This window comes from Ptychodera flava, chromosome 13, assembly GCF_041260155.1.
Source record: "Ptychodera flava strain L36383 chromosome 13, AS_Pfla_20210202, whole genome shotgun sequence".
Classification (NCBI taxonomy): Eukaryota; Metazoa; Hemichordata; class Enteropneusta; family Ptychoderidae; genus Ptychodera; species Ptychodera flava.
The window spans coordinates 37,928,471-38,072,649 of record NC_091940.1 but is presented as its reverse complement, the minus strand read 5'-3'; the positions used below and the strand labels follow the sequence as shown (position 1 = coordinate 38,072,649).

At 37.5% G+C, this 144,179-nt stretch overlaps 8 protein-coding genes and 1 long non-coding RNA gene across 9 annotated transcripts in view; 5 read left to right on the top strand and 4 right to left on the bottom strand.

Annotated features, from left to right (window-relative positions):
• The window catches only part of LOC139148391 (craniofacial development protein 1-like), a 22,384-nt gene extending 4,508 nt beyond the window's left edge, over positions 1–17,876 (bottom strand). Inside the window, exons 1-6 of the mRNA XM_070719826.1 lie at positions 17,715–17,876; positions 7,469–7,580; positions 5,852–6,101; positions 4,827–4,945; positions 4,247–4,393; positions 1,497–1,569 (exon numbers count right to left, since the gene is read on the bottom strand). Coding sequence (XP_070575927.1) covers positions 1,497–1,569; positions 4,247–4,393; positions 4,827–4,945; positions 5,852–6,101; positions 7,469–7,580; positions 17,715–17,772 — 759 coding nt within the window. The 5' untranslated portion in view covers positions 17,773–17,876. The remainder of the gene's footprint in view (positions 1–1,496; positions 1,570–4,246; positions 4,394–4,826; positions 4,946–5,851; positions 6,102–7,468; positions 7,581–17,714) is intronic.
• On the top strand, positions 17,830–20,433 carry LOC139148392 (transmembrane protein 170A-like). The gene is made up of 3 exons (XM_070719828.1): positions 17,830–18,057; positions 18,824–18,994; positions 19,521–20,433. The coding sequence occupies exons 1-3, from the start codon at positions 17,970–17,972 to the stop codon at positions 19,649–19,651; spliced, it is 390 nt and encodes a 129-aa protein (XP_070575929.1). The 5' UTR covers positions 17,830–17,969; the 3' UTR covers positions 19,652–20,433.
• An 807-nt stretch (positions 20,434–21,240) lies between these two features.
• On the bottom strand, positions 21,241–33,608 carry LOC139148390 (receptor-interacting serine/threonine-protein kinase 3-like). Its single transcript, XM_070719825.1, has 11 exons — positions 33,019–33,608; positions 31,288–31,600; positions 30,113–30,258; positions 29,752–29,801; positions 29,017–29,184; positions 28,425–28,507; positions 27,469–27,703; positions 26,969–27,069; positions 26,145–26,205; positions 25,476–25,571; positions 21,241–24,960 (listed from the first exon to the last, which is right to left on the bottom strand). Exons 1-11 carry the CDS (start codon positions 33,174–33,176, stop codon positions 24,689–24,691), a joined length of 1,683 nt encoding a protein of 560 aa, XP_070575926.1. The 5' UTR covers positions 33,177–33,608; the 3' UTR covers positions 21,241–24,688.
• Positions 33,609–34,167: 559 nt separating this feature from the next.
• On the top strand, positions 34,168–47,450 carry LOC139148595 (large ribosomal subunit protein mL52-like). Its single transcript, XM_070720080.1, has 6 exons — positions 34,168–34,236; positions 35,708–35,717; positions 36,797–36,971; positions 42,644–42,714; positions 45,395–45,459; positions 46,743–47,450. The coding sequence occupies exons 1-6, from the start codon at positions 34,168–34,170 to the stop codon at positions 46,878–46,880; spliced, it is 528 nt and encodes a 175-aa protein (XP_070576181.1). The 3' UTR covers positions 46,881–47,450.
• Positions 47,451–50,267: 2,817 nt separating this feature from the next.
• Positions 50,268–69,842, bottom strand: LOC139148389 (nudC domain-containing protein 1-like). Its single transcript, XM_070719824.1, has 9 exons — positions 69,707–69,842; positions 60,333–60,487; positions 59,587–59,775; positions 56,028–56,232; positions 55,126–55,308; positions 54,548–54,752; positions 54,058–54,202; positions 51,426–51,551; positions 50,268–51,131 (listed from the first exon to the last, which is right to left on the bottom strand). The coding sequence occupies exons 1-9, from the start codon at positions 69,819–69,821 to the stop codon at positions 50,679–50,681; spliced, it is 1,776 nt and encodes a 591-aa protein (XP_070575925.1). The 5' UTR covers positions 69,822–69,842; the 3' UTR covers positions 50,268–50,678.
• Positions 69,843–70,102: 260 nt separating this feature from the next.
• Positions 70,103–94,707, top strand: LOC139148388 (receptor-interacting serine/threonine-protein kinase 1-like). Its single transcript, XM_070719823.1, has 13 exons — positions 70,103–70,206; positions 77,352–77,613; positions 78,266–78,560; positions 80,136–80,302; positions 81,450–81,499; positions 82,318–82,467; positions 83,161–83,249; positions 83,944–84,142; positions 85,594–85,797; positions 86,301–86,401; positions 87,293–87,368; positions 90,123–90,278; positions 90,849–94,707. Exons 2-13 carry the CDS (start codon positions 77,438–77,440, stop codon positions 91,115–91,117), a joined length of 1,932 nt encoding a protein of 643 aa, XP_070575924.1. The 5' UTR covers positions 70,103–70,206; positions 77,352–77,437; the 3' UTR covers positions 91,118–94,707.
• Positions 94,708–98,428: 3,721 nt separating this feature from the next.
• LOC139148387 (mixed lineage kinase domain-like protein) lies at positions 98,429–105,299 on the top strand. The gene is made up of 6 exons (XM_070719822.1): positions 98,429–98,899; positions 100,467–100,565; positions 101,338–101,414; positions 103,026–103,092; positions 103,995–104,108; positions 104,711–105,299. Exons 1-5 carry the CDS (start codon positions 98,431–98,433, stop codon positions 104,093–104,095), a joined length of 813 nt encoding a protein of 270 aa, XP_070575923.1. The 5' UTR covers positions 98,429–98,430; the 3' UTR covers positions 104,096–104,108; positions 104,711–105,299.
• Positions 105,300–106,826: 1,527 nt separating this feature from the next.
• Positions 106,827–130,119, bottom strand: LOC139148386 (uncharacterized). The gene is made up of 3 exons (XR_011555919.1): positions 130,091–130,119; positions 107,648–107,730; positions 106,827–106,952 (listed from the first exon to the last, which is right to left on the bottom strand). It is a non-coding gene; the product is annotated as an uncharacterized lncRNA (long non-coding RNA).
• On the top strand, positions 114,600–132,463 carry LOC139148384 (mixed lineage kinase domain-like protein). The gene is made up of 9 exons (XM_070719821.1): positions 114,600–115,420; positions 119,928–120,050; positions 121,472–121,631; positions 122,548–122,654; positions 123,019–123,233; positions 125,187–125,329; positions 125,603–125,652; positions 126,531–126,671; positions 131,316–132,463. Exons 1-9 carry the CDS (start codon positions 114,946–114,948, stop codon positions 131,357–131,359), a joined length of 1,458 nt encoding a protein of 485 aa, XP_070575922.1. The 5' UTR covers positions 114,600–114,945; the 3' UTR covers positions 131,360–132,463.
• The last annotated feature ends 11,716 nt before the right edge of the window (positions 132,464–144,179 follow it).

Sequence of the window (144,179 nt, the reverse complement as noted above, 5' to 3'; positions counted from 1 at the left end):
GTGGGAATGTCTTGGTAGCCTCCAAATCATATACTGTATACTTATTCACTTTCTGATATTACCTCTGGCCTCCCTAATGATTAACTTTTGACTGTGTCCATCTGAACAGATGTTTTTTTAGCAAGCGCATCTGTATAATCGATTCAGCTACTTGATCTTAACTCCATAAGCATCTCTCACTAGTCATACACTGGCAAACCCACAGTCATGCCATAGCATTATCAATCACTCCTATATTTTGATCCCATCACACTATGGCACATCAGAAACTCCTGTATACTGATCTTATCATAGTATTGCACACCTGTGATTCCTTTCCAAGGATTCAATCATACCACTGCAAACTCGCACATCTGTACATAGATAAAATCACACCATATGGCACACAAGAAACTCTTGTATACTGATCCTGTGATATATATATATATTGCGTACTTGTGATTCCTTTCAAAGGATCCAATCACACACACATTTGCAAACTTGCACACCTGCATACAGATCCTATCACATGAATGCTTCTATCCTTCACAATACATTTCATGATGTCATCCAAAACTAAGACCTTCAGCTCATTACATCATCACAAAGTCCTCTATACAGATCCTATCATTTCATCACAAACCCCTTTAAATTCCTATTACATAAAGAACCTATTGTACTGTATCATCCCACACTTTATATTCCTGTATACGGGTCAAATTATTCAATTGTAAACGAGTAAGTCTCACATATATTAACCAGTCAAACTGCAATGAAACCTTGTGTAGGAGTAATACTCCTACACAAACATCCAATCATCCCAAACCTGACGTACCAGATAGGCAGATCGTCCATGTAGCCGACACGAACACGAAGTGTCTGTTAGCGGGTACCAAAAACTATGAAAAATAGTAAAGAATGAGCTACAAAATCACTATCAGTTTTAAGTTGAAGGTAGAATAAGTCTGTGCCTTTGTATAAAATACTATAAAAATAGTAGAAAGTGAGCAACCAGCTGAAAGTTAGTCGAGGAGACCTTAACCGCATATCATTTGCATCTCATTGTCGGCTACATGGACTGTGTGCCAGGATAGGCAGGTCTTATAAAAACTATGACAAACACTAAAGGTCACATGACACTATAGTGCTACTTTCTATGTTTCCAAGCAGTTGAGAAGTGACAGCTATAAAAAATTCTAACAAGCTCTAATACTGATCAAATTTGTGATATGATCCTTCTCGACAGAGGCACCAATTCTTGTTATACTGTGCGGTGTGCATATAACATCTGTGAACACCCAGTCAGGGCTGAGAAATTTGAATTCACCTCTGACCCCAAATGACACCATTGACCTCTGGTAACCTGACTCCGTGTTCCACTTAAGCATTACCATTATGTCATGTACTGTTTGTTGTCTTCTTTTATTTCAGACAATATACCCCCTTGTGTTTCAAGGTGCTGCAAAAAACACAATTGACGGCCTTAGAAGCTTTTATGTCAATCTTTAAAGACTTACCAATGTACTCATTTTGGGTTTTTTCCCAATTTTGCCAAGGACACCACTCAAACCACCCCCAGGCCTTTTGACACTGTAAGAGGAAAATGATGCATTATGTTAAAGAAAGTGACAAACATAATGAAATATTGTAATGAGTGTACAATAAATACATGTCCTGTTTTCTTTTTAAATGTTGAAGACTTAAAAAGATTTCTATGATGAAATATAGCTCTGCTGTGTTATGTAGGGAACTAGAATAATTATTTTTGACATGTGTTGACGAAGGTGGAAATCTTTGATCTTGTTTCAGTTGCCTGCCAAAAAAAATTGGCAAAATAGCTGCAAAAATACACAATTGAAGATGACATCATAATTTGAACATATCAGATTGAGATCATCCCTGAGAACACATGTCAACCAAAGCTATCCGGCGAGAAGTTTTTTGAAAAACAAATCTTTGATCAAAATTGGCAAAAACTGCCCAAAAATACAAAATTGCAGATTTCATGATAATTTCAATGTATCATATTTAGTTCATCTGTAGGAACCTGTATACTAAATATCAAAGCTGTCAGACAAGTGGTTTGATGATACACTTTTTTTGACCAACAATGACAAAAATTGCCTTAAAAATACAATTTGCATATTTCTATACACTTTGAACAAATCTGAAATAAGTCATCCATAGGGATCTATGTATCAAATATCAAAGCTATCTGACCAGTAGTTTTGAAGAAGAGTTTTAAAGATTTTTTGACCAGAGATAAATTAAAGAAGGATGAAATATATTGATGCAGAATTAAAATGGAAGTACAGTATTGAAGCCCTGGATATTGGAATGACTACCAAAATAATCCCTTGGACTTCTGATAACAAGTGTCATTTATAGTTAAAGTGGTTTACATGTACAACAACCTTGCATTGGAAAGACAAACAGCAATGCCCTGCTATGTTATGAGTAATGCAATCTGATTTGACCTCTTGGTGGCACCCTTTACTGTTTAGGTAGTTTTGGTCACCTACATGTGTATTTTATTCTTTCATTCTTTCGCCAATAAAGGAGAGACAATGTTTTAGCAAATTCTTGACACAATATGCGACTTCAAAGTGCATTGAAAGTTTTTTTCATGTGTTTTTCACTGAGTCTTGTTTCTGGTCTAACAATTCTGCTGGCTGTACATGCCATCCAATGAGTGACAAGGGAGATTGCAAACAATGGCGTATCCTGAAAGATTCAGTCATGTGTGGGTGCTTTACCATCTCTGACCATAACTGTGACTGAAGGCACAGTGTCAAATACCTCATCTGAAACAAAATCTTGTTAGAACCAATCACATTGTACAGTTTATAATTTTTTTGACAGCATACAGGGGCTAGAAAACTGGCCACTTAGCTCTGGGAGTGGATGATAACACACCTTGTTATTGTATAATGGGAGTTGATAACTATTTAAATTACGCTAAACTTGATTTTATGTTTCAGAAGCCTGGTCTGTAAGGTGTTGGCAATACTTCATTTCTTTGAGTTCACCAAGGTAACCTTATCTGCACTTTTAGTCATGTTTACGGTCAGAGTTGGTAGAGCACTGATATACAACTGAATCTTTTAGTTGAACAATGAAAATGGTGATGTATTTAGAAAAGCTTTTCTTGCAAAGGATTATAGCAATTAACACGCAAGTTGCCATTGATTGATGATATTCATGTACAGGGCCAATGAAATGGTCAGTCTCTCCATTTATACTGGTTTATCCATTGGGATAACTTTAAGGGAGGTAGTTATGTTTTCTCAGCTGCCAAAATCTGTGATTTATGCACAGCACCTGAGATAAACCATTTTTGCCACCAAGCCTGGCAACAGGTAAAACAAGGCTGGCAGTCATGGACGGCATAGCAGGAGACAGTGGTCTCTATTCATATTCATACTAGGAATAGCAGACCTTAAACATAACTGAAACGGTACTCCTAAAGAAAAGTTAACAATGTTATGCAAACAAAGGCCCTATTTCATTCATTGTAAATATCACGGAAGGTGTGAACGACTTTATTTATAAAAATAATTTAAGATCCAACAATTTCCAGAAAGGCAAAAAAGTCAACTGGTCAACTCTTGGAATCACGCATGTTTCACACTTTTATTTGTCGTTATCAGCAAACATGCTTTCTGAATGACCGTGGAAAGTAAACATATTGTGTCCAAGTTACTTGGATTGATCCTAGCATTTGTATGTCAGACCTGGGTCTTTAAAAGCGTGAAGGCACAAAGAGTGGATTACAAGGGCACCATGCCATGTAGGATGTACAACCACGGTGTTAAGTGACCTAGTCTCAGTAATGCATGGTAGTTATATCATGTTGAACTGTTTCTGCTCTTCTTTTTCATGACTGGCAAGATTCTTCCTTGCAGATTTCAATGACTAGCAAAACACTTACCCTGGGACAGATGATGATGTGCCGGCACCTAGCCTTGACAACACTTACCCTGGGACAGATGATGATGTGCCGGCACCTACCCTTGACAACACTTACCCTGGGACAGATGATGATGTACCAGCACCTAGCCTTGACAACACTTACCCTGGGACAGATGATGATGTGCCGGCACCTAGCCTTGACAACACTTACCCTGGGACAGATGATGATGTGCCGGCACCTAGCCTTGACAACACTTACCCTGGGACAGATGATGATGTGCCGGCACCTAGCCTTGACAACACTTACCCTGGGACAGATGATGATATGCCGGCACCTAGCCTTGACAACACTTACCCTGGGACAGATGATGATGTACCAGCACCTAGCCTTGACAACACACCAGGCTGTGACTTTGAAACTGCACTTTTCTCTTCTTGTTCCTCTTTGTCTTTCAAGTAAGCCTTTGCTTCTTTGGAATTTGCATCAACTTCTTTTGTAACTCTGTGACAGAGAGAAGAGATATTTTGACACTTCAGTCTGGTTACTCTAAACATTCTCTTTACCAATCCTTGTAGCTATCCTTGCTGCTCCAATCACTAAAAGTAAACTAAGGATACATTTTATATGCAAACTGTACTGGTACAGTATCTCTCAGTACATTAAAACATTCTTGGAGCCATAACGAAGTACAGCTGGCACCATTTGACCAATACATATACATATTATCTGAAAACTCCCATCTCATGCACAATCACACTTGACTAATGCGGTCCTTAGCTGCTGTACAACAATAAAATTTTGCATGTTTCATTTCATTTATAATAATTTAAATATAATCAAGGAACCTCTTGTTCTGCCTATAAGTCCAAGCCTTCATTACTCTCCCTATGAGATCATTTCCAAGTGTACGAACATACTGTAAAACTACACTCACTTGATTTCTTCACCGGCAAAATCAAATACTTTTGTAACAGTAACTTTGCTTTTGGCATCTTTTGCAATTTCATCCTTCACTTCCTTACTGGAGTCACTTTGTTCTGTACTTGTATTTCCCTGTAGTATACAGAAGGATAAAATGTATTCAGATGTTGTAAAATTCCTCCTAGAGACTGTATCTTTTCAATGAAAACAAAAGCACACACTGCTCTTGACAGTGGTGGCACTGGTTATACTGATGTCTGTGGCATCATAGTTACAATATCCATTATCAATGTATTGTCCAGTAATACATGGTCAGGTCCTCAGTTGATTAATTTGTACACTATTATATCATTCATAATAAAGGGATGTTATGACCATCTTTCAAATTGGTTTTTGGTTCGCGCAAGAAAATTTCAGTTTTGTTACTTTATTGTGATTTACATAGCTGTAAGTATAGAGTACTTTCCAAATTTAAAAGACAAGAATTTGAAAACTGCGCAGACATTATTATGATCAGACGTTGTTTCTGATAGTGATTGTTTTTTCTGATTGTAATCAGACGACACTGCGCAGATTAACATGGCTTCATTCACATAGGAATCTACTGAATTAGAGTGTGTGCTAAAGGAACACTGTATAGGAAATGACATGTATGATAGTATCAAGGTCAAAACAGTTGTGTGTTGTCAGTAACATGCATCTGAAAATTAGGGCTGGTCGGTAGAAGAAATGCAAAAAAAATTTGTTTGATGAGACTTATAAAATATGGTAAAATTTTAGAGAATTTACTCAAAATTATTTGAAAATGCAAAGAAAACGTCTTGGACTGGTGGATTTTCTAGGGTAGCTTGGGTTACTGTATAACACATATTATTTAATTTGGCCTAAGGTTGATCCTTCGTGACAACTTTGCATGGAGCTCTCTTCACTTGTACCTCTCAAATTACAGAATTGTACCCAGTAGGAAGAGTGACAATACATCAATAAAGATGCACATTGTAATTTTATCAACTAATGAATACCTAGATGGCTACTGACCATCTGATTAGTACTGGAGCTGGCTGTTTTCTGCCCACTTGAGGTTGTTTTTGGTTTGACAGGTGGAGTAACATCTTTGAGAAAACTAGCCCACAAGTCATCAGCTCTTTTCTTTTCCTTCTCCTCTTTCTTCTCTTCAATTTCCCTCTGCATTTCATTTGTCAATTCAGCTTGTCGTTTCTCTTCCTCCTCTTGTTCCTTGATGATGTCTTCATTATCTTCATCTAATTTGATTCCTCCTTTCCTCTTCCTACAAGTCACCCAGAAAGAACTCTTTTAATCAAAGTGGCAATATCTGTGCCTTGAAGGAAGTTTGATATTTATTGCCATTTTTGATAATTGTTTGTGGAGATATGCCTATATGTAGTCGAAAGTGCACAAATCTTGCTCTGCTTGTTGGTATTTATTTCCTGTAGAAAGTTCAATCGAGCATTCTGATATTTCATGCACACAAGTGTTAAAAACCTTTCTGACACCAAATAAAAATGATAATGCACTGCAACAAATTTCTTAAAGATTCACATCACCAGTATTTCTTCTCTTGAGTAAATTCAATTAATTGATAAAGTAAAATATACATGATGCACTAGTGATGACAGCGTTTCATCTAGGATGTCATCAAAAGGGGGCATTGTCCTCCTTTGCCAGAATATTTGGGGGGATTCCATCCTGTATGTGAGTTCTATTTATATCTTTGAGGTGTGACTGACATAATTTCATGGGGCATAGGTCCCCCTTGACAAATTGCTAGAGCGTGTCAATATGTCAACAGAGGGTGAATCCCCCTGTCTAGATGAAACACTGTAATGACTGTCCAAGCCTGCAGTACTTTGCCTTTCTAGGACCTTGAATTGTCTGACCTGTGATCTCCAGGCATTTTCACTATCTTGGTGAAATGAACTCATTATAAACATTGAGTTGCAGGAAGATTATATCTTAATGGGGTAGAAGAAGAGTTTTCAATGGTTTTAACCCTTTACTATTTCATCCTCTACATAGGTCTAACTTGCACTGTCCAGAACATGAAACGTTGTGGCTAACCATCCAATAAAAGAGCTTCTACACTTGATAATACTGACACGTTTATCTGCAGTTTTTAATGATTCTTTAAGAAGGAATGAGTCATATTTCATGAGTATTGGGTTTGGCAAATATTTGGAATCTTAAAATTTGACTTTTGTGACAAGAGATCATTTTTAGAGGATTTCAATGAATGTTACACATTATCTTTGACTTTCTGGAGTAGGTTCTAAATTGCAGGACTTTCCAAGACTGTATCAACCCTTCAAGATGTGACATGAAAGGATAGCTGATGTTTAAGCATCATGCACTCTTTTTACTCCCAATAGGGAGACCTGCATTTACACAGAATACCATAGTTTCAATGCTACCTGTATTCTAAAGGTTTCACACTTTTATCAACTTTCTTTGTTTTCAGTGGCAAAGTTGAATCTACTAACAGAAAAAAAGGTATGTAAGAGTTAAAGTACAGAATGATAATCAAATTTGCTGATTAAACATGTCAGGAAAAGTGCAAATAAACATATCTTGTTACTTTTACTATTTCACAAAAGTGATGGTTAAAATTTCACAACTGTGAAATTCCTTATGGCTAACCTTGATTGGTCTGTCTTTTTCTGGTTACTTTTCTTCCTCTTTCCTTGAGTCAGGCCTTCCACTTCTTCATCTACAACTCCAAGGATGTCTTCCTCCTCACTGATTTCTTCCTCTGTGTGAAAACATAAATTATACAATGATGCTGTAAATGTCAAACTTTGAAGTTATCACAAGGAGCACTCATAAACTGTTAAAATACTTTGGCATTTGTCAAATTGGCTATTTTACCAGTAGTTCTACTTTATGATGACCTGTAAATGTGTTTCAACAATCTGTGCAAATGCAGGTCACATTGTCTGATGATACTGACACGGAACTGCATGATCCTTCATGTAATTATGACAACTGTATGGTTAGGGGTAGCCCATTTGATTTTGGGGGAAGGGGGGGGCTGGAGGATTTGAAAAAAGAATTTGTTGCCGGCCAAATGCTTGAAAAAAATTGTCTCTGCAGAAAGGAAGGGAAAAAAATTGCTTCTAGGAAAGCTGCAAAAACAAAATTTGCTGTGATGCATCCTTGGGAGGTAGAACAGTATTCAGTGGTCTCTGAAGCTGTTGCCAACGGCGGCATTTTTGAAGAATAATCTTTGAAACCAGAATTAAATTGTCTTTGGAGCTACCACCTAGGTGGCATTTTTGAATGGTTATCTATAGAAGCAGAAACCTCTTCTCAGTAGCATCAATCATGGTCACTCTGTGTGGAGTGACTGTGCATCATTAAAAGCTGAACATACATGTACATGAATGTGTACTTGTATTCTGCTGCTACACTCCCCGGATTGCACTGTTTATAAATGCAACGTCTGTCAAGTTTACAAAAGAGATTGAAATCAATAAACAAATAAATCTCATTATTAAGCAGAAACACTTATTAATATAAATATGTCTATTAAACTTTAACGTTTTGTCTCAAATTTTACTAGAGAAAACAAAACAACTGGTCAATGTCAATGTCATGTTGTATGCCATCTATTCAGATTTTTTGTAAAGAAAATAATATTAATCTGCCATTCATATCTCAGTAAATATGTATGATTTGTGATATTCATTGGGTGTGTATTAAATTGCTCTAACTCAAGTCTTCAGTCACATTTGTTGACATTGCCTTGCTGGTGTACTTTAAACAATGACTGGAAATGTAAAGGACAAGATTTGTAAACTTCCTGATTTCCAAGCTATGGTAAGTGTTACAAGGGAACTCTGATATCTTCGACAGCTCCTTCAATTGAATATATCTTTTTATACCTGAGCATCCAGCAAGGGACACTCAGGGAGCTGTCATTTACAGGGTGGGGGTTTGGAGGAATTTGAGGGGGTCACTAAAAAAATTGAAAGCTAAGGGGTGGGGGTTGCTCAAAATGTGGAGAGAAAAAAGAGGGGTTACTCAAGCTTTGGTGCAAAATGAATTGAAACACCAGTAAAATTACATGGTTATATGGCTGCCTGCTGTGTGCACGTATAATTTTGAGCTCCCCGTAGTGGTGTGGATACTGAGCTGTTCCAGGCATTATTCTTTTTATTGTTTGACTTACTTTTATTTCTTAGCCAGAATTAATCATGGGTAGGCGTAGCAAAGGTAAAAAGACTGACCCGGATTTTGTTTACGGGGACTTTGACATTTCAAGTGACGAGCACGTGTCTACCTCTGTAATAGATGAAGAGCATAGATATAGCATAGATGAAGAGAAGGATCTTGGAGTTATCGTCCATAAAAGCCTGAAACCGTCACGGCAGTGTGTAGAAGCAGCTAAGAAGGCAAATAAAGTTCTGGGTATGATGAAGAGAACACTCTCATGCAAATCTACAGACATTATTTTAAGACTGTATAAGCAACTAGTCAGACCAAGACTTGAGTATTCAGTTCAGGCATGGTCACCTTGGCTAGTTAAAGACAGTAGTATCCTTGAACAAGTTCAACGCCGGGCAACAAAAATGATTCCACAACTCCACAATATGTCATATGAGCAACGGTTGCAGGTCTTAAAATTAACAAGTCTTAAAAGTCGCAGAGAGAGAGGAGACATGATCGAGGTCTACAAAATAGTAAACCACATTGACTCCTGTAACATATCACTGAATTTAAACACATCGTCAAGGAGCAGAGGCCACGCGCACAGACTGATAAAACCAACCACTAGACTGGATATCAGGAAATTCTCATTTGCACCACGAATCGTCAACTTATGGAACAGCTTGCCAGATTGGGTGGTCAACGCAAACAGTGTTAACTCTTTCAAGAACATGTTTGACCGCTACATGCACGGAAAATCTTGACTTTCACCAGCTTTTACTATGCCACAACAGAGGGATGTTCCATTATCCATAGGATATCTATTCCCTTATCAAACTGAACTGAACTGAACTGTAAGCACTCCAGTACGAGACAGCAGGAGACGTAAGAAGTTGACGAGGTCAAGTAAGAAAAAGTCTGGCAAAAAATTCTACGCTGTTGCTGTTGGGAGACAAACGGGAGTCTTCGAGAAGTGGAATACTTGTCATAAGCATGTGGATGGTTTCTCCGGTGCATGTTTCAAAGGTTTCAACAGTCGTGAAGAAGCAAATAATTTTTTGAGAAGCTATCAAATTTCGCAAGGCGGGAACGTCGACATGCACATTTCAGTTGAGAGTTCCGTTCTAAAAACTGACTCTTTTCCATTTTCTGCGGTCTCACTGGATGAAGATAGTGGCCGTGATTCGCCAGAGACATGTGTTATGAAGGTGTTCTCTGATCGTTCTCCCGCCATCGTTCAAGATAACTTGGCTGAATCTTCGACGACACCAGTGCGTGTGAAATGTGATGATTTCGTCAATGTAGCTGTGGACTGTAAATACGGGGAGCATGACACTGTCACTAAATCCGACAACTTATTGCGCTCCTTCGAAAAACTTCAAGATAACTACGTAATACTAAGTGATCGATTCAATATTGTACTCGACGCTGTGAATAATTTGAGGATGGCATTGCTATCAATGTGTGAAGAATTTCAAAGGAAGTTAGCAGTAACTCAACGTGCTGTAGAGTCGCAGTGTAAAGATCGCGTTGTCGCTGAAGTGAAGGATCTTAGGAGGCAGATTTCATCTATGAAAACCTCATTTGAGAAGAAGTTTACTTTCATTGATGACAAGTTCGATTCATCGGAGTCTTCAATGAATGATATTGTGAGTACTATCTCTCGTATTGATGACAAACTTGAATTCGTTCACGGATCTTTAGAAAAAGTCTCTGGGACCGCTGTGACGTCATCAATTGAGACTGATGTAGCTGTAACTCGTGAGCGTGTTGTCTCCAGTGTCGCACCTCACTCCGCAGATCTTCATCGTCACAGTGTAGTTGGTAGTATCACTCTCCAGCCGCAAACATCTCATTCAGCAACACCAGAACCAATCCTGACGAATACTCCTCGGTCTGATCCTCTACCGTTGTCTTCCGCGGTAAACCAGAGCCCACCAAAATTCTTACAACCGACTGAACGTTCGTCCACCGTTCCAGCTCCCGGTACTCCGAACGCGTACGCTAACCGGTACCTGAGTCATTCAGATGAATCGAGAGAGAGTCCTTCGCGTCGTGGCAGCGTTGATGAAGCTGTTAATAGGACGAGTTCTACATATCGCCGGACACAGTCTCGCATATCGGGTCCACATCGTCCACGATTCATTAGAGATGACGGTCGTAACATGAACTGTAATGTCCTCGTATTAGGTGATTCGATACTAAGTACATTAACACTAGATTGTTATATAAGAATAAGCGTTCTGTTAAGCTTAGAGCTTCAAATATTGATGAAGCTTTTTCATGTCTGAGAAATGTCAATAATATTGATGCAGAGATTGTAATCTTGCATATAGGGTCGAATGATGTTGGTTACTTACGTGATGATGTAATAATTGATGGAATAATTTCACTGTGTAATGAAGTTAAATATGTCTGTCCTAAAGTGTTGATTATTGTGTCGGGTATCTTACCTTTCCATGGTGAATACTCCATTCTAAATAATCAAATCCAGTATATTAATGAGAGGGTTAAGAATGCATGTTCTGATATAAATCACTGCGTCTTTGTAGATCATAATAGATTAGGTAACAATAGTTACCTTTATCACAGTGATGGAATTCATATAAATTCACGTGGCACAAGTTTATTGGTGAGTGATATTAAGGTAGCGGTAAAGGCTAGAGCGTCAGTTATAAACTTCAATAAAACTATTAAAACATGAAAGAAGTCAACATTCTCTGTGGAATAAAAAAAACTAGACATTTGGGGTCATAAGCATTGCAGAGTTATAGCCCATTGAAACTTCTGAAAAACTGACCAAATACGAGGAAGTTGGGGAGTCCTTAGTGTATTAAGTATGGCAGAGGTCCCCTAGCTTTTAAAAAAATGTTTGAAAAGGGAAAGTCATTTTTACTGTTTTTTAGGAAAGTTTGACAAGGCAGTGCTTGCATTCAGAATGCGTGACTGCTATTATAAATGCATTTTTAGATTCTTTGAGTGTCCAAGAGGTGTCAAAAGTGAGATTAACCAAAAAGACTGCTCTTTGACTTCAAAAGAGGGGTGCAAATATGGCTTGTTTTCAACAATTTTGACAGAATAACAGTTTTCCTACATAATTTTATACCAATTAAATCCAACCTTTGAAATGAGATATGGACATGGAATTTGTACAGCCTATTAACAAGGTTACAGATAAGATTTGTACGGCATAATTTTCCTGTATTTGAAGTACTTTTTGAAAAATCACATTTTGAAATATGAAAGAATTTTTAATAATTTTTTGATATGTAAACCCATGTAAAATCATAAAAACAAATTTTATTTACAAATCCTACCGTACAAATCTTACAATTAATAGTGTCAACATATTTATAACTAATTTGGTAATATTAATTTATTATTAAATTCAAAGATGTAAAAAAATATGAAAAATTAAATTTTAATATTGATTGGTGTCATATTTCAAAATCATGGCTACAAACATACAATTTTATATTCTTTGGAGAAAGTATTAACTAAGGGAGTTATCCTGAAAATTTGAACTAAATATCTTGATTCTAACACTTGAAACTTGACATTAACTCTGAGAAAAGAATTGGTGCAAAAATAGCCTTTACCGCTACCTTAAATGGGGTGTCAGAGGATCAAAGAGGAGCAGTGTGATCACTCATTCTCATACATATACATCCCCGTCAAATTTTAGACGGATGGATAGTAGTGATTCTTTCCAAGTAAATAGGCCCTACAATAGAAGGCCATACTATAATTATGGCAATGGTGTATACACTAGTAGATATGACCATGGTGATCGAAACCAGATTTAGATTGTGACCAGCATATGTTGATGTGCTTTGTTTCTTTTCATGTTGTTTGTTTGTTTTTAATGTCCTGGAACATTCTGGATACAGCCACTATGGCTACAATGTTACACTGTGCTTCAATAGAGTTGAGTATCTATTAACATTTGTCAAGGTAGTGCGTAATTTAGCACACCTGTTGTTCTGGCTACTTTTTTCTATTTCTATTTGTAGTCAGCTGTTCATCAAGTTTTCCTTTAATTTATCCAGTTCTGTTAGTCAGCTTTTACACTGCCATGTGTTTTACTTCGCGGAGACAGAGTACTGCTGCTTTAAGAAGAATTTTAAGCGTTCTTTCTTACGTGTTGGAAGTTGAAACATCCAAGGTGGTTTATCAAAATGTGATGATGAAGATTTTCTATCAATTGTTAACCAATTTGATATTATGTGTATTCAAGAAACGTGGCTTTCGAAGACAAACACTTTTGCATTAGATAGCTATAGTTATTTTCGATCTGATAGAAGTTTACAACATAAACGTAGTAAACGTGCTGCTGGGGATCTGTTGTTGTATTTAAGTCTTGCCTTAAGATAGGTATTCATAAGATAAATTCAAAAATTTCTGACTTGCTCTGGGTAAAACTTGATAAGGATTTTTTCTCATTGAGTAGTGATGTTTTTATGTGTTGTGTATATTTACCTCCACAAGGGTCTGTAATGCATGTAAATAATGATTATTTTGAAACTCTTCATTCTGAGATTCTTGAATTTTCTAGTTTGGGAGACATAATGTTAGTAGGAGACTTTAATGCCAGGACAGGTAATTTGCAAGATTATATTCAACATGATAACATAAATCACTGTCCTACACCTAATGATTATATTCCTGACTCTGTACACAATAGAATTTCAATGGATAATGGTAGTTGTAATATCAATTCCTTTGGGAGACAACTTATTGATCTTTGCATTCAAAACGGCTTACAGATTTTAAATGGTAGAACTGCAGGGGATCTTTATGGAAAACCAACTTGTTACAAGGGAAATGGATTTAGTACAGTAGATTATGGTATTGTTACAAAGAATTTGGTGAACTGTATAGATTATTTCAAAGTTTATGCTTTTACACATTTCTCTGATCATTGTCCAATAGGTTTTTCTATGAATATAAATAATATTGTGAAGCAGTCAGTTGATGTAGATTGTAAACCATGTTCAAGTAAATATTTGTGGAATGATAATGCTAAACAAGATTTCTTAAATACTCTGCAAAGTTCATCAATTCAAGAAGACTTTAGAAATTTTAATATTGCGTGTCATAGTTCCCATTCTTGTGATAATATTGTAAAAGTATTTGAAGGTATTATTCACAAAGTTTCAGATCGCTGTTTACGTAAGGTTACGCCGAAATTGAAAAAGAAGAAATCAACACGTGTTTTCAGCCTTGGTTTGATAAGTCTTGTTTTTCACTTCGTAAAGATCTTAAAGATTGCTGTAAATTGTTGAATCGCTACCCAAATGATCCACATATTAGAGGGAGATGTTTCACTCTAAAAAAAGAATACAAAAAATTGTTAAAATATAAACGGTCAACTTTCAGAGAGAGTCAATTAAGGAAATTAGAAAGGGTTTATTCCGAAGACCGTAATGATTACTGGAAATTGTGGAAGGATATTTCAGGGAGTCGTGTGTGTAAGAAAATTGACTCATCTATCTCTCCTGCTGAATGGTTTTATCACTTTAAGCAGTTAGGTGATTTTTCTTGTGAAGAAACTGATAATGTTTCTAAACGTATCATATCTGAATTAACAAAAATGGAAGCTGCCAATGAATATGATGTGAATTTTATTCTTAATTCCACATTTAGAGAATCAGAAATATTTAAGGCTTTGCGTAAATTAAAATCAGGAAATCCCCAGGTGTCGATGGTATTTTGAATGAAATGCTAAAATATGGTGGCTCTTCCATACTTACTCCATTGTGTTCATTATTCAATGTCATCCTCAGATCAGGAACATTTCCAAATGTTTGGAAAAAAGCATATTTGGTCCCTGTGTTCAAATCAGGTGATACATGTGATCCGTCAAATTACAGAGGGATTTCTATAAATAGTTGCCTTGCAAAACTGTTTACCTCTGTGTTGAATAATAGGCTTATAAACTTTCTTAATAGCAAGGTATTCTTTCACCATTTCAGTCTGGTTTCAGAGCAAAGAGGAGAACTGCAGATAATCTTCTTGTTTTGCGTTCTGCTATCGATCAACATGTCTATGCGAAATTTTCTCAGTCAAGCTGTAGTCCCAGTCGTAGGTACCTTTATTGTTGTTTTGTAGATTTTCAGAAAGCATTTGACAGGGTTTGGCGTACAGGTTTACTTTGGAAATTACAGAATATGGCATTAATGGTAATTTTTATAGCTTAATTAAGTCCATGTACGACAACATTAAGTATTGTGTGAAAAGTAACAACTGCTTTACTGAAGAATTTGACTCCAATTTAGGAGTTAAGCAAGGGTGTAACTTAAGTCCAACTTTGTTTAATATTTTTATAAATGATCTTCCCAGTACATATGGTTCCAGTCAGGACTGTCCTATCAAACTTGGTAAACTCCTTATCAATTGTCTAGTGTATGCTGATGATCTTTTATTGATTTCAGAATCTGAAACAGGCTTACAAGCTGCTTAGATAAACTTCATAGTTTTTGTCGTGAATGGAAATTGTCTATTAATTAATATAAAGAAGACGAAAGTTATTGTGTTTAACAAAAGTAATCATCTTGTAAAAGGAGTTACACTCACTTACAATGGAGTGACTCTTGACTTAGTGAAAGAGTACTGTTACCTTGGTTTTGTCATTACCCCAAATGGTAAATTCAAAGGTAATTTTCATAATCTTAAATTGAAGGCAATGAAAGCTCTTTTCAGCCTTCGTAAGGGCCTTCAAAATGGTTCACTTTCTGTAAAAGTTGCATTATCACTCTTTGATAGTTTAATTGTTCCTATTATGACATATGGCTGTGAAATATGGGGACATGAAATTAATGACAAATGTAACTTTCTCAATGATGTTAGTATATCTTATTATAGATTTATCCTAGGAGTCTCTAAACATGCACCGTCTGATGGTGTTGTTGGAGAGCTGGGTAGATATCCAATTCACTTTATGGTGATAAAGCACATGCTCAAATACTGGCATAGATTAGTTTTATCAGATGACATCTTACTGAGATCTGCTTATACATCCAGGTTGAATTCAGATTGGTCTAATTATATACAAAGCATTTTGAACTCTTACAGTGGGAGTGATATATGGTCTTGTGTTTGCAATATCAATTCCACAGTTAATAATGTATATGATAGTTTATGTGAAACTTATGAAAAAACATGGCTAAGAAACATTCATAATGATACAAGGAAGTGTGGAACGCAGAAGAATAAGCTCCGAACTTACAGACTTTTTAAGACAAAATTTGAATTTGAAAGTTACTTGCTAGATATAAGATCTTTTACCTATAGGAGGTGGCTGATAAAACGAAGAATTTTGGATCACAACCTACAAATAGAACTGGGTAGGTGGTCAATTCCAAAAGTTCCTGCAAATGAAAGATTCTGCAAGCATTGTAAGTCTTTAGTTGAGGATGAATTTCACTTTGTAATAGAATGTCCAAAATATAGAGCTTATCGAGATAGTCTATTTTTATCCACTAGTTTGTATAATCCTGGCTTTCTTGATTTGAATGATAGAGAAAGTTCATGTATATCTTTACTCACGAAAACAAACTACCTCTTGCCAAATTTATTTCTTGTACGTTAGTTCCTCCCCCAGCAGCAGCTTCATCCAGTGTTTGCTGAGTTTTGTAATTTTTGCCTTACCGCACTCCTTGAGTGTGTTGTTGAGCAATAAAGTAAAGTAAAGTAAAGTAAAAATACAAATTGAAAAACACCTCTCAGATGGCACCAGACTGCACCATTGCTCATATCAATTTCTCAAATTTTTCCACACAAGAGGTGGTACAACCTCCTCTGATACTTTGCCCCTCAGCCTCCTGCGTGTTCTCCCCCTGTACTTTCAAATTCTGCCCTGTCAAACATCTTTGTGAAAACCTTGTCATGATACCCATCCAAAGTAAACAATAAGGGTATGGTTGGATAGTGGTAATAGCGTGAGGTTTTATATCTACATTTTATTGTGACTTTGAATTTCATTTTGTTGGCTTCACCTTTTTTAACCATTATGAGATAACCAATGATAATCTAGCAGGATATGAGAGGTCTGTTCCATTGCTGTATTTTTGTAAATTTTACAAATACATGTCTTGATATTTAACTTTCTAAGTTGGGGGGGTCAGTCAAAATTTCTGTGTAAGAGAGGGGGGATGCTCAAATTCATCAGGGTTGGGGGGGTACTCGAAATTTCAGAGTTACCGATAAAATTCCTCTGACCCCCCCCTCCTCCCAAGGCCTTAAATGATGACGGCTCCCCAAGGGTGTTCCCATGGTTCTGCACCAATGACTGTTTGTGTTTCCAGCATTACATTGACCTGAACAGACCTGTACGCAGAACTACAGCATGTATATGACATTGGGTTCATCACAAAAAAAAAGTAGGAGCACATGCCTACCGAGCAGTTTTGTAGACTACTTGCCACAGTCACCTGTGGTCTATTCCGCTCTGCGTCTATATGCGCCCCATAGACGTGTGTATATGCCTGAGAAGAAGAATTTCTCAGGCATATGTACACACGTCTATGGGGCGCATAGACGCAGAGCGGAGTAGACCACAGGTGACTGTGCTACTTGCAGCGGTACTGCAAAGCGTGGGACGTACACGATGTACTATGATCGTGGTCAAGTGCGCCACCACCATTTCCCCTGTGTCAACGTGATTTGCGTCGCATGTCTGTCTCCTGTCAACAAGCATATATCATGTCTGTTTATCTAAATATCACCAGTAACATACCTGAAGGGACATAGTCTTCATCCTCTTCGGAACTGTAATCGTCTTCTGAATCAGACATTTTGGGCTTCTCGCAAGGAAATAGCGATATTTTTAAAAGGAAACGTCGTACGCGACTTTAGGCATGTCAAACTGCTTTACTGGAGTAAAGAACTGGTAAACAAAGAAATGCAACATGGCTGACAAACCTAAACATTGCATCTAACGGGAGCCGGAGATAACTTCAACTTCAGTTTTTAAAAGGCTATCTGCCGGAAAATGGCTAACCAAGAGGATTTTACAACTAGACTCGACTCTTTTTCAAGTGTGATTGGACTGTCAAGTGATCCCTTACAAGGATTTGCTGGTAATCAGGCTCACTGCAATATTCTGTTTTGTCTTGCAAGTTGAATTTGTTGGATTCAGCTGCAGTGTGATACATCTCCTGAAGTTCTCGTCAGCATTGTTGATGGGTCGAAAAGTTTTGAGGAAAGTTAATGTGTACCACGGCCGTGCAATTGCCGCAAAGTATTTAACCAGAGCATGTAGTTATAATCGTGATGGCCCGATGATGATAATGATGATGATGATGATGATGATGATGATGATGATGATTGATGATGATGATGATGATGATGATGATAAAATAATATACTGATGACGATACATGAGGGTGAGACTGTAATGATGACGGATGGTGATATCTGGTGATGACCATAGCAATAGTTGTATTATTACTTTATTTTTATTATTATTGTTATTAGTTGTAGTATTAGTAGCAGCAGTTAATAGTAGTAGACGTATAGGTAGCAGTAGTATTGGTTTTCTTGATTTTTATTATTATGCTTAATATTGTTTAGTTGTCGCTATAATGAAATGCAAATATGCCTGTAGAATGGAATTTGATATTTTAAAGAATCTTTGATGTGTACCACTGAAATGTGTAAGACACGCTCATATATATTTTTATGACAATAATTTTGAGCTTTCAGATGTTTAACGATTCCTATTGAAAAGAACCAAATGTTTATAAGAAATAATTTTTCAGTCAGGATTTGTCAGGATGTCAGTAATTCACCACTTTACATTGTAAACATATCCCTCTTTTAATTTATTATATCTTTTTGTTTCAGAAATGTGGTACCATGTATTTTTGTGGTTTTTATTCTCATCAGTACTCGTACATGCAATAGCTGCTTTCATTGCATTCTTCTGTCTTCGAAAACATAAAATTGGACGTTTTGTTCCTGTGGCAATAATAATAATGGGCTTCCTTGGGCCCATGACAGGAGGCAGCATAACTAGTAAGTATCCAATTAGCACATGGATTGATAAGTTGTGCTATCTGCAGCAGTGGGCAAAGCCACTGGTTAAGGGTTGTGAACCATGCATGTTGTTGCATTGATGAATACCAGTATCACCATGACAGAAAGATGTTTTCTTCCTGTTTCCTTTGCAATATTATCAATTTTTGAAAATGGCAGGAAATCAAAATGACTGTTTAAATTTGAATTACTTGTCAAATGTTTCACAGAGGAATATTGTCCTAATGTAGAATTCAGAGAAAACCAGGAGAGAATAGGAAGATATTTGGAGGTCAACAAATTTCAAGAGTTACAGCTAGTGGGGCATTAAAAGTGCTACTTTAACATATCTTTGATATAGTTGATCAAACAAAGGTGATGTTTTATAGGCCATTTTCCATGCTGGCCTCGTAACTGTGAAAACCTTGATGGCAATCAATAAACATGATCCAGTTATCCATCTGAAAAAAACTTTTGTTGTGTGTGTTCTTTGTTTTCAAGAAGTGTACTTTATGATTTGTTTCAGGTGTTGCAATAGCAGGAGTTCACAGGGCTGCTGGCTATACAATGTTTCCACTCTATGCCATGATATTTGGAGTTGGACAGACATTAATGGTATTGCTGGTGTCATTTACAAGAATACTGGCCACTATGTGATCACAGAATATAGCCAGAAATCTATGATCATGGAATATGCCCAGGACCATGTGCAATACTTGAGCGGACATAAAGAATGGTAATGGATGCAGAGTTGTTGCAATATAAGACCCTCAACTCATAAAATGAATGACAGAGAAAGAACCAATGCGCCCTCTGTTTCTGATTGGAGACAGGGTTCTCCTCCGCATTGATGCTGCCATGAACTTAGACACTGTATGGTGTAAAATGTATCCATCACCATTATATGCTCAGAAGCCAACTTGGGATACAGGATCAAAGAGTTCCTTTGAACATGACAGTATGAGAAAAGACTAAGTAATGAGAGGACTCTCGTGTGTGACAGATCAATGAAATACAAAATTTTACTTACACCGATCTTCCATCAATCTTGCAGGCTGTGCATGCAATCATGACACTAACTGTTTCACAACATCTATCCACAGAATTTTCTTTGTTTATATTATCATTCATCCTTGTGTAACGGCTTCAATATTTCCTATTGTGACTTTACTGTATAGTTTTTCAAAGCTTCTGATAATTTCAGAAGACGTACATCATTTCAATTGCATTAAAAAATTGCTTACACGGCTTGCCAAACAGCCATCTTATCCAAAAGAATACTCAACATAGAAGAAGCAAAATCAAATTTAGGTGCTGTACTAGTTTAAACAGAAAGGAAGACTTTCCCATTAATTAATGCCACTTAAAAATATCCCCATCAACCAAAAGATGATTTTATGAGATCATAAATAAATAAAGAACAGTCCGAGTAGATGTTATTATCAAAGCTTCATGTAATCAACTTGGTTAGCATGTGTGACTAGCTTTTTGAATGCACGATATTTTGAAGCTTTCGATATTTCAGGAGACTTCATAACAACAATAAGCTCTTCAATTCTGAAAACTACTGTACGAGATGTATCAGATCACATCTGTTCTGAAGTTAATCATTCATGTAAATATTTCTATTGATTTCCAATAAGCTTTGATTCGAACCATGAGTTTGGTATGATATTGCATCATCTTTGTCCACCTTAGAAACTTTCAACAATCAGCTTTAATCCAACTCTTCTCAATAAACATGAATTTACTAAAAAAAATTATCTATGATATTTAATGGGACAAGTTGTGTTACTTTCTTGTTCAAATGAAGATTCAGGTGGTATTGTGCATCCTATCTTGTCATTCAAAAGAGCAGTTCTTCTGGCAGGACTATACCTGGCATGTCACATGGACCAATGGAGGTGAAATTTTGTTTTAGGTTATAAATGTCATACCATTTAACACTTGTCTTGTCAGACCCACCTAATCCTTATCTGCCAGGTCATGCAATTAAGGTATTAAGCCAAAACCTATTAACATGGTATCTTATGGCAGGTTTGGTCTCTAAAATCGTGTTCACAGTATCTCTGTTTTCAGGGCCCTTCAAATGTTACATTATATTGTTAAAATGCACCATATGGGACAGACATGTTATGACTTACTAGTTTCAACCAACTTACCTGTTGGCTTAAATATGAACTTGGTAAGATTAGGGTTAAAAGTGAACGCAGCATTTTGGACATTCAAGGACAAATTTTCAAAGCTTTATTTTGAGTTTTCTTTATTTACCATTGACTTATGAAAAATTCCCCATGACATTTAAGTCTCAAAGATAATCACCATTCTTACAATTAATGGGCAGGATATGATATTGATTTTATTAAACAGAAGGATAATGATACCCTGGCTGCAAAACTAACAAAATTTCTTTTATCAGTTATGCATACTAATGATATTAAAAAAGAAACACAGACATGGAAAATGACTGATTACGCAGTGGGCCCTCTTACGACAAAATATCTGAATTCTGAGTCAACGTCAGAGTGTCTGGTAATTTCTTTACATTAGCTGTATACATGAAGTATATAAAAATTTCTAGTGTGAAAGAACTTTCTTTAGTCAGTGGCATGTTTTTTTCGCCGAGAGGGCTCACTATGATAAAGTATTGATTGAATTGCTTTAAGGTTCCAATACAAGAAATTGACCTTTTTAAACTAACAATTCTGTAGTGGTTAATAATTATATATTTTCGGAAAGCCTAGATATAGAGGAACATTTTTGTTACAATAGTGTCACCATTGTTTACATAACTATCACGTGACAGGTAATTTGCATAACCTTTCAAAAATCGGTTTTCTGCATGTTTTGTTTCAATGCTTTGAGATATGTGGCTGAAATTTGTGGGAGTGCAAGCTGTTCTAAGGATCTGCCAAAGCGTGTCTTAGAATTTTTTTAAACTTTCTCGAACAATTTTTATGCCAGAAAAACTTCCAGAGGGGTAAATTTAACCCTAGTTGATTTCTTTAAAATTTTGCTCAAATAAAAACTAAGCAAGATATAAAAAATCTGAGACATATTTTTGAAGAGCGTTGTAACAGCTTGCAATTCAGCAAGTTTTAGACATTTTGAAGTATTGAGACAAAACATAGGGAAAACCAATTTTTTAAAGGTTATGCAAATTACCTGTCACGTGATAGTTATGTAAACAATGGTGACACTGTGGTTACCAAAATGTTCCCCTATATCTAGGCTCTCAGAAAATGTATAATGTGCGGGGGTTCTGAGCTTATTAACCGCCAGAGAATTGTTAGATTAAAGAGGTCAATTTCTTGTCTTGGAACCTTAAGTAAATATAGAACAGTTTGATCTCTACAACACTAGTTATAATGGTGCCCAGACGATAGAATTTTCACTTCTATATTAACACTGAAATTCTGGTATGTCACATCTTTTATTTAAGACTTAAAACTACAGCCTTTGCCTTGCAATTCATTGTGTAATCTACCACAAGCATTTGGATGAGAAATTTGTATGCTACATACAGATTGAGATGAGCCACCTGGAATTTTACAGCGCCAGGATCAGTACATGGCAACTCACACAAGTTAAATCTAGTACTTTTGCAGCACTGGAAAGGTAATACTGATCTATATCAACTCTGTACCATACAAGAATATTTGTATTACCATGTTTGTCAGACCTGAGGAATGACAACTCATCAGTCTATAGAAAAAGATAACATTTTGCTCAGCCAGGTTCTCAAACTACTGCATAAATTTGCATTTTCTTGGTTAATCAGTAAAGGAATTAACAGTTTACTTTTATTTATAGGAGTTAATCATTGATTTGTCACTTTGGGAGGGATAAATGTTGGCACAGTTATATTTTATTTCATGATAAGAAGTTATAAATGCAGGTTTCCCTTCCAAACAACAAGCTACCGGTACATATAGATATGAAAAACTAAAACATTCCAAAAAATATGATTTCATCATATTCCTAAGAATGATATACTGGTGAAAACATTTTGCAAGTATTCCTGTTTTTCTGTAATTTTGCAGCACATTTTTATTGTGATTCATATTAATGCCTTCTGAATTGTAAGGTGTCAAGAGTTTTCAGCTTATTACAATTCAAAACGATCACAATTGCTAACTTTCCACACTGCTGTCCCTGTATACAGAAAATACAACTGATCCAATACTTTGAAATGGAACCATGGGTTGAAAGCATTCCTATTAATCTAGTCTTGTAAATCAATAAAAATCATAGACATACACAAAATAGTATTTTGTCAACATTGCCAACTCTGGAAACAGTAATGAAATAAATCTTTGGCCAGATCAAAAATGTGTTTCTGGTAACATGCCCCTAAAATTTCAGTAGGTAGGTCAAAGGGAAATCTTTTATTAATTTTATTTTTGTTGGCTGAGACCCATAAAATATCATAAAATTTAGTGAATGCACTTGAAATTGTCTGCAAATATGAAAAAAATGTCTAGGTTTAGCAGGTTTTCCTAGGGTGAGTTGGGTTACCAGAAATGCACGTTTTTTGTTGGCCTTTGCAAGACTGATAGCTTGCTGAACTTTCTATTCACAACAAAGAACTGGTGAACCATGATAAGTCATGATTGTTCATTTTCCCCATACATCTACATGTCAGTTATTGTTCATTTTCCCCATACATCTACATGTCAGTTATTGTTCATTTCCCCATACATCTACATGTCAGTTATTGTTCATTTCCCCATACATCTACATGTCAGTTATTGTGCATTTTCCCTAGACATCTACATGTCAGTTATTGTTCATTTTCCCCATACATCTACATGTCAGTTATTGTTCATTTTCCCCATACATCTACATGTCAGTTATTGTTCATTTCCCCATACATCTACATGTCAGTTATTGTTCATTTTCCCCATACATCTACATGTCAGTTATTGTTCATTTTCCCCATACATCTACATGTCAGTTATTGTTCATTTTCCCCATACATCTACATGTCAGTTATTGTTCATTTTCCCCATACATCTACATGTCAGTTATTGTTCATTTTCCCCATACATCTACATGTCAGTTATTGTTCATTTTCCCCATACATCTACATGTCAGTTATTGTTCATTTTCCCCATACATCTACATGTCAGTTATTGTTCATTTTCCCCATACATCTACATGTCAGTTATTGTTTCACTGTGTGCAAAAGACAATTGACATAAATAACATACTTAGATGTTTTTAGTGTGAGATCTGACCATGACATACCTGTGGAATCATCATGGTTTTTCCTACAACTACATGTACTTACAAAATACACTGGGAATTATATTGATTTGATGATTACAGGGTATTTGGATGAAATCAGATTCAAAAGAGATACTTTCCAGTTGTCAAGTTATTTCAAGCTACAGTCTTACTCACTGCTGAGTAGAAACAGTATTGAACATTACATGTGATTAACATGTAGAACTGAATAGCTCTAGGGATCCCTATATGCATTTTCCAGTGTGCAATTTGTCCATAGCACTGGAAACTTTGGACTTGATCACATCTACAATGACGCAAGTATATTACCTAATTTATCCTTTCACATCTTTAGAAGGCTTCCCAATTTGAGAAACCTATTAATTTTCAGCAATATTAAAATATTGGGATTAATTCCAATCATGAGATGCAAATGTCAAACTAATGACATTGTGATTCAAGAGTTTACATCAGCCCTACTCTGACCAAGTCTGGTCTGTCAATGGCATTTAATGCCTCAGCTAGTTTACCATGAGTGGCACCACTGCCTGTTTTTTGATACCAACGGTACATCATCTGATAACCCTGTTCTTGACAACCGTAGTGGAAGTGGTCGATTTCAATCGTATCGATCTGTGGATCTGTAAAGCCAAGCGTTCTACCAAGGTTCTTCCAGTGACTACCAAGGGCCTTGGAGATGGCTATCAGGTCTTTTGGTGTCACTGTTTTGTTGGGATCTGAAAAATCATAAAATTTAGTCGGTTAGATGATTTCTGATGCTTTGATCTCAATAAAAGAATTCCACCAATAGTGGAAACATTTTTGCCACCAATACGCGGTGTAAAGCAGTAAATGTAATCCGTCATAGGCTGGTGATCTACACATCTATCTTACAGAGTTACCAATCATAAAAAATGAACGTTGGTTATCTGAGCTGTTACTGTTTATGATATCCCACGATGCATTTGTCTGGTCATCTTAGAAACTATGTATATGTGGACTGCTTTTAATACTCTACTTTCCTTTTGTTGTTTTTCCACTAGCCTTTGAAAATCACAAGTTTACAAATTCACCTGAGCTTAGGCATCAAAACACTGATAATGAGAAAAAATTATGATACCAGTGTTTCATCATTTTTATCACTTGTCGCCAATGGAGGTCCATTTGGTATAGAAATGCTAGAGCTGTTCAAAAGTTTGAGATTAAAAGCACACATGGTCCCTGCATATTTCACATTTCAGTCTTTGTGTACCTGCTGGATTTGCTGGTGGCTGTGGCTCTGACACTGGTATTGGTGACCTCATAACCTGTTGGTGTACTGGTGCCCCATAGATGTTATACACATCGCCTGTTACAGAGATCACAGTGAAAATCCAGGGACAATATGTTAATATTTGACAATAGTAAAAGGATAGATAACCAAAACTTATAAATTTACTGTTATCATCCTCATCATCACATTATTGTTAATATAATTTGTCAAATAAACTCAAAACTCCTTTACTATGTACAGGAAAAGTATTATGGGTGTTTAGAAATAATGATGTTAATGAAAGCTGTGTTATTTTTAACTGCTGATGTATTTTCCAGTGTTTAGCCCTTGTTTGTAAAATGGTATTTCATGTTCTACCCCAAAAATGGTGTCGAAATCTATGACACTCGACTTGTTGACACAGGCTGTAGGTGTGATATGTAATGTTATTGCTGTCAATTGAATTTTCTTTTGGATAAACATGAATTTATTCGTCAACAAGAATAATGCATAGTATTCACAATGCATTTTTTCAAAAGCTTTCATCAACCTTTATGTAGTAGAATTAGAAAACATACATGTTTCACAGGCCAAAAATACTGAGAATATCTTCAAATGTTAGTTCTTACCCCTTTCAAATAGCTCAAGCAAAAAAAATAAACAACTTACCTGCATGTACTGGATAGCCTAGCGGAACTTGCATTTGCTGTGGTGCTATTTGGGCTGTCATCTAAACATAGACAAGTACCAATCACGTATCATGAAAATGTTTGTTCTCATCAATATGTTGTCAACTACATCTACTTTTATCAATATTGTCAGGAACATTTTTGAAACAGAATTGAGTCTTCATCAATGTCAAAACAAAGATACAAAATATAACTGTTCTGAGTGGCAAGGCCATCTGATCATGTTATTTCATATATCGTAGAGTTTGTAAGTCAAATGTTATCCCTATCCTAGGTATAATTTTTACATCTTCAAAGGCTAACTAGATCCTTGAACTCATATTTGATTTGAGTTTGTTAAAATGAGGATGACACTATGAGTGAGGGCTTTACTGGCTCACGTTTTTGTACCACAGTTTTGCTGTTCCTTCAATAATTTTTAAAACTACCATGATGATCAAGAATGTAGCAGATGGACTTCTTGAAGTGAAACATAATTTCAGGATAATCAAAAAAGGAATGGAATACTGACAAAGATTACTCAAAAACTGAAATAAAACACTGTTGTGCTATGTGTCAGTTTTGGTCACATTCAGATTTATCAAATACATACAAATTTTACGAGGGAAACATAAGACATTGTTCACTCCAATCCTATTTTCCATTGTAAAGTTGGACATCAACACTTTACACTGGGGAGGATGGGATAATAATGAATGAGTTTAACAGAATGAACAGTAACAACCATGATTGCTCTTTATGATAGTAACAGAAAGTTTGTGCGCATGACAAAAATATGACAAAAATTGTAAAGTTTATTCTTACCGGTAGTGGCTGTTGTTGCATGGATGGATATACATATCGGTATTGCGGATTGCCTGGGGTACCTTGATTTGCTGGACTGGTAGTACCAGCAACACCATAGGCTGAGTAGTACACAAGAAATGGTTGATAGAATGGGGTAGAGATTGATGATGACTCAAAAATAAGATTTCTTATGAAGCTTTTACACAGAATAATCAAACTGAGGGATGCACAGTTATTTAGTCAAAATAGAACCAGATGAACAGCCATACAAGATTTCATTTTTTCTACCTTCAAGTTAAATTACTGTTGGTATTGTTTTGTCAAAGATGGAAATCATAGCACAAATGAAAATTTTCTGATAGTGGTCAGGATACTCAAACGTTTCAAAGGTATTCAAACTGAATACCCATCTGTGCCATATCAACTTCAGTCGGAAGCTTGGTGTAGTGTACATCTGAAAAGGATATGTGTTGAGAGTCTGTCACACTTAAAGTTTGGGAAATTTTTACTGACTGTACCTGGTAAACTTGCAGCGTCTGTTTCTTCTTTCACTTGTCTCAATTGATTCATTCTGAAATCGCCACCACTTGCTCCATCTATGGCTTGAGTTGGATTGTGATGACTGACAGATGTCCTGGTACTAGGTTTGTACATACTTCCAAACTTTTCTTGAGTATGTTTGACTGCATCATCTAGTTTCAACACTTGCTTAAATTGCTCACTCAGTTCAATTTCTAATTTGCCAGCCTTTCCCTACAGGAGAAAATATTTCCATTATAAGTCACCTTTCTACAGTAACAATAATGAGTATAGATGAGATGGTAAAAACCTGACAGACATATCACCCTATAAAACATTTGTTGCATGAACTGCCAAAGTTGGCAATGGTTATGAGAAAAGTCATGTAAATTGAAAATCATAAGTCATAAGAATTGATTTTTAGGGTTCATAGATAGGTAGTAGGAGTAAATCATTGTTTAAAAATACATTTTCACAAAAAATAATATCAAATCACTTGGCAATTTTACCTGGGATTAAAAAAAACAAATTACTTAGAATTTGTAAATATATTGTATATAGCTCGATACAAGATATAAGGTAAATTAAGAATGGCAAACATTGAGAATGTTATATTTTCTGATAAAACTTCTGCCATAGTTACAATCCCAAAATAATGGTAAACTTGCAGTTGCATGTACATGTCATTAAAACCACAACTACGATACTGAAAACAGTAATTCAAGAATTTCTTACAATGATTGACTTTTCAAACTGGAATTCTGGATTTAATTTTTCAAACAGGTATTCTGGATTTGACTTTTCAAATCAATACTCTTGATTTGAGTTTTCAAACTGGTACTCTTGATTTGACAAAGCACAAAACAAAAGTTTTTGCAAGTAACATTTCTAGATTCAGTATTTAAAAAGAAAGGACATCAGATTTTGCAGAAATAAAGCCTACAATTCTACATACCATCTCATCAAGAACTTTACTTGTTGCTTTCCTGATCTCAGCTTTATATGACTTATACTTTGATGACAGAGTTTCTGACATATCTGAAAAGAAGAGCAAATTATCTCTTACCATTTTCAAGAAAATAGAAATCTCTTCCATGAATGAACAAAGTAGAGGTACTATTATGGTTCTGATTGTAACCAGCCATGTGTACGCTAAGCAATTTAATAATAAACTGATGACAAGTTTTCTCTCTGACTCACAACATATTCACTTATTACAGATGTTGGTTTAATACTTATACATGAACAAATGAGAAATTCCTTAAAGAGACTCAATAAATTAAAAAAATATTACAAGTTAATGGGTAAATTGTCACCAGAAATTTATCATATTATGGCCATAATTTAGCGTGTTCCATTGCAATATATCATATGAAATCTCTGACAGTGATGTTGAGAAAACCCTTGAAATGACATAATGAGGTGAAAAAAGATAAAGGTTGGTTCTCATCTTGTCTTCTCTGAATACAAATACAGACCTAAACACAGGCTGGAATATTGAAGAATAGCATTGTCTTATTGAGTGTATTAAGCATGATGCATTTTACCTTTGAAGTACGGCCGTTTCTGTGGATCTGGGTCCCAGCATTGTTTCATCAATGGTACAAGCTTTTGCTTCATGTCATCAGGAAGATCACTTGGTATATCATTCAAATCCGGTCGGCTGTTTGATGGATTGCGTACAGCAATAGCGATTACCTCGGAATAATGAGCATCTACAGAACAAAAAATACCAAATGTGATTCTTCCAATACTATTATCAAAGACTCAGCCATCAATGATCTGTGATCTGTGATCTTGATTTACATGATTACAAATATCAAGAATATTAATGTATAAAATATCAAAGACATTAATGAAAAATATGCAATGTACTGAAACAGAAGTGCACAGAAGTATGGAAATTAACATGGAAACACTCATTTAATATACACCTCTAACTGTCACGTGATGGCTATTTTCTACTAACGTCTGTTTAGTACAGACAATTTGATACCTTATGAATATGAGGTGGATTGAAAAGTAAAACACAGTGAAAATTTTCTACACTTTGCCAATTTGTTATAGTAGGTATTTCATTCATGACACTTTCTACATTATATTAATCATTTTCTTTTGAACGTCAATGAAATGACAAAGGTAACGGTCTAAGGATATTACAGGTAACTACAGTGAAAATGTTGATTTGATCTTTCCAGTTTGTTGCCCAATTTAAAGAAATGACACTTTGGTACCTGGTATGAACTATGATTTTGCAAGTCCTTGAATCTTTAGTCACTTACTTTTGTATACTTCTTCTCTACTGAGGATTTCCCATATGACAATACCAAAACTGTAAATCATAATTGCAGATAACCAACCTTTACAATCTTGCATTTGACTTAAACTGTATTTTTATCAACTATATACAGGAAAACCACTTACACAAAATTGTTACTTTAAAGATGTTACCCTTTAAGCTAGAAATGATTATCAACATTAACAGGTTAGGATGAAAACCAGCTAAATACCGGTATTACATAACTTAAATGACTTAACATTTCACAATCATGGTTTGGTCCTTTCCTATTGTTTTCTATGGTACAGTTGGAGCTTAACATTTGGAAATGGGGTTAAAAGGTTAAAATATGGTGACTCACAAACCTGTAAACATCAAATTTTTCTGTCACAGGTAAATTGATGTTATCCAGATGTTCAGGAGGAAAGTGTGTGATTGTGCCTCCAGGGCCACCAGCTACACATCCAGTACTATGTGAAGTCCTTAGTTTGGATAGACCAAAGTCAGTGATCTGAAAGATAGGTAATGGGTTAAAATCATGCGAAAAAAAACACATGGCAAGCTGCAACCATAAACATGGACATGAAAAAGCAGTGCTGCGTTTTGCATTGTGTCAAACTTAGAAACATGATCAACTCTACTACAAGCATAAGCAATAAGTGACAACTTTTTAGTAGCATGAGATTGGCTCCTGGCTCCACGTAGTGTGTGACAACTTACTTCGCCTGCGGCGAAGTGAACCTAATCCCCACCGATAAGCATCATGGCAATAAATATTACGTGATTTTTTGTATGCTGTATTAATATATAGACTCTAAAAGGTAGGAGAACCTAAAAGTCTTTGCTTTGTTCTGTCATTTCCCTCTCATTAAAGTTTAATGGTAGGCTTAAATCATGACCATGCCTGGACAGGGCCACTGCAGGTAGCCACTGCAGGTCAGCGGCATTTGAAGAGCGCTCTCGTGCGACAAACCCAGGAGAGCATGGTTTATCGCCAGAACCTGTAAATCCTAGTTAGTTTTTGCAAAATAGTGAAAAATCGAGCTCGGTGACCTACTAACAAAATATGGTTTTGGAAAATTCACAAAAAGTGCTATTATTTGGCAAAGTTTGAGAAAATTGACATTAGTAGAAACTATCAATAATTAATAAATTACCCTCTTCTGTTCCTAAAATTTGGGGCATATTTGTTGCAATTTTGGTTTAAAAATAAATATGATGACTTTTGAACTCAATTTTAATGTAAGTAAAATCTTCAAAGTAGCTTAGGTTTATAATTTATTTATTCTTTTACAGTGTAAACGCGAAAAATGCAATCAAGATATAAATATGAAAATGATGACCTGTTTTAGTGATTTTTAGTGATTCTGTGAAAAACCGTGAATTTTTAATGTCATTTTGTAAATAAACAAGCACGGTGACCCATGTTTTTTTCCCAGTTTTGGACTATTCACATATGTAGGTATTCAAAAATCCCCATTTGAAAAAATTGACATTACTTTTACTTTTTCCGATCGCACATCCTTAATCTACATCTTACCTTGACAGACAAATGTTCATCAAGAAGAATGTTACCAGCTTTCAAATCTAAATGAAACACTTTAACAGGAGACAGGGTGTGCAAAATATTCATGCCTGAGCATATTTCATGGACAAATCGCCATCTCAATGGCCATGGTATCTCCACTTCTGCCTTCAGATTTCGAAGAAGTCTTTCAAGAGAGCCATTTTCCATATACTCGATGACTAGTCCGCATAGTTTGCTGGACAATGTTATCCCGTATAATCGCACAATATGTTTGTGATTAGCTTTGCTGATTTTTCTCGCTTCACTAAGAATGCTTTGTCTTTCACTGCAGAGGTAAGACAAACAAGAAACAAGAAAGAAAATAAAATGTTTGATGTCTGTGCAGATTTAGTTGATAGGGCTATTTGTAAATGCAGGTTTGTTACTCAATATAGCTGAACACCATGACATTGGACACTTCTGCTACAAATTCAGACCAAACTTTTTAGTGCTGTTTACGTGACTGTTGATGCAGTTTGTAATCCTTCATTGTTGATTTGCACAATTTCCACAAATCTAATCTAAAATTTGCATATAATGAAGAACAATGACATCATTGCACATTGCCTAAATAGTCAGTTTGAAATGCTAACTCTAAAATACAACACAATCAATGACATGATAAAATGTACCAGTACAAATGTAAATACAAGTTACATGTTTTGTACCCTAATTTGTGATGCTTTAATGGTGAATATGCATACATCAATACATGTCTTTCTTCTTACATACTTGTTTAAACCTTGTATTTCATTGAGATAGAAATTCATTTTGACTTCACTGCTTTATTCCCTGTACATTCGCCTAATTGAAGTCTAATCAGTATATGGTACATGTATCTGTAATAACGGTACATCTCCATGCACAAAATATATATAGATAAATGAGAGTACATACAGTGTTTATAATCAGCATCATACAGGATGGTGATTGGAAATTGATCAAACACATTATTTATAAGAGTGAAAAAACCCGAGAGGATGGTATGTCAATTGCGCTGATCGCAAATGACGTCACTGTTCTCTCTCATTAATATGCATAAATAAATATTTGTCTGCATTTTCCGCATAAACGACGACAATAAAACCTGCGAGTGTTACAATGGCTATTTAGCGTCACGCTTATTCGTATGAATTGATGACTGAGACTACAAGCTGCAACAACAGCCGTGCATACAACGACAAAATTTGTCTGAATTTCAGCATATTTGTCTGAAAGTCGCACATGTGCAGCTATATTTAGTAACAAACCCAAAATTGCGATCAACGCTAATTGTATATGTTCCTTGTGCTATCAGTTGGCTTTAGGTAACTCAATCACTATTAAAGTATAGAGGTAAATTCACCATTGCATATCCATAATAATACCAAGACACTCTGGTCTGTACCGGTTATCTTTTTTCAATGCTCTTACAAAATTGGCAGGCTATGATGACATTTGCGTGTTGACTTTTTCCTTCAATCATCCTTGTCCTTAGCTGCACTCCCCATCTGCCATGTGAGTTTAAAGATTCTTCTGCTGTTTGTGATGCTACCAGTACATGCATCCCCTGTGGCAGATGTATGTACTCTACTAGTACTACATATATGAGTTTAAGTAGACTCTTGGAGCCAAAGAACGAGACTTAAATACATCATAATTCAACAAACAAACAAACAAACAAAAATAAAATTTGTTTAGTAGTTTGCTAAAATTTTGTTTTACCTTTGACCACTGTTCGGAGTTTCACAGAGTTTCACAGCAACCTCCGTTTGCCAATCGGTATGTTTGGCCCAATACACAGCCCCAAAGGCACCTCTTCCTATTAGACCAAGTATATCCAACATATCGGGGTTGACTTCTTGAAATTCTGAACTGGCCATGTTCTCTTTTTGTTTGTGAAAAACTCAAACAGCAAAGATTGGATGAAATTACGAAACTGGCGATCAAATTACCAACTCCTCAAGAGATCAAACCATTTTCGAACGGTAGCTGGCAAGAAAAAATTGAGTGTTGGTCAGTGTTCTTCAATATTCACGTAGCTTCTGCGTAGGACGCTTCCATATCGTATACCAGCAGGGCAACCAACCCTGCTGCAGAAAACTTAAGTGTTTCCGCCGGCGGCGATAAGTTACGTGTACGGGTTAGAGAGTCACACTTTAAGCATTTAAACACGATGCTAATTCTGTATCGAAAGCCAAAGGAATCTTTCAAAGTACCAAGCAAATTGAAGTCAAAGTTTAAGCGGTGCCACGTTCATGACGACAACGACAACGGCATTTTCCTGCAACTTATGGGATTTCCTAGAACTTTAACCCGGAAGTTGTTTGAGGAAAGAAAATACCCGCTAATGAACTTCAAAATGGCTGCGCTCATGCGATCGAAAGGTAAATCGTGTCGTATTACTCGTAGACTTTTGCCTTTTATTTCACATACTGAGCGGTGAGATCAGAGGGAGTTAGACAAGACACTTGACTTTTCAACTGACAGTGCAGGCAATCATAGTAGTAGTACGTCTTTTGCCATCCGTTGTCCTGAAGTAACCGATTCGTTTGATCGCAAGCGTGCGCTCAGCCACGGTCCGTGGGACCGTGTGGCTCAGCGTTGCGCTTAGCTGCAAAATTGTAGCGCTACGGTGAGGTGGTCGGTGATTTTTTTGGTTTTTGCAATTTCGCTCACCAGTAGCGCTACAATGCCGATGGTCCCTAGGGAGTATAAAATAAGCGCATCCCACTGGACTAGGCGTGTTGATGTGAAATGCTACATATTTACTGGTTGGCATTTAATTGTTCAAACACGTCAGGGATCACGTTCCATAAACATTGAGCGTGGGGCATCCGTGTTTCTGGGAACCGCCATTACCGGAAGTTGGTAATGGCTGCTCCCAGTTTTCGGAAAGCGATCGACGTGTTTGAACAAATTCCAAACCCCATAAACGACAAGGTTAGTGTAGTATAGTGTTTAGTCTTCAGTAGTGATAAATCGGTACGACCAAATGCAGTAAATATGTAGCATTTCACATCAACACGCCTAGTCCAGTGGGATGCGCTTATTTTATACTCCCTGGGCCATCGGCATTGTAGCGCTACTGGTGAGTGAAGTCGCAAAAACCAAAAATCACCGACCGCCTCACCGTAGAGCTACAATTTTGCAGCTATGTAGTATAGTGTTTAGTCTTCAGTAGTGATAAATTGGTACGACCAAATGCAGTAAATATGTAGCATTTCACATAAACACGCCTAGTCCAGTGGGATGCGCTTATTTTATACTCCCCGGGCCATCAGCATTGTAGCGCTACTGGTGAGCAAAGTCGCAAAAAACCAAAAATCACCGACCGCCTCACTGTAGCGCTACAATTTTGCAGCTACGTTGCGCTGCGCGTTCAGACTTCAGTGAAAGCACCTGCTCGGGCCGGGGAGGGGGCGGGGTAGCTGCAAAATTGTAGCTCTAAGGCGGCTGGTGAGATTTGGTTTTTGCGACCTCGCTGTACTGGTGAGCGAGGTCGCAAAAATCAAAACTCGCCGACCGCCACCGCGCACCGTAGAGCTACAATTTTGCAGCTAGGGCAGGGGCAGATTCTCTGCGAGCAGGTTGGTAGGAGGCGTAGCTGCTACACATCACATACCAACAGAGAGAGTTAGCACTCGGGTGTTTAGCCCAAAATGCATATCCAGAAACAAACTGCATGGGTATGTTTTTTAACAGAGAGCTCCATGGCTCTTTTTACAGAAGGAACGAGATTATAATTAATTACATAGGTGTGAGGTAGTTGGTTTCTAGACGTTTCGACACCAAATCATTTCGGCCTAAGACGTTTCGGCCTCCCAATTTCAGGCCTCGAGTTGTTTCTGCACCACGACCCAAGACATTTCAGCACCGCTCAAGGCTTACTTTGGGAGGTAGTGCTGGAGCGTAATGTTACAAAAAGCACTAAAAAGTATAGTGTCAACTTACATTCACGTACATGCTTTAATCTTTGTCAGAACATGGGAAGAGACTGTATAAGAAAAAACTTCATATCATTTTCAAATCTGTGACAAGTTTTTCAATAGCAATAGCCAACACGGCAAAAGTTTGAAAGCGTGCCGAAACAGCATGGCAAAAGTCACACAAAATACACATAAAAGTACTGGTCAGAAAGCAAAGGTCATGCTTACGAATATGATGGGTCAGTCAATTACTAACTAGTTTGAAAAAAATTGAAACAGGGATACTGAAACGTCTTGGGTTGCGGTGCTGAAATGACTTGGGGCTGGAAATTGAGAGGCCGAAACGAGTTGGGCCGAAACGACTTGGTGCGGAATTAACCAGTTACCAGGTAGTTGATATCGGAGAGGGGGTGGGAAGCGGTACAGAAGCAAACTTTTTTACCTCGTGAAATCTTGTTTTTTCAATTATTTTTTTTGTCATGTAGATTACATCATGTGAGTATTTTCTTGACATTTCAGAGAAAGAAATAACACTTCCATTATAAACGAGATGAGTGTATCATTTGTATGTCGAAGTTACACGACTATCATGAATTTTTAAAAGTACCGGACTGGTGATCGGCTTGATCGCTTGATATAAAGTGCATGACTTGCAAAAATTCATGGGAGATGAGCAGTGTGTACTCAGTTGCAGTCCACTTCCTTCTCTGACAGACACATGCTATCTGATCAGTGGCATCCATCAACATTTCAAATATTTAGAATTCTTCAGGTATTGGTTAAAGGGAGGCAGTCATCGGAACTCTGCACAAAGGTTGCCAGAGACCCCCTACAACTGATGTACACACTGTATCTTGGGTACATTGGCAATTGATGAAAGTTAAAACATGTTTGTTAACGATGGATATCGTAAAATTTAAATGTTGCAGCTATGTTGACTTGATGCGTCCAGATATCATGCATGAGAAATACATTGTAAACAAGAAAGTTGCACATATGCAGTTCCAACAAATGCCTCCCTTTAAGAAATGATCATAGTAGTACATACATCTTTACCCTTTCCTTTAATTATCGTGAGAAAACTTCTCTTGAATTTCTGATAGCTTTGAAAATTAGTAAGTTCAGATTTTAGATACAATAACATGATTACGGCCCCATTCTGAGTTGACCAAATGATAATGTTGCAAGATGTTATATACTTCTGTTAATAATAATGCCAATGGGCCTATACAAATGTAGATGTATTGCCCAAACAGGACAATTGTCTTCCTTTAGTTTGCAGCTAAGAGGGTTTGAAATCCAGTAAATTCTCAATTAGAGTCAAACTCACAATGATGTACACCCAAATGTACGACGCCTAGTCACCTAATGAAGACATTGCAATCAATACCACTTGGCTAAATCCTCACCTTAAAAAAATAGTGGTTCATTAACCGAACTGTTGCAATTTTTGTGACCAAAGCCCCTCCACATGCTTTAGAGTACACAAAGAACTGGCACATACATACCCACCATCATACAAAATGACAGGATAAAATGATCAGTACAAATTTATGTATATTGGCCATACATAGATCTGAAAATAGATGTCTGCCTTATTTGGTCATGCAACTTCCTGTTCTGTTTTGTTTGTTTGTTTTCAACTTTAGCACTACTAAATCAAATAGCCCTGTGTTCAAGATGCATATATCAACGAAGACACTTTGGAGTATTTCAGTCCTTATGGGCAGGAGGAAAGTGGAGAGAAAGGTGAGATCATTTCAATTTGTCTGAACATGTAAACACTTGTTTTATATCAACAATTGAGTGAGTGAATACTGTAATGTATTTATGAAAATACTGGTTCCACTACAAGTGAATATAATGGATTAGCCGCAGCCTCAATATTTTTTTATAAGCAAATACTAGAAGTGTTATTGCTTTCAGTGTTTCAATGTAATGGTCAAGGACACCATCAAATGGGTCCATGTGTAATTCAAACACATGCATGGGAGACCTGGCTATTGCATCTGAATTCAACAACCCCCATTCGGCGCTAAAATCCAATAACAAAATAATGATCCTAACTTCAAGCAAACAGGATGAATTCAGAAGTTTGAACACCAACATTTCAAAACGAAATCTGAAGGAAGTGATTGAGTTTTACATGTACACATGGCATACTGTTTCCGTGGCTTAAGTTGATATGTAATTTCAGTAGTGCCAATTTACATAGGGTATTGAGCCTAACCCCCTCCCCATTACTCAATGAGTTTTGTCTTTTGTCCATGCTTTTTAGCTACTATAGACTATAGTCTATAGAAGCTATTGGGATGGGTATCCGTCCGGCGTCCGTCGTCAGTCTGTATGTATGTATGTATGTATGTATGTATGTATGTCCGTTTGTGAGGCGTCCGTCCACTCAAATATCTTGAGAACCGCAGTACTTACTGATTTGATATTTGTTGTGTAGATGAAAAATATAATTTTGAGAAACTATTTTTTTTAATTTTTTGATATTGTTGAAAATAGGCAAATTAATGCCAAAAAAGGTGTTTTTGGTAAAAAATCTTCTTCTTCATAACCGCTGGTCAGACAGCTTTGTTATTTGGTATACATGTCCCTAGGGGTAACCCAACTTAGATTTGTTCAAATTGTGATGAAATATGCAAATGTGTATTTTTAAGGAATTTTTTCGTCATTATTTTGGTCAAAATTTGACTTACATTGTATGTAATTCTTGTACTGTATAAACCCTATCAATTCACCCAGAAAAAAATAATATGATTTTAAACATGGGGCCCGGGGGCACCGACGTCCTTTGTACCTCCTTACTGTTTATTAATTGCCATAAATGTGAAATTTGGCAAAAAGTCAAATTGTTTTGACATAAATGAAAGTTATTTGAACTGGTTGGTTACCGGTCCAGCATAAGTTCAAGTGTGGATTCTAAGTATCAACAACCTTGATATGAACCATTGACTAAAAACATTTGCTTGTTACACTCACCACACTTGTACTTAGTATTGGAGTGTACACCTATCTACAATACAATGATAAAAGTTTGGACTCTGTAGGTCAACAGTGCATCTTTAATGTATGAGACTAAATAAGCTTACCCCTCAAGTATGTATAGGCCAAAAACAATATTTAATTTTGAATTATGTAGTGCAGGGAAGGACATACAATATGGTGAAAAGCAAACTAAATATAAAAACTGAATATACAATTATATGGAAATGTTGTTTTACAGTCATGAGTATCTGGTGTGTGCCGAGAGACAAATATTAAAATTGGACAGTATCATCCTGACCACAGTTTGTCTGACTGGTTGTTTCCTTCTGATTTTCTGACACGGTGATAGGTACAAATATTATGCGATTCACGATAGTTATACAACATAGCTTGCATTTTGTTCATAGTAGAACTGAGTTTTACATGTAAGATAACTTCTCGTAAACTGTAAATTCTGGCTTCTGGCAGCTCAAACGTCGCAATACTACATTTTTTGATATGATATGGAGTGATTTGCACACATGCAGTGACAGTCGATATATTCATAGTATGAGAGTCTACTGTACATTAAAGCATGGTGATGTTGACAACTACATGCATGCCAGTGCACGATTTCAAAGTAGCCAGGAGGAAATTCTAATGGTCTTTTAGTGGAAATATAGGTATTAAACGACAGTGAAACAAACAACATTAGTTATCGTGACCTTGCTAAAGTGCAATCTCGGATCATGTATGATCTGATGATCATGCCAAATTACCATGTCGGATTTAGCCCTGCGTACGATGCTGTGTGTTCCGCTACAGCTATTCGCCCCGCTCACCACAGCCCTGCAAAGACCCGTACGTAGGGTCGGTGACTTCAAATCCACTTTGGGACTTGACGTAAAAAGCCAAATTACTGCCGAAATTCAGCGTTCTTGGGCCCAAGTCGTATCCCTGCCCACCTCAGCTACTCGATCGCTTCCAAAAATGCCAGTCTTTTATTCACTTTTCGTAAATAACCGTCGATGTCGGCAACTCTCTCGCTAGCCCTGCGTACGTACGCAGTGTACGCAGTGCATTCCCTGTGTGCGTTCCTACAGCATCGTATGCAGGGCTAGCGAGAGAGTTGCCGACATCGACGGTTATTAAGTAAAAGATGATGTCAAAATCAATGCACAACTGTCGAAATTACCCAAATAAGCAACAGAAAACTAAAAGTTATCGCTGTGTCGAAAGGACAGTATATCAACATAAAAAGACGCTAGTTTGTTATGACATGGAGGCCGGAGGTAGAAGGACAGAGCATTCCCTCGCTCTCACCCAGCTATTAGTACGGCCGCCGTGGGATTGCCTCGCTATTAAAAGCAATGGATTCGCCGGTACTGGGGAGTACGGAGGCCATCATTCTTCAGTCTATCGAAGGAGAGGTTCGTGCCAAAAAATACATGACAGCAATCAAATATACGCTAAAACCTTTAAAACGTCAAAATCCGCAACTGACCGACAAACATGATGGCAGTTCTTGAAAAACAACGCTAACTTGTTATGTGCGCATGCGCATATTAAGGGGAGACCCATTTGATTTCGGGGGGGGGGGGGGTATGCAGGAAGTGGGTATGGGAACTTTTTTTTGTTAGAGAGACAGCATTTTTTTATTTCTACAGTCAGACCTGCATCAATTTTTTTTTTCAAATGGAGTAGCAGTGCAATTTTTCAAATTTAAGCCAGTGTTTCACATATCACAGGATGTTTTTATTTATTCATTTTACATTCCAACAAATGACAAACAAAATGGAAAGTCTATTTAATATACAACTTTAAATTATAGAACACTTTTTTGGCAAATCAACTGTGAATCGATCAGTACTATACCTGCTTTTCTTTAAAACAGTCAATTCCTTTTAAGTTTTCAGGGGAGATGTTATCTTTTGTGGTCAGAGAAACAAGGCTCACACATTGTATTTCATTATATTTGTTGTTCCTCAATTTTCATTGTCAACTTGTAATCTTTCTAACATATTTATATTGAGAGAATAATGTATTGGTTTTAACACTAGTTTATTGACTCCTGTCTTGTGTTTTAAATTTTCACGATTTAGAGAAGTCAAATAGTCCCATCTAAATATTGCCTATACCATTGAGATATTGCAACAGAAATCCTGAAACATGATTTCTTGGGTCAGAAAAGGGAAGGAAAACATCAAGTGCACCGAGGTGTACAGTAGTGAATGCTTATATCATAAGTGCTGGAAAAAAAACACATAAGAATTACTTGTGGTAAAACATTTGCGTGCCTTTGGCAGCATGCCAGCAAAGAATACATGAGAATGAAGTTTCCAAAATTTTGCTCATTTCAACAGCATTGTGACAATTCCTTTTTATTTCTGTCTGTTATGAGAATATTTTTTTCTCAAGCCATTACAGGCTTAATTTTTTTCTTTTATTTCACCTGGTGACAATTTTTTTCCTCGAAATCCTCCATACCCCCCCAGAAATCAAGTGGTTCTCCCCTAAGTGAGCCCCTGACCTATACGGGCCAGTGGATTACTTCCTCAGTAGAACTGATATGCCTGCCAGTACCGGTGTTTATCGCCTACGGAGGCCATCATTCTTCAGTCGATCAAAGGCGCCTTTCGTACCAAAAAATACACGACAGCTGTAAAAGTGCATCACTGTCAACTTCATAACTATAGAACATGTTGAAATACACAGTGAAACGTTCACAATGTAAAAAATGTGCCCATACCGAGAAACAAGATGGCGTCCGTTTCGATTCTTCAACTCAGATTTTGTCCTACAGTTGTGCGCATGCGCAGACGGTAGCTTTAGCGAAAGTGAGGCAAAATCAAGTAAATATAAAATAAAATGGATAAAAATATTGTTTAAAAATAATGTAAGGCATGTATCACCAAATTTTGAACATTTCTGACGGTATTTCAACTATACGAACACCCATGCCAAACATCACAATAATCAAATCAGTGGTTTTGAGGAAAAAGTGAAAATAGTGGTTTTCAGAAAAAAGCTAAAAAAGTGACTTTAAAATGATTCAATCAAAAAAAGAAAAAAGATCGTTTGAGATACATGCCCAAGTGACCACCAGACCAAATTTCAGAAAAAGTTACTGAAGCGTTTCTGAGATACCTGCGTCCACAGCATACGGCCCACTATGTTGGCCCGTATTGGGCCGCGCCATCACATTAGTACCTTGTGCCCACAGGGCACAAAGTACTAGTAATTGAATTAATTAGGAAATCATCAAAGCCCAAATAATTTTAGTGCAGAATTATCAGAAAGTTCAACTTTTTTTGACAGTTCATAGTGAAATGCTTACCATCTTGGAGGATTAAAACATGTAAAGGCAACTTTCCTGAATCCCAACTTTGACATATTCTGAACCGTCATTTATTGTGCCCTGTATGTTATCTAAAAGAAATTGCTCAAAATAGTCAATAGAGATAGAGATAGAGAAAGTTCTAATTTCCATTTATGGTTGACTTGGTAAGGATAAAATAAAATTACTTTTTGAGGAAAAAAATAGAGTGGTCAAGTAAAAGAGTGGTCAAAGTGATAGGGTTTTTATGGTAAAGCTGGGCTGTAAGATTCCTCATGTGCTATTTATAGCAATTATGCAATCTGTGTAAACAGTGCAATGAAAGTTACATGATTCCTGATAATGCTTTTCATGACCTTGAACTTCTTAGGTTTCAAACATTTGTCTCTTCAGTGTGCCTTCTCTGAGTATGTACAGTCTCAACTTATTCAACAGAACTCACTTACAATGTTAATCAAAGATATCCTTCTTCATCAATACATGTGTCACAAAAGGTTATTTGCTACATAACACAGCAGAGCTCTGTCAACTGTTGAGTTGCTTGTTCTTTCAAAACCGCTGATCAGATAGCTTTAATATTTGGTTTACAAGTCCCTAGGATGACCTAAGTGAGATAATTTCATACAGTCAGGAAATACTTAACTTTGTATCCATGTCTATAGTAGCTTCAGGGACTTTGGCCCTATGTTTTATAACCATGGTCCCTATGCCATTAAACATAAAAAATGGTATGGCCTGATTATTTTCAGTATCAAAATTTGTGTTCCATTGATAATAATTCATCACCTTGAGATATGCATAGTGAAACAATACTTATTAATATAAGTTGCATACATAAATACTAATCTGTCATGCTTCGACCATGAGACATTTGTCAAATTCCAACGTTATCAATCATTGAGAACCTATTTCAGATAACCTTCAATAATTTGTTGTAATTCTGTAAAAACTAAGACATGTTAATACATGTCATATGTATAATTCTAGCAAAATAACATACTTACCTTTTCAGATCTTATTTCTCAATTACTAAATGTACATCTATTGCTGATATTTTTAGCATATTCCTAATTTTCAAGTGATATAAACCATTATCTCCATTCAATTGAAGGCATGGCTTAGCAAGGAATCCAACACAAGACTATGGACCACTTGTAGACCTGCCTGACTGGTCATATGAAGGTAAGGCATGTTTCATAGCTACTTAAATATTATCAACATAGGATAATTCCATTTGACTGATCATTTATTATGCAATAATGTACCCCTTCCGGCCTATAATGGAGGAAAGGAAACTTTGTGTAACATAATGTACAAGGCGAAGCCAAGTACATTATGGAGTGCAAAGTTTGTGTGAGTCTGTACATTATAGGGGTATATTATATTATTTCTATTATTTTATAGTTTTGACAATGCCAGGGAATTATCAGTAATAATCTATGAGGATGACATCACCAAATTCACTGGTATTGACAAAGCTATAATATAATGTTTGATAATGGAACTCTGATCATCATGTCCCCACTTTTACTCTTCAGTTGTTTGTGCATTCCTCTTACTCGTACTTGTAAAGGACCATTGACTTCATCTCTTTGTAATTTGTTAACATCAAAACATCTGATATGTTATCTGATATTCTTTGAATTGTATTCATTAAAGAAACAGGTTATGATTGCGTGAAAACAGTCTTGCATGTAGTGTTATTGATTTTATGTCTCTTGCCTAGTAATACAGCTTTAAAGGCAAAATCCTATCCCTTTTGAGAGCTATTGTAATTAGTCCATAGTCTCAATAAGAAATATGGACAATAGAAAGTTTTAATGAAAGGGCATAGGTAATCAAGTGTAAATGTATTCAAAGTCAAGCAGCTGAAAAACATGCAAAATCACTGAAAGTTCACTATTATATACCAGATTATTACATACCACTTATTATTACATACCACTGTCCACTGTACCTGAATGCCCTACTTTAAAAATAGGTACGAGTTGAAGTTGCTCAGAGTGGCCTCCATGAGCTCTCAAATATATTTATGTCAAAGGGGCTAGATCAAGTGGTTGTATGGGACTCATATCCCCTGCACATGAACTTAAAAACATATGCCTTAAAGCTTAATGACTAAAGACAGTCCTTTTGAACGGAGCGGAATCATTGTAGTGTATGTGATTTTAGATATTTAAAAATACATAGTCGTATGTTCCATTGTCATTGTATATAGTGATACCAATTTGTTATTTTGTTCTACAAAAGTTTGCAAGCATTATCATGTTGACCATCTTCTTTCGTAATGCTTACAGATTGTTGACATACTGTTAAAGATAGTTTTCATATACCCTTTATATACCTTTAGTGTGAACCACCGTATGGTATGCACAGAGACAGTATATCTACCGGTATATTCCTCTACAACCTGAACTTTTAAAACGAAAGTTTTAAATAAACCTTTTAAGGTAATTCATGCCTCAAAACTGAAAGACTTAAGCTTTTACCCAACATTAGGTTTGCAAAATTTGGTGCTTGAGAAACAGATTACTAAATATTTACAGTCACTTGAAATTCAAAATGGCCACCATCCTGTGTTAACTTCATGGGGAAAAATTAAATTTCCAATTTTCATAAAAATAAGCTGTAAAAAACTTAACTTCTCTAAGAGCTTCAAATGAGCCCCCACAAGAGCTTGAAGAAATATATTGTATAAGTTAGAGAGTCCGAATATCTGTCCCTGAGGCACATTCTACCTTCCAAATATCTGTCCCTGAGGCACATTCTACCTTCTAAATATCTGTCCCTGAGGCACATTCTACCTTCTAAATATCTGTCCCTGAGGCACATTCTACCTTCCAAATATCTGTCCCTGAGGCACATTCTACCTTCTAAATATCTGTCCCTGAGGCACATTCTACCTTCCAAATATCTGTCCCTGAGGCACATTCTACCTTCTAAATATCTGTCCCTGAGGCACATTCTACCTTCTAAATATCTGTCCCTGAGGCACATTCTACCTTCCAAATATCTGTCCCTGAGGCACATTCTACCTTCTAAATCTGTCCCTGAGGCACATTCTACCTTCTAAATATCTGTCCCTGAGGCACATTCTACCTTCTAAATATCTGTCCCTGAGGCACATTCTACCTTCCAAATATCTGTCCCTGAGGCACATTCTACCTTCTAAATATCTGTCCCTGAGGCACATTCTACCTTCTAAATATCTGTCCCTGAGGCACATTCTACCTTCTAAATATCTGTCCCTGAGGCACATTCTACCTTCCAAATATCTGTCCCTGAGGCACATTCTACCTTCTAAATATCTGTCCCTGAGGCACATTCTACCTTCCAAATATCTGTCCCTGAGGCACATTCTACCTTCTAAATATCTGTCCCTGAGGCACATTCTACCTTCTAAATATCTATCCCTGAGGCACATTCTACTTCTAAATATCTGTCCCTGAGGCACATTCTACCTTCCAAATATCTGTCCCTGAGGCACATTCTACCTTCCAAATATCTGTCCCTGAGGCACATTCTACCTTCCAAATATCTGTCCCTGAGGCACATTCTACCTTAAAAATATCGCAGACTTTGTTTCAAGAATATTACATTGCCATAGCTTTTGACAACCTAACATTTGAGTAGACATCTTGACGCTGATCCAGAAAATGACAGACTTTCTCCTTGAAAACTGTTTGAGATCACCTGTAAATTTGATTTCTATGTGTGGACCTGTATCTCTTTCGAAAATGAGAGGAGAGAGCATCACAATACACATTATTTTTCATCAAATATAGATTAGTTAAATATTTTCAAAAAATAAATTCATTAATTCCTAAGATTTTTTCATTGACTGCTTCTCTTTAATATTCAGATGGTAGACCAGCTCCTCCTACAAAGAGACAACTTTTTAATCAACAGATCAGAAGAGAAATAGCAGTGAGTATAAATCTTTTCTTTAAATAATTATTTTTTTCAAATTATTTGTACTATTACTCTATGACTTGCTGAAATTTTACCAAACTCCCTACAAAGCAGAAAATTAACTTCAATGAAAACATTTTGCTTCTGCAAATTTTATGAAGACAGTTCTAAGGTCATGTTGAAAAGCAAGATAAAAATTCCAGAAAAATTTATTTGAACAAAGGAAAACTTTTTCCATGCCAGTATTTTTTCAATAACATGGGTTGTATGCAACAATGACCAATGTTGCAACTATGTCTGTGTGCGTCCATTTGTTCATTAAAAAAACAATTTTTTTCCAGTCATAACTTAACACCTGCTTAAAACACCATCTGTAAGAATGTCATACAATTTGGTACATAGTATAGTCATGAGAGTCATAGAAAGATCTGCATCTAGTAGACTTTTGTGAGTGTGGTCTGCATAATTAACAGCCATTTGCATAAAAAGATTTTGCAATATGCTATATCTCAAGAATTACAACGCTCCAACTGGTCTATGGTTTTACTATACTAAAAATTTAGCATGACTTGCAAATTATAAGCTTATTTGCATAGTTCATGAACTGTTATGTATTAGGCCATACACCAAAATTAAATGCTCTGAATTTTGGAAGACCTGTGAGGTATGTTGGTTTCAGCATAGGTCTACCTTGCTAAAAAGTTTTATGAGCATTCTGATTGTTTGCTTATTTGCATATAATGAATTTCTGTTGTACGGCCTTATATCAAAATGGATGCACTGAATTATACCAGCATTTTCATTACATTTGTCAAATTTAGTTTTGCCTATCAGCATGATACACTAATTAATAACTTATTTGCATGTTTAGTGAAATTCTTTAATTGGATCATATGTCAAAATTTCATGCACTGAATTATATCAGACTTCGGAGTTCTAAAGTACATTGGTTATACTTTGATTTGGTCATGCTGGAAGTTTGATCAGTGTGACGTATTTCAAGTAGCCCATTTGCATATATATGAATAATTTTCTGTGATTAGACCAAATGTCAAAGCTGAATGCATTGAATTTGAAAAGGTACAAAATTAATGAATGACCTAGTGTCACACATTATGAGGATGATGAGGAGATTAAACTTGTGTAGAGCGTAAACAATTCTGTATTAACACCTGTATTTTGCTTATTTATGCTTCAACACAGTGTTTCTAATGCATTCCTTTGGCACACAGTGTCCACTAAGTCTTTAATGCTTTGATCGAAATTCTCACAAGATACTGTTTTTTCTTTGTTACCAGGAAAAAATCGATATATACTCCCGGGAAATGTTGGAAGCCAAGGAAAAGTATATAGAGAAACAACAAGAACATGAAAAAATAGAAGATAAAGTTAGAAAAAGTAGACTTAAACCCAAAGGACCAGCCTGGAAATCATAAAGATTTAATATTTTGAAAATAAATGATTGCTAAATTTCCTGGTATCCATTTTGTTTGATGAAAGGAGCTGTTGCATTGGAAGGCTGTGACTGTCTTATTCCACACTTGAATTGTATATTCAAGTTGATGTGCATATTTGAAACTGTATGTCTAAAGCTTTTATCTCATATCTCACTCCAATGATGAGAAAAGTATTCAGTGACATCTTGCATGTGTTTCCACATTTGAGGTTCACAGTAGCTACCGTTCTTGTAATTGCTCAAAACCAAGAAGTAACATTTTTGTGAATGAGATAAAAAAAATGCTCCACAAGATCATCAGTACAACGAACAATTGTGAGTATATGAAAATGGTCAGTTTTCAGAAAATATGCTCCCTGGTGCTTTCTGCTTTTGAAAAACCAACAGAACATAATTCTCTGATCTCGGAAATTGTCTGTGACATGACATTATATCTCTCCAGATGCAATATAATAATTGGGATACTGTCATGTATGGGATACTGTCATGTATGGGATACTGTTATGCCAATTGAAATCAGAAGAAATACTTTATCTCTGAAGAACTTTACTTTTACTTGTACAATAAAAATCAAAATCAGAGTGAGATTACAAGCTGATGTCACCATTCTGGTAGGAATTCAACACAATTTGGTGTTGTATGTTTGTTAAAACATCAACCAGCACATTGCGTGTACCCCTGCTTCCACTCATTTATTGCCAATTTTACAAACACTCTGTAAGTTTTCCCTTGAGCTCCATGTTATCATTGTCAATAAAGTTATCAAATAAAATATGATGTCATTTATTGTTGAAGAAAAACTGCACCAGTGTAGTGGTGCAACAGTTCACCTTCAGAGCTTCAGAGTGTGGTCACTGAAAGTTTGTTTAATGCAGTGAGATGTCAGATTCTTAGAGTTGCCCCTTGATACCGGCTATTTTTCGAAAATTTTGCACATTCCAGCCATGATTTCAGGGTCAAGCATAAAAATTTGCATAAAAAGATGTATAAAATTGTTACAACTGTCTCTTTAATTTCTTTCAGTACAATTATCTGTATTTTATAATAAAATTGCATTACAGTGTTTGCCAAATAGGTTTTAGACCTATCACAGATCCTGTGATATCCAGTCTCACAAGATATTCAGTGACAATGGAGTATTCAATTGCATAATTTTTGTGAGAATAATATTGAACTCATTTGGAGTTTTCTTAGCCATGAAAGTCTGTACCCGACAGTCATGCATCATTTACAGTGGCTTATTCCCTTTGAGGTCTAAAATTAAACCCCAGAAACATATCATTGCTTTAATGTTTCTGCTGTTCAAAAAACCCATTTATATATCACATAGGGTACTAATGTACTATGACTTGTTATAGCACAGATCAAGTCAGCTCCTGTTACACTGTCAACTCCAAGAAAGTCATAACATTTTGTCATCACAAGGACTAATCTTGGGTAATTGCTAAGAACAGAAAAACCAAACTGAAAGGCAACTAAACAAGTGATTTGATAAAGGTATAGATGAAACATGGTCTAAGTAATAACAATTGAATAATCCATTATCACAGGGCATCTTGTGATGTGGGATATCACAGGATCTGTAAAAAAATGTAAACATTGGTCTCATTTGAAAGTTTCTTTGCTATACAAGTTATATTTAAAACTCAAATTAATGACAGATAATCTTCCAAAAATTACACACCTTTAAACTTGTCTCATTTTTGTTCAGTAGGTTTTGAGTTAAAAATTCAGTCTACCAACATATGGTCAATGGGACCTGGGGACAGACACAGACTGACAGTGATGGCAATTTGCTCCTCTCCTTCTATTTTGCAAAAAGTCTAACATTCATAAATAATTTGGATGTCCCTTATTTCTGTCAAATACTACCATGATATTATTAGGTTCCATATAAAAATGAAACTTATTACAAGCATGATACTTGTGATCTGCATTTTCAAAACCATACTTTGTAAACATCAATCTGCTTCATTTCAGGGTTGAGCCTTCTCCCAAATGAAGAAATACAAATGAACTTCATTCTGAAATTGTTGGCATAAAAAAGAACTCTTAAACCCAGTTAAGGCACTGACACAAGTCTTGTTTGATCTGTACCGGTATTTATTGTTGAAAGAGAATACATGTTTATTCAATGATATTGCAGTATTTCATACTAATACTTAGTGACACTTAGTGGCTATTGTGTAGTACGAACATTGTTAAAACGTTCTTTGCTGGGATAAACCTACATGAATATCCACTTGCCATAAAATAAAGAAAATCACGGCTCATATGCTAATACAGTTTGTTTGAGTACATTGCTTGCCTTTGGTGGAGGCTCAGCTAGCCTTGTCCAGAATCTCTTTAGTTTTGGTACCAAAAACCTTGTCCAGCATTGTGTTCTGATTTTTCATTGTCATAAACTGGCTCATCTGACTCTGAAAGGACTCTGGCTGTGTTAATTAAATCACTCGCGTCCCCATATGCCTCATTCAGTCAACGCATAGACACTAGATATCTGACTGGCATCCAGGAGACTGCAGTTCATGCCATAATTGGGCATATCAATGAATAAGAATGAAGTCAATGGCATTCATATCCAGTTATTTGAGGTACAACTTTTGTCAGGCTGGTTATTTCCCACCCATCCGTTGGGGTTGGCAAGTGTTTGGTTGCCAAATGTCTGGGTAGTAAGTGTCCTGGTACTAGATGCTCTTATTCAGAGGTCTCTCACAATGACAATACTACTACATGGTTTTATAAAGACATTATCCATTATTGACCAAAAATCTCAGAGACTGAACTCTTTTTTTTTGTTTTGATTTCTGGGAAAGTTTTCATCCAGTGTTGCTCATATGACCACACTATGTGCAGTACGATTATTTTCTCATTAATTATTTGTACATCCAATTCCATTCATTCCATAAAGCTTAGCTTCTGTTGAACCTGTCAGCATAGGATCTAATTCATTACTTTCACTCACCATTCACAGCTGGAGGGATTGTGTTCCACAATTATCTTTTTGCAGCAATACTTTATAAGTGTTTGGTATACAAAGGTGACATAAATTTAACAAAGATCAGAGATGAAACACAAAAGCATGGCAATGACATCTAAAATGAGAAAATTTTCCTTCTTCTTCGGAGTTGCAACCAGGATTTTTAAACCTGTTGACAATGTGGCCCTCTACCGCTAAGTTTTGGGGACATTTTGCACATTTTGGGGACATTATGCATCAGTTGTCAATCAAATTTTGTATCATTTTTGTAACAAATTAGTTTCACAAAACAAAATTCAAGCTACCGGGACCGCCATGCTTCAACTTCAGTAACTGAAGCAGTATAATGGATCTGCCACCTAACGGAGCTCAGTCGGACAAGCAAGATTTAATAAAAGTTCAGTGTTCAAATTATTTTTAATCACAGCTCCGAAAGTACATAAATACATGTCTTAAAATAATCATGCAAAACAAAGGTCATTGTCAGTATCAGACATTACTTACAGACTACACCCATTGAAACACAGACGACACATGAGTGCCCAAGAGGTGACCCACAGAATGCGAAAATGCGGGACAATGGGTTCCGTTTTATGGACATTGTCGCAAGGGCGTGTCCTGGCTGCAACTCTGTTTCAATCTTCTCAATTGCTTCACTAACAAGTAATTGCTGGATACTGCTCAGTGCTACACTGATCTTGTGCGTGATCATCATAAACCATTTGAAGGAAAATTTAAAACGTGTATTACAACTATAGAGCATTTGAAAACACTGCAGCTTGCTGGATACATTCACAGTTATGCCTTCGGAATTCTGACTACGTAAATCTTCTCTCTTGTGAGTATATATAGTCTTTCATTTGATGTTTGAAATCCTAATATACTATCATTTGTTTCCAGAGTAACAAGCTGTTGTTTAGCAACTTGGCCAATTATTTTACCAGTTTTTCTATTTCTGAGAGGAGTTTGTGTCGGTATACACTGTCTATACACATACACATGTCTGGAACAGTCACACAAAGCAGCATAGGAGAAGTCAGGTGCACAACTGGCAAACTTGCGATCCCTTTTGGATGCCTGCACATAGCCTAAAGCATTAAATGTAGCGATGTGTTTCCACGGTGATCCACCACTATCAGGTTTGTCTGGTTGCCATATTAAGCCATCAACATCATGACGTAAGCAGGTGGCTGGTGCCTTGCCTGGTTCAATGGCCACGTTGAATAACCACTGGTTGCTTCCAAGACTCACCTAGATTTGAACAACAAATGTACATTCAACATTAATAACTGAGAGAACTCTTATATACAAACTGGGAACTGGCAAAAATACTAACTTTAATGCCTTCACAAAATGATTGAAGATGCTTCAAAAATTTTGAAAAAGCAAACATAACAAGTAAGAAAGAAAAGTATGTTCACTACATTTCAAACTAAATGATGACCTGATGGGTGAGTGTTAATGTATAAGTTTTTCCACAGAACAAACTAAATCCTGTGGAATAGAAACATGTGCCTTTAAGAGAGTGTAAAGATTGTGACAAACCTTGTTTGTTATTTTGTGTTCATTGCCATCAATTCTGGTCATTGCTGAGGTATCCTCTGGAAAAGCATCACATTCTTCTAATTCCTGTGAGTTATATGCTGGTTTCATCTCATCATTGCCAACACTCTGAATGAGAAAACAGGCATCCATGTCATATATCACTGTCACTTTAAATACCTTTCTTGGCAAAAGTTTTCAGCAACCGTATTGTTTTTAGGGTTAAAATTTGACTTCTATTACAAGAAACGGTACCTCTGGGATTCAAGACTGTGGAATGTAATAACTTGGTTCAGTTTTTGAAACACTCTTTTTGAGGGTGGGGATTTGGTGTCTGTTGCCTCTCTGCTAGGCGACTGGATTCCATATGTTTTGAGTTAGAACCCAATTGATAACTAGCCATATTATGTGTCACAAGGTCCATGTCAAACAAAATTTATACTTAAACAAAAGAGATCTGGGCAATGTAATGTAATCACACCATGGATGTTACAACAGGCACTTTTTAGTCAAATAAGGTGGCTCACTCTATAATGAAATTGAAAAACTCAACAAAATGAAATACATGTGACTTCTGGTCAAATTCATACAGTGCATACTATGCTTGACATTTGTTACAAATTGAAGGTGTTATGTATAGGATAAAGCCCGAGTACGAGGGCTCTTCTGGTATATAAAGTCCAACCCAACGATAAAATGTCGAGGCCGCAGGCCGAGACATTTTATCGTGGGTTGGACTTTATATACCAGAAGAGCCCGAGTACAAGGGTTTTATCCGACTTAAAAACTATCGCCCCTAACTGATATATTTTCGTTTTCAATGTGTTTACGTCAACCGTCCCCTTTGTCAATGTATTATGTTTAGGATATGAATTAAAACTGTTATTTGTGAAATAGCCTTCCAATGTAATGGAACATCCTATAAATGCCCTAGGGCACATTAGTTTATGTTTGTACCACAGCAGATTTTGTGTTGCAGCTGGTTTCCGCTGTGTTACCAAATTTGAATATTAAAACGTACCAGATGTCTACAGATTATGACATGTTCACTTTTGATTGGACAGTACTTTACTATGGCGCTGTCATTCGTTTCTGGAATTTGGTGACCAAGGCTTTACGAGTAGATAAAACACCCTGAATTGAGCACTCTGATTGGTCAATCAACAGTACCGTAAAATTCCCAATTGAGGCCGCACCTCTAATTGAAGCCGCACCCTGACTTTGAAACATTGTCTTGGCTCATTGTTTGCCCATTTGGGGTTTTTGAATTGTACCATAATAGAAGCCGCACCCCTTCTCTGAGCCCATCATGAAACAATGCATGCTGAAATTCACACCAGCTGGCTTGCAATGCGTCATTGACTTGTGCTAATGATTGACAGGTGTCTTTCTTACAGAAAAAATACACAATAAAAAGTTCCTTTTTAACACTTCTACCATTGTGCATTTTGTCAATGATAGTAACAAAGTACAAACAATGCCCCCATGTATCGGTACGTTGTGTGTATGTTTGAACACGGCCGAAGTTTTTGTCAGTGTGGTAAACACCGCCATAGTCAATACCTGATGCAACAATTTTGAAGCAACGGTGTTTGTGTACAAGTTAAAATAGTTGAGAGATTGAGATACCATGTTTCAAATACGTAGTTTTCATTCAATACCCACGTACCCTTACCGATGCCTGACGTACAACACCACCACCTGCATCATATTGCCATAATGAACTACCATGCCTATACTGTACTGTGGCTGTTGAATGACCATGGTGGGTGCGTATAAGCTTGTACACGTTCCGTTTTTGATCATGAGAAAATAAAATTTGACCGCAAAATAGTTCACAAAAACATGGCAGTAAAGTTACCAAAGGTTATTCACTTGCCTTTATTGCAGTATTCAAGTACGAGCCACCGGTTCGGCAACACAAGACGGCTGTAAATCAAGGGGACCCATCTGCAGTGGACGCTTAATTTATGCTAATTTTATGCACGATTTTTTTTCAACACCATTTGATCTTCTATTGCTTTCAAAATCGACTTACACGTCCCAAGAAATTGATTGTATAATCTCTGAGTACAGAAGTGACATTTTTGTGAAATTTCAGCGTCCAAAAACCCCTTGAAACCACTTGAAACAAAGACATCATGCCCGCTGCTGATCAACATGGCCGACCTTAGTGAGACTATTCTATTTAGAGGACGGGGGTGACCAGGGTCAGAGAATCAAGAAAGTGCTGGAAAACGTGTCATTTTCCTTACGATGCTGTCAAGGGAACTCCAGTTTCCATTGTTTTAACATCTTTTAATAGTTTCCTTATTATCTAAAGGAATTTTACCAAGTTTAACGACCAAATACACTCTCCTAACGTTTCTATATTGGAGTTACACTAGGGTAGGGACTTTTTATGCGGGTAATTTATTCACGCATTGGTACTAATTTGCATACAATAGCGAATGCCCCTGCAATGCTTGGTGAGCATTGAGAAAAATATCAAAACACAGGAAATGTACCTAATTGAAGCCCCACCATGACTTCAGTGCGTGGTCCCAGGGGTCCCTCAAAAATGTTTCTAATACAAGCCGCGGCTTCAATTGGGAAATCAACAGTAGATAGTTTTTAACTATGATTTAAAACTTACCAACTGGTCTGAAGTAAGATGTGAAAGTCTCTCATACATTTCAGCAGCTTGGTCAGAATCTGTAACATATTCCCCTCGTTTATCACCCCTCACTACCTCTGACCAAAATGGACCACTCTCACTCTTTGACAGTGTCAGTTCAAACCTACATTGCAAAACGGAGATAAAATTCAAGATTACACAATGCATCTGAAACCTGACAGCTTGAACATATAGGTTCTTCCACAAGCTGAAGGCAGTCACTTGTACAGGGATGTTCACCTTTTATAAAGAGACATGGCCATTATACAAGTGGAAATTTTTGGTCATCATCTTTGTCAAAAAAAAATGTCATCCCCTTCATTCAGCAAACTACAACATTTTTGATCACCATCATGGCAAACTCTTGCCCACTCCACCTCAATATCCCTCCTCCTCTGGATTACAAATATCAAGTATACTATATCATATTGCAAACTTTGTAGCTTTTGCTGTAAATACACATACATACTTTCTGTTTTCTATTGTCCATGTACTTGCTTCAACATCTACTGAATTGAAGAGTTCTCCTTTCAGTAACATCACAAGGTTCTTAATACCAAGGTTAATGTCCTTGGATGTCAGTTTGTAGTCAATGTCAGCTTTTCCTACTCCTTCTGGTAAAATGAATGTTACAGTCACATCATCTACAGACTGGGTCCAACTGTACACAGTATCTGCAACATGAATAGTTTAAACCAATATTTCAACACTTGAAACAAATCCTTTTTCCTTTTCCAAAGGAGATATCAAATGTGCAGAATGAAATCTACTGGTTGATGTACATATCAAGATGGGAAACACTTGCTTATCAAGAAAGGGAAAACAGTAAAAATTTTGATGATCTTGTATGAGTTGACACATAGAGTTGTAAAGCCTCCAGCATTCAAAGACTTTCACAGGAAATGGTGGAAAATCTTATTTTTAAATGTTGACTCACATAAATATGTGTAATTTGTGAAAATGAAACCTTTACAAAAACATCACCACATACATGTGTATCATGCACTTTATCACTTTTTGTCAAATCTGGTACATCCAGTGCATTACCTTTCTGGTATTTGTTCTTAGTAGTTTCTTTCACTTTGACCGGTTTGACAGAGTCTTCAATCATTTCATAATCAGAGTCTGCTGCTATATATACAGCTTCACCAGATGGCTCTAACGCAACGTACTGAGGTGCCGCTTTAGACTGAAGTTTTCTCTTTCTTTCAACTTGAAACTGCTCAGTATCTGCTTACAAAATGAAATGAGAATGGTGAATCATATAAATAAGCATTGCTTACCAGTATTCACAGGGAAAACTAAAATGGCTGTTTATAACTTGCAGAACATTAACATGTGACAATATCAATTATTTTGTTTGTGACTTTTGTCACACTTTTGCACAATGCATTAAACCAAAATCCAGGAAGTGCAACTCACAAATATGGGTACTGGTTATCTGTTGGGGCCCTCAACTATGTTTTCCAAACTGATGAATCTCCTCTGTGTATTTCTGTACACAAAGATTCACCAGAAATCACGATAAAATATGTTTGTATAGAATAACTGGTATCTTAAGCACTGTGGCTGTGACTGATGGCTTACACTAGTAAACTGTCTGGAACAACTCCAGAACTAACGTGTCACTATACACTTGTATGGAAATGTAACGCGTAGCTTCCTCTCATGAAGGCCTCTTTTAAGATATGTTTGAGGAAACATCAAACAGTGAACAAATTCAGTTTCAATGCTGACAATTTTGATCATAAACTTGAATCACATATCAAGCGTTTCAATTATCAAGGCCTTTCAGTTTAAGTTGCTAGTGAACCTTGTGCCTGCATATACCATGGAGAGCAAAATTTGCCATATCATTTGAAATGATTTCATTCCAAATAATTCTTACTTACAACTCTCTTCTTGATCAGACACAGTTCATTCCACCCCAACATTCCAACTGTAATTACCTGTTTGTCTAGTGATTGTAACCCATTCAATCACTGATGTGAAATTAGATTTTGGTGACTGTGGTTCATTGGAACTATCTGGCTTTGCTTCTTCAATGTAAATCAAGAGACAGTCCATGGTACATTTAGAGTCTGCTGTGTGTACAGTGGAATCCAACACGACAAATGGTCTTTCACTGCCACAAACTGCCTCAGAAAATGCAATCTGCAATGCAATAAGATATGCATATCTTACCATAATGAGTTGTAAAACTACAGATTTCCACGTACATAAGCAGGATGAACATTCTGGATTGCACATTGCAAGCAATTTACACTCATACTGTATGACTGATGAATGTACATTCATAAGTGGTTTGTTGGGAGAGGGGAGGGAAAAGGTGTTTGCAGGTAACACACAATAACACTCATCCTGCTAAGTTCATGTCACCATCAGATCAAGTTGGTTAAAACTAGTGTGGCTCAACATATATCCCACATATTGCATTTTAATGAAGGCTTGAACATTATTTGAAGGCCTCTGAAACCATAGATACTGTAAACAGTGATCGAAATAATCGGTGGCAATGGTGGCATTTGCCACCAAAAACTGTCAATCTGCCACCAAAATTTTTTTCTGGTGGTATTTTTCTGCCACTAAATTCTGGGTCATCATGTCATCGATCCTACAGCTTGAATGAAGGAACACTAGTCTGAAGGAACACGCGCTGTCTGACGGCGGAAAAACCCATTAGCCCAAAAAAACCCAAACTAATTGCGACATTTTTGCATGAATGAAAACACAGCGTGAATCCAAACTTGTGATTGGCTAATCTCAATATCGATGACAGCAGCTTTTGTACATTGGACATGTTGTTGCCCTCTGTGATAGCCGCATATGCAGTCATACGGCACAAGATAAAATCATGTTTTGACATTTTGAAAACGAAGCCAAACTGCAGCCTGCATGAATTAAATAACAATAAATACTTGCAATTCATTGGCCAGTACAGGGCTCAAAAATTCCTATCGCCCGATGCCCGTGGCTAGTGAATTTTGCGTTCGGGCAAGTAAAATCAATATGCTTCCCGTCCGACGGGCAAGTGCACCAGCGGTTGAATTAACTAAGCTCTGGACAATTCAAGCTTGAAAACGTATTTCATTAGGTCTGTACACGCCTACAATCATTGTAAGTCCTTCAACTCTCAAAAGTTTTTTTCTGAAAACCCTTGAAAATCCGCCAGACATCGCAAAATAATCGTTCTTGCTGTTGTAAAACACAAAAAGTCGTAAAAATACAGTTTTGCGACATGTTCTCTCCGACGACACGGAGTGAACTCACTGTTTTGTATGTGTGCCGTAAAGTGGTATGCTCTTGACAGTGGTTGCCATTCTCTTTGTGCAAGTGCAGCATTAGTCGTAACAGTCAATCGGCTTCACGTGATAGTGTAATTGCACCCTGTGCTTGGTAAATGGATGTAAACTTATTCGAGGCCATGGATCTCGGCAATGCTTACTGTTCAACGTAAATCAACACCCAGATAAAAAAGTACAAGTTTACATCGTAGTCGAAACAGACTCAGTCGACCAAGGAGGCCACATATTGCAGCTACGTAGTGTGTGAGATGCAGACAGTTTCAAATTACGTGACCTTGGTTGTTAGGGATCGGCTCTCACTTACAGAAAACAAATCTGCACTGAAGAGTAACGAAAACGAAACTTGAATCTGCTCTCTTGACGAATACATTTATCAAAATAAAACTTTGAAAGACGGCTGTGCTCAGTGAGTAAACATGTAAACAGGTAAAAGGGTTACAGATGTACATGTGCGTATGCATTGGCAGATAAACACTAGCAGAGCAGTTGTTTGTGATCTCAGCTTGATAATAAAGAGCAGCAGCCAGCTATGCACATTGTAAATCACACAATCTTATTACTCTTATGCAAAGATTTTAATTTGGATTAGGTTTTGGAAAAATTCCACATTCAAAGATGTTTTCTAGATGGCCAAATCTACAGAAAAAACTAAAGTATTCTCACATTTCTTCTGCGACATTTCAGATTGGTAATAGTCCTTCATTTTAACAAGCATGTTTGAATGTTTTTCCCTCTTTGAATTCACTTCATATTGCCAAACTCTTGCTTTCTGTTACAAATTACTAGTATAGTTATTAGAAATTTAGGGCAAGTAATTTTTCCTGTCGGGCAAGTAAAAATGAAATTCACGTGTCCCACGGTTGGTAAGTTTGAAAATTTTTTTCGAGGCCTGCAGTATGGGTTGATTTTTGTGACGTGTACTCACCATATTTTCAAGAATTTATAAATTATAATGAGTATGTGGCAATGACAAAATGTTGTATTATACCGATCAAAAACTGCCACCAGATTTTTCATAATTGCCACCTGATTTTATATTCGGTGGCAAACTTTTGCCACAAGAAATAAAAATATATTCTATCCCTGCTGTAAACACAATTTTTCCCGACTTAATCCACTGTAACATATCATACCAAGTAGGTGAAAACACATGTAGGTTTTGGCTCAACACCAGTTTTTAATGACTTTGTTAATGGTGAAGTGACGGGCCTGACAGGACAAGGGTTAAATGCAAAAAATAAATAACAATAATGGAAAAATGTTTTAACAAATTTGTTAGGCATAATTCAGTCAACTTGTTGACACAATAATGAAATGGTATTTCTGTATTCGGGGTCCAGACACTTTGCACCAAAACCAGTTCGCCCCACACAACTTTGCCCCAAAACCATTTCGTACCAAAACCACCTCGTCCCAAGTACTACATTCGTTCAACGCCACTTCGCCCCAATACCACCTCGTACTAAAATCACTTCGCCCAAAGAATAGCGCCATCAACTCGTCCTAAAACAACGATGCCACGACGTATCATAACGTTGTTTTTACATGCAACTTGGAAGCATTAATGTGTCAAGACATTTTGGCTACCACGAAACATTTATTGTTGCATGAAACCATAAACGAAGGAAAAAGAAAAAGAAACACGCAAACTACTCAATGCTACAACTCAGGTGCCGTGCGCGGATTTGCACCATGTCATTTTCTCGAAATGTGTACAATTTCAAGATTTCAGTCCTGGGATGATAGAAATGTGATGAAAACTTCGATGGCAGTGGTTGGTTATTTTCAGCTTTACCGGTTGGCGATAAGTTTGGGGCAAAGTGGCATTGTTTTGGGGGCGAAATGGTTTGGGGCGACGTGACTTTTGGGGCGAAGTGGTTTTGGTACGAGGTTGTTTTGGTGCGAAGTGGTTTTGGTGCGAAATGGTATGGGACGAGATGGTATGGTGCGAAGTGGTTTTGGTGCGAAGTGTCGGGAACCTCTGTATTCAAGTCAATGGTTTAAAAATCTAAACACAAGGAAAGGTCAATGTATACTCTGTGTTGTTGTGTACAATACTGTGTACAAAACATTAAAGATGTTGAAAACCAGATACTTTGACTACTAATGATTATACTGAAGACACTTCATAGGTAGACTTAACATATGTGATCTGCTAATGTGCTTCAGTCCTTTATCTTGACTGTCATATCATTGTCATTACCTTCCATTCAGGTGGTGTGGCTTCATCCCTGTTGTTAGTTTCCAGGATATACAGCGTACCTGCCCCATCAGCTAGAACTGACCAATGGGGCCCAGGAAAATGAAACGATACAAAGTGTCTATTTGAAGCTGATTTGTGATTGGTTGCTGGTATCTGGAAAACAGACTTTGGGCTATCCAGCTGGGTTTCCTGTAGGCAAGATTACACACATAAAATCATATCAACTGAAAGATTTTGAAATTACCATATAGTATAATGACTTTGAAAAAGATGAATTTCTACATAACACTCAGATCAGAGTCTAATTTCACATAAGTCCTTCCTGATATGTTTGATCTTTTGCCAATAATATATCAACATACTTTTGACAATCAAATTTCACATGATTGATCAGCAGAGACAAAAGATTTTTCAATTAAAGATCATAAAAATATCAAAATCAGTACATTGTTCAGAAAGCAGTGATTGAAAATCTGAGTCTTGTAACTTGCTACATTCTACTGGGTGAGAATTGTGCAGATAACAGCATATAATGAATACATGTATACCAGACAATACAGTATATAACATTTGTTTCTTGGGTGTACTGCATATCCTACACTTGAGTTTTGCTTTGAAGACAATTTACAACATATCATAAGCATAATGTCTTCAACAATATCTTAGCAGGATGCCTGACAGAGCAGAATGAGCTACATGGATATTTTTGATAACAGAAAAATTTCTGGTTCAATGTATTTACTTACTAGTACTACTCTCATCTGCTTCACTTTCCATTGATCATCAACGTAGAAAACACAATGTGGATTCCATTGATCAGTCACAAGATAGTTACGGATTCCAAAGGCTTTCACATGCTGTAGTGAATATTGGTTTTCATGGAGCTTCACTTCATCCACACCTGGAGAGGAATATCATCAATGACACTGTGCATCCATTTTGTTAAGAACTTATGTACATTTAACTTACCAAATCTGACAGGTACCAGTATTGGATATGAAGTTTCAGTGTAACATTTTTTGAGCTATAATGAGAAAATGGCATAGAAACTTCACATATCAAATTTCAACATAAAACCATTTTCAGTAATAGAGCGCGAAGCCACTGCAGTGAACTGCAATAAAACTGCTCACACTAATTAGTTTCAGCTGTAGCCAGCTGGCAAAGTCGACAACATTGTATGTCCCATGCAGACAGTTTGTCCGGGGAAGTTGAAATAAAAAAGATTTGTACATGGACCAGTGCATGGTAATGTTTACATTGCATCTTAATCTTGAACACAGGATGCCAATCGTAAACTCTCATTTACAACTCGAGCCTCAGACAGAGCTAGTTTTGCCTTTGTACAAGCAGACTTTTTGGTCTTTATCAAGTAGCCTTGCTCAACACCAAAGTGGCCACGGCTACAGCTGAAACTAATTAGTGTAAGCAGTTTTATTGCAGTTCACTGCAGTGGCTTCGCGCTCTATTACTGAAAATGGTTGTCATTTGGATAACCTCAATGGTGTTATTACCTTAGGAAGTTCTTTCAAAGAAGCAATCGGATTTTTGCAACAAAAATTTAATGTGTGGTTCATTTCATCATCTTTTGAACAAATCCTGTAAGGTCCTCACTGGACATGCACATACATGTACCAAAGTTTAAAGCTATAAAAACCAGGTTTTGGAAAAGAGGCCTTAAAATTAACATTGGAAAATTTCACTATCATTTGCACAAAAACAAATTTTAATAATAATAATCTAAACAAGTCCATTTTTGGGAAAATTACACATCAAATTGGAAAGATTCACTATTAGAACAATAATTCATAGGGCTAAAGATTACCCATGGTGCTACATGATTTGTATATGTGGATAGTGCTTCATGTAGTCAGGTAAAATTGAGAAAAGAGTGTCATGGGTGCAAATACGAAGTTACATGGTTTACAGGTATTTATATTTAATACTTTTCCTGCCAAGTCGGTGAAAATCCGCTTGAAATTCGGTGTAGCTAGAAGCTGAGCAGCCACGGCGTTATCCTGCCAAGGCGGTGGAAATCGGGCTACTTTTTGGTACCCCCTTTCCTGCCTAGTCGACGGAACTACGTGTAGCAAACCCTTGCTCGCGCTAGGGGTCGTTTGAGGACAGGTTTTGGGCGAGGAACGCGGTTGCTCTCGAAATGGCTTCACAGAGAGTCCAACGACAGGGAAAGGTGCGGAAGCTACCCAGCCAGTCCCCCACCCCGGTGGGGGACTGGTTTTTTTGGGGGGGACGAGTAGCGTACTTGGCAGGTTAGCACGTTGACGTATTCTAGCGGAGTTTGGGTTAACTTGGCTCTGAGGCACTACATAGATTGCGGCCGAAATTGACCGTCTCGGCAACGCTAATCTGTAAGGCAACCGCCTAAGACCGCCTCAGCTGGCGGTGCAATTTTTTGCCAATGGTGCGAGACGAAAATCACGGACTTGGTCCTGATTGACGGGAAGTGCGGACGGATTTGACGGACTCGGCTTTCTGTAAGGCAACCGCCTAAGACCGCCTCAGCTGGCGGTGCAATTTTTGCCAATGGTGCGAGACGAAAATCACGGACTTGGTCCTGATTGACGGGAAGTGCGGACGGATTTGACGGACTCGGCTTGATTAGTCCCTGACATGGAACTGATCCGAACGGACTTGAGCGACATTTGTGAAGGGTAACCACCGCTTTTAACCGACTTGTTACCTTCTCGAAAAGACTACCCACTCAGATGTCGGACGTTGTCGGCTGCACTTGGCTCTAGACGTTCAAGCCGTGCAACGAAACACACCGCCTCAGCCTTGCCATTCAGGAACATGGCCTCAAAATTTGATACCATTGTTCACCGACTTGGCGGCTGTGGTTAGGTGCGTGAACCGTTGTTCACCGACTTGTTACGCCTATGTTGTCCCTGTGAAGTTCGGCTAACGGCCGAGTCTAACGGGAGTTGGCAGACCTGTGTTTGGTTTATACCGTAGTATGACCGACTCAGGTAGAGGTACTGTCGGTATATTCCGAGTTTTACGCACTCGGGCGTCAATGACGGGTCGTCATCACCGCTGATGACGTAGACGTGCTGGCCACGTTATTTGAAGGAGCCATGTTTGCCCAACGGACGAGGCCGAGACAGCTGTTGACAATTTTGGCATCCTTCATCTTTGACCGCCTTAGTTGGGTAAGCCGCTCGGCAGGCGACGGTTATGACCTAAACAAGCCGCTGAAGCACTGTTCGTTGCCGTACAAGAACGAGACGGCCAGTCCATTACTGCTTAATGGGCGATCTGTCGGGTTGGCTTGTCACCGACTTGGATGACAATACGCCCTGCGCAGGCGTACTTAGAAGGGACATGAGGTTAAAGAGACGGGTTTCCCACCCGTACTAAACATGGGCTTGGGCCAACGTCCTTGGGTGGCAGGTGCGCATGCCACGTACCAGCTGGACGGAATGTCAAGTTGAGATGCTAATGACATTGACTATGTTATGCTAAGTGCTCGAGGGATTTGCATCGCAAATGAGTATTATTAGCATATCAAATGGTGCGGACAGGCAATTTACATGACGGGTAGGAATGTCAGCGCCGGTTGGTGGACTGATTGCCGTAGGTCCATTATAATAACAGGTGGATGCATATATTAACACCCCTGCGTCCAATCATGTCCAGGGCTTTGTTTCCCTGTGGCTTTATAAGGGAGGGACCTGCTAGTCTGTCGACACTGTTCCAGACATGAGCTTGACGGACCGCAAAAGTTTTCTGAAGGCGAGCAGACGACTGAAGCTCAAAGATGCAGAGTCTCCGGGCGGTAGTGGTAGCGATCGTTGTGATGTCCCTAGTAAACGTTCTAAGAAGTCGGGCAAGAAACGCTCCCGTAAGGCGAAGCCATCTCCGGCTGAAAAACCCAGTGGTAAGCGTAAACGTAAGAGCGATCGTTCTGCCGATGAGGATGATGACGGGTCACCGGTTGCCAGTGGTTCTCACCCGGCTGCTCCGGGAGAGACTACTTCACCTGCAGAGACTACATCTGCTCTTGTGGGAGATACTTCACCTGCACAGACTACGTCTGCTGCTGCTAGTGAGACAGTGAGTAATGAGACGGCTGATGCCATTGGTTCTCCCCCGGCTGCTCCGGGAGAGACACCACCTGTTGCTACTATGAGCCCTCATCCTGCGTCAGGAGAGGTTCCTGTGCCCAGTGCGAAAGAGCTTGAGTCCTCGTCATCAGCAGAGGCTGCCGAGCCCGCTCCTGCCATAGTTTCGTGTGCTGCGATGTCCCCGTCGAAAAAGATAGTGCGGAGGGTTCGTTATCAGGATAGCCCACCTGATTTTGAGCCAGATATGATCCTTGATGCCGCTACGGGCGAGTTCAGGCCCAGACGCCCAGACGACGGTGATATCACCGCTGAGTCCGACTCGGAGGTTGACGAGGATGCGGCAGAGGACGATGACTTTTATGACAGGCAGTATGTAGGTGAGGCAAGCTCTGACGACGATGATGACGTTGCTGCTGTGTTGGCGGAGGACGACACCCCTCCTGTCTGGCGTATGTCGGAGACTACCGATGCTAATATATTTGAGGAGACCGATTTTGACCATGAGAGAGGACCGACTTTCACCTTGCCCAGCCACGCCCGTGAGCTCGATTACTTTTTTAAGTTTATTCCAGCTACACTGATCAGATTGGCCAAGGACGAGACTAATAAATACGCCAAATTCCACCAGCGACATATCGCTAGGAAATAGATATAATACTGGCGTAACGCTGACTACCGAGAGGTGCAGGCGTTCATTGGCGTCTTAGTCTGTATGGGTATCGACCGTAAATCATCAGTGGAGGATTATTGGTCTAGCGATCCCTTTCTGAGAAACCAGGGTATTTCTACTGTGATTACCCGCAGTCGCTTTCAGCAGCTTATGCGATACTTTCATCTGGCAGACCCAGAGAACGATCCACGTCGTGATCCTGATGAGGCACGCCGCCGACGTCGGTGTCAGGAGGATCCCCTGTATAAAATCAATCCATGGATGGAGCCCATAGTTGACCGGTGCGTAAATAATTATAAGATGGGTAGAGAGATCTCCATCGACGAGGGCATGGTGCGATTTAAGGGCCGTTCTAAATTTAAGCAGAGATTACCGCATAAGCCTGATCGAGACGGTTTCAAGATATGGCAGCTGTGCGACTCCACCACTGCATACATCGCTAACTTTGCACCGTACCTAGGTGTGAAATATCGGGATCGACTGATGGGAGACGGCAGGAGCGAGGTGTGGTGAAAAGAATTACGATGGAGCTGGTCCAGCCATTCTGTGGATATAATCACAGCCTATTCTGTGATAGCCTGTTTAGCACGGTCGTTACTGCTAGAGAGCTGATGGAGACCGGGATCTACATGGTCGGGAGTTTTAACCGCCGTAATCGTCGCACCATGCCCCCTCAATTAATTCCGCCGGGTAAGAGGAAGCGCCTTCCTCTGTCTGTTGGGGATATGAAAGCCACGACCAGAACAGACTCTCGTCTTAACATCACTGCTTATCAGGATAGTAACGCTCAGGTGCTGATCTTGAATACGGTCTATCCACCCTTGGAGTGCGTGCCAGTGGGGGAGGGAGACGAGCGGCGACAAGTGCCTCTGTCGCTGTATAATTATCGCCGGTACATGGGAGGCGTCGACCGAGCCAACCAGAAGCGCAAGTACTTTCACACTGGGCGCAAGAACCACAGATGGTGGACATATCTGGCATGTTACCTGATTGATGTTGCCCTGGTAAATGCATATATATGCTTCAAGCATGTACACCCTGATAGTAAGCTGACCCATAAGATGTTTCATCTGCGTGTCGGGAAACAACTCATTGGCGGTTATTGTGGGCGATCGCAGCCCAGTGTGAGAGAGGTCGAGGCCACCGTTTCTCTTGCCTCGTACATCAATCCACAAAATCAGCCGATGCACGTTGTCAGCCGTTTGGAGGGGCGGCAGAAATGCTGTAAAGTATGCAGCAGAGAGGGTAAGACCACTGCGAGCGGACGATGTCTGAGACGTCCAAAGGATGTAGTCTGTGCGGGGTTCATCTTCACGAGGGCGAGTGTTTTGCGGCTTTTCATCATCGCATGATGCTACGAGGTAAGAGGAGCATTGACGTGCAGACCTCTACTCACACAGCCCCGACGACACCCATCAGCAAGAGAACCCGACATAAATAACGGACAGGGGACAGCTTCGCCTAACATGGCTTGACTGTATTCTTAACACGGACCATGATCACATTTTGAGCACGGTTGTGCCGTTTGTTTGTGCTTTACGATCCCGCTGATTGTAAATTGAAACACGGATTATTTTGTACAATCCCCCGATTGTAATCTTTGTAACACGGACCATGCACTCGGACGTCGAGACAGACTCTGAGATTTATTATTCGGCATAATGTAAATTATTCCCGAATAAAATACTATCTATGGATCGCATATTTTCGTTTGTTTTGTTTAGACGGATTATTTTGTACAATTCCCCCTATTATAATTTTTGAAACACGGATCTGCCACCCCGATTGTAATTTTGAAACACGGACCATGCACTCGGACGTCGAGACAGACTCCGAGATTTATTGTTCGGCATAATGTAAATTATTCCCGAATAAAATACTATCTATGATCGCATATTTTCGTTTGTTTTGTTTTTACCCCCACTTTCGTTTTGGCAGATCCGTAAGGACGCTATAGTAATGGATGAACGTGCGTTGTATCACGTGGGAGGGGCACAGCCCAACGGAGGCTGTGCTCGTGCAACGTAGACGTTGTACCAACCATCTGTCGTTGGGGTTAGTGCATAGAGCAGTTGCACTGTCCAGAGCTAAGGTGGTACAAAACTGCACCTCAGTAACAACTGCACAACTAACGTGTTAGGAAACGGTAACACTAACGAGCTAAGTGTTCACTGAACTGGCCAAACTACGTACACGCCTTCCTTCAATGGCGGAACTATGTCGTTGACACTACGTCAAAGCAGACTGCACTGTGCGACTCTTCCAAGTCGTTCAAAGTACGTGGCCAAGTGACACAACCCAGGGGAAACAGGACAGGTTTGAGGGTGCTGCCGCACCCATAGCACTAACCCCTGGGTCTTCTACTAACCCACGAGAGAGGTGACGTTTCCCCGGTGTGGCCGTGCGTGCCGGCGAACGAGCTTTACTTCCGCAAAAGTAAGCTAGAAAAGGGCATAAAAGTGCACGTCCCCCGGGGCAAACAACGCCCGTGACCTCGTCATTTCTGGACACAACCTCATCACGGTTGCCCCTCTATACGGGCATGCAAAAATTTTTGAAGTCTAACACGTATATGGTCGGTAATCGTACCCCGAAAATGCGGTATTTTCCCGCCAAATGCCTGGCAGGAAAGCGTGCAGGAGAGCCTATCTTCTGTAGACACGGAAAAGGGGGCCGGTTTTGACCGACTTGGCAGGATAACGGACAGGGGCGCTCGGCAGGAAAAGGGATTTATATTTAATACTCATTTTACATGCTTCAGATGACCAATGGAGCTTGTCATCCTCTTTGACAAGCTGTAAATTTTTCTCCAGAAAGTGCAATTGCAGGATTCCCTCTTCACAAATGCCTCTGGCAATGTCACCCCTACAATGAGATCTTGAAATATTGAAAACAGAGTATTGACATCGGCATTCCACATTATGATTAGTGCCCATAATGTTACATCACACAGACTTTGGCTCCACTTTACAAAACTGTGTCTGAATTTACATAAATAATGTGTGAATGATCATTGTAAGCTTCTGATTAATTGATATATAATGGTAAAACATTTCCTACACAGACAAGAAGACAAACAAGAGACTGTTTTCCTTTAATAGTTGACCCACATTCAACCTTGTGAAACCTTAAAAAATTCAACCCATAGTCCTGTGCCTCCTGGCACAGGTAGACGACACTTAATTTCATTAAATCTATTGAGTATGGCAGCCTATCAAACTTAAAATTTCACAAAATTTTTATATCCTCTAACAAAAGCTCATCAATAGAAGTAACAAGTTCATCAAAAACATTTGATGAGGACCCTATATAGTGGCCTAAAACTATTTTCTTAACATAACTGATACATGTGATATCGCGGCAGTGCTGTGGTGTATCAATCATGCTCGGGTCAAGGGTCATCACCACAGAACCGCTGCGAGCCAACCACAGACTATTTTGGTAGTTTACCGGTACTACGCCAGTCGGTGTCGCTTATTTAGCTCACAAAATAATGAAATATATTAGTCTTTGAATACATAAACTTGTATCATCTTTATCATTGACCATCTGAGACTCATTCCCTACTCCTGCTAACTACAATAAGAACATGTAAGAACATCGAGTTCTGCAATGTTTGCCCACAGTGAACTGAATACATTGGAGGTCAAAAGTTAAATTCGAGCAGAAACCATTGACTGCTCATTGAAAAACAAATTGCGATTCAAATCTTACTTTTTTCGGATCCCCCCTCAATACCCTCAAAAAATTGTAAGCCCCCTCATGTATATGATCCAAACTTTTCAAGTCCCCCTTCCAATTATCGTATAGCTGCATATTTAATAGGGATTTACGCAAAGTAAAAATAAACAGGTATTGGGCAGATGTTCGATATGACCTGTTCTTAGCAGTTCGTAGAGCCATATTCCTAAAGCAAGTTCTGAAATTGATTCATTTTTATTTTAAACTCATCTGTGGACCTTTTGGATTTATCAGTCTCAGTCGATTTGAGTTAATCCAACTCTGGCCAGGTCAATGGCACCTGTTGACGAGCACACAAAATGACGATCATGAGAGAGTATGCAAATTGTGAATTCCTGGCTAAATTTTGCCAAGTTGTGAAAAAACTGATCACAGTGGCCTACCAAAACATATTTTTTCAAAGTATGAGACATATGACTTAGACGCTGCTCAAAATTGACAATACTGGAAGGTTAAAATATTCCATAAAATAAACGTTTTTTTAATCTCTGAAATTATTAACTTTGATAATTTTGACAGTGTTTTTGTTCAGTCTATACAGCTGACTTCTTGTTCTACTCCCTACAGCATGTTGAACTGTCCAGTATTCAGCTTGCCAACACAGCCAATGTGTACCTTGCATTTGTATCATCGACTTTCAGGCTGGACTGGAATTCAATGATCACCCAATACCTATTCATACATAGAAGCTTCCTCAAAAAACTGAATATTGTGTGTTTCAGCATGCTGTAGGGAGACAGCAAGAAACTGTATTTGATATATTGCATAGAAATATTGAATTGAAAAAATTATCAACTGTTGCAGCTCTGCCCTGTTACTAGGCCCACGTTTGTTTTTTTAATGAAAAATCATACTTGTTTTGATTTTTTGGAGATAAAAGTCATGAAATGTGACAAAATTGTTCTAGATTTTGTTTAATTATTACTAACATTAGAACAAAGGGCGACATTAAAATGTTGTTCATTTTTCATTGAATTACCCACTACACCTTGGAATCGGAAAATGTAAAGAGTAAAAGGGAACCACAAAATGTTCAAATCACCCCTCACCTCTTCCAGCCCCCCCCCCCCCCCCCCCCCCCGTTTTTTGTGAATGCAGCCTAAATGCATCATACTGGGGAGCTTGATTATTGGTGAACAGTTTACCAACGTGCCAAACTAATCGTACTCTTCTTATGCTACATAAGCTGAAGGGAAATTGGAATTGCATTTGCACCCAACTTCACCCATATTCATCATGTTCATAGTGAGAAATTGATATGGAAAAACACATACAAAACAAAACAAAAGTAAAACAACACTTCATGATAAAGGTTATCATGTCGTTTATGAAAAAAAAACCAAAACGAACAGTTACGAAATTAAAGTAATTAGTTGTGCGATCATAATGTTGGTTTTGTTGTTGTTTGTTGTTATTTTTTTGCTACAGGAAACAGAGGATCGAAGGCCCCTTTCTTGTTTCATGACATGGTTGCAAACGACGTGGAGAAGATGACGTGGAGCAACTCTGAGGCATGTACTGTACGTACGCGTACGGACGATGGGACATGTGTGCACGATTTACTTTCCCCAGAAAGTCTCGGGCAAAGGTACAAAATAATTTCACAATAATTTATAATAATTACCAGATTCTGTTGACACGTTGTAAACTGGAAGAGGGTCCAAGGACAATTTGTACCCATCAAATGAAGGGTCCAATTTTTCTCTGTCAACGCGAAGAGACTCACTGCAGGCCGCCATGTCTAGTCGTGATGGAACATGGGTAGTTCAAAGCATGTCAGAAGCCGGGTCATCAGAAGGTTCCATTAATCATGGATGTAAAAAAATAGATGGAGCGAGTAAGTCGTAAAGCGACTGTTGCATCTTGATTCTTTTAAATTATAAAATTTTCCGGAAAGTAGAAGTTGATCCATTATTATCCCTAAAATATAGCGAATAACATTTTCATACTCATTTATTTCTGAATGAATTGAGTTAAACTTGAGTTACGAACCACCCATTGTAATGGTATATTCCTAGACAGGGATTTCCCCGCTGAACTTCCGCATAGGCAGTCCAAGATGTCTGGATAGTCATCGGTTTTGTTTCGATCATTCAGCATTTCGGGTCTGAAGTAGTAATTCGGGTGAGTGGGATGTAAATCTTTAGCGATCCGATGTTTTATAAGAATGCATCTTTTAAAGCAAGTCTGCCTTACATCATCACAACTACACAAACTGTAATCGAGTGCGACAGTGTTCATGAGTTCTTAATTAATGTTGTATACCGTGGTTGTATCATAGACAGTGGAGGGGACCCCTCGTAGTGACGTTGACTGTATACCGGCTGGGACGTCGCCCGGGTTAACAAGGTCCCGACCAGCTACACGGGGCACAGTAGCTCAAATCCGTGTGTCCCTCGGATTATCCTTCGGGATGTTACTAAGACATCATACGTGCAATCAGAGGGCAATTTTTATCACAGTAATGGAGAAAGCTACCAGACAATTAACCATGCAAATTGCTACTGACGGACTGTTTAAAGTCATCTCCAGCTTGTGATTATACAGGTTCTATCACAAAGTGTGGTATTAAAAACTGCAAAACCTGTAGTATGCTCATCACTACAGAACAGTTCAGTAGTAGTTTGACAGGTAAGACCTATTCTACCAAATGTCTGGAACCTCTGAATTGCACGACAAAAAACGTATTAAATCTATGGAATTGAGTGTTCATTGTGCGGGCTCATTTACTGCTGAAATCACTGATGTGTTCAAAACGTCAAAACAAAGGCCCAGCCGCCAGCGCGTCTTACCGCAAGATATTCCCAGCTGTCACTCAACTTGTCAAGTGAAAACATCGACCCGCCAAACTCAAAAGATCGTGGCGCGAAATAGAAAAGTTCTACCCGCCAGAGCAAATCTGTTAAACCACGCCTCCAATTTTGACCTCAAATTTCACGATCAACAACTTTCTCAGACGTTGTTCAGACATCGTGGTCCTGTCGACTGGCGCGGCCGGCGGACATTCTGTCGTTCATCTTTGGAAAATTGAAAAAATTGTGAGATGATGAACAGGATTTACCCGAACAGAACATCGACACGCCGCGGGAGAAACAACTAGAAGCATGGCTCGTAATCATGGACTATAGGACTTTGTGAAATATGCAAGAACTGGAAATCAAAGAACTGGATTTCGTTTGAGTGTTGTTCAGAAACAAATTCACATATTCATCACAGTTAGCAATATTCTCATCGGTGAATTTCTCATAGGCTACTGGCGTCAGTTTTTTAAAAGTCCATTCCCAAACTGACCATCGGCTTCTCACACATCGTGCGACGGCACTGGTTGAGACATCTTCTGCACTATTGCCATATTCGTCATTTTCTTTTGCTTTGTTTTTCTTTGAGAGATATCTAACACTTGACACGATACAAAGCGTTGCCATTAATGTCGTAACCCACGATCGCTGAAACGGAACTTTTTGCCACCTCTCTGCATGACGAGAAAATCGCCAGTAACTTTATCCCCACCACGCAGTAAGATTTCCATTACAATCCTGCAACTTGGGCAAGATTGCCTTTCCACTCCTATATCTCCGTTTGAGCCATTAGGGTGTCATAGGACGAAGGTAAATAAACCAACAGAGAATTGGTTCAAGTCGGTGAATTTTCGAAAAATAAAATGATCTGTAAAAGTTCATCGTGTAAAATTTGGCAGCCCAGGTCAGGTTTACGTAGCGATCAAACGCGTTTTTATTTAGTCTGTGCAGCTACAGTGAGTCCCGGGTGAAACTTCCCTGTATCGCGTTCACCCCACTCAATGCGTTCATAATCATATCCTACTCACACGTTTCACTTGAAAACAGAACACAAAATCATTGCATTCCAAGCGATCACCCACACTCACACGATCACAAATCATGAACTTGAACCAAGTCTAGTAAACCAGTAAGCAAATCAAGAGAAAAGCTGTGCACAAACACGCTTCAAACACAGCGTAAGTGTGCGGTGGTCGGCGTTTGGAAGGTGGGCGTGGTTTTATGTTTTTGGTCTGCGCAGTCAAACTTTTCTGTTTCGCGCGTCGATGTTTTGAATGTGGCGGGTTCATGTTTTCGGTTGACATGTCTTTCTGACAGCCGGAAAGAGTTGCGGTCAGACGTGCTGGCGGCAGTGTCTTTGTTTTTTTACGTTTTGAACACATTAGTGATTTCAGCAGTATGTTGGTGAAACAGGAAACAGCTTACGATCTAGAATGAACGGACATCGCAGTGGAGTGAATCGATCTTTGGATGTGCAACTTTATAAGCATTTTAACCAGGACGATCACTCCACTTTGTCTATGCGTGTCCGTATTCTTGAAAAAATATACCATCCAACCACAGCCCCACACTTAGTTCACCATTCCGTAGACAGAGAGAATACCACTGGATTAGACAGTTAGGTACCGCAATGCCTTATGGTTGTAATGACAACATCAAAGATATAGGCAATCTCTCAAGTCCTGGTTGTTCAGAAGTGAATGTGATGGGCCTATTTGAGTCTTCTGTCCGTGGAAGACGTAGTCATGGACATAGGCGTTACCATCGGCCTAAATTGGATACATCAGCTACATCCAATTGCCATGACAAATTTCATGAACTGCTTCTTTTATTGCAGAAGCCTTTAGGTCTCCATCACATTCGTACTTCATTATTTGCTCTTTCCATCAGGGACTTGAGAAGGTTGCATGTCTATGCATTGGGATTGTCTTTGACAGATCCGAACAAACAACCGTACAGACTGGTTAGTATTATTGCTGACATTGCACTATACAGACTATACAAGCCTGTTCGTGCTGAACCTATGACTGATGATCATCGTCATTTCATACATCTTCCATTTACTAACAAAGGAATTGATGCCATTAATATCAGCAATATACTACACAACAAAAAGGTTACATCAACTATACCTGTATACTTTAAGAACCAGTCTGTACCTATTCTGTCATATCAATACACCAAGACAATCTCAAATAAAATATTCAATTACAATAAGGCATTGCGGCACTTAAAAATTGATGAATTCCTTAAAAACCAGCATCCTGTGACTGCTCTACATCTCCCTTCAAATATACTCCAGTTGGCCATGTCATCACTGGTGATCTGAACTTGGTTGAACATCACCACCTTCGTAAGATATTATCTTGTGGACCCAAGTTCAGAGAACCTCGCAGGATCAACTGGAACCATAATTTTAAGATCATTATGGACTCAGTTGAAGATTATGCCAGGAAATGGGCTAAAAGGGAGGATGTAGAGTTGGACACACTGTCAGAATGGGTCAAATCTGTGAGGAAAATAGTGCGTGGCCGTATTGGTCGACTAAGATCACATGTTTGCAGAAGACCCTATTCTGTATTTAAAGATCCTGATGCTGTTAAGTGTTTGAATGATATCCATGACAAATATGTTGTCGTCCCTGCTGATAAAGCTGCCAATAACATTGTATTTGTCTGTAAGAAGTATTATTTTGAATGTCTTATAGACGAACTTGGTGTAACTAAGACCTCAACCAACTCCACTTACAGACAATCAATGTTCAACAAATCTGAAATTTTGGCAAACCATAAGTCATTCATGGATAATTTTAATATTACAACAAAGGATGACCATAATAAGTTGCCTAGCTTATACTGGATACCAAAGCTCCACAAAACACCTTACAAAGCTAGGTTTATCGCAGGATCTTCAAAATGTTCAACAACAGAGTTATCGAAGATAATTTACTGTTAAACGGGACTTCAATCATACTGTGATGTTGTCTTTTCTCGGAGTGGTATAAATCAAATGTGGATATTAAAAATTCGAAGGAACTCTTGGAAAATTTGAAATCAAGATCTGTTTCAAAAATAACATCTATTAAAACTTTCGATTTTTCCACATTGTATACCACAATACCACATGATAAATTGAAAGAACGCTTGAAAAACATCATCAACCAAGCATTTTTCTACAAAACGGTTCCACGCCGTTACAAATATGTGGTATTAGGGTATAATTCTACATATTTTGTTAAAAATACAACTAATGCTAAAGTGTTTTATACCGAGAAAGACATTATCAGTATGCTTGATTTCCTCATTGACAACATATTTGTTGAATTTGGAGGACACATTTTCCAACAGTGTATAGGAATTCCCATGGGCACTAACTGTGCTCCCTTACTTGCCGACTTATTTCTGTTCTCATACGAGGCAAATTTATCCAGAACCTTATCAAGCAGAAAAAGGTCTCTGTAGCTTGTACTTTCAACCTAACATTTAGATACATAGACGATGTTATTTCATTGAATAACTCTGAATTCAGTAAATATCTCGCTATGATTTATCCTCCAGAATTGGAGATTAAAGAAACTACAGAAACGGGCTCTTCTGCTTCATATCTGGACATTTTACTTGAATTTGACTCCAATGGTCACCTTTCTACTAGGCTATATGACAAGAGAGATGATTTCAACTTTAGTATAATTAATTTTCCACACCTCATCAGTAATATTCCACTCTCACCTGCTTATGGGGTATACATTTCCCAGCTTATACGATATGCAAGAGCATGCAGTTCATATGGTGATTTTGTAGAGAGACATGGCCATCTCTCTTTCAAACTGTTAAATCAAGGTTACACCAGAGCAAGACTTGTCTCTACATTCAAACGCTTTTTTGGCAGGTATCGCAAGCTGGTAGATAAATACAATATCTCTCTTCGACAAATGATCACTGATGGCATCGGTGACATTGGGCCTTAGTTAGTGACCACTACCTATCTGACTTACAGATTGATATATGGCGGGTGCCACATGTGGGGCAGGATGCGCTTACTATTTTCGAAACACCTGACATCACTTCTTGGTCTTTTGGCCAGAGGTCCATATATCTTTCTTTCATGAATTTGACTTTGTTTGTACCGTCTATTTACTGTCTGTTCTGTGCTGTTTTTGTCTATGTTTAAAACTATTGTCTAACGAATTTCGACCTAGTGTTATTGGATTATAGATTGGTATGATTGCGATTACTTTAGCGGGGTCCAGACACTTCGCATTTCGCCCCACACAACTTCGTCCAAAACCATTTCGCACCAAAACCACCTCGTCCCAAGTACTACCTCGTCCAACGCCACTTCGCCCCAAGTACCACCTCGTACTAAAACCACTTCACTAAAGTATAGTTCCGTCAACTTGTCGCTAAAACATTGATGCCACGATGTATCATAACGTTGTTTTTACCTGCAACTTGGCTACCACGAACCATTTATTCTTCCATGAAAGCATACGGTAGAAACACGCAAACTACTAAATGGTACATTTCAAATTCAGGTGCCGTGCGCGTTATTGTACGATGCGATGTCATTTTCTAAAATGTGTACAATTTCAAGATTTCAGTCCTGGGGATGATAGAAAGGTGATTAAAACTTCACAGGCAGTGGTTGGTTATTTTCAGCTTTAACGGTTAGCGATAAATTGAGGAGTGAAGTGGCATTGTTTTAGGGGCGCAATGGTTTTGGGCAACGTGATTTTTGGGGCGAAGAGGTTTTGGTACGAGGTGTTTTTTGGTGCGAAGTGGTTTTGGTACGAAATGGTATGGGACGAGATGGTATGGTGCGAAGTGGTTTTGGTGCGAAGTGTCTGGGACCCGCTTTAGCTGTACTACCGGTATATGAATTGATGTAACCCATGGCGTCCCCTGCTGTAGTATGTGTTTTTCGTAATTTTACCAAATGTTGCCCAAACAGATATGAACTGGTCGACGTATTGCCACAGTACAACAGCTCGAGGTTTTGCTTGGGTGTTGTGTGTTGGACGGCGAAACCAGGTTCATTTATACCAATGTTCTGGTTTTGCCCTCCAACCCACAACATCAAGGCAAAACTCGAGCTACTGTACTGCAATATATAGTGAGTATGCATTTGTAATATGTTCCTATCGATGCAAATTTTATATCCTATGATAGCATACATCGCCTTGAAATACTTCTATATATTCATAGACCCTCCAGAGGGTCTATGAAGTACCAGTATTTTCTGTCCATTACAACGAATATCACAGATCATCACAGGTTCTTGTTTTGAAGTGGCTATTTGCACTCTCTCCCAAGACCATTCACTCAAGCCCTATCTCCACCCGGTTTCTCCATCCCTTGTGCAAATGCATTTTAACTACACATCTCCTGGGCCATACCTTTCATTTAGATGGCCTGAACATGGTGAGAACAAAATTGAAAAAAGTATCATCCAATGCACTGCACAGCGCAAACACTGTGATGCGATGCCAAGGCGTGCATAAACAATTAAAAAAAGTAAGTTTGGCCTATGCCACTGAAACACGCATAAGCTGGACTATTGAGCCTGCATGCAGATCATTCTTATGTAGAATATTTGAATCTATCACTTTGGATACATGACACAAAGAATTGGTACAAATGCACGTCATATATCCTTACAAACAATACAGTTGAAGGACTCAAATACACACAATGGATCGGGAAACAGAGAGAACTTTGGGCCGTTTAATGGCAACTGCCAAGCTTTGATACACCAAGGCTAGAAACACATTTTAATGTCATAATTATATTCAGTTGGATTACACAATGATCTTGAAAACATAATTACAAGAATCGTCTTGTGCCACAGGCAGTGAGTCAAGTCAACTTAGTATAAATATGATACTCAGGTAACACGAGTGCCACAAGGGCCATCTGAACTTCTTTTCGGGCTTTCCGTTTCCAAGCTTCCTGGGGAATTAAAAATTCTGATGTCGTTTTTCCTGGAACTTTACAATACAAGTTTGTATTGTTTGTTTAACATGTTCCCTGATCCCTGTCGGGGGATGACAATTTTCACTGCGGGACGAATGACTATTCTTTTTTCTTATCTGCCCCACTGCGGGGCAAATAAAATGTTTAATCTTATCCAACTTGCGGCAGGCCGAATAAGAAATTTACATTGATTTCCTTATCCACACCGCTACGGGGTTAATAAGAAATTTACTTTTCTTATTCACACCGCTGCGGGGCAAATAAGAAATTTACTTTTCTTATTCACACTACTGCGGAGCGAATAAGAAATTTAAATTCCTTATTTGCACCGCTGCCGTGCAAATAATGTCTTCCATCTAGTTTTGAAGTTCTAACAAGTTTTATATTTCTAGTATCGTGCGAGCGCTCTTGTATGTTTACTTCTTCATAGCAAAATTGAATTCAATATGCACATTGTTAGTATGTTACACTCACAGATTACTTTTGCTTTCATCCATAGGAGATGCATTGAGGCACCAGCTTCATAACGCTGTACAGTACAACAATCTTCTAAAATTACATCTCAAACTCGCAGCATCTGGCAAAATGAGTCATTCTACTTTAACAAAACAGAACAGTTTCACTGTTATACCTGCAAAAGATATAGAAGAATTTGAAATCATTGGATCTGGAGCATTTGGCATTGTTCACAAAGCTCACCATAAGAATTGGGGTGATGTTGTAATAAAGCGAATGTTCAAAAATCCAAGTTTAAGTGAGCGGTAAGTTTATGTTTAGCAGTACGTTTAGTTTTCACACATATGGTATTGTCAAGGTGAATGTAGCTAGTGCATCAGAGGTACTTTCAAGTTTAATGGCTGTTGGTCTAGGACCACCAATACTTTTCTGGGAGATGGAAAATTTGCCATCACATTGGTTCAGGAATTACCTGTGAAAACCAATGTTCAGGTTTAATGAAGAATGTAATGTACTATGATGTCGGACTGAAGCAAACACACATTACAGGACTGCTAGGCATTCACACTGGTTCACACATACTGGATTGATTTTCTAAACGGTAACAATAAAATACAAAGTCTGCTATTCGGTCCATGTGAACATTTCAGTGCCACATGGCAGTTAAGTATGGCAAAACATGGTAATTAATTTGGAAATAATAGAAATTAGCCTTCAAAAGTGTAAAAATCTTGTACCTCTACTATGGATGTGGAACGACATGCAACCATCAAAATTTAGATGCCTGTACATGTAGTAACAGAAAATAGACTACAAGTACATAAATTGTTTTTAAGTTAACATTTTGGAAAGACCCCTATGAGAGCTTAGCTACTTAATTTCACAAACTGGAAAACGAGAACCAAACAATGAGCAAAAGACTAGCACATGCCTTACTCTGTGAATGTTTATTTACAGTGAGTCCAAGGATCTGAAAAGTGAAGCTGAGATCATGACCAAGGCTCACTTCAAGCATGTGACTCTCCTCTACGGTGTTATTATGGAACCAGGAAATTATTCCCTAGTTTTAGAACTCATGGAACATGGCTCGCTCAAGGAGTTCCAGAGTAAATTTGACAACCCTTGGGCATCAAGGAAGGAAATGATTTATCAAATTATCCTTGGAATGAACTACCTACACACTGAAATGAAAATTGTACATAGAGACTTGAAAGTTGACAATGTACTGGTTGGAAGTGGCTATGATGTTAAGGTATTTATCATCTATAAAACTAGTGACAAATTATGACAATTTTCAATACATTTTTATGCAAGTAAAAATACCATGTGATAAATTTGATGAGGAAGTATATTCATTGCATAATACCTAGGGTTCCTGTAAGGGCTATTTTTAGCTAGTATAGAATATAGTCTATATAAGTTTTTGGGTGGGTATCCGTCCATCATCAGTATGTATGTATGCATGTATGTATGTATGTATGTATGTATGTATGTATGTATGTATGTGAGGATGTCCATCCACTCAAATATTTTGAGAACTGTAGTACTACTTTTTTTTCGTTTTTTTTTTTTATATTGTTGAAAATGTGCAAATTAGCCAAAAAAAGCCATTTTTGGTAAAAAAATCTTCTTCATAACTGCTGGTCAGACCGCTTTGATATTTGGTATACAGGTCCCTAGGGATAACCTAATTTAGATTTGTTCAAATTGTGATGAAATATGGGAATTTGTATTTTTAAGACTATTTTCGTCAGTTTTGGTCAAAAAATCTTTAAAAATCTTCTTTAAAATTCCAGGTCAGACAGCTTTGATATTTGGGATATGGGTCTCTAAGAATGATCTTTTTAAGATTTTTTCAAACTTTGGAAAAATATGGAAATTTGTATTTTTACAGCAACTTTTAGTATGTTCAAGAATTTTTTTCACAAAAACCACTCGTCCTTCAGCTTTAATATTTGGTATTCAGGTACATAGGAATGATCAAAATATGAAGTATTCAAATTTTGATGAAATCTACAATTTCATAGTTTTGGGGCAATTTTTGCCATTTTTGGTTAAAAAATTTGTTTATCAAATACTACTCATCTGATAGCTTTGATATTTTGTATACAGGTTTGTACAGATTAAGTAAAAGTGATATTTTGAAACTGTGATGAAATCTGCAATTTTGTATGTTTGGTGTAGTTTTTGTCATTTTTGGTCAAAAAATTTCTTTTCTCAAAAGCTTCTTGTTTGATAGCTGTGATATTTGGTATACGGGGTTGTAGGGGTTATCTTGGTGTTATATATTGAAATTGTGATGAAACCTTCAATTTTGTTCTTTGAGCAGTTTTTGCCATTTCTGGTCAAAAACTTTGTTTCTCAAAAACAACTTATCTGATAGCTTTGATACTTAGTATACAGGTTCCTAGGGGTTATCCTTATGTGATGTGTTGAAATTATGATGAAACCTGCAATTTTGTATTTTTCAGCTATTTTTGCCACTTTTTGTCTGGCCACTGAAATGTATTTGCCAAATTTCATGAAAATGACGTTACTTTTAATTTTAGTATGAATTTCTCATACTTCACCTAAATGAATGTGAAGTAAAATAGAGCTGTATGTTCTGTAAGAATTCACCATAGATCATGCAGTATCATATTGTTATTGGCTTTCTTAAATAATGATGGTTGTTTCTCTTCCATTGTGTAAAACATTTTTGTGTAATAAATCAAAGTGGAAGTTTTGTTGAGTAGCAGTATGGTAGTTAACAGTATTAGAGAGAATAAGAGAAATGTAAAACAAGCACAGTGGATTTCATTCAGAATGTTCCCTATTTTGTTTGCAGGTTAGTGATTTTGGATTGTCAAAATGGAAAAAACTTTCCAAGAAGTACACTAAACATAAAAGAACCCTGCCATCTGGTTACAACGCGGCTGGTACCATATCGCACATTGCACCTGAAAAACTGAACGATCTTAATTTAAAACCATCATACCAATGTGATGTTTACAGGTTTGTATTTTCAAAGTTTAGTGGGCTTTTTTTTGTAGAATGTGTACATTGCCTTTAACTGTTCCTCAGAAATACCCGTATCAATTTTCTTCCAACTTCGTACAGGGACTATATGCTGATATTGTATGTGTGTGTGTGTATATATATATATATGTGTGTGTGTGTGTGTGTGTGTGTGTGTGTGTGTGAGTGTGTGTTTGTGCTTATGAGTAGATTTTGGTGTAGAATCCAGTAAAGTACGGAAGTATATGGTTGTCAAGCTGCCATTTTGAAATGAAGTCATTATATCAAAAAGCCATTTTTACTCTGACATTGTGATTTCAAGCAAATCGGAAAGAAAGAACATTATTACATGCCTCGTATATCAAACGTCGCACACTTCATAGGATTCAATGGTAACTCGTCGATGACGTCGCGGGCTGCATAGTCATTACTGGACTGAAAGTGAACCAGAACTATTTTCAACTTGAATCGTTCTATTTTTAATCGTTTTTCGTCAAAAATGAAAATAAGCATTTGACTATAATTTGCCAATAAACGTAAATATTTTTGGTGCAAACTGAGTAAGAGAGGCATGTAATAAAAACATTATAGCCCAAACAAGGGACTATGTACCCTCGGGCAGGAGACCATTTGCCCTCCTTATGTTGGGCAAATGGTCACCTACCCTCGGGCACATTGTCCCATGTTTGGGCTATAATATATATTGTGCTATGGCATGCATATGCATGTCAATTTATTGTATAACACAACCTGTCTGCAGACCACTCATTTTTGGATATTTTTGTAAAGTTAAATTATTGTGTAGCAGCTTGCAAAGTTATTTGTAGATTCATAGAGGTAGCGTCGTTTTCAAGATTTTTTCAAATGATAAACTTGGCATGCTCTGAGGTTTTCAAATTTGGTATGTCAAATTTACATCTGTTCTGAGTAAGTCAATGAAGTTTTTAAAATTTGATATGATAATTATTGGAAGGAACTGTCCAGATAGGTGCCAGTTGCTCCCCAACTACATGAAATAGGCAAGTTCACCAGTTCTTGTTACTAGATACAAGTAATGTCAATGAACAAATAAGTGATCATTATTGCTCTGTTGAAATTTAACATCATAGAAGAAATTTCAAAGTTCCATATGTATTTGTTTTAGCTTTGCCATCACTGTCTGGGAAATAATCACAAATAAAGTTCCATATGAAGGTAAGTAGTTTCTTTGCTGTCAATTTGAAATTTAGTACAGAATTTTGATGTTTTTTGGCATTTTATCAGTACATCTTTGATAATTTCAGCATTACCTTTTGATCTTCGCAATCATTACTGCTACAAATATATATTTGAAATGCACATATCCAAATATGTGTGCAGTGAAACAGATAAGACTTCCAACAGCAAAGATTGGATTGTCCTGATATCATAAGTATTTTGTACTTGCCATGAAGACTAAAGCGCATAACCTGTTACTGAATTGACAACCGTATCGTCTTCTACAGAATACCTGCTCTTGAAGCCAAAAATTGGATGTTCCTTTGCTAGTTGCATGGTCTCATCGATCCATAGCTGTGGCAGTTGTTTTTCTGACAGTTTTCAGCATCCTATGTTTGACCTCAACAGTTGTGAAACATTCCATAAAAAACAACCAAATCCCTGTGCATGTTGCTAGTACAGATGATTTCTCAGCAGTCACATCCAATTAACAATATGTCAATACTCATCGATAGCTTCCATATTAGTTGAATTTTGACGTTTAAAACGCCAGGGCATGACATACCTAATTCTCTCAAACTTGGTAAAAGGACATAACCTAATGCCATTTATACTATTACTGATGTCTACTTGTCTACAATCCAATCCAATATGGGCATCAGTCACAGACAGGGCTTTGGTACCCCATTCCTTTTTTCATGCACATCATATCGACTTCAATTTTTAGTCACTTCCAGTGACAAAGTCCCAATTACAAGCGGGACTATGTCATTGTCAATGACTTGTTCTCAGTCAGTTTTTTTCTCATTCAACAGAGGCAGAAAACTCTACATTAGTCAGCATAAGTGTTCAACGTGACCAACGTCCCGATGAGTCACTTATTCCAAAGGATTGTCCTGACTTCCTTGTGACGATGATGAAAGATTGTTGGCATGGTGATCCTGAGAAGAGACCAACATTTAGTGGTAATGATTATGAAAACAAAATTTCACCTCTGTGTTTACCACCATATCAACAACATCAGCTATCTATTGATTTGTAGATTTTATGTATTTTCTATTTATTTAACGGTGTTTCTATAAAAGGAAAATGAAAAAATTCAATTGATCAAAATTTTACAGAGCAACTTCCGTTAGATAAATTTTTGTTTTTCAGGGCTCAAAATACTGTGGTGCATCCTTTACATTTACCTCAGTGTAGGCAATAAAAATCGCCAGACCATGCTTCAGTGTCCACACACATATCAAAACTAGTATATCATATCTTGTGAGCACTACATCAATATGCTAAATTGTCCTTTTGTTGTTGTGATTGGTAAATTTTCACTTTTTAAGTTGTTTGTTTGATAAGGAATGCATGGCATTGCAATTGAACTTCAAAGCAAACATAGTAAACTACTCACTGGATCCAAAACATACCCACATGGTCCAAAAAATAAAATAAGAACTTGAATTTAATGATGGAAAAGGGACATACTGTAACCTGTCTCTGTGCATGTACTGACAAGCTAGTATATTTCCATGCAATGTCGGGGATATAATGTGTTCATCTAGAAAAACTGATTTTGATCCCTGGTTGTATAGTCAAGTGTGATACAGTATTCTGATTGTACAGCACATTATCTTTGAAATAACACCTATCATTTGCTACTTTTAAAGATTTGAAGGAGAAAATCGAGGAGAGAATAAAAGAGAATGAAGGTCATAAAGATGAATTATGCGAGGCCCACATAAATCTAAAAAAACAGGTGAGGGTGAGAATAATAGAATCTCACACCCCCAAGGACCTGGGATCAGATTTCTCACACGAGTTGGGGATATTTTGTCTCACACTAGCCGCAGGCGAGTGTGAGACAAAATATCCCCAACGAGTGTGAGAAATCTGATCCCAGGTCCTTGGTGTGTGAGATTCTTTTTCTCACATGACCACAAAATGCGTTAAATTCATATTGGACACGTACAATATTATCAAAAATCGTGACAACTCTGTCGTCTGCCGTAGTACTTTGACTTGCTTACTTTGTTGTTCTAGTCCGTGTGTTACTCGTCGTGCCATTGGATAACATTTTGCGCGTGGAACAAAACAGACTGCTTATCATCCAATCACAGGTCGTGTAATATTACTGCAGAGTGTGGGACGGTTTCTGGGAGTGTGGGATCGATTTTTTCCACACTCTCGATCCGCACTCCCGCAGCCAGGAATGTGAGAAATAGACTTTAATATCTCTGTATAATGAAAGGTTGTATTACCAAGGGTACAGTCAGGATTACCTTTTATGAACAAATTGTACAGACTGATCCATTGTATATTTTTTTCAGGCATGAAGTTCAAGAAAGAAAATTGATAAGGTGTCCAATGACAGAAAATTGTATGAATTGCAAAAGCAGCATCATGCTTTGATATGCCATGATACATAATATCAATTTTTTGCATCCTTTCAGGAGAAATACAATACACCAACTGATTCAGGGAACGTGGTGAGTCAGCCAGCAGAAGAGGAATCTGAGAACAGTATTGGTGAACTCACAGGCCAAATGGCAAGATCAACTCTTGAATCTCAGAACGAAGGAGAACCACAATCTCTTGTCAGCCTTGCAAGTGTAGTCCTTCAAGATGCCGATCAGAGTACTGAACATCCAGGTATGCAACCCTTAAATCTTCCATCATTACAACCTTTGCAAAATTTTATAAGTCATTAGCTGACAACCTTCAATATCTTGACACAATGTTTTGGTATATTTGCATTAATGAAACTGGTATCTAAACATTTGCATTGTAAATACCGTATAGTTATCCACATGAAAGACATTCGGAGGCAGCATGAGTTGCTGTAGCCAACATTGATCATAATGAGAATTCAAGCAACACTCCATCATACATGATGAGGTGCTTCAGATCTCGAATTTGAAGAGGCATTTTGTATGAACTCTCAAAGGTTTTTCTGAAGCATTCTCATGTTTTAAACAGTTACACTTCAGTTCCTTTCAACAACAAAACAACAAGTTTTCTAGGGATGAACTTGGTTCAAGATAAAAGTTGAGTTCTTGATTGTCAACTGGACGTGCAGGTACTGTGTGATGGAATATGCTGGTATATTTGACATATTCATTTGGGGACTATCCAATTTTAAACTTTGTGAATGCCATTATTTTTTAAGTTTTTACATTTTCAGTTGCTGCAATGATGTCAAAGCCAAAAAACATAGTTTGGATAGCTTCCGTGATATCTCAGTTACCTATGGAAAACAAGCTGACACACAGATTGAAATTCTAAAAGTCTTAGACTAGTACAATTCTGGTTTCAAAACATGACACTTAAAGAAATGGCAGAAAAAAATCAAAAAGACAAGGTGAATGCAAAACCAAGAAGGCAAGAATAGGGATAATGGTTTTAAAGTAAAAGTGATGTCAAGTGATATTTGTCTTTTGAATTATCATATCATGTGATTGATTTATCATATATTTCACTGCTGCAATATTGATTTCCCAAATTGGGATAATAAAAATTGATTGATTGATTGATTTCCAGGGCTGAGACAGAAAAAGTTTGGACAGATAGCTATTGTCCACTTGAGAGAATCAGTAACAAACATCACAAAAATCCTATCCTAAAAATTCTAGTGCAGTGCTTTTCAAGTATGGTGTTGAGGTTTCTGGGGATGAACCCATTCACAGTTGTTCAAATTATGATAAAGTTTGCATGTGTAAATGTATAGGTCTATTTTTTTTTCATTTTTGGATACAACTTTTTTTTCCTTTGAAACTGCATGTTGAATTATTATCAAACATGATGGCTATATATACAGTGACAAGTGAAATATTGAATTTATTCTGATGTTAATAAATGATGGTATTATTTGCATGTTTAGTGTTTTGAGACCAGTTTCCTTCCCAGGGTTCTCTCAATGCCTTCATTACAATCTCATTTGATATCTGTCGGCAAACATGCCATTTTCGAAATTGCGTTGATTTTTAGGTGCCATGCGCTATTCCCATTCCTTATTATTTTCAGTAACAAACAACATCTGTGTTGGCAAGGTAGATTTTTCTTTGCTTAAATCTGACAATGACATTATTTATGTTGATTTGCAGCCATCACCAAAACCCCACCAAATCAATCCAGAGGCAGCAACACTGTGGTGAAAGAAGTTGATCAGGGGTGCACACAGATTGATACTGGCAATCGCCGAGAAAGTTCACTTCAAAGTTCAGGAACAGCATTTCCACATACTGAAACTGGTAGTCCAGGTTCACACCCCCATGGGCCAATACATACTGAAAGTGCTACATCAAAAGGTACTTCTTACCATGCAGTGGTGTTGATAGATGATTTTTGAGGTGAAAACTTGTGAATGGTCCTCAGCATACTACATGGATATCAGACTCTTATGGCATTTAATCACTCACACAGTCAGTAATATACTACTTGCCTATTCAGATTACACAGAGCCAATTTATCTCAAATGAAAAGATTTTGCCACTTGGAAATATTTTGGTCAAGCAAAAGTATACATGAACACAAAAGAGGTGTATTGCAGACTCTTTAGGGTATTTTCTTGACTTGGTTAACTTTACAAGTATAGATAACAGTTCAAAATAACAAGTAACAGAAAGAGAAGGTTCTCATATAATTCAAGTAGAGATTATCATATGTACACGCATGCATACAGTGTTTTCAATTGTGTTTGAACTCACAACATACAGCGGCCAATCATCAAGCGCAGAAGCCACAGACAGAACCACTCTGCCAAATTCCCACTCTCAAAAATGATTCCATTACATCTTCCATTATTTTATAGGTAGTAATGGTGGCACACCAGAAGGTCAACATCAACAAGTACCACCACAAGCAGGTTTCTATGCACCAGGCATGATGGGCCCGTTCTACATGCCAAACCCAGTAAGTATTGCACTGTTTCGTACTTTTGTAAATTTCATCATTTTGAGATATGATTAAAGTTTCAAGGAGAGTCAGCCCAGCTCCATTCTATTTGAAGTTACAGGAGTGTGGGACATCATAGAACTATTGTAGATGTTAAGGAAATAAATGGGGAACTTTTAAATATTCCATTAGTCTTTGTGAATGGAAAGATCAATATTTCAGCAAACACAAGTTGTCCATATTGGGGTAATTTTGACAAAACCTACAAACAATAATCATTACAAAGTTGAGACAAATTATGTACTAAAATGGGTTGTATGGGTGATGATGATCACAAGCTACAAAGTGGCAAAACAACTGAAGCAAGAAATGACAAATTTCAAAGTGTCTTCAAAATGTCTTATGGGATTTAATTTGTAAACATGTTGTGATTTGTCAAATATCTGTGTAAAAGTACAGGACAAGATAGAAAAACACTGCACAGCAATAGTACATTGTACTGTAGCAGTAGTAGACTGTTTACTGATGGAAATACAAACATCTACAACTTCTTCTTATAAGATCTTATAGGGTTCCTATGAGAAACTAAATTTCTGAGTATACGTAATTCTTATAAGACAATCTGTTACAAGAAAAATGAGTAAGTAATTTTCAAAAATAAGTAAGAAATTTTCCTTTGTTTCTTGTAATTTTACCTAGTAGATAAATTTGGTTTCACTACAAATACTTATAAGAAACTTACAGATTCTCACTGTAACTAATTTGCATGTAAAATACTTATAAGAATCTTATAAGAAGATTTTGTGTGGGAAAAGACCGTTTACGATACTAGAACTTTACATACATGCCTCTTGACTGAAAGTTTTTAAAGTTGTGAGCAAGTTTAATTGAAGTGCTTGATGATTTCAGGCAGCATGGATGCAGCCCCAGCAGATGATGCCAGGCATGCAACCACCAACTGGTACAACAACAATCTATAAAACAGGTAATTATCAATCTTCATTCATTCTTTATGGTCATACTTTAATAAAGACAGCCAATTCTCTGTAGAGAATTTGAATTCGTATTTTCTAACAACAGGTGAGACATTTTCAAAAAGTACATTTCATTCTAAAGAAAAATTCTCTTCAACACAAGGTTTTCCACCATCTGTGTCCATATGAAAATCATAATTTGATAGATGAGAAATAAAGTTTGTGCTTGATATGGACAAACAATAATTAAAAACTATCATGTAGCAATTGACCAATCAGAATGCTCCATTCAGAAGTCTTTATCTATTCATGAGGCCCTTCATGATGATCATACTGCAAATCGCAATAGTGGGGAGGCCATGAAATTGTGGGCTAAAACTAAACAAATACACAAGAACTGAGTTAATGAAATGCTTTATTTATAATGCAAGAAAGTTGAATGTTATACAAAGGTCTGGGTTTAAAGCCCTAGGGCCTTCATATAGAATGAATTATTCAAATGACCTTGGATACTCAAAGTTCTTGAAACCTTCAGATGGCACCTTTTTAACCATACCATCAAGAATTCAACAACTTGAGACGAAGGCAGTGTCAATTAAAATCAAACATACACAAACTGGTAAAGTGTATTTGGTATAATATACTTCTCAACATAATGCTTGCAAACTTTCACAAAGAAATTCTGCAGGTAAAAGTTAAGTTCAGTGACACTCACCTCTCTCAAATCAATGGGAACTCTGTCACATTGTGAAACTGAAACACCTTGACAATTTATGTTTTCAGGCCAATCTTTCCAAACCTGAGTGGCCCATTTTGTTACGACTGTTTAATTTTTTGTACTGTGGTTTCCCCGAATATCTGAAAAATCACTTCATTTGCAATCACCTTGACGACACCCACCAACCATGCAATAGTGGCAGTGTTGGAATAAGATTTGAACTGAAACCAGGGTAAAAATATTTGGGAAGGATGCAGGTTGCAACACCACACACCTGCAGCACATTTGTCGAACATTGCCTTGAAAAAAAATTAGACCAATCAGACACAAGTCTGCAAGACTGCTGCACTTTCCCCACTCAAATACTGAGAAGACCTAAATTAGCATGTTCAGGATGCACGTCACTAAAAGCCAAATACAAATGATAATATTGCTAGCTAAGTATTGTCCAATCAAAAGTGATCACGCCATATCCCCTAAACAGCTACAGTTTTCAAAATTCATATTTTATCACATAAGCTGAACACATAAATACATAAATTGCTTTTGCACAAACATAGAATGAGATGCCCTCGGGCTGTTGTGGGATGTTCCAGTACACTCGTAGGTGACTAAGATCAAAATTTAATTTACATGCTAAAAGTGTTACATTGAGGAACAAGGCATTCAAAAAACAAAGCAACTGAAATGAAAAGATGTAAGTTTTGGGTGATTTTTTAGAGTCCAATGAAACCCTCATACCTCTGCTCTTCTGGTACGTAAAGTCCTTCTCGACAACAAAATATCTTGGCCTTCGATCTTGACATTTTATTGTAGTATTTGACTTTAAATACCAGAAGAGCAATCATACTCTTGCTTTATCCTATACAGATTCTGTATTGTTACCTGTGCATCTTACAAAAATTAACTACAGAGATTTAGTGCTAAATCAACCAATGTAGAAACTTTAACTGAGAAACTTCCCATTTGACATTATGCACTAGATAACATTGTGTGCTTTGTGATGTAAACTGAAACATCTTGCAAATTCATAAATCAATTGAGAGTTGGTGTATAAACATATACCAAATTCTTATAAACATAAGATCCCTTGGAAGAACCAGCGCCAACTTGTTTTTAAAACTCCTTCGGGCAGTTATGGATGAAACAATTATGTGATATCCAAGACCAGTACTGAGTTAAGTTAAATGATCTTGTAGGCTGGCTGGTTCTCCTGCAATATCTGTTGTCATTTTGTCACACACTTATCCAACAGTACAGAGAGAGGACACATTCACTGAACCAACCTGATGAAAACTGATGTTTGGAGATCCTGAAATTGCCGAAATCTCACAAGACTTGATACTGTTTCAGTTACATTTTTAGCTCACATTTGGTGTACCAATGTGAGGTTATCGTATAAGCTGAATCAGTCATTTGCATCTGATTTGCATGTCTGTATGTCTGTATATTTGTGGGTATGTGCGGATGTATGTCCGTCACACACAAAGGCTCCCATACCGCCAAAGCTACCATCTCAGTATTTGGTGTACAGGTAGATGCAGGGGTTGAGATGTGAATTTGTTCAAATGAACACATCAGTGTCAAAAATGTGCAAATGAGGTAAGAAAAAGTGAAATCCTGCAAATGTGCAGGAGGCATGCCAGTGAGAAACAGGCCAACTCCACTGATCAGATTGTTTATGAACTGTTACATATTAACAGACCAGCTGAAACCATAGACAGTAGATGGGGGAAGACCGTTTATACTAAACTAAGAGGGGCTTGTTTCTGCTATGCATGTTGCTAAAGTTGACCTCCAGTACCTAAAGTTAGACCTTAATTACTTTTGTCATTCTTGTTTTTCTGGTTTAAATATTTCTTGTTGTTTTTCTGGTTGTACTGTGCAGAAATCATTGCCATAACATCAACGTAGAATTTTTCTCCACTGAACAGATAGAAACAACATTTATTGTTGATCATTGGTAACCCATACTGGTATATACCAATTCTGATCAATTTGAGCGACACCGTATAATCGCGGTATTTTTTCTTATTATCTTGTCCAGGTCCCAGTGGAAGTACTGTAGTAAATATAGCTGGAGCTACTCAGGGGGTTCAAGTTGGTGACAGAAATGTTATGTATGTACAGTCATCAGGTAGATCCACTAGTGCGAAAACAAAGCCAAGTGGTAATGAAGCTAGAAGAAAAATTAAGGTGACAAGTGAGTAGTTTTGTATCTTTTAAATTGTCTACAAAAAGACAAATGTAAACTTTCCCCACTCACAGTTGGTTATTGACTGATTCAACAATTGCTTAGATCTAATAGTGTTTTTTAAATTGTCATCCAAGAGAATTAATCTGCATTTGCAACAAATGTTGATGTCCAGCATGTATTCAATAAGCAACTTTTACAAATACTGCTGAAATCAGCTCAGAAAACCAAAAGCATGGTGAGCTTAAGACCTGTCAAGCTTCAGTAGCTACTTGCGATTGGAAGACACAGTGATTTGAACATTACATTAACTTGTGTGACAAGGCCTATAGCCATGCTTTTACACCTATTAAGTCCACACAGTACACTACAATACTGATGTATGCATGTGATATCTCTAATGTCTTTTTTAATCAGATCATGGCGCTCAAGAAATATGTCAGTACCTTTCTACATTTGTGTAGCAAAAGTATGAGTATAAATGTTCCATGACAATGTGTCCCGTTATCAGATTCAAATAAACCAACGGCAACATTACCAGATCTTCTCCAATAACTTGACCTTTCTCTGTCATTTAAGCTTCTCAAAGTCCAGTGACACTTGAAGACCTGGATAACATCAGTGGACATGTAGGGCACCAATTCCGTCCATTGGGAAGGAAATGTGGATTTAGTGACGGAGAGCTAGATGGATTTGCTCATGACTATTCGACATTGAAGGAACAGAATTACCAGATGCTCCGCACATGGAAAGGTGATGCTGGAAAAACTGCGACAAGGGACAAGTTAGCACGCTTACTTTGTGAAGTAAAGCTGTATGATGCTGCATCGAGACTACCATTTGATTAGATGGATTACAGCAGGGCCTTATTGCAAAATTTTGATAACACCCATCAAGGCCAGACCACCTAGTCCTTTTACTTCCCACTGACATTAATTGTTTATGATTGACAACTATCATGCAAGTGGGCAACACTCATCTTTTTCTCTCTTTCGCTGAAATTATATCTTTACAAAGTAAGTCTTCATACCTTAACCCTTTGCACCCTGACCCCCTGGTACTCTATGACGTCATCTGACATTTATGTCCGAACCGGGTTCAAAGGGTTAAACAGCCTTATGTATTAAAGACACTTTGTAACTTCCTCTGTGCTGTCAAAGTTAAGCAGTTTAATATGAAAATGACATGCCTCATAGCTGAGCTGTAATTCAGATTATTATATGCCTCATTAGTCCCCACGGACACCGTCCGGGGGGACTTATAGGTTTGGTCATGTCCGTGCGTGTGTGCGTCCGTCTGTCCGTCCGTCTGTCCGTCCGTCTGTCCGTCCGTTCACGCAGATATCTCAGAGATGCCTCGAGCAATTTCATTCAAACTTAATACAAGGATTACTTCATATGTCATACATATGCACATTGATTTGTTTTGTGATACGATCCAATATGGCCGCCAGGCGGCCATTTTATTATGATTTTTTCATGTACAGAGCCATAACTCAGGCATATCTCAACCGATTTTATTCAAAGTTGGTGAAAGGACATTGACCTATGTCATACATATGCACGTTGCATTGTTTTTTATACAATCCAATATGGCCACCAGGCGGCCATTTTATTATGATTTTTTTCATGTACAGAGCCATAACTCAGACATATATCCACCACTATCATTCAAAGTTGGTACAAGGACATTGATCAATTTAATACATATGCTCGTCAATTTGTTTCACGTCATGTAGCAGTATCATGTCAATTATTGAAGTTTCGAAATTAGGCTGATTGTCAAGAAATACTGCATCAAATTTCATGAAACTTTGTACAGATGTTAAGCTCACATTGCTTTAACAGTGAAAAAGATATTTATCAGTGTCATTTTAATTAACTTGTAATTGCATATGTAATGAACTTTCCTAATTTAAGAGTGATATATCCACAAATACAACGTCAAATTTGATGAAACTTGATACAGATGTTGATCTCATATTGTTGTAAATACTGCATCAAACTTATGAAATATGGTACCGGTGATAATCTGTTAGTGTTAGGTTAGTAGGCAAAAATGTTTTGCAACATCCTGTCGATTAATTCTTAGTTAGCTCATTTAATGACCTTTAGGATGGTGGCCTACATTGGTTTTATGTTTCATCAGCATGGAACTCATTCTTGGCCATTGAGCGCCATCTGTATCAAAGTGTTTTTATCACAGACCTAATTAATGAAGAGGACTCTATCCTCTCTGAGGACTGGTAATCAAAGTACCCACTAACAAGTGGGGACTGTGTCATCAACGATGACTTGTTTATCAAGTGTCACATGCCTCATATGATTTGGTGGTAATGTGTTGATGACTTAGGGGGCCATATAGTCATCATTTGCCTGAAAGTGACCCAGAACTAATTTCAACCCAACAACTTTGGGATGTAAAAATGATCAAATCACCTTTTACATAGGAAATCCAGTCTTTAGAAAATTAGGTATAATGATTGATGGCATGATAAGCATTTGCCAAAAAGTCTTGCTAATTAGGTAAGAGATGTTCTGGCAAAGTGCAAACGTAGTGTACAATGCATTGTACGATGCTCATAATATCTACAATATTAAAGGTTGTAAGATTTGATTTTTGACATTCTAGAAATATGTAAATAAGCAATTATGTGTGTGTTAAAAGAACAACTTCGAAAGAGGGTTTTTCTGTAGGCAGAGACCATCCCTCAGAACAACCCTTACCAGAACAGGTTATAAATCGTCTAACTGGTAGTGCCATTGCACAGCTAGACATGGTCTGCAGGCAGTCAATCATGTGACTCGTTCCTATTGCAATTTTCATTTCAAAGTGATTGTCACAACACCAGAAAGTGACTTCATGGAACATAACACTGCCTTTTTTCCACCAATGATTGACCAATAATCGAAGAAAGCTAGAAAATTGATTTTATATTTAAAGGAGAACAATGTCAATATTACAAGCATAAATTATGGTAGCAAATTTAGAGTATGTTATCAATTGAGCCTTTTGGCTTTGCAATATCACACCAACCAAAACAGTGATGTGTACACTTTGTGTACCAAGTCTTCAACTTGTAGTGAGTTATACTATTTCATTCACTGTTGAACCATGATGCTACCAGTGAGAAAGGGAATTAAATCAAATCGTTTGCACTAATCAGTTTGAAGTGTCAGCTGTCTGGCAAGAGTTTGCAGTGAAATCAACAGAAACTGCTCACTGTAGTCACACATGGATCTAAGATGAAATATTTCATGGTCAAGATCAAAGGACACTTCAATCTTGCAGCGCATCTCCCTGCATCCAAATATTATGTTACCATGATGATTAAGCAACGTTTATGTTGTATCATATATATGCCAAGATAAACGCAGTGTAAGACGTTGCCTTAATTTGATTACATTTCTGTTTACCGTGAAAATTTATAACAGTGGCTGTGATTGGTCTGCATGATTCAAAGCATAGGTCGAGATGCTGCAGTCATTGTCTTGAGTATTCAGGTTTGAATTGGTTAGGAAGACCATCCTACGCCAACCTAACAAAGGCATGCAGACCTGACAATGTTAAAAAGACATACTGTACATATGGTTTTGTCTATCTTTGCTGCTCTTCATGAAACCAACTTTTTTAAACACATAAATAAACAAAACCATGTTTCACTAATGTTTTATGAACTTATTTTTATCCTGATTCCCTGTACCACGGTGAAATTGAATGGCAATCAATTGCTTGCATGTAGCCATACATATAAAATAAGTGAATGCAATACAGTCCAATTATGAATTAAAAACTGTCAAGTTTGCAGGTCAGTATTGATTTATTTCTTATTCTTTCATTAACTAAATATAACGAAAAAGTGGAACTTCCATACATACCAATCACACAGATTAGAAGAAAAATTTGTTGGACATACAATTTGCAAAGATGGTATTTTTAGACAGCCTGTGAGATGTTATCATGAAAGTAATCTGAATGCTGTACTATCCTTGCACTTGTAGAAACCTTGTAGTGACAAGGTTTTTATTGCTTGAATAACACCAATTTAAAATGTTCATGTACTTACATGTACTTACCTGTACAACAGGTCAAAGGTTGTTTTCTTTACATATGTTGGCTTGAGTTAGGAGCACAGAAGTTTGGATCAATTTTAAACTCAATTTTGGAACAGTTTCCTGATTTTTTGTAGAGACAGAACTGTACTCATGAGTATGTTGATATGTACTATAGTTACAATATGGTTGAAATGGCTTGTAGTAAATTTTATGGGTTCAGAAATAATTTTTCTCCAGTTTGTACATGTAAACTTTATTTTTTAAGTTTATCTTCAACAATCTGGTCTCTTCCTGTAGACAAAGGAATGATGATTGTATGTTTCTTGTAGATGTACCACAGAAAAATAGATGTCCTTGTGTGTTTACAAGGAAAGTACACTTTATTCCATATTTGCTGTTTTCTATCCTTTTCAAGACTTTGTATCAGAAATGAATAGCATTACTGTTAATTACACACAGGTATAAACTCAATATCACTATCAGTGATGTTGGTATAAAACTTTAATATCGGTAACTTTGATATCTACAGTGTTGAAAATTCTGATTATGAGAGGCTCACAGAGTTCTGTTTGTTGATAGCTTTGCAATCATATATGTCGTCACATGCCTCATTGAACACTACTGTGGTATATCTTAAATGTTACAAGATATGCCTCATATCAAACATCAAAGGCCTCATTCGATTCAGTCGATGACACAGCAGGCAACAAAGTCATCACTTGACTGAAACTGATCCAGAAATATCATTGCAGTGATGTAATTATCCAATGTGCCATTCAATGACAAAAACAGTTGCTTTTTTGATATATTTTGTTTGACATGAGACTCAAACACACTTGACATGATTAGAACTAATTTGGGATAATTGGATGGTGAAATAATGCCGTTTGATCTGCAAATGTAAGCTCATCTGCTTTCCTTTTTAAGTTACACAATTGTATTCATGAGTAATTTGTAATATTGCAACAATCAGCTATAGGGCACATAACACTTTTGAGAAATGTGAAAAATATGAAAATCCAATTACCCCAAATAAGTTCCAATCGTGTTACTTAAGTCATTTGCAAATGAAAACCAAAAATTCTTCATGAACATTATACAGAAGAGGCATGTTATTAAAAGCATTATAGTCCCAACAAGGGAATAATTGCACCCTCAGTGCAGGAGAATGTTCGTTGGGCAAGTGGTCAACTCCACTTAGGCACATAGTCCTGCCCTACGGCCGTAATATTACTCACCTTGCAGTTGGGATTTCTGTTTTCTGCCTCATTCCTGATTATAGACTTGGATTTCTTTTTTGCAAACTGTGCTGATATATGATACATGTATACCATGTGATATACATGGTTTCTGTAAGCTGTTAAAAATAATTCTGTCAACCATTATTCAGGATATCATTGATAAAACTCTAGTGTAAGATATTACCATGTGACAACTACTGATATGGTGTCTTTCACAGAATGAGTGTCTTGCCTCCAGAATTATTTCTCTTCAAATGGTCAACAGAGTTAGCGGCTTTGATTGTGACAATCATCATTCAGCAAGGCTGTTAGTGTTCATTACCTGTGAAAAACTAAGTACTATAACATATAATAAATGTAAGGCATGTAGAGTAGCTCAACCTTTCATGCCTAGTAAGTGCATACAGAGGCAGGGCAACCAAAAGATGACCGAATTGACCCGGATTCTCCGCCATGTTTTGATTTGCCATTGGTGGCAAGACATCTTTGAATATCAAACCATGAAGAGTGTACAGGAAATGAAGGCAGTGGTTTTGAAGTGTTGCGTTACACATTTTTGTCACAGTTTGCATATGAAACATCACTTCCATTTGTCTGTAAAGAAATAGACTGCAATGCATACTTGCATCTTTGAAGACGAGACTCATTTGGCATCATGATCGTCATTTTGTATAGTGATGATAACACTTCCTGATATGTGTAACACTGTACCTATGTGATGGAAACACAAAGGTAATACACAAATGTAATTGTAACCTTGGGAATGAGGGATTGTTTTAGGTCTAGGCTAGTTCCTGCCTAAACACAAAAAGTGATATCGTTTTAAAAAGCTATGTAGCTGAACAAATTCCAAATATTAATTTGCCTGCTAGGAAGTACAGTCCTTATATGAAAATAAAGAAATCTGAAGTTTTGAAATGTTTAAATCATTTTTTCACCTCACTATGTCTGCATATGGTCGTAATTACGGTCGCTTGACAACTACAGCAAACGACAAGCCTTCTTCCACAAGGTGTAGCCGTAGGTATGAATACATTGTCAAATACGAATACAATGATTGGGGGTGTAATTAAGATGCCCAAGTTCTAGGCAGACTTAGTCAATTTATCCAGAGATCAAACCGTATTATGTTATACTATGGCTTGAGTCGAAGTTCACCGTATTACTATATGATTGTCTGGGGTAATGCAACTGGACGTAACCTAGATACAATTTCCACTTTGCAAATAGAAATAAGGCGTACCCTGTAGTCGTGCTTTACTCTTTTAGATTGACCAAAAGTGATACATTTGTGGCAATGTGGTAAAGCCAACTAATTGCTTTTGTGACTCAAAGCCTGGTATGCTGTCACTCATCAATTAAGAAACAGATAAGCTTATGTCCTATTTCGATACAACATCTCCATATCTACAATAGAACTTCTTAATTGCACTAATCTACTTTCCGAGAATCCTTGCCTCACAAACCTTTGTGCTAGTGTCTCACTCGTAAGTCTTCTCAAGAGTTTTGAGCATATGGTATATGACTTGACAAAAAGGGAAAGTTTATTATTTCAAAATTGAAATGACCACTGTCATACAGTTTTGTATTCAGTGCATTTTGCCTTCTTCGAAAAATATGTCTCGGTATGATGCTGAGTCCACACTTTCAATTTTTTTCTAAATCCTTTTGATAGATGTGGTGGAGGAAATACACACTCAAGGATTGTTTTAAATTATGAGATCATCAATCTAAAAGTGTTATTAAAACACTTGGTAATCCTTTTACATCCCGATTTGTGAAGAGACTGCATCAACTCTGCCACATACGAATGCAAGAATAAGTGTGCAAGAAGTGCTGCACAGTTTGTGCTTACGGGAATGCCTATAGTTTGCCTGAATGTCATGCCAGCAATTTGATCAGTATGTTGTCAATAGGAAATAGGCCTATAGCACGAAGACTTAATTGTAAATCTCCAGGCTCTGCTCTGCTCCACTCTTATGCAATACATCACAGTGCAAGTCGACGCAAGGATGCAACGTCTGTCGGCAATAGTCAAGGGAAAAGTATAGAAAGTCAGTATAGCCAAGACTCTTGGACACAGTTGCGAGTGGAGTGATACGTACTGGCCGCCGCGTACTATGCATAGAATAATTAGAGGTTATTACCCATTATCATATACCCATGACCGTATCCGTGTCTCCTCTGACGCGTCGTGACGAGGCACGTAAAATATCAGTCTGATACGGCACGTTATACATCATCAATTGTTGTTTATTTCCGATTTTGATGTTATGATGTTCATCTTGCATTCAGTCAAAATTTACCGATATTAACGAAACATATTACTTAGTAGGCCTACATATGAATTTAACGTTCCTTTATTTCAGATCTAAAGAGTTACAGGACAGGTTGTTGTAGAAATTAAAAGTTGATGTTCACAATCTGTTGTATTTCGCACTACTTCGTCGTTCCTGTTCACGTCAGCCATGTTTCAGCAAGAGTTGTTAAAGTGAATTCAAACTTACAATATTGTCCGTGTAATAATTATCCACCAGAACACCGGACGGTGACCAGAATTAGTAAATTGGCTCCATTCCTTTTCTGAACTGCGGTAAATTGCGCTGAAATAATCCTGTTTAGACCGTATACACTCGACACGATGCGATCGACGACTTGATTAGCTGTTGTAAACAAACAAGTATCAATGCGCTCAGACCAGCGGCAGAATATAAAAACATAGTCCCTTGGAAAGACTGACAAAAACTAGTAAAATTTCTTTATTTTTAATTACCTTTTACATAAATATACGGTCATAGGCATATGATAAATCGGTTATCCCACGATATCAGCGCTTGGTTGGGACGTATTGCCACTATCACTATCATGGCAGAAGTGTTGAGCATCGGGGCAGGTGTTGCCAAAGTCATCATCAGTATCATTGAAGAAATTGTGCAAATTGCTGATCAAGTCAAAGCCAACAAGAGACGTTGTAAACGGCTCGCAGACAGGTTGAATGCCTTAGTGCCTGTCTTGTTGCACATCGAGGAGCTGGACCCAGATGTCAAAAAAGAATATGACAATCCCCTTCGACAATTACATGAGTATGTGAAAGAAGCCGAAACTTTTATCAACAAGTTTCGTGATTTGAGTTTTCTTAAGTCCATTTGGAAGAGAGGCGACATCAAAGATAAGTTCGAAGATCTAAACGAACGCCTCGACAACGTGAAATCGAGTCTGTCTCTCGGTTTAACTGTAGACACAATCAACAAAATCGACAGCCAACGAAAAAGCGAAGAAGACAAAGAAGATGCCCTACATGATTTGGAAAACCTACTGGATGAACTTGGGGAAGGTGAAAAGGGATAGAATATTCAATTATCGGGGGTTTGCTTGATTGCTTGAGTATATTGATTAGCTAAAATTCTATAAATATGCGTAAGTCAGGTATGTGACCGGAAATCCGAAAGGCTTTATATAGGGTACGGGGTTAAAAGAGGTGCCAATTACATAACTTTACTCGCCTTGAGCATTTCCTATTTCAGAATGCGTCCTATAACTAACCTGATTCATGTACATTTGAGCGGACAGCCTGATCAAACAAAATGGTCACACAAGATAATAAAGTACAAATATCAGGTCTGTAGCAGTGAGTTGGATCTTTGAAAAAGAAGGAAGGGCAATATCTTAAACGTAGTGCTTATATCATGATAGGTGGTACTGGGCGTCCAGAATGTACAGGTACAAGTAAGCAAATAATTTTGAAGAATTTGCCGGCCCACCTAGGTCTATACCAATGTTTTACAACTGAAGTGCAGCATAGCTTTTATGTTGAAGGCATCATAAATATCAAATCTTTGCACATATACTGACTGCGATTTTCAAAACACCAAGGGTTGTCTCTCGCCGCGCCTAGCATGAAGCAAAATGATAACTACTCTATTATGACGACTTTGAAAAATAATGTCATGGTTTAATAACTAACAATATAACCATCACAACAAGAAATGTACATGTACAATTTGTGTGTATCCGTTAAACTTTGCGATCAACAAAGTCTGCGAAAGCCGCATTTTTTGAACAAGTTACCCCTTGCATATCTGAAAGTGAGCGTTGTCTTTGGCGGTGTGACGTCACCATTGTGTGACGAGACCACCTCTGTAATTTTCCGAAGTCAATTTTGACGACGCTAATAGCAAATGTAGGTATCCGAAGTATGCGTACACAGTGCACCTGCACTAAAATTATTGTTCCATTGTTAAAAATAGCTTCCGATGTGTGATCCCTTGCCTTCCTAAATATTGATCATACACGTACTTAGGTCTAGTTTTCGTCGACGGTTTTATGAGCAGGAGATTCTTATTACTGGCTCATGTGTATTTTGACTTATATAATAAGGATTAATATCAATATCAATTGCTCCGATTTTTTAAACGTCTGCTATTGATTGATCATACTTAGGCCTAGTGTCAGTTGTAGTAAACGTTTGAGGAGCATGACATTCCAATTAATAGCTCATTTGCATATGTAATGAAGTTCTGCAATAAGCCCATGTATCAAAACTGCATTGCATTTGATTGAACTTCTTGGAGATTATGCTGAAAGTTTGATAAGCATGAAGTACTGATTAATAGCGTATTTGCATATGTAATTCCATTTTGTACGTGTCAGCGCTGAGTAGAGCATTATATAGTGACATTGGGGAAATCAGTGTATTCAAAGTCGGTCCAATCACGATCACTGTTCATTCGTATTAACCTCTCCTGGACGTTACACATATGTATTACTAAGTATCTATGTCTGATCATATTTCGCTGCATATACTGATGGCAATAAGCAATGGAACTGTTTTAGTACGGATGCATTTCAAGTGACATTCTGGGATCCATCTTATAATATTTATGATATTTTAATAATTGCAGGGCAACAAAACATTAAAGAAGGGGTTGAAGAGAATAGACAACTCATAGAAGATAATGGAAAATTAATCAAGCAGCTGCTGAAAGAAGTGGATGAAAGACGTGAGTTTCAGAAAAAAGGCAATTTAAGACCAAATGAATTCTAAAAATTGTTTTGATATCACAAAAGTTTGCAGGGCTGTTTTGGCAAGAACAAAGTATTATGTATTTGAACTTTAGCCACAGCTCTCAATCTCCTGTTTTTGACATTGACTATCTCTGTGCCGTGTAAGTCTTTTGTTCACTCTTTGAAGTTTTATCGAGTTTATCATTGTGAGTGAAATACAGCAATTAAGCAAGCTGCAAAAACAAAATTATAAAAGATCCTCCAATGCCCACTCAAATAAATGCCCCAATATATTACCAAGATAAAGTGTACTGTTCTTTATTATACAGTCGAGAAAATCACTCGGCCATGGAGCACACAAATATAAAAACGTCCTGTCAAAATTGGAATCATCTGAGCAATTAGGGAGATACACAAGGAGGGCATGTAGATAGGGAAAGAGACAGAGAATCCCAGTAGTAAAGTGCAACAGCTCTTTGATGACAATCTAAAGGGAACAGTTCACGTTGTGTATTCATCATCACTGGGTTAGAGAGTGCCATTCTGAAAGACGTCAAAAAAGGGTTTTCTCAGAGTGAGGAAACACTATGTTTACAATGAACAATTTATATTAAGTGGTAGAAATATCCGTAGTTGAAAACATAAAATAAGTAATAACTGACGTTCTTAGAAAGGTCAAAGGTGTGGTAGCTAACATATCAACAAAGTTCAATTCCAAGTACCAAAGTTCAGCTTTGTTATCTTGCATAATGTTCCCTTTTTATACAGGCACTAATGACAGCGGATCCACTGCTGGACATTGCCAACAACTGGCACAAGGTGAATCCTATCCTCCAGCAATGCAGGTGAGCAAATTGATGTGTAATTCATGTTGCTTACTATCATGATGATGACTTCAGTTTTGTTTTTTTTTATTTGAAACCAGGAACGTTAGACAAAATTCCATATACTTTACTTTTATAATCAGGTTCCATAAAGAGAAAAGAGACAAACCACATATAAAATAAAATCCGTTATTTGTCACTTGATCCAATGAGCTTTCCAAGCTCTTGTAGTGGAATGGTCCAGAACAACGAGAACACCATGCATTTAGCGATATGAAATAAATTCAACTTTTCTATGTAAAATGTTTCATTTGTCAGTTTCGAGTGTTAGGCCTACATGATTTTTTAAACCTTGTACTTATACAGTGAGATGGTGACTGATGACTTTCCATTGTAATTCGGCAGGTGAATTCGAGGCATTCCATGATAATTTATAAAGAATCACAAGAGTAACTATGTCTTAATGAAATCAATTTGATTTCAACACTTTAAAAAAAGCTTTGTGTGTGGTAGAGAGTATTAGTGTACGTAGCTACTGCTGAGCTTTATATTTAGCGTGTTATGAACCTCAGTCATGTTTTCAGCGTGTTTTTAAAAACCCTCTCTCTTGCTGCCATTTTACAATGAGAAGAAAAGAATCGAAAAATCAAATTATGCAATACAATTACCATTCACATAATCGTAAACGACAGTGAAGGAGAAATATGTTAAACCCCAGATTGTAAGCAGTGGCTCTGGTTGTCTGGAAAAGGTAATCTATTATACAACACCCATATCGGTCTCAAACTGTCAAAGTAATTTTGATTTTCCTTATATAGGCTCTATATGTCCAACAAACACTATAATAGTCGTTAAAACTATGCATTGACACGATGATGATTTGTGATATGTAGCCTACCTGTAGTCTCATCGCAAGACTTGCTCTTTTTGGACCAGCCATTAGCCTAATAGCATCTATTCCTATTTGTAAAAGTCACCGCTCTTTATGTAACATTATTATCATACCAGTATATTGATGGCGCAAATACTGCGATCTGATTGGTTGAGACATGAAAATAACCGTGCTATATTCGCAATATAGCACGGTTGGAACAGGAACAGGTACAAGCTAGCTAGAGAACAATTCCCTTTTGACATTCATACCGGAATTTCAATTTGATATTAAGATATAATAGCGATAACCACCTCAGCGAATATACCAGTAGATTTTGACCAGTTCACTCCACACGTGCACCCGCTATCGCTCGTGCACCTATGTCGTGAACTGGTTAAAATCTCGTGGTAAACCATCGTTGGGTGTGGTTTATTGCTTAAGTATTCTCTCTGTAAAGGTGGTAGAGGGTATTCTTTGTCGACCACGATGTCAGCGTGTTACAAAATGTTGATTAATATAGCTGACTTTCACAAGATATGAAGATCGTACAATAATGTCGGAAAAACTACCCGTATCATTGCAACTTTGCTCAGGTTGCTATAGGGTAATAAATAATCGTATTGACTCTCTTTAAGTCTGCAAAGATCTGGCTAATTGTTTCACTATGCATCAAGTTCGAAAACCTCTACTTTGCAATATTATGGCATGTTTCACCTTTCCTTTTATAACAATATGCTGTCGATGGTTTTTGGTTTCAGGATAGGCATATGATGATGCCGGCGGGAATGCATCCACAAACTGGTGGTGCAGCAATCTATCAGCAAGGTATTTATCGCTGTGTATTATTGTTCAGTGTTTATTTAAGCAATAAAGCACACCCAGCGATGGTATACCACGAGATTTTGACCAGTTCACGACATATATGAACGAGCGATAGCGAGTGCATATATGAAGTGAAATGGTCAAAATCGAGTGGTATACCGTCGCTGGGTGTGATTTATTGCTATTATATCATAACAGTATATTGAAATTCTGGCGTGGACTGTCAAAGACGGATTTCTGCTCAAGCTGAAAGCTCGCGCGTATGCCAGCCGTGGTATATCGCCAATATACCACGGTTCTTTTCGCGTCTCGACCAATCAGATCGCTATATTAGCGCAATCAATATACTGGTATGATATAATTTCGCATATCCAAGGGTGCCTTTAGTCAAAACAGAAGTGATTGTGCCAATACCGAGTTCTGAAAAATTGCATTTCAGGAGCTATTAATATTTAACGCTCACAAGTGTAATGTCTACGAAATTGTGATTTCTTACCATGCTGGAGAGTAATGCCTCTCGAAATTCAGATTTTTGTCGAGTTGAATAACCTGCTTATGTCTCAATTTCCTCTAAACAGACCCGTAATCATCGTTGGAAACAATTAGTTTGAGACCAAATGCATTATAATGAAAGATTAATTTCTTTGTAACGCTCTACAAATGTCCACATTGTTTCCACAAGTAATGAAACCCGTGGTTTTGCCCCACATACCAACTGACATGGTTTGGAGGCCATCTTTTACCAGGCTGCACTGTTCAATGTTGATATTGCCATCACTTGTTAATTGAAAATGTGAAACTCATCCGAAATATTCGTTCATTGAGCATAACTTATATGATGAAATCGTATCTATTCTTGTATAAGTTTTCTTTACTGTCAGTATTTGTTGTTGCTTTTCTATCAGGTCAAAGAGGTCTCACTATCATTAATGTCACTGGAGGTGCAGAACACGGAATAAATTTCCAAGTTGGTGACGGAAATGTCATGAATATCAATCGCAATTAATGCAGTAGATTGAGTAAGTGGTGTTTCTTGAATGCAATCATGATTTATAGAAGCGTAAAATTGTGGGCACTTGCTGCTCCATTTAAAAATGGATGAGCAATAGTAAGATTTGGACTGCATTTGAACTTGACTGACGTAATGAATAGTGCACTGATATAAAGCCGCAAATCTTTTTAGGTTTTTTCTGATCATTGCGTGCATCACTTAAACACATTTTGTGTCAATCTTTACTTCTGTTTCTAAAGACTAATGGAGCATATCAGGTGTTAAGGCCGCAAGATGACGTCCTTTATGCAATCTCTTCCATATAGCATTCAAATGAGCAGAATTTAATACAAAACATAAAATTGAACGGTTAACATTATGTTTGGAAAGTCGACATAACCGGAACTAAAAAACTAAAAATTAGTCGATACCGCCTCATTTTTGGAAAGATGTCATGGTGGGAACATTGCTTTTGATTCTTCAGCGTACATAAGGTTGAAGCATAATTTTCTTCCACTCCTAATCACTATATGTGTCCAGTAGATGTTTACTTATTTAAAATCAGCAACATTTACAACGGATCTGGGTATACAACTTTTATGTACAATGTGTCTTTTTTATTTTGACCAGCTTCAAAGAATCAAGTGAAATTTGAAGACTTCAATAGCACAAGAAGTCAACTTCGCTTTTTCAGATTCAATAAGCGATGATTAGCTGAATAAGCAGAAATTGAGACACTAGACATGCCAGAAGCTGGGTACCTGTACTGGAATAAAGGGCAGTTGCAACTGTATTCTTATCTGAAAATAGCGACCCCGAGCCAGTTTGTCAGGGGAGAACTGAAAATTCCATTTACTGAAACCCTGCCTTCGAAAGTCACCGTCCATATTTCTACTTTTCTTTATCGTTTATTTCAGTTACATTTTTCTAGATTAAAATGGTTTACAAAACTATTTATGCACTTATTTCCATACCTTATCTCACTGCTGCAAGGCATCTTTCCAACGTACTTTCACTATGATCAGATCATTGACTGACCAAAAAGATCACAGATTAAGAACTTTTGAGGACGCGTTTTTAATTTTTAGGATCAAATTCCCCGGGACAGTCTGTCACTTAACGATTTCCTTGCTTAAATTCAAGCAAGTCGGTTTTTAATTAAATCTGTAAAGCTTAACTTCAATGTTTATCAGTGTGTTGTTACTGCTTTGTCTATTAACACGGATTCTCCACTATATATATATATATATATATATATATATATATATATATATATATATATATATATATATATATATATATATATATATATATATATATATATATCGGAACACAAGAAATGCTAATAGTTTTTCAGTTCTTAAGAGAAATGTTACGTCTTCTTTCAATATAATTATGTTACGAAAATCCATTTTACATACAAACACTTACAACTTAAATAAGATGGTACAAATAAATTTCATCTTCCTAAGTTTCAAAAATGGCTATTGTGGTAATTCAATGTCCAGTTCTGTCATAATAGGAGCAATGCGATGGCTACGCGTAGTATGGAAAATAAACCTAAAGGGGTAGTAACTAGACTCGCTCCCGAAAATGCGGTTTCTGTTTGAATGGTAATCTATATGCAGTATTAGCTTAGGCCAAAAAAAATAAATAGTTTGTTTCTCATCCCCGCGCGCGTCAATGTAGACCCGCCGCGCCAACCTTTTTTTTGCATCTCAAGAGGGAACGAAAAAAAAATGAAAAAAAACAAAAAAAAAACAAACTAAGAACAAATTAAACCGTTCAGATCATACCAAAGCAAACAAATATTTTATGATATACAAAACTGAACTAGACAGAACATTGAACATCACACAGTGCTGTAACATTCCATTCAGAACTGTACACTATGTCATTGAAAGCTATCAAAACTGCATTCTGCACTAATAGTCAAAAAGCAGCACTGTTGATATGCTAAAAATTTGCTGTGCATTTATCTCTGCATGCATTCCTATGTTCTCATGTTGTAAGCGCGTTGTTGTTGATGGTTGAATAAAAAAAAAAGTAGCAGCAAAAAAAAAAACCGCGTCACCGCATCATTTTTGCAAGATGCCTAGGATGAGAAACAAACTATTTTTTTTTTTTGCCTTAGGTGGCATATGATTACATCGGGTTGCAAACCCCTTATAGATGACCAGCTTTGTCATAAGACTGAGTGAGATTGATTGGCGGTACACCTTTGACTGAAATGGTTTGATGTCGATTCATAAAAGACTAATTGGTAGCGTGATGTTATTTGCATTGTATTCAATAACGGTGGTTTCATCCTTGTTTGCTCAGTGATCTGCGTGTTACATCAACATGAACAGCCGTCGTGCTTGTTGCAAGAGTTACAGTCAATGAAAAGATGGTGGTCGCAGAACTATCGGTCAATGTACTCGTTTTAGTAAGCATATTTTCCTAAGTGTCACCTTTGAAAGCTGCTTCTTTATCAAAGGTTTCAGTGCGAGCCATAACCACTGCACAATCCGTTCCAGCATCGTTTGTTGTCAAAGCAACATAATTTGTAGTCACTGCTGTATCATTGATGTTGGCACCGTTGCTGCATTCACAACAGTCGCCGCAGTCGTGATCGCTGAACTCGAAGTTTGCAGACCAGTGTCAAGAAGACTATTACTTCTTGAACGATCGTCCTTGAAGGATGAATTGCGTATTCTTCTGGTATTTTGTCGTCTTTAGCAGGTATAGGAAAAGGTAAACTTAACCCTGCTCTTGCCAAACTTTTTATCAGTCCTCCGAAACTTTCTTGGGTCATTTTTAAGGCCCGCTCTAAGTTCTCATGATTTCGGAATTCTTTCTGTAAGTGTGGGATTTTTCCGCTTGTTTTTGACTTAAAATGAAAGTTTGGAAAGTTAAAAACGATAATATAAATTAGAGTCAAGTATCAGTTAGCAATGGGCTGAGACATCGAAAATTTCGTAATGTTTCGTTTCACTTCGTTCCTCGCAGCAACATGGCTTCTTGAAAGTGACAAAACAAATGCAAGAGCGTGATACTTCATAGTGGGAGAGTGTCTGTCTGCTGATTAAAATGAATGAAAATCGATGAAGGCATTGTCTGACCCTGTGTGATCGCAACGCGCTGTCGAGGAACGAAGACGAAGCCTAAAGGTCGGGCTAGCCTATGACCTTAGGAGTAAAGAATAGGAGCTATACACTATGACGTGATTGCAAGAGTCAAATGCACCACAGGCGTCACCAAAATATTAATGGGATAATATGTTGCCCGAAAAAGTGTTTACATTATAGCAAAACTTCCAGTATGGTTAAACATTTCATTAAAAACATTTCAATGAAAAGATCGCATATACCATTTCTTCCTAAAGGTCGGGCTAGCCTATGACCTTAGGAGTAAAGAATAGGAGCTATACACTATGACGTGATTGCAAGAGTCAAATGCACCACAGGCGTCACCAAAATATTAATGGGATAATATGTTGCCCGAAAAAGTGTTTACATTATAGCAAAACTTCCAGTATGGTTAAACATTTCATTAAAAACATTTCAATGAAAAGATCGCATATACCATTTCTTCCATCATGTATTTAAGTGCTTCCGGTATTTCCAATTCGTGCTCCTTGTATTTCCTTTCTAACCTTGGATGTGTTTCTGAAATAAATGTCAAATGGGATACGAGATAAAGGGTCTGCATTGTCTGTATGGCTCAATAGTATATTCGAAATTCTCCGTTTCAAAATCAAGCTTTTATAGCCTAGCCGAGGCAGGAGTTTCATAAGATAATAATAATAATAATAATAATAATAATAATAATAATAATAATAATAATAATAAATGTTGTTATTATTATTATCAACATATTATTATTATCATCATCATATCTTCATCATCATCATCATCATAGACTTAATTAGGACTTTTTGCCCATATAACAGTAAAAAAATCTGGTGAAAAATATACAGCTTGGTTAATACACAAATAGAAACGTACTTAAAACAACCTTTTATGAAATGAGTTCAGGGGACAAGAACATGCGGAGAGTTAGGGCCTAACTCTGTTTCCTGGATAATATTTATATGCTGACAAGAGATGTTTGACCGGACGGACGATTTTTGGAAATCGTATGAGACTTTGTGCCTCGTAAAAAACCAATATAATTCCCTACTTCAGCTTCCAAATTCAATAAAGGACCGACCCCGCAAATTTGCCTGCCCCACCATCAGTGATAATTGAATGCTCTGTAAGTGTACAGCTATCTTCCTTTTATATCAATTGATTTCTCTCCTGGAGTGGTATATTCAAACGAGGGCAAAACTAAGAAATATTATCTGTTCAAACAAGGAATTTAAACAACTAATGCAAGTGTTCAGCAAGTTCTGTGTCTTTACCCTTAAATGGGGGTCTTTCGTGTGGACTGTCTGCCCAGCACTGTTGCATGATAGGTATGAGTCCATCTCTTACATCACGTGGAACATCAGGTGGGATAATCCCTAAGTCTGGTCGTTTGCCATGTTCTGCTACTGCCCAAATGATTTGGTGCAAAGATTCAGCGTCTGTTTGAAGAAATGAAGTAAAAATGGAACTCGGCTGTAAAGGATAATAAAAGTGTAAAACTAAGCTTATGGTACGGTCATAGTTAACATTTTTGTTACAAGGCGTTTATGAATGTTTCGAACTTGAAGGAGATAGACAAATATCAGGGCCAAGTTGACGGGAAAACATGGTGTGTCAAATAAAAATGTTGGGTCCTTAACATCTCAGACGACCGTGTTAGTCGTGCGAGGCATTATAAAATACAACATGATGGTTACCCTTATATGGACGGTCCAAAACTAAGAGAGATAAAGAGAAGCAAACCGATTAATTATTTCTTTACGAATAAGAGACTGTCACAGTTTCGACAAAATTTTCGGCTTAAAAATTACCAAGAAATCCACAGCAAAAGTCGTCGGCTCGCAGCAATATTTGATGGCGTGTTTTCTCACTGTTTGTGTCATCAGCAAGCGTATTATTATAACACCGCTGCCATCACCATTCGCTTTGGCATGACACAAATGTGATAAATTTTGCGATGTTTGTATCATAAGTAATTTACATGATCATAGTCCGAGTACTGTGTAGCTTGTAATTATCCTTTTTTTGCACTTTGTTATGGGCAAAAATTTAACCTAAAATTTTAACTTTAAACTTTTAATTGTATTACCTAGAAGAGAAGCTAGCAACATTTTTGAAGTTCCTATATCGTATTGATCTTCATGTAATGATTAGTGGCTGAAGTGAAGTCGGCACTGTTCGTGAAGTTTACTAAGTTCGAAGACTGACACACGTATAGCAGACTTTGGTATGACACACAAAGACAACAGGAATCAAACCTACCTGTACACATCGAAACATTTCGAGACGGGTTTATCGACATCTCTTAAATACTCTGGCGGGTAGTGGGTGAGAGTACCACCTTCAACTGTGCCATTCTGTGGGCTGCGTAGCCGTGCTAAACCGAAGTCCGCGATCTGAATGCAAAGAGTGTGATTATACTGTAAAGCAGTCAGGTCACGATAAGGAAATAGAGTCACCTATAGATTTTTATTGTTAGTTTCTTTCAAAGTTAAGTTGCAAATCATTCCACAGCGATTTCATAAACCAAATGAATACAGAAAACAATGATTTCTTTCAATATTATAACTATTCTCCCATCTTTAGTTTCAGAAACTATAAAATTTTCTCTGAAAGCAGCTTACCTTCACGGAGAAATTATAATCAATCAATATATTTGCAGTCTTTAAGTCCAAGTGGTAAAGTGGGACACTGCCGACATTGTGCAAGACATTCATCCCGGCGCAAATTTCGAACAACATTCGCCATCTCAGCGTCCAAGGAATATTGAATTTCTTCAGGAGTTGTTCCAAGGAGCCATTCTCTGCATACTCGGTGACTAGTCCGTAGAATCCACGTGTCAAACACACGCCAAAAAGATTAATAGCATACGTCACCATAGCACCATAAAGCTCCATGGCTTCATCCAGTATACCCTTTTCTTTCCTGTCATTTGAAATAAACTGGATGTCTAAGGTGTAAGTTTTCTAATTAATAGGGGATGATGGGCAATGATTATGAGTCCGCTTGTTAATTAATTATTCTTCCGGGTTGAAAGGCTTATTTCTTAGGCTTATACCATTTTGGAGGGATTTCAAGACGGTTGTTGAAATGTTCCTATATTCGAAAGAAGAAGAGTGAGCTTACGACCTAAAATGCCTCCGTCCGCGGAGCAAACTTTCAGTGCCAGTTTCATATTCCACGCTTTGTGCTTCGTGAGGTATACAGTGCCGAACCCTCCTTGGCCGATAACGCCACAGACTTCTAGCGATTCTTTGGAAATTTCCTTAGGAGGTGTGCTTTCAATCATTATTTAGGTCATTTTGTAATGCTACCAGTGACAGTGAGCCATGAAAGCGTATATACCTCAATATATCTTTAATAACTATGCTGCTGGTGTGTTTGCGCGCCACCTGAGTAGGAGTACTGCCCAATCATGCCAGCTTAGGGACCGGACAGAAATTACGACGGGAGGGGTGGCCGGTGGTTTTTTAGGGGCGGGTTGCTATTTTTCACGAAAGCATTTTTGAAGGGTCATGAAATTTTTGGCATGGCTTTGGGGGGGTCATCATGTTTTTGTGCATGATGTAATCGAGATGATAAGCATGTTTTGCATGTTTATACGAAAATTTCTTAGTCAAGCTCTAGTCCCAGTCAAAGGTATCTTTATTGTTGTTTTATAGACTTTCAGAAAGCATTTGACAGAGTTTGGCGTACAGGTTTAATTTCGAAATTACAGAAATATGGCATTAATGGTAATTTTTATAGCTTTATCAAGTCCATGTAGGACAACTTTACTTAAGAATGGACTCCAAGTTATATAGGAGTTAAGCAAGGGTGTAATTTAAGTCCAACATTGTTTAATATTTTCATAAATGATTTTCCCAGTACATTTGGTTCCGTTAGGACTGTCCTATCAAGCTCGGTTCAATCCGAATCAATTGCAAAATGTATGCTGATGATCATTTATAGATTTCAGAATTTAGAACAGATTTACAAAGCTGTTTAGATAAACTTCATAGTTTTTGTCGTGAATGGAAATTATCTATTAACATTAAGAAAACAAAAGTTATTGTGTTCAACAAAAGTAATAAAAGGAGTCACTTACAATGGAATGACTCTTGACTTAGTGAAAGAGTATACTGTTACCTTGCTTTTGTAATTACCCCAAATGGTAAATTCTAAGGACATTTTCGCAATCTTAAATTATAGACAATTTGTTCACTTTCTATAAAAGTTGAATTATCACTCTTTGATAATTTAATTGTACCTGTTATGACATATGGCTGCGAAATATGGGGACATGAAATTAATGACAAGTGTAACTTTCTCAATGATATTAGTGTCTCTTATTATGGATCTATCCTTGGAGTCTCTAAACATGCACCATGTGATGGTGTTGTTGGAGCCGGAAAGCTAGGTATAGCTATCCAATTCAATTTATTGTTATGAAGCACATGCTAAAATACCGATGTAGATTGGTTTTATCAGATGACATCTTAATGAGGTCTGCTTATACATCCTCTAAGTTGAATTCTAATTGGTATAATTATATACAAAGCATACTGAACTCTTACAGTGGGAGTGATATATGGACTTCTATTTGCAATATCAACTCCACAGTTAATAATGTATATGATAGTTTATGTGAAATTTATGAACAAACATAGCTGAGAAATATACATAATGATACCAGGAAGTGTGGAATACAGAAGAATAAACTCAGAACTTATAGACTATTGAAGACAAAGTTTGAATTTGAAGATACTTTAGGATCTTTTACCTATAGGAAGACTGGAAGTGGCTAACAAAACTGAGAATTACTGATCACAACCTTCAGATAGAGTTGGGTAGAAGGTCAATTCCAAAAGTTCCTGCAAATGAAAGATTCTGCAAACATTGTAAGTCTTTAGTTGAGGATGAATTTCACTTTGTAATATAAATGTCCAAATTACACAACTTATCGAAATATTATATTTTCATCCACAAGTTTGTATAATCCTAGCTTCTTTGGTTTCGATGGTAGAGAAAAGTTCATGTATATCTTTACTCACAAAGATAAACTACCTCTTGTGAAATTTCTTTCTTATACTTTAGTTCCTCTCCCAGCAGCAGCTTCATCAAGTGTTTGTTGAAGGTTGCATCTTTGAGTTTTGTAATATTTGCCTTACCGCACTCCCTGGGTTTGTTGTTGAGCAATAAAGTAAAAGTATTAAAATAAAATAAACCATAGCAAGAAGAAACCTGTGTTGAGAACAAGACACCCCTACCCCTGGCCCTACCCGTGGGATGGACATTTCTGCAAACCCCTATGGAAATATAACCAAAAAAGAAGAGAGAAAGAAACAAGGTTGCTCTAGCGAATCAATTGAATCAGGAAAATTGCGGTTGTTTTCTCCAATTCCGCTCTGCGCCCACGCGCCCTATAGACTTGTGTATGCTCATGCACGAGAGTTGCATTGAGCAGGGCTCAAAGCAAATACATTTCACGAGAGTTGCATTCAGCGTGGCTCAAAGCGAATGTCCTGCAATAGAGTTGCATCGTGCTAAAAGCGAACGCCTCTGACTCCGAATGCGAGGTGCAAATTTTGGCCTGATAATGCGCCATACTTTTGTATATAATAGAATCTCACACCCCAAGGACCTGGGATCAGATTTCTCACACGAGTTGGGATATTTTGTCTCACACGAGCCGCAGGCGAGTGTGAGTGCGGCTCGTGTGAGACAAAATATCCCCAACGAGTGTGAGAAATCTGATCCCAGGTCCTTGGTGTGTGAGATTCTTTTTCCCACACTCTCGATCCCGCACTCCCAGCGACCAGGAATGTGTATATACGCGTTCTTCTACTATTCCTTTTATCGCTGTGTATCGGTTCGGAATATTTTTAAGTAAATTTACATCAATTATGCTGTTACAATTTAACAGTTTTTTGTTTGTTGGATTTCCTTCAAGCCAAGGGCGACATTTCTAGAAGGTCATGAACACTCGTCATAAAGGTTAAGGACACGAGAATCAGTGTCATTTATCCTTAGAATTTGACGTTAGACAGACAGGCGTGTGGACATTTAAGTTCGCTTTCTACTGTTGTAGCACACGTTCGGCAGTGGAGTTTTTTCACTCTTGTGCTCTTTTTAAACTTTCACTTTCACTTCATTTGCTCAACAATACACTCAAACTCAAACTCGTCAAAATTATTGTACACATGTCTATGTTAGCTCGATTGAGATGTTCTTCTCACTATTTACGTATTGAGACTGACAGAAAATTGAAAAATGATGCAAATGAAAGAGTATGTTTGCTATGTGATAGAAATGAAGTCGAAAATGAATATCATTTTGTTTTACTTTATACTTTTTTTTTATAACTTGAGGATGAAGTATATTCCGCGTTATCATTTCAGTCCACCAACAGAAAGAAAATTTATTTCTCTGATGACATCTGATGATCCAAATATAATGCAAGGAGATAAATGATAATCAATTATTCTGAATGTTTGTAAATATCATTTTCCTGTCAATTTTTTTGTATATTGCTGCTGACTATGTTAAGTATGTTTGGCCGATGGCCTAGAACTACTGAATAAAGACCCACGATATATATATATATATATATAGCAATACACTCAGGGAGTACGGTAAGTCAAAAATTACAACACTAAAAGTTACAAACTTCAACAAACACTTAAAATCGAGCATGAGAGTGGAAGCACTCAAAAGTCAATCTAATAATCCGATGTAGTGAGTCTGTCTTTTACGCTATCGTATTGCGGTCCCTGTTTTGCGGTCCTCGAGGGGAGGACCACCGTATTGTATAGCGTATGAAAGACCAACCCATCACTACATCGGACATTGTCAAAAACTTTGCCCTTTGCCTAATACAAGTCATCATCATCATCATCATCATCATCGTCGTCGTCGTCGTCGTCATTATCATCACTCCTTAATTTTGTGGTCATTCATTAACTAAAAAAGCGTCGTGATGGTCGAGTCACAATTGATAGACACCAAATGAATATAGTCATTGATCGACGGAAAACAATACAAAATTATCATAGAACAAGTTATTTAACGAAAAACTGAGTATATTAAGAAGATTATTTATTAATACTGAGAAAAGAAATAATCGCCACAGGGATTTTATAATGTCACCCGTATCGAGCACATAGTGTTACTGCAGAGTGCAGTTCTTTCAATTGCGAGAGAGGAACAACGCTTATAATATTTAATCTTACAGGTCTATTTTAAAAATTTCCTGGAAAACCCATTTTACTATTCTTATGTCCGCTAACTCTGTTAGTTAAATCCTGTTTTCAGTTCCCCTCTTGCGATGGCCAGATACACTTCCTGTGTTCCACGAAGCATGGGAAGTTCGGATCCGGAAGGTTATGTCATGATGCTAATACACGCTCCCATTTGAGTCGACCATTATTGAAACGGGGTTGTTTAGGAGGGCAACCCGACATCTTTCAATACATACAGGCATGGTATTAATCGCATTTTTCAGGATAATCGTGTGCCCTGTCCTAGATATCTAATCATGCTAAGGCATACTGATTCTGATTAAGAAACCGTCTTCAAGGGAAGAAAGATCATGACAAGGTCATCTTAAAATCAAAGTAACAGTGCGGCCACCCCTGCGTGCCATATGCACCTTCCTATTCCATTCACTGATGAGTGTATGGCTGTCCTGTCCTGAAGTAACTGTCGGCCGGAGTCCTGTTTGATCGACCGAGCAGCGCATCGATACCGTATCGTGTACGAAACCCGAGGACGATGGACGTAGGCAGTGTGCTCGGGGCAGTGGTCACCGTTGCCTTCGAAATTTACAAGATTGTGGATGAAGTGAAGACAAACAACAAGCGGTGCAAGCGATTGAAAGACCGGATCGCGAGTTTGGTCACGCCCGTTACCTTCGTGAGATCCCTTGGCGGCAGCGACAGTGACAAGTACCATGAAGCTCTTAAACAACTTCTCTTGTGTCTCAAGTCAGCTAAAGCATTCATCCTAGAATTCAAGAAACTGAAGTCGTTTTGGAAGGCATGGGAAAGAGACGAAATAAAATCGCGTTTTGATGACATCAACTTACGACTTGACAGATTGGTTCCGACCTTGTGTCTCGGTCTACAGGCAACCATGAAACAGACCATTGATGAAACGTTCGAGCAAACCAGGAAGATACAGGAAGATTTAGCCGATGAACGAACAGATTGGCAGAAATTCGAAGAAATGATAGCAGGAATGAGAGACGGTAGGTACAATTTGCACAGGACCGGCTTTATACGGCCTCCCACCACATGTGTGGTGGGAGGCCGTATAACGCCGGTAACACACAGCCCTGCCATGCAGAGCTAGGTGGCATATTATTTCCACGCTACGCGATTTCTACACATCAGGAATGTTTTTGTTCAAGATTTTGATCGCTGCATGAAAATTGACATGACAATATCGCTCATTCCTCCAACCAAACTTGTAAAAGTCAAAAGTTCTCTCGATATTCTAATACGGGGATGTGCCACCTAAGTTTAGAACATTTACCCATCTATACACTCCAAATTTTATTCATTTGAAGGCTTAGGCCTACTAGTTTACACCAAATATGAACTGTAAATGCTCACGTGTTTCATTATATATTGCAGTTATGTGTAAATTTGAACCTTTGCCACATGTTTGCAACTTCATTAAAAGTATTACGATCAACATAATGAACAATATTCACCACAGGTTAACTCTACAGGTCATTAAGTATTCAAATACGCAATTAGCTGAAATAGAAATAATTAATTTCTTTGACTGCAGTCACTGTATCACCTCTTTATATAGCAAGTGTGTAATTGCCTCTTGTCAAGTCCTTCAAACTAAATATTCCAAACTTTGAAAGCTCATTAGATATGCAAACTATAAATTAGCTGACATGAAAACTTAAGTGCGAAATGACTTCCAATATTGGTATAACCTGGTATAAGTCTGCATACATATCATCGAGGTTTAATTCAAAATGGTCTGATTTTGTGTATAACATTTTGAATTCTTACAGTGAAAGTAATGTATGGACTTCCGTATGTAATATTAATTCCACAGTAAGTGTTGTTGTTGATAATTTATGTAAGAGTTATCATCAGACTTGGCTCAGAAATTTGCATAATGATTCATATGAGACATAATTGTTATGCCCAACTACTTTTAACAAAATTTACTTGATGTTAACATATGAACTTGGCAGGATAGTGGTTTACAATAAGATTGCATTTTAATACAGCTGTACACCCAGGCTCTCTGAGGGACAATGTATGTGATTCGTTCTTTTACTGCTATATGAGAGTCGATAGAAATAATAATATCAGAAACCTTCGTCCCAAGTAAGCTTTATTGCATAATCCTTTTTTTCTTTACCTAGCATTGACTTTTCTCCACTGTAATTTTTCTTGAAAACCTCTTAACTTAACAATGGACGATGAAATCGATCTAAATGTTCTCACACTTGTGTAATTGGTTTGTAAAGTTCATTTACTGCAGTATTAGTACTATTAATTAAGTTGCAGCAAACAATAGATGAATGATAGCATTGTTTCACAGTAGGCTCCCACTGTTATTGTTTAGATAATTGGCTGCTAGTTCCTGCATGTCAGTTCACCAGTTATATCAAACCTTTTTGCACTGTTCGTGCACACTCCAAAATGGGAGACAGCTGCTGAGGTCGTGACCTTTGTATTGGCAAATCGCAGAAGGACATTTTCTCATGAATATTTAAATCAGTGAATGCACAAGTGAAAATACAATTTTGTGGGAATGAGCTCATCAGCAACTTTCGGCGTTTTTTTTAAACGCCCACTTGACAGGTATTCAGCGTCTTTCAGCAAGATTCTTCTCATGGCAATATTTGAAATAGGTCATTGAAATAAGCAATCTCCATTATACTTATCCGTGATTTTAATATCGACAGTCAACTCTTTAGGCATGTTTCAGGATTTTAGTTCTACCTTTAATAGTTAGATGTGTTTTAAATCATTCGAAGGGGAGAAAACCAGCTTTATAGCAGCATAGCAGTTCATGGTTTTGAAAACACCACAAAGCATTGTTGATCACCTCACTAAACGGCAACCCTGAAGTACATGTATGAATGTACATATTCACAGATTGTCTCAGTGTAATAAAGGGAAATCAACGCCACACATCGTTCATCTGAGTTGTTTGCATTTTGTGCATGATATTATATATTATTGCCTGAATACATGGGTTTATGTGCCCGAGAGCAGGTGACAATTTGCCCCGACGCCGGAGGGCAAATTGTCTCCTGCTGCGAGGGCACATAACCCACGTATTCAGGCAATAATATTTTTATTACATGCCCCTTCAAAGTCAACGCTATATGACATTTAGTTACATGCAGGGCATTTTCAAATAATTTTACCATATTCGACCAGCATCATACAGATTTTAACAAAAGTTAAAGTAGCAGTGCGCGCATGGACATTTCACATCTAGCGCTAAGCGTCTACTTTGACATCGAAAACGTCGAAGGGCTTCACTGGACCGGGTAACCATGGGAACCGGTCAGTACATCGTTCACCGCCTGCTAACAACCCGGATGTTCCTATTCAAATCAATGCACAATTTTGCACTCACATCGAGGCATGTAATAATATGTATATTGTGTATATTTTTTTTTTGTCGAATAACTTCAAACCATGCAAAGGCAAGGACAAGAGTCTTATGACGGCAAGAGTTCCTTTAAGGCCCCCAATACCATGAAATCACTTTAATTGCGGATTTTCCTTGGAAGAAGCACATCAAATACAATTTTGGAGGGGTTTAGAATTAGGTTTAGGGTTAGCTTTAGGGTTAGCATACTTCAAAGTGTTGTATATCCTACCTAAGAAAAAAAGATGGTGTGGGGTGGGGGCCTCAAGGAACTCTTTTCCTTATGACAACTTGACTGTGACTCAGCTGTTATACAGTGTAACTCTGGGTGGTAAAGAAATGTAATATGAGTCTGTGTATATATGCACCGCAGAGTGTACGACAGGGAATTCAGTAATCTTGTTGTTGTTGTTGTTATTGTTGTTGTTGTTGATGGTGATGATGATGACGATAATAAAAAATATTAAAAAACAATGTGTCATTCCTTGCTGTTGTTTGTCGATGTTGTAGATAATTGTAAAAGAAAACTGTAATCGTGACCAAAAAACGACGTAGGTCGCCAATGTCACTCCCTATGACGGGAGTGACGTTGGCGACCTACGTCGTTTTTTGGTCACGATTACAGTTTTCTTTTACAATTATCTACAACATCGACAAACAACAGCAAGGAATGACACATTGTTTTTAATATTTTTTATTATCGTCATCATCATCACCATCAACAACAACAATAACAACAACAACAACAACAACAACAACAACAACAAGAAGATTACTGAATTCCCTGTGAGTGTACTTCCTGGTGTGTATTCAGCATGGGTTGTTAAACTCCTTTGATTTTCTCTGCATTGACAAGTCAGTGCAACTATTGAGGCAAATTTTGGAACAACTTTACAAATTAATTACACATGTGTTATAACATTTAGATCACTTTCATCGTCCATTCTCCTCGGTTGTCACCGTAACAATGGTTTTGATTCAAATCTATAAATAGTTCCAAAAAATTGTCACTTTAAGTAGAATAAGTATATAATGTGTATTACAAACTAACACTCAAAGAAGCTATTAAATAACATGTACTCAACCTCAGGCCTACAACCTCTAACCAAATGTGAGCAAAAAGTGCCACTGACGCTGTATTTTTTTCAGTGTCAGAGATCCTTGTATTAATACCTCAACCTTTTACCCCTGTTAATACCTGTCAAGAGGTCCAATCTTGTAGTAGAAGATAATGGGGTTGTACCAAACAGCAGCAGTTAAAAGGTTAAAGGGACATAAGCTGTAACTTGTAGCAAGTTTTTAAGTATTCTGCTTCTGTATATCAACTACCTTGTCTGACCCTAATCCGTTTGTCATGCTGAAATTTCGAGTATTCTTTTTGTCAACACAGCTTGTATGTGTGTAGTGATCATTGTTTATTGTTTACAAATGAATTCTAGTCTGGACTTGAATACAATTTTCAACAATAACAATGGAGATTATACTCATATACCAGGTTGTGTTCATATGCTGAATACTTGGCATAACAATAGAGATAGGTTGTGTTCATATGCTAAATACTTGGCATTAAATTACAGTTTAGGGATTCAATGCAGAAAGTGTAGGGAAACCACAAAACAAAAGTTCTGAAAAAATAGCCAAAAGATACAGCTTATGGAGCTTTAGGCCCTACGAAAGCAAACATACAGAATATGTACAAACAAACATACAGAATATTGTAGCATGCTACAATTTTTTCATGAGTATTAATGCTTATGAATATTAATGAGCTGTCCGCCACTCTTGGAAGCCCTATACATTCACAAAATGATACCCAAATTTGTTGACTTTTGAAAAAATCTTATAGAGGATGGTGTTTGCAGCCAGAAGCTTGGATTGTGTAAACAACTGATTTATGGCTTGTAGTTTGTATATCACAGATGACATCACTGCAACATTAAAACTTACATGTAAAGAAGTCCTTATATATTTCAGTTAAATCGCCCCCAAAATTTTAAAATCCCCATAAAAAATTTCTGTAGAGAGGGACCAGTCCCCCCCCCAACCACCTGGTGTAGCATCCTAGATGAAACACTGTATCAGATGTTATATTTGATATATTCATTTTTTGCTTCCAGATCAACAGAAAATCAGAGAAGAACTGCATGAAGGATTTGAAGGCATGGGTGATTGTCTTGAATATATCGTGGTCAAAGTGAATGAAATATCAGATAAATTAGACAGCAGTAGAAGTGCCAAAGGTGAGATAAGCAAGTTCACACAATTTTCTGTCAAATTGAGTTACAAGAGATCAACATTTGTTAACTGTCATGGGAGAGTTGATGGAGTATAATTATTTATCTTGTTCACATTGGCAACCCAACTGAAATTTGGGCCGACGCAAAATAATTGGTCTTTTGGGATTAAATTTGGTCCGTGTCCACACTTACCGGTACCAGAATTAGGGCCGACGTAACTTTACCTTCCTTTGTGACCTCTGACCTGTCAAAGTTCAAAATGGCGCATTTGAATATGGCACGCTGTTTCTACTGTTCATGATTTTCCTGTGTTTTTACGCACAAGAAGGGCAAATGTGACTACCACTCACCCTTTTTAATCATCGGAGAGATCTTCCCTATTTATTGGATGAGCATATGGTATATATAAGACCGCGGTGGAGAAATAACCAGTGCGCGGCATTTTTGACATGCCTCTCTAGTCTATTACGTGCACTGTGGAATCGAATGACATGGTTTCGTTTGCGGAACAAAGGTTGGTGGGAAGTTCTGCGTACATGGGATGATGTTAAAATGTAAAGACTGGATTGAAAACTTTCGATAGGTGTAAACTTTAGTTTCAAACGTCGTTTGTTTTGTGCGAATAGGGTGACTAGTTCGACTTCGATCCATGGCGGAGGCCTGGTCAACTGGGACCAGGGCCGACGCAACGTGTCCACACTGGCGATTTGCGTCGGACCAAATTTTGCGTCGGCCCTGAGTCGGCCCTGAACCCCCCCTTCTCACCAGGACCAAACTGTGTCGGCCCAGGGCCGACTCAGCGTGTCCACATTGGTTTTTACGTCGGTCCCGGCCCAGGTCCGGACCTAGACCGACGCAACTTCGTCAATCTGAACAGGCCAAATATGTGATAAAATTTAATGTAATGTTATCTAATATACTGTGATTAATCTTATATCATCTTATCTGATCTCATCCCATAAACCTAATCCTATCTAATCCTGTTTTGAAATCAAACCTCACTTGAGTCTTGATCAAAAAATACAATAAAGGTTGTGTTAAAAGAAAAGCTAACAAAAATATCATGAAATGTACAGTATAAACATGTGCAATAAGTAATGATATAAATTTTATCTTGTATTCATTTAAATTTGAAATTTTAATAAATATGAAATCCTGAATTACCAATTTTAGAGATTTGTCGACTGAGGACTTACATTTTATAAGGTGATAGTTGTGTCTTCATGTGTTGATATTTTTACTCAGTTTTTCGAGAAATTTTTGTGCCAATGTTACCTTTGTATTTGTCAATTATCCAGCAAACATACAAAAAAATGAATGTATTGCATCCAGAGGCCACAGGACAGGACTTGTAGGAGCAATCATGAAGTTGGTTTGTGTGTTAGATGATTTCATGGGCAATTATTTTGTCGTGATTTTTACAGAACGAGGCAGTATATTGGCCAATCCAACTGAAGAGCTCAAAGTTATAGAGACTGGTGACTTGAAGTTTAAAGAAAAGATTGGAGAAGGAAGATTTGGGAAAGTGTATAAGGCAGAGTACAAGAGTGACATCGTTGCCGTCAAAAAATTTACTCTGAAACCGTGAGTTTATGACAATATAATTGGAATGCTGATATTAAATTTTCAGAGAGATATCGGATTCTTTTTTATCTTAACTGTTAGAGAGTTATGTTGATTAACGATGAAAAGTGACCCACATCCCCAAATACATTTCGGATGCTCTACCAACTGAGCTAATGGATCAATCAAAATTACCGTGGTCGGTCCTGTCACTTAGATGGGGCTCTCCATTTCATGTGTGTATAAAGTGAGTTTTGGCTAAACTCATATAAATAAAATTTGTATGGTGAAGTGAGTCACAATTTCAAACCCAAAAAATCTGTTGTCATCTGTCAATATTGCTCTTAGCTGAAACCCATTATGCTCAAAACATTTTCATATTTGGTTTACAAGTCTATAATAGGATGACTCAAATGGGATTTGTTCAAATTACCTGTATGACAATTTTGGGGGGGCTAATTTTCCATTTTTTGTGCAGCTGGTCTGGCACCTAATACAAAATTTATTTGCCGCTTGTTTATAGTGATGCCTAAATTAATGTAAAATCAATGTAAATTTGCACATGTTAGTATTTTAGAATATTTTCCTCATTTTTTTGCAATTTTCTTAAAAAATCCACTTCTCTGAAACAATTTGTCAAATAGCAACCAATATGTCAATATCAATAATCACCATTAGCAATCTATAAAAAATACTGACCAACGAGACCAGGGTGTCCTCGATGTGGATACAAGTCAATGGATATTAATTCATTGTGGCCAAAGTGAGAACATTTTTCATTGACAACATTTTTTGAGATCCTGAACAAATCTTACTGGTAAAATTTCTATTTGCAGTGACTTTGTAAACTTTTATACACAAATGTGAAGACAGTGCAATTTCTTTATAACTGAAATTGAACTCTTTGACTGATAAAACCTCATGGTAATATTTTCAGTGGATTACCGAATGATGTGATGACCAAACTGCGGAATGAGGCAGAGAAGATGAAGAGGTTTGACTCAATGAATGTCATAAGGCTGTTTGGAATATGCATTGAGAAAGGTAATATTTCCTATATGTACTCAACCAGTGACTTTCAAGTGTTGGAGTTTTTGTCTGAATGAATCAATGAGCTTAGTGTAACAGTTGACAATCCAATCTTTACGTCATTGAAGAGATGGTGATATTTCATGCTTCTTGTAATGTATACCATGTTTGTATTTCACTAAATAGTCACTAGGTAGTCCATTTTTGGTTTCGGAAAACTTGAAATCATCAAGTATATTGACGAAATTGCTAAATTTGAATCCAAATATATCTTTGTAGTACAACTATTTGTTCTGGTATAATTTGACAAATTTCAGAAGAAGGACAGTGCTTTTGTAATTTTAATTATGAAATGTGAATTTTATTAATATCTTGACAGATAACTATCTCCTCATTATGGAATATATGTCTGAAACAAATTTACGGCATGTCCTTGACCATCATGAGAAGTACAATCTTGACTGGAAGATTCGTTTACGGATGGCCAGGGAAGGAGCCTGTGGGTTGTTTCGGATCCATAATGCAGATCCCCCAATGCTCCACAGAAATATTGGAAGTAAGAAATTCCTGGTGAATGCCGACTTGCATGTCAAGGCAAGTTTTATGTACCTATGCATATTTCTTACGACTGTGAGTTGTAGAAAAAGGATTGAATATTTACAATATGCAAGAAGTTCTGTGAATTCCGCAAAATGGTGTTGTAAATATGTAACTATAAAGATAGATCTTTCAGTGTTTCTGATTGAGATTTCACTTTTGCCATGCAAAGTATGCCAAGAACAAAACCAAATGAGATTCTGAATAATCTTGCTTATTTTTTTCATTGACAAATAATTTCTATCCCATGTAAAAACATTTTTGAAGCTTACAAAGATAAGCATTATTATGATAGCATGGTATCCCTTTCATTCCAACTTTCACTTTAAACAGCTGAATTTAAGGTGTAGTACTTATATTCCCAGTGCTTTATCCAGTAGCCAAGGTACATTTGTAAATAAATGTATCTGTGTAGCATGTGCATTTCCTGGCAAATTCTGTCACATTTAACTTAAATTATATTATAGCTTTATACTGGTGAATTTTGTGACGTCCTTCCACCAGATTATTACTGATAATGTTGTATAATCCAATAAATTACTGATAATGCATCCGATTATCCAACATTTTGGCCCAAGATGTTTTCTACATCTACCATTCACTTGCATCACCATAACTATAAAACAATAGCAATAATGTGCCCCTCCGGGCCAATAATGGACTCAAGCAAGCTTTGCACTCCATAATGTACTCGGCCTCGCCTCATACATTAGTTTGTTGCGCAAAGTTTCCTTACATTTGCCATTCTTGACCGGGAGGTGCACATTATCACTTGAATGTAGGGCATAGGGTTTTACTATAAAACTCCTTGCACATATTTTTCAAGGTTCTCACTTACCGATTATTCATAATAATGAATTTACTTTTAATTTCAAACTGAAGCAATGGGTAATGAGCATGCAGGATGCTTCACTTGTCAAATTAAAGTGTCATCTTCATCTAGTGAACTGTCAACTGTATCAGTATAGAAGTTGTAAGTCAATACAACTGTTAGATATCTGGAGGGGGTTGTCAGAATTAGGAAATGCAAATATTTCCAAGTGGGGGTAAGATTCTATGTCGGTTTGAATTTTTAAAGGTTCTGTACATTTTAGTAATCCACTGTCAAAGACACAAAGTTTATGGGTTACTGACCAGTATTGTCTGTTGTCCATTATTGAGGTGTAAATCAAAATATTTTGTACTTATTCTCTTAAAACTAGTCGTTCAATAGCTTTGATATTTGGTATAGTTTTAGGGTTGCCTGTACTTTGGTTTGTTAGAATCAGCGGAACATTGGTAATGCATATGTTTAGCATTTCTCTTTTAAAAATGGTTGTCACATACCTGTTAAATGATATCTGTAGGTTATTAGGGACAATCTTAGTTTCATCTTATGATCATGAAATTTACACACTTGTATGTTTTCAAATTTTGTCATTTTTGGTGAAAACAATTTCTCCTGTGAAAGCATTTTATAGCTTTTGAATGTGGTCAGCAGATGTGTATGGACGACCTCTTCCAACTTTACTCACTTTCTTACACGTGAATATACCGGTAATTTTAACAGATGGAGATTAAGCAACTTAAATTGTCATTCTGTGCTTTTGTTATATATTGTAAGTTATCTTAGTGCTACTCAAGTCTTATTTTGTTGTAACAATGGTACTTTGAGAACTTTTTAATCAATATTTTATAAATTTTATTTCTTTGAGTATTCCTTTGCTTGAGTGTGTTTCTCTAAATATCCCTAGAAACTTGATCTTCTAGTTTTGTTTAGACTCATAAGAAAAGTTCGCAAAAGTTGATGTCATTGCAGTGTCAGTTAGTGTTTTTAATACAACTCACAGAGTTTGATGAAGTGATTTTGTTCACACCTGAGTTGGATCAAATTACTGATAACTGCTTGTTCTCTATCGCGGACAGATTTGCATTTCATATATAATTTATTCTGATTTCTTTGCATAACAGATCTCAGACTGTGGGTTTGCATTGACCAAGACATCAGCAGCCAGGCACCACAGCAGCCACAAGAAAAGTGCAATAACTCACATAGCACCAGAACATTTTATAAACCTCAATAAGGAGTACACAGAAAGAAGTGAAGTATATGGGTTGGTATATATTTCTATAATTTTGTATCATCAATGCCTATGCAATAAGAGTTCAATCAAAGAATACAAGTTTTGCATGAAAGTTACGAGTGCAGAAGCAGAATGTGGTCGTTAGTTACGTATACACTTCTGCAGACACTTCTGTAGCAGGCAAGTAGTGAGGAAATCAACATTTTGTATGGAACAACATGCGGGGCACTTGTCTGTCCAAGCAAACCATTCATCACGTATAGCAAAAATCCAACCTTTTAATTTTACTGTCTTTTGTTTTAGATTTGGTATTGTAATGTGGGAAATTGCAACTCTCAAAAGACCCTATGAAGGTAATATATCTTAGCGTGTCAGAAAAAGCTGTACCTATGGATCATATTGAAGATCTTGAAAAAATGTAAATTTTGAAAAAATGTATCTGCATGTAATAGTTCCTCAATCATTTACCTATGATATCAAACAGTTTGAGCTGAAATATAAAGCAAAATTAGTGGCACCATACTTTGTCAGTGATTGCCAATCAACGCTGGTCTGATTGCCTGTAAATTTAATCAGATCTTTCATAGTATCTGGTAAAAAATTTTCCGACTTGCCAAATAAAGAAGGCTTTCTCTGTGATAGCAGTCAGAATGGAAGGCTGCACTGCATGAACTTATGAACCAGCTAAGGTGAACTTTGAAATATCTATGATTGTAATAGTTTGACTATATATGTCCTACATATAGTTGGAAAAACAAACCAGGTTTTCAGGATGGTTTTGACATAGAGAGCATGCTTATGACCGCCTCTTGGGACACTTTAAGAAATGTCAGTTTGTGTAATGAAAATGTTGTTAGACAACACATCAGTGTTGGAATGGTTCATAGACCCTCATTTCTATGGTTGCATGAGCTTCACAACTTACACGTAACCATTTCACTGCCATGGTTTGGCCCAAATGCATCATTATCAAACAGTAAAGTGGACCTGTCTACAGGATATAGGGAGAAACAGAACAGGACCTATACCTTTCAGATAATGAAATACTCACTTTTGCATTTTTTAAAGGCCCTTTGCTACATTTAACCCTTTCACCCCCAGTTCCCTGTATACAGGTCCAACTTTACCATAGAAAACAATGGATTTGGGACAAACCATGGTGGTGAAAGGGTTAAGGTTTGACTGCATTTATATGTATAACAAAATTATTCATTGTTTTGTATTTATTCAGGAATGTCTGACAAAGAAATCTATGCATATTTGACAAAAGATGAGAAAGTAGAGCCATTGAACAGTGACTGTCCTCCTGAATTTGCCTCAGTCATTGACAGATGTAGATCCTTTGACTCGTTGATGAGACCACTTATTGCTGGTGAGTTTACTTGCTGTCTACCATCTATCTGTCTGTCTGTCTGTCTGTCTGTCTGTCAGTGATATCTGCTGGTAACAGACCTTTGAGATTTGTGTTCAATTTAATCTATAGGTTTGTTGAAGACAGGATTGATTTGACTGAGAATGACTGATGGAAACAACATAATAGCTTTTATGATAACAATGATCACTGAAAATTGAGAAGATAAAAAATGTAAAATTGCTTTGCAACTTTCTTGCACATGCTATTTTTTTGTTATGACATCAGTTGTGTTTTTCTTTCACAATTTTGGTTGTCAAATTGTTAACGAGTGTTTTATGTTGTGGATAAGCTCATTTTCTAGAATATGAAGGTTTACATGTATGTCATTATAGCTGAGGTAATTGTTTCAAGATATGACTACCCAGTATTTTTTGTCGTCATGTACATTTTCTGTTTTGGATTCATTAATTTTTTTTCTAGTGATGAAAAGTGCTCTGTATTACCTTGTTTCTCAGGTCTCTATGTTACATGGTGTAGCAGAACATTCTATAGCTTTTGTAAGCACAATTGTACATTGATAACTGCTATCAGCCACTTTGGTAAATATTTTTTGTATCCTGAGAGAAAACAAAAGTAATTGAATCAGCACTGCTTAAATATGTACTCATCCAGACTTCCTGAAAGAAAATCCGATACAGCAGATATCTAGGCAAAATTTCAAATCCAGGGAATTTCTTGGAGTGTTACTTCAATTTGAGAAGACTAATGTGCGGACAAATCCAAACACATTTTCAGTGTTTGAATATGTCAAATGTCATAATGAAGTTAGGCCAAACAAGGCAGTATTGCTGGAGGCAATGAGTACTTGGGCCGTGATAGAGTAATTTTGAGGACAATATATACTACTATTCAAATATGGTCTTGAATTTCCTCCTGTCAATTATTTATAGTGGAAATTGCTTAAACTCCTAAAATATTCAAATTACAGCAAATTTCTTTTGTTCTCGATGGGAGATGTCTAATATTAGATGGGCATATTTAGATTTCTACCCTATAGTTATCCCTATATACCAAAATCGGACATCCAGCTCTATTGGCTTGCTCAGAATTAGATATGTGCATAATTAATGAGGTACAATATGTGGTGTCATATTTTGTCCCATCATACCAAATATGAAGGGTTGTAGCACTTGTGGTTACTGAGTTGGGGACAAATATATATATATTGAGGTCAAAGGTCATTGAGGTCACGTGACATTTTGTCAAAATAATTGTATTGCTAAGTTATTCCTATATACCAAAAATCAGACCTCTAGCTCTATTGGCTCGCTCAAAATTAGATATGTGCATAATCAATGAGGTACAATATGTGGTGTCATATGTTGTCCCATCATACCAAATATGAAAGGTGTAGCACTTGTGGTTACTGAGTTGTGGACAAATATGTATATTTGAGGTCAAAGGTCATTGAGGTCACGTCACATTTTGTCATAATAATTGTATTGCTAAGTTATTCCTATATACCAAAAATCAGACCTCTAGCTCTATTGGCTCGCTCAAAATAAGATATGCGCATAATTAATGGGTACAATATATGGTGTCATAAGGTGTCCTATCATACCAAATATGAAGGGTGTAGCACGTAGCACTTGTGGTTACTGAGTGTGGACAAATATGTATATTTGAGGTCAAAGGTCATTGAGGTCACGTGACGTTTTGTCAAACAAATTATATTGTTAACTTATCCCTATATACCAAAAATCAGACCTCTAGCTCTATTGGCTCGCTCAAAATTAGATATGCGCATAATTAATGGGGTACAATATGTGGCGTCATAAGGTGTCCCATCATACCAAATATGAAAGGTTTAGCACTTGTGGTTACTGAGTTATGGACAATAATGTATATTTGAGGTCAAAGGTCACCAAGGTCACATGATATTTTGTCCAAATGTCTGAGATATCTGCGTGAACCGATGGACTCACTGATGGACTCACGGACGGATATGACCCAATCTATAAGCCCCCTGGACTTTATCCGTGGGGACAAAAAACTGTGTCACTGCATCCTTTAGGCAATATGAATACGATGAGAAACTAAATTTTTATTTTTCTTGGCCTTATACATGGGAGTCTATGGATAACTGCCTTATACATGGGAGTCTATGGAGGTGTAAACTAAAAAGTCCTCTAATACGGCCAAATTCGATCGCATTGTGAAACAAATCGACGTGCATCTGTATGGGGTTGGGTACTATTCTTGTGCAAAGTTTTAAAGAAATTGACCAGGGCATGTCTGAGACATCTGTGTGACCGGACGGACGGACGGACTGACATGACCAAACCTATAACTCCCCCAGGACTTCGTCCATGGGCACTAAACACAACGCAACAGTTATTACAGCTACACCGGCGGTAGGTTCATATCCAGAGCCCCGTACGGTCTGCCGCCGTCGCTTGAAAACAATCTCATAAGCCTGGCCATATGGGCAACTGTGTATGGGCAGCTGGATGCTTGACTTCCCGGAGAAGGCGAGCTGTCACGTTCAAGCTCAGGGTTATTTGTCGATCAAATTTCAGTAAATTTACCTTACCTAGATGAAATTTTGTCTATAGGCTGAAATTTCGCCGAAGTTTGACAAAATTGCATCAATTTTTCAGGTTCATATCCGACATTTTTGAGTTTTGAGTGCAGACAGAAATAAGTTTTTAGGCAACATGGCTGCGACCCCATGTTGACCCCTAGCCCTGCGTACGATGCTATGTGCTACAGCTAACACACAGCATCGTACGCAGGGCTAGCGAGAGAGTTGCCGACATCGACGGTTATTTACGAGAAGTGAATAAAAGACTGTCATTTTTGGAAGCGATCGAGTAGCTGAGGTAGGCTGGGATACGACTTGGGCCCAAGAACGCTGAATTTCGGCAGTAATTTGGCTTTTTACGTCAAGTCCCAAAATGGATTTGAAGTCACCGACCCTACGTATACGGGTCTTTGCAGGGCTGTGGTGAGCGGGGCGATTAGCTGTAGCGGAACACACAGCATCGTACGCAGGGCTAGTTGACCCCAAGTGAAAATGTGTTCGCGATCAAATCTCCCTATATTTTTTTCAGAATTTTCGACAAAATCATTGCTTCTTAAATCTTTTGTAAAATATAAAATACTAAAATAAAAATGCGATGTACCATGTCTCCAGATTTCTAAAATATCGTTCGTTGACCGTTCGATGGAATACTCATTTCGCAAACTTGTGACGCAGTTGAAATTCAATACTGACCGCCAAATAATCTTAATGAGACGAGATCATTCTAGACATCCTCCAAATTATCCAACCATTCACGTTAGAGTTCAGCTCGCTTTGAGTATCATAACATTCTTCGGCCTTCGTTTAGATCGACCCTAATCTCTCCCATTTAGGAAATAAATACACAAGCTACCTTGACAAAACTTCGTGCACCATCCAGGACCAAACGCACTACAAATCTGTCTTGACTTCATCATCTCCTTACATGGTAATCGGCATACCGTATTTTTTAGCAAAGGAGACACAGAATACGTCGGAGTATTCAGTTTCAAAACGTATTACACTGTGTGATGTTGTCAAAAAAAGGTAATGTTACTGCAGTGGTATAAATTACAAAACACAAAAGTTCAAATCAGTTATTTTGGACTGGCTTTACCCAACATTTCATATTGTTTCTTATGCCAGATTTGACCACGTGCTTACTGGCGACCCCTTTACATGCAAATTTTGTGTCAAATGGTGTGGTCTCCTGGAAAAACAAATGTACGATTTCTATATGAAGGAGGCGAAATTTGCCCTCAAAACTCGAAACACCCCTTTAGGGGTGTACCTAGCTATTTTGAACAAGCTTCTCGAATCTGCAGCTCTATTTCGAAATGATGATCTGGTTTTCTCAGCTCAAGGATAAGTGTTCTCCATCGCTGTGGGCATTACTATTCTCAACTGGGGGTACAGTTTCCAGTCGTAATGTTTTTCATTGTGTCCGGGATATAAAACCTTTCCTTTTCACACTTTTACTTTGATTAACACTAGTCCACATCTTTGCAGCGATTAAACATGTTTCAAGTTTAAATGTTAAATTCTGGTCTCGAGCCCTCTTGTTCGACCAAACTGAAATTACCCCTCCCACTTTGGCTCGTCCAGTGGTGTAGCAAGGTTTGTGCCATCACCTAGGAACCGAAGGGTGCATTAATTGTTGCATTTCGATGCACATTTTGATTATATTCAGAAGATTTTGTGGCAAAAACTCAGATAGAGAAACATTAATATTCACATCTCACTTATTCAAGACTGGCTGAGAGCAGCACTTCCATTCAGTTAACATCATTACGCCATTTATTATGCCAAGAAAGATGAAGCCAAGACATTTTGCCCTCCCTGGTCTCAGCCAGAAATGGTTATACCTTACAGAGTTTTTTCCCACGGAATGAAAACAAATGTACTTGGGCTGAGGCCCAAGTACAATAAAGAAGTGTTTTTTCTCATCCTTTAGTGTCTCTTAATATATATGACCCAAGCTGTTCACATGGTTTGATACGTTACTTCCAATATCTTACTCTTACACCAAAGTTGTGCCACGCAGGTTAAACCTGTCTTCTCGTCTAATATATTGGTAATCCTTTATGTTTTATTCTCAGAAGTGAAAGATGAACTGGATGTGATATGCTCAAAATATGATTAACAACAGATGACCTCGCTGTTCACACCGAGGGAACTCCTTAAAGTTGCCTTGACTCTGTCGAAAGAAAGACACTCCCATGAAGAGGTTACCTTGTCGAATTCCAAGGCATTGCTTGCAGCAATGCTCTCACACTAGAGAAGAATGTGTAGCCATGAACATTTACATGTACCTTTTTCGTTATTTAGAGGCTTGTAAGCTTTAAAATGGTCATCGGATAATTTGGGAATATACCTAATATATTATCTTTACATCCCTATACAGCTTTTTGGAGCAAAGACAGCCTGTAAAAGCAAGGTCCACAAATCTTACATTAGGTCTGTAAAAGTTTTAACATGTACGTTATGCAAAGTAAATATATTATTAAAATATTTTACTGCAAAGTTTAGGAGACAAAATTTGTTTGATATCTAAATAAGGCTGTTGTTTCCACTGTTCAGAAATGCTATGGCTGCATCCTGTCATGGATTAATATACAAAACAACATTTACATGTAGAAAAAACAAAACAATGTATGCACACAAAGAACAAGGGGATGTGTAAGGAAGACATATGTAAACGATTCTGTTGAAAAAGGTGTGATATGCAATCATTTGACAACGTTTGATTAAAAAATACCATATCCGTCTGAGTATAACCCCCCATGAGTGGAGATTATTTGTGGAGAGGTGTGAGGGGTTTTAGGAGCGGTGTATAAAGGTTATGAAAGTCTAGAATATCAAAACTTTTCAAACAAAATTAGTGAAGGTGTTAAAATTATGCAATATTGAAGTTCCTGCAACAGAAGGTAAAGAGTACAAGTACTTGTGATTCAGTGACTATCCATGGTCCCTGTTACCTAATAGAACAATCGTATGCGTGACAACACATCCAACTCTACTTGATTGTTATCCCTATCTGTTATGGTAGTTTTCTTTATTTCATCACTTGAAGCAATCAGTTTTTGATCCTTGTTGAGTTTTGACAGGTGACTCAAGAATACCACTGCTACAGTTTTACTTTGACCTTTTTGATCTTAGAAAGTTTGGTTGCTTTTATGTGTAGTAAATGGTCGTTCACTCCATGTAGTACCAGTATTAAATAAAATATGTAATTGATGCCAATCAGCTTAATATGTGATGCATTTGTTCTGAATCATCTCCTTATTTCAAGATTAATTCAAGCCGTAATGTAAGCAAACCATCACTCTTTTTTCCAGGGATTGTGTAACCAGTCTGATTGAGAGCAACTGTAAATATACTACCTCAGTAAGACTGGAAAATCTGTGTACTCGGGCAACAGATCTTTCAGGCTATACCTCAGTAAGGCTGGGAAATTGTCACCTAGTTTCACTGTATAAGTCATCAACGTACTTGTTAGATCATATTTGGTATTTATATAAATACCAAAAGAGCTTATATGGTGAGTCGATGGCGTCTGTATGTCTGTGTGTATGTATATGTGGGTATGTATGTGCGGATTTATGTCCGTCACATGCAAAAGCTCCCATACTGCCTAAGCTACTATCGCAGTATTTGGTGTACATGTAGATGCAGGGGTTGAGATGTGACATTGTTCAAATGAACACGTCAGTGTCAAAAATGTGCAAATGAGGTAAGGAAAAGGGAAATTCTGCAAATGTGCAAGAGTGGTGGCATGCCAGTGACTGAAACAGGATACTCCGCTGACCTTGAGTCATTTCCTGTCATTGTTTATGAACTGATACACATCAACAGAGCTGCTTAAACTAAGGGACGGACCATTAGATCTTGGGAGGGGGGTGGTCACAATGAAATTGTGAACTTTTTTTTTTTTAATTTCTAAAAAAAAAATTTCCAAATGAGAAAAGCTGTGCTAATTTCTTTTTCTGAGTAAATTTTCAGATTCATAATTTTGTTTAGTTTGATGCTGTCTGAGGATACAATGTACATCCATATCACTAGCGCAAATAAGATTGCGTGCTGTAACTACAACATACATATGGCCCAGTGATTTATATTGCTGATAGATTTTGCGAAATGTTGCAGACCATCTTTTGAAAAGCTGAGAAGCTGTTTGCAAAAAATCTGGTGAAATTTCAATATTTGTGTTTTTAGGACAATTTTTGCCCTTTTTGATCAAAACATCTATTTCCTCTGTAGCAGCAACTTTTTTCATTCTTGTTTTTCTGCTTTAAATATTTCTTGTTGTTTTTATTCTGGTTGTACTGTGCAGAAATCATTGTCATAACATCAACGTAGAATTTTCCTGCACTGAACAGATAGAAACAACATTTATTGTTGATCTTTGGTACCCATACTGGTATGTACCAATTCTGTTCAAATGTGAGCGACACTGTATAATTGCGGTATTTTCATTTTACACATGTTCATGAGATTATGGATCGTGAGAACAGTAGAGCATTAGTCTTGTCAATATATAATCTTGTAAAGTTTCTATTTCACATGAATAGATTTTTGAAAGTCATTGAAATATTATGTGGAACTCAGCTATCGTTGATAAAATTAGCATAAAGCAAGCTTGTCTGGCCAAAAACATTGCGTTGCTTGAGCATTATAAGCCCCTCCCCTAAAATAACCACAGTCTTATGTTGCCAAACTAGTGGCTTATAATCAGACAAATGCAGTATCATATGTCATATCATTAAATTTCGAAGGATTTTGCAATGAAATCATTATTTACAAGCTGTATGACAAGTGACAGCTTTGTTCATGTCCAAGTCTTTTGTACCATGATCTCCCCTGATGTTCCTCCAGTTTAGTTTCTGATCTTTTCTGCCAGAAGATATGGTTAAATAGGAAGTTACAGGATCATGGGTGAACAATAGGGGATAACTGATGTCGCTGTCATTTGCATACGCTGGGCAGGTTTTTTGAATTCTCATAGCATGGCTTTGACCGTATGAGTAAATTGGATTAATCATGATGGGCACCTTTTTGATGGGCTTTTTTGTGATATATGCAAAGAGAGGTCAAATTTTCGTACAGAGAACACATTTTGAAAGATATGTGTTCTCCGACAAAAAACAGAACATTTTTCAGCGGTTTGTTTTCGACTCAAGTTCAGTTACTATGTATTCACAGACACATATGCAGGATCCAGTGAAATTGACGCCTGAAACATGGCAAAATTCTTGGACCAAACATAGCATGTCAGATGGGTGGAGGGACTGTGCCGGTATAGAAATGAAGACTCACACAATCATGTGTCATGCATACTGTATTATGTACACCCCCTCTCGTGCTCTCCTCCTTTGGGTATTCTATTCATGGGGTATTGCATGTTTTTACATCAATTTCTCAAATTTTTCACAGGATCTAGGACAAAACTAAACTTGTGAATTCATCCTTTATTTTCACAGAAACATATTTTCATTGACTTCTGTTCAATAACCATTTTGACATTTAGTCATACCATATTCAGGCTTTTCATAGGCAGCAGCAGGGAGAAATGACACAAGAAGGTCACATATTTTCCATTCCTGCTTTTTACAAAATGTATTGTCATTGTTTGGTTGTTGAGTATTGTGACTCAAACACTGATCATGCATAAAATGTAATAAAATATCAGTGTTCAATGTAATTTTCAAATAATTTTACTGAGTGCAAAATAAATTGAAACACCTCTCAGATTGCAACTTTACACACATCAGTTTCTCAAAAATTTTTGATACGAGAGGGGGACACCCCCCTCTTGTGCTCTCCCCTGGGGTGTTCTAACATTTTACTGAATAAAAAAACAAACTAAAAACAACTCTAAGATTGCACCAGACTGCACCATTGCGCACATCAACTTCTAAAAATTTTCCATGCAAGATAGGGGAAAGCTCCTGTGACACTTCCCCCTAAGCCTCTCGCATGTTCTCCCCCTGTACTGCCCAATCAGATATCCTAGTGAAACCTTGTCATGATACCCATCCAAGTTAAACAGTACTATATGGTTGGGTAGTAGTGCTAGCGTGAGCTTTTATATTTGTATTTTGTTGTCTCTTTGAATTTCATTTTGTTGGTTTCACCTTTTTCAACCATCATGAGATAACCAATGATAATCTAGCAGGGTACATCAGGATTTGAAAGGTCTTTACTATTGCTGTATTGATGAAAATTTTACAAATAAGTGTATCAGTATTAACATTTCTAAGTGGGGGTGGGGGGTTGGGTTCAGTCAAAATATCTGAGATAGAGAGGGGGGTTACTCAAATTCATCATGGTTAGGGGGGTAATCGAAATTTCGGAGTTTTCGATGAAATTATTTTCATAAAACTACTTACTGAACAAAGCTTAGCATCAGAGTCAAAAGTCGAGCTATTCCAACTTTTCAGTACCATGGTGATCCAGTACATACGATTACATCAGTCCAAGATCTTTGATAGCATCACATGTATAACTGTATAACTAGTTTTATATGAATATTGGTTTGGTTATATGTTTAATAGGCCTACATACATTTGTAGTTCGAATTCTGGGATAAACAGCTTGTACATTCAGGGAAGACTGTACATAGGAAATGTCACAGTCTTAAATTTCTCACATCGAACGTATATTTTCTACGTAGTACCGAGTGACAAAAACAGGGTTTTATGATATTGATTTATGCTTTAATATCTCCCATGTCAGCATTTTACACGTCAGCATCTTTATTTAAGAAAGTGACGTGATTGTATACATGTACAATCGTGATGTTTCAAGGTGACAATCCAGGTGGTAATAAAAGTGCTGACAATGACTGTAAGTTTGCAGAGTCAACATATCATGAAGAGTCAGCATTTCGTTGTATCACGAGATGGTGTGTCAATAGAATACAATGTGTATTACCGTTTGAGTAAAGGTAGATTACGTAAGAGAGTAAGCTTAAAAGTGTGATAAATGAGAAATGACATTCTTTCAGGAGAGACGATGAGAGACGATGAGGAGACGATGATGAGAGAGTTTAAGTTGTAACTCGGGCTGAGTTCCCGTGCAGTAAATAAAGCCATCAATCTCAATTCTACCAGCGTGTTTGTCTTCAATTACACAAAGTATTACGGTCCCGTGGTACCTCTGATATCTAGTAAGGACTGGACAATATACGAATACTGTTCGCAACAGACAGCTCGAGGCTATTCCCCAGTAAGACACAGAGTGAAGTAGGAATAGAGTTGCGACAGAAACACCTGTAGTTTTTACATGTCCTCAATCTTATCAAGTAAGGTAGAATGTTGAACGTTTACTGTGTATGTGTATAGGTAATGTAGCTGAATCATTTGAAAGCTTTTCAGTCACTGAATGTACATTATTTGAAACAAATCATTGACTATCAAAACACGAGGGAATCAGGAATTGAAGAATCAAAGGATAAAAAAACTGTATGATCACCATTTCATATGTCCATCAGAAGACCACTTTGAATTTTTTTAATTACGAGTCAGAACGAAACACTTTAGCTGTCCGGATTATATACAAACGATGCTCAGTACAAGCAGTTAGAAATAATGGACGGAGATAACCATAGTGCTTCTACATCTAACAACTATCCTTGACTTGTAAGGTTGTCACTGATGTCATTTCTACCGATCGTTTTTAATGCATTGTCCAATTCTCTCAATGTAGCCTGCCTTCCGAGTTTCTGTTGCCACTTGGTTAGCATGACATGAACTTGTTCTCTAACGCCGTAGTTAACGTTATCTAGTGCGATCATTTCTATTTCAGGTTCATTGAATTTGAGTTCTCGGCCGAGGTCCTTCCAGTCACCACCTATTTGTTTTGAGATTATCGTGAAATCCTTTTGAGTCAATGGCCGATCTGGAACTTAGAAAGAAAATTTGGTGAAATAAGTCACGATAGTTGAGTGAACAAATGACATTCATCACAATAATCGCCACACCTTTAATGCTCAATCCATGCACGCACCATCATTGACATTTTCTGACATGAGTCAATTCTTACGACATTTTCATGAAGCAGACAAACAACAATAAGGTCGGGGTGTAATATGCTTAGATACACTCTGACTTGATTGCTCCAATACCGTGAAACGTATAAAAGCAAACTTACCAGGTTGATCTGGATAGCTTCCAGGCAATGATACCTCAGGTTGAATCTGAAAACAGTGAAATGAATTGATCAACTTGAGATCAGAGGTATGTATAAGCATAGACCCTCGGTCTATGGTATAAGTTATCTTCGGCAACTGCATTATTTAGATCCAAACGTCCTAAATCGGAGATATCTGGATTTGGTTTGCAAAGACACTGGTCAAAAACTGATCAAATTTGTTTCACGTTATCAACTCGTACTGTACACAAAATTTGAGTGACTGCAGCTACGTTATTCTCCGAAATATCTTCATGTCCCAATCGTGCAAGCTTTTAACTCACATGCTGCTGCTGCTGCTGCTGCTGTTGTTGTGGCTGTTGTTTGGTCGGTACATCGCCTGTTTGAATTTCGTCACGAATATTTTGAATGCCTTCTTCCATTTGTTCCTGACCTGTGAACACGATATAACAATGCATTAATGGTTGTTGGCTCGGGATCATCCAGAAAACATGAGAACGTTTAAGGAACGAAACTGTATAGAATTAATTGTACATCATTTTGTTTTAAAGGTGCCTTTTAATTGATTTTACTGCTTCAAACTGAGAATTTTTGTTGCTAAAGCGCGTATGTTCCGCTTGCACCGTACAGACTGGAAAGTCAAGAACGTGTGTCAATACTGTAGAAATTTAGGGGTGTAGTCACTTGACCCTTTTAGGGAAAAAGATAACGATGTGTTAAATTCCACGAAAGGTTTTGGGGAACGTTAAGTGACTGACTCAGTGTCTATAATTTTAATAAGTTTTTTTCAAAAGCTTTACAATGGGTCTTCTTTAAGTATCACAGTCCCGAAGTATCGTGTTCAGTGATAACATACGCAATATAGAAGACCTGTTTCCCTTCATCAAATTCTTCTCTAATCGCATAGTCCTATGACTTTATATCATGTCTGTTCAGATTGTATCGTTCAAAGCGATTTGTATTCATTTTTACAATAACAGTAACCGCTGTATTTGTATAGATATACCGTCATTGTCGGTGTCTATAATTATTGAGGCAACAAATTGGTCCGTCCCCAGATCCTCCAGCACAGTTACAAATGAATCAGCTGTGGCCGAACCCGGTCATCTTAAAATTACTTCACTACACTCCACAGACAAAAAGCTAGTCAGCGACCTGTTTATAGCTGTACAGAACGTTTGAACGTTTACACCTCACTGTTTTCATTACAGATGTTCTTTCAATCACTGGTTTTTGCGCAAGTGGGTGTGTAATAAATTTCCGTTATAAATTTCAAATAAAGTGGGCCTTTAAAGAAGAGTCTTACTTACCTCTTTGAACTCTACGGTCCAGGTCATGTACCTGTTCTATGATTTGCTGGTTACCTTTCTCTATCTTTGCAATTAACCCCAACTGCAATCCTGACTGTAAGTCATCTAGGCGATCATTTAAATCCTTGAAACGATTTTTTATTTTGTTCCTCTTCCACACTGATTCAAAGCAACTCATATCACGGAAATCTTTCAGGAATAACTTGGCTTCAATAAGATATTCATGAAATGTGTTCAATGCGTCATTGAATCGCTCTTTGTCTTCTTCACTCAAATCGTCAAGCTGTTGTTTGGTAGACGTTAGACTAGTGATCCTGGCGGCCAACTTCTTGCATCTATCCTGATTTCTTCCAACTTCTTCCGCGATTTGGTCGATTTCCTGGCCAAGTGTCACGACCAAGCTAAACGTATCCACCGCCATGTTTGTTGTGCGAGCAAAGCTTTATTCCGTATCTACCGTGACTACTGATAACAACAAATCGATCGATCGGGGTTGCTGTGGTGTTGCAGTGTTTGAGATATAGGTCACTTCTCGATGCAAGAGGGTCGTATTTTTCAGGTTGTTCACAAATCAATATGATAGCTAACATTAATAGCAGGAAAATGATAAATGCTTCATATAGGTACCGTCAAAATCTACGAGACACTGCACTATCACCGTAAACTAACACCTCTCTCTCTCTCTCTCTTCTCTCTCTCTCTCTCTCTCTCTCTCTCTCTCTCTCTCTCTCTCTCTCTCTCTCTCTCTCTCATATGGCCAGTAGAAGGCTACCGAGAGATGACGAGGGGAAATTTTCATGTGTGACCGCATACTGTTTCTTTATGGGGAGGCAGAGTACATCGCTATTATGTAGTATCACTGGTATTTGGAATCACTTTGATATATCGTTAATCCACACGCAACATACATCGGATCCTTGTGACCTGATATTAACACAGAGTAGGCTAAATGCTGCTGTTTCAGAGAGCTAGATTGCGAAGGCAGTACTGTGACCGCGTATTTTACGCAATGCTGTTGGCAGACCCTATTTCCGAGGATCTATGCTACACCACGCGAATTTTGTATAAATTGTGAACGTCACTCAGGATCCCAGTGCAGTTGGTTGCTTATCTAAGTAAGTATACAGTGATGACAGAAATATAACATTTTTACCAACAATTATAGATTTATTACAGCTGTTATATCGTAAACAATTTTTATACTTATGACTAATACTGTTTTCTACCATTGTACTTGCAACGAAATAAACCTCCGAGTCGACCCATTTACTTGAAGTAAACAAACCAAGAACAGTTTTGAGAGACAGACAGGGACTCAGAGAGTGTTAATAACGCCACGGCAATAGCCATCATCAAGATGATGGTGACTACAACGAAGACGACGACGACGATATTGACGACGATGATGATGACGATGATCCAAAGGTGATAATGACTGCTAAAGCAGTGTTTGTTGCTCCAATGGTTTAATATGACTTAACTGGATGAGTCTATGAGAGAAAATAAAACTGTAGTGGAGGTCTTTAGCAAAGCCTTTCACAGAGGAAGTAAGGTGTTGAACGTACAGCCAGTATCAGAGGACTGACATTGTTAAACTGTCAGTAGGGAGGTATAGTAACGGGCATCTATTTATAGTCGATGGCACTGTCACAGTACTGGCTACGGCATCATCGTTCCAATGTTGTCAAGATAGATGTGAATGATTTCGGTGAATAACATCGTGCTGTATAGACAACAGTGACAATGCCCTGTACGTACAGCTGTTACTCTGGGTGTCGCTCATCGAAAAAAAAATCACATCTATGTGAGGTCGTTCCGGGGAATCAAACAGTTAACAGGTTTTGTGAAGTATTTCGTAGGAAATCAAATTGATGCCGAAATTGGAATACCTAGAAATTTGCTCAATTATGTACACAGATGTCAAACGTCTTAGTATCACACAATATTAGCACTTCGACTTCACGTATCACAGCGTTTATGTCATTGCTAAGGAACTAGGGGAGTCTAACGACCGTGTTCCTCAGGGGTGATAGAGCTGACTTTGAGTCTCAGACCTCAGAACGCAGATCACAGAGCCCTCTGACGTCAGAAGGGTCTAAGCCGAATACTCTTAGAGCGGCAGCCTAGCCTCTGATACTAACACCAAATGGTGAAATATAACCACCGTAAAAGAAAGATCGACTTTTATATATATATATATATATATATATATATATATATATGATATATATATATATATATATATATATATATATATATATATATAGTGCGAACTCATAATCTCACTGTCATATTGGCCTTGTTGACCTTCGTTTGAGATTTCAACGTGTATAGGCCAATAATTTAGAGGGCGATATGCTATTGAGTATAGGAAAAGCCAGAGATTACTCTCTAAAGAAGAAAACTTAAAAATAATATCTTACAAATAAGTCAGGGTATGGTTGGGCTTTGAGAACTTAGGCTCTTTAAAGTCAACTCTACCTTTCTGTGACCCAGCCCGATATTTGCATTGCAAAGACAAATTTTGTCTCATGTCCCCAGATCAAAGTGCAGCTATAGACGAACGTGTAACTTTGGTGTTAAGTAGCGTTCGACGATATAGCCTGAGTCTGTGCAGAACTGTAATTGATGGGCAACATCTCTCCCAGCTTTTTGTTCAGTTCAAATTTCCAGAGTTGTCGAATTTATTTTGAAAACGAGTGCTCTGAAATTGCGAGGTCGATCGCGTATGTTCTACAATTCAACAACTGGTCTGTCGCTCTGGTGATGGACCGAATCGTCTTTTACTGCAATTACACTTGATGGTCTCAGCACAGTCACGTGTTTTCTAAAAATCCGTTGTGCGCCTAATCTGCTCTGCGCCTACGTGGCCATTGAGGTGTGTACATATGCCTGAGATGAACCTTCTTCTCAGGTATATGCACAGGGGACACGTGCTTGTTGTTTATTTGTGTCTGTTTGTTTGTGTGTATGTTTGTGTTTTGTGTTTGTTTAGTTGTTATTTTTAATAAAATAACAGCAAAAAGCTGTTTTGTTAATATTTGTCAATAAAGAGCAGTTATTTGTTTGTTTATTATTTATTTATTTGTTTGTTTGTTTGTTGATACGTATTTCCGATGGTTAGGGTTAGGGTAGGCTTAAATTAGGGTTAGGGTTAGGGTTAGGCTTATTCACTCCACTATATATGGAGACTCAATATATAGAGGGGAGTGAATAAGCCTAACCCTAACCCTAACCCTAACTTAAGCCTAACCCTAACCCTAACCCTAACCCTAACTTAAGCCTAACCCTAACCCTAACTTAAGCCTAACCCTAACCATCTTGGATAACGGGAAAAGCCGATATCAGAATCGAAAAATTTAGCCAGAATCTTCTGTGCTTTTTGTCTACACGGAGTGTGTTCTCGAATTCTCTCGACTTGTGAGGTCGTGTACGATCTGCGGTTTTTCTAATTAAGACAAACACGCTAAAGTATAGAACTTTTAAAAAACCCTGTCAGATTGCTGTAAACGGATCTGAAGTTTACAGAGAATTAATTTTGCCAATACTTTCCAACAAAAGAGACACACATTAAACTTTATCCCTTGTTAAACCTACAACATGCGCTAAGAACGACACGTTTACTTAATTTTCCCTTCTGCAAACTATTGTATTGGCCTTACCCCGTCCGCAACGTTCTGTTTTCCACATTGTCTTGATATTGTACATCATTGTTTACCTCTGTAAATGATCACAGAAACTTCATTTTCCCACGATAAAGTCATTTCACTATGGTGAAACCAACGATTGCCAATCATAAACAGAATACCCCTCCCGAATGTACCAATAGATTTAAAAGTGACTTGAATATCAATAGCTCTTACTTTGGAGTTTCTCGTTGGTGTAAATTTTCTTATTTTAGGCAAACCCTATTGTCTGTTGAAATTAATGATAAAAGAATTTGAATCATTAATACCAAAAGTGAAGTTTTCTACCCCAAAATTTGTACTCCCCATCTTTCAAGTAAACTTACTACCATACTAAACTGTAAATTTTCTGCTTTTTGAAAATAAGTACTGGGAGGGGGTTTTCATGTCATCTTTGATAGCAATTGTTGCTTTAAAACCCTATTTTTCCGAATAACATCAGTTCCACTGTGCTCAATTTTACATTTCTTCTTATCAGGAATTACTTGCTTTTAGTCAGAAACTTCTCATCTGATTACCTTGAATTTTTCTTTACATGTCTCTGGCGATGATCTCATCCAAATTTGTTCAAATTACGATGATGAAATTGGCAAGATTATAAATTTGAGGCAATTTTTGCAACATCGAAAGAAAGTTTCTCAAAATACCGTTCGTCCAATAGCTTTTCAATTTAGTATACAGGTTAAATGGGGTGCCTTTTTGCAAAACATTGTAAGTGTGACGAAGTCATCAAGATCGTAATTTTGAAGCTCACATTGTACACTTTTTGTTTAAAGTGTTTTCCTCAGAAGCCACTAGTCCAGTAACTTGGATCATGGATGATATTTAGTATAGATACCTATTTTTCAAATGATGCCACGGAACTCTTAGGGCACTCTCCTCCACACTGTCATATGCCACAGACCTATATGCACCATTTGTGAATGAGTCCATAGCCATTTAATACTGCAAGGTGCGTCTTTGTTGGTACCAGTGTCATCACGTCATTAATTGGTCTCACTGAACAGACCTTACTTACTATTGCCTGCCCGATAGCTTTCTAATTTTACATAACGTTATTTTAGCCAATTTTCATAATACTTCTAGCCATTTTGTATTCTATTTGATGCACCATTTTTGTCTCAGTCCTACTAGGAACTAAAATTTGGTAAAACAGATAGCCATGACAGTTGAGTGAACAAACGGCATTCACCACCATAAGCGCCATACCATTAATTCTCTACTCGCCAGCAGTAGATCTTTGTGACGTAGTCAAAAAAACGTTGCGAAGGTCAGGGCGTAAATGCATGTTTGTTTTCGTAATAGTAGATACACCCAGTCTGACTTGATTGTCTACTGCACAATACCGTGAGACGTAAAAAACCAAACTTACCAGGTTGATCTGTATAGCTTCCAGGCAAGGTTATCTCAGGCTGATTCTAAAACGCAATGAAATCAATTGATCAACTAGAGATCAGGATGGATAAGTTATCTTCGGCAACTGTTTTTAAAGGACAGAGAGTATTGCATTTTATAAATTAACACACAAATAGTGAATATTTAGGTCTAAACATCCTAAATCTGATATATCTGTATTTACACATCTGTGGTTTGAAGTGAGACTGGTCAAAAACTGGTCAAATTTGTCACATTCGTAAGCGATGCATACTATGAAAGCCCGTAAGGGACATGTTTGAAAGCAAAAAATAAAAAAAATATCTTGTGATCACAAGATCTTTTCTTGTGCTCACGAGATCTTTTCTTGTGCGCACAAGATCTTTTCTTGTGATCACAAGATCTTTTCTTGTGCGCACGATCTTGTGATCACGAGATAGTT

What these genes read in the sequence shown, in the direction of transcription:
- LOC139148392 (XM_070719828.1), top strand. Translation starts at nt 17,970, where the DNA reads ATGGCTAACCAAGAGGATTTTACAACTAGACTCGACTCTTTTTCAAGT. An exon ending in TCCCTTACAAGGATTTGCTG is followed by an intron (nt 18,058 to 18,823) that starts GTAATCAGGCTC and finishes TTTTTGTTTCAG; the next exon opens with AAATGTGGTACCATGTATTT. An exon ending in GACAGGAGGCAGCATAACTA is followed by an intron (nt 18,995 to 19,520) that starts GTAAGTATCCAA and finishes GATTTGTTTCAG; the next exon opens with GTGTTGCAATAGCAGGAGTT.
- LOC139148390 (XM_070719825.1), bottom strand. Translation starts at nt 33,176, where the DNA reads ATGGCCAGTTCAGAATTTCAAGAAGTCAACCCCGATATGTTGGATATA. An exon ending in GTAAAGTTCTTGATGAGATG is followed by an intron (nt 27,704 to 28,424) that starts GTATGTAGAATT and finishes TTTCTCCTGTAG; the next exon opens with GGAAAGGCTGGCAAATTAGA. An exon ending in TGCAACAACAGCCACTACCG is followed by an intron (nt 26,206 to 26,968) that starts GTAAGAATAAAC and finishes GTCTATGTTTAG; the next exon opens with ATGACAGCCCAAATAGCACC.
- LOC139148595 (XM_070720080.1), top strand. Translation starts at nt 34,168, where the DNA reads ATGGCTGCTCCCAGTTTTCGGAAAGCGATCGACGTGTTTGAACAAATT. An exon ending in GGAGGAAAGTGGAGAGAAAG is followed by an intron (nt 36,972 to 42,643) that starts GTGAGATCATTT and finishes ATTCAATTGAAG; the next exon opens with GCATGGCTTAGCAAGGAATC. An exon ending in GCCTGACTGGTCATATGAAG is followed by an intron (nt 42,715 to 45,394) that starts GTAAGGCATGTT and finishes TTTAATATTCAG; the next exon opens with ATGGTAGACCAGCTCCTCCT.
- LOC139148389 (XM_070719824.1), bottom strand. Translation starts at nt 69,821, where the DNA reads ATGGCGGCCTGCAGTGAGTCTCTTCGCGTTGACAGAGAAAAATTGGAC. An exon ending in CAACGTGTCAACAGAATCTG is followed by an intron (nt 60,488 to 69,706) that starts GTAATTATTATA and finishes ATTCCTCTCCAG; the next exon opens with GTGTGGATGAAGTGAAGCTC. An exon ending in CCACACCACCTGAATGGAAG is followed by an intron (nt 56,233 to 59,586) that starts GTAATGACAATG and finishes ATTGCATTGCAG; the next exon opens with ATTGCATTTTCTGAGGCAGT.
- LOC139148388 (XM_070719823.1), top strand. Translation starts at nt 77,438, where the DNA reads ATGAGTCATTCTACTTTAACAAAACAGAACAGTTTCACTGTTATACCT. An exon ending in AATCCAAGTTTAAGTGAGCG is followed by an intron (nt 77,614 to 78,265) that starts GTAAGTTTATGT and finishes GTTTATTTACAG; the next exon opens with TGAGTCCAAGGATCTGAAAA. An exon ending in GAAGTGGCTATGATGTTAAG is followed by an intron (nt 78,561 to 80,135) that starts GTATTTATCATC and finishes TTTTGTTTGCAG; the next exon opens with GTTAGTGATTTTGGATTGTC.
- LOC139148387 (XM_070719822.1), top strand. Translation starts at nt 98,431, where the DNA reads ATGGCAGAAGTGTTGAGCATCGGGGCAGGTGTTGCCAAAGTCATCATC. An exon ending in ACTGGATGAACTTGGGGAAG is followed by an intron (nt 98,900 to 100,466) that starts GTGAAAAGGGAT and finishes TAATAATTGCAG; the next exon opens with GGCAACAAAACATTAAAGAA. An exon ending in GAAAGAAGTGGATGAAAGAC is followed by an intron (nt 100,566 to 101,337) that starts GTGAGTTTCAGA and finishes CTTTTTATACAG; the next exon opens with GCACTAATGACAGCGGATCC.
- LOC139148384 (XM_070719821.1), top strand. Translation starts at nt 114,946, where the DNA reads ATGGACGTAGGCAGTGTGCTCGGGGCAGTGGTCACCGTTGCCTTCGAA. An exon ending in CAGCAGTAGAAGTGCCAAAG is followed by an intron (nt 120,051 to 121,471) that starts GTGAGATAAGCA and finishes TGATTTTTACAG; the next exon opens with AACGAGGCAGTATATTGGCC. An exon ending in TCTCAAAAGACCCTATGAAG is followed by an intron (nt 125,653 to 126,530) that starts GTAATATATCTT and finishes GTATTTATTCAG; the next exon opens with GAATGTCTGACAAAGAAATC.